Source organism: Rhinopithecus bieti, unplaced genomic scaffold, assembly GCF_001698545.2.
Source record: "Rhinopithecus bieti isolate Rb0 unplaced genomic scaffold, ASM169854v2 scaffold_39703, whole genome shotgun sequence".
Lineage (NCBI taxonomy): Eukaryota > Metazoa > Chordata > Mammalia > Primates > Cercopithecidae > Rhinopithecus > Rhinopithecus bieti.
In genome coordinates, this window is record NW_016816905.1 from 812,403 (window position 1) to 915,033 (window position 102,631).

General features: G+C 36.8%; 1 protein-coding gene across 1 annotated transcript; it reads left to right on the forward strand.

The window, feature by feature from the left end:
- The first annotated feature begins 38,003 nt into the window (after window positions 1-38,003).
- TMEM26 (transmembrane protein 26) lies at window positions 38,004-86,127 on the forward strand. The gene is made up of 6 exons (XM_017855515.1): window positions 38,004-38,563; window positions 55,583-55,661; window positions 60,503-60,616; window positions 62,675-62,895; window positions 79,218-79,294; window positions 82,027-86,127. The coding sequence occupies exons 1-6, from the start codon at window positions 38,373-38,375 to the stop codon at window positions 82,446-82,448; spliced, it is 1,104 nt and encodes a 367-aa protein (XP_017711004.1). The 5' UTR covers window positions 38,004-38,372; the 3' UTR covers window positions 82,449-86,127.
- Window positions 86,128-102,631: the final 16,504 nt, after the last annotated feature.

The following is a 102,631-nucleotide window of genomic DNA, read 5'->3' on the forward strand; positions in this document are numbered from 1 at the left end:
CTCTTTCATTTTCAGAAGTTTGACTATACTGCATTTGGGGATGAAATTCTTTAGATTCTCCTGTTTGGGGTCAACTGAGTCATGAACCTGTTGGTTTCTCTCTCTCTCTCTTTCCTTCCTTCCTTCCTTCCTTCCTTCCTTCCTTCTTTCTTTGTTTCTTTCTTTCTCTTTCTTTCTTCTTTTTCCTTTCTTTCTTTTCCTTCCTTCCTTCCCTTCCCTTCTCCTTCCTTCCTTCCCTCCTCCCTCCCTCTCTCCCTCCCTCCATCTCTCCCTCTCTCTCTCTCTTTCTTTTCTTTCTTGCTTTCTCTTTGTTTTGCTACTGCTTTTTGAGATGTCAAAACACACTTAAATAGTTGTTCGGAGTTGGTCCTTATTTTTCAGTACTTTCCTTTCCCTTTAATGCTAAACTGAAGGTTGGATCACTAGAGGGTTGGTTGATAGATATATTCTACCTAAGATTACCACCTCAGGATGAGGTTATAAAGCTTATTATGTGAATAGCCATATTTCTTCCACCTGAAAACAAAGCTTTAGAAAAAAACTTTAGCATTCCCCATAGGAAGATTTGTACCACTTGCTATTTATCACATATTATTCTAAAAGCCTTGCAAATGTTGACACATTTAAACCTCTTAACAATATTATGAAGAACCTATGAAGACATTGGAGCCCAAGGAGGTTAAGTTACTCATTCAAGATCATACAGCTATTGAGTGATAGAGAGCCCAGGCAATCTGACTCCAGATATGTGTCCATAACCAAAGGCATTAGGCTGAATTAGTGTGTTCGAGATCATTTAAAAAACAACATTTCAAATGAAGAGTTGCTTAATTTTGGTGGGAATAATCTTAATTAGGATTTACTTGTTCATTGGACACATAACCTTGTGCTTGTAAGGCTTCCACGAAGAGATTCAGGAGAGGTTAGGTCACAAGAGATACAACTTAGCAATAATTTAGAGTTGGTGGAAATCTAGTAATGCTCCTCAAACATTGCCGGCAACATACCCACCAAAAGTATGCAAAAGTATGCAAATCTGGGTTCTCTGTTACAAATGACAAAATGCTTTTGAAATTTCTTACTTTATCTTATGTTTTTGAATTTTGCATATGATAATGCTTTAATATGAAAATCATGTTTTAAGTTACTCCTCATTGAATAAAACTAATTATCTAAGAAATCAGCTGCCACAGTCTTTTGAAGCTTGGAGTGGCTGCTGGCACATTGTACCAATCTCACCTGGAGAAACCAACTCCATAGAATACTTTTGGAAGACCATGGAGTGTTTGTTCTTCTTTGTCTCCTCTTTGTGCACTACTGCTCAGGCACTCCATACCAGCCAGAATTTGGTTGCCCAGTTTTAAATAAAATGTTAAGAAGAGGGCTCCATGTGAGAAACTGTGTACACTAAATAGGTTTAGTGAAGTCATCCAATGGTCCTTCTTTAACTCATGTCAGTAGTTGCAGTATCAAAAGTCTAAAGAGATTAACAAGGTAACTTGAATGAATGAAATTGGTCACGAATGCATATTATAGGAAATGTCGGAGACTCAGATAAATGGAGGGCATGTGTACTATTTAATGTGAGATGAAGTACATACCTCCAACCCACTAAGAATGGGGATCAGGTCGCCTCAAGTTTTGATCTTTAAAAAATTAGAGAAGCAATTTAAATTATTATCTGATTTTTTTTTGATTTTGGTAAAAAATTCAGTTTTATAAAATATGTGGACAACCAAATGAGTTTCAGACCTATATGTTGTATCATCTTTCAGTAAAGGTAACACCATTTATGTTGCACAATTGTGTAGTCGTTGATTGTTAGTAGGCACACTCTGGCTGCGTGTGTGTCAGAGAAAGGGTGAGAAGAGAAACTTTTGTCCTCTGATCATCTTAAAGTTTTTGTTTCCATCTACTTACAAGTCCCAAGAGGGGAATTAGTATGTCGCTTTCTGAACATGTTTATGGTATCATCCTCTGAGGAACATACATTTCTTTTGTTCTCTCTCCGATGGAAAATGGAACAACTTTTCCCATCCTCTGAAAAGTTCTCTGTATGTTGAAATAGTTATTAAGGCTCTCCTTGTTCATGTTTTTGCTTTCATCAGACAAAATAACCACAAATCCTAAAGTATTTCTTTAAAGATTTCTTTTCTTCTTACTTTTTAATTATTTTCACTGTAGAACTATGGACCCTTTTCAAGTTTCCCATAGCTTGCTTATAACATGGTTGCTCTGGACTAACTTGTCCTCATAACCGTTTAGCCAAAGCTAAATATGAAGAGAACATTATTTGCAGTTACGTTTCATATCTTTGTGTTATTTTCAAACAGCATTGCATTTCTGACTGATATGTAACTTATAATCTGCTGCAATCCCTATATCATTCCCATTATATTTATGCATAACCAGTTATTTATTTTTTGTCCCATAATTTGTAACTTTAACTGCCTTATAATTCATCTTAAATACTTTCCTTTCTGTATTTTTTTTTCCATTCTGTCTCCGGAATGTTGGAGCTTATACTACATGGTGTCCAATACATAATAGGTGCTTAAGACAGGTATAATGAATGAAATAACTAAACCAAGATTAGGCAATATATCCCACAATAACTTTTATTGGCTCTAACACAATATAGATTTATTGAACCTAGTAAAATCTAGTAGAAACTTTTTCCATACTTGACCAAATGTTTGGACTTTATCTAGAGAAAGATCTTTGTTTAAGCCTTGGCTCTTGCTTCTTATTAGCTATTTAGTTTGGAAAAATCATTCAAGTTCTCTAAGCCTTTGTTTTCTGCTGTAGAAAATGTATATAATAATAGCTACCTTTAAAGTTATTGTGACATTTATACAAGATATTGTATGTGAAATGCTTAAAAGTGTTCTTGGTACATAGTGAATTCCCACAAAAATGCTGACTCATAAGAAAATGTAACACCCAAACCACTATATATGGATAAGTTAAAGAGGGGGATGTTTTTCTCAGCTCCTGTTTTCTCTTCTGAAAGGATTTATGATGGAAATCATTCTTGGATGCTTAAGAATTCTTCTTCAAGGTATTCTCTATTGATACTTAACTTTCTCATCTTTCTTCTCAAATTGAATGCATAGTACACTTGTTTAGTCCCAGAAAATACTCACTACAAAATGTTAAGACTTCAAAATTAGCAGCAGCATCAGCTTCATCTTTTCCTATTATCTTGAGATAAGATGATAGAAAAAGAGATAAGAATCTAAATGGCAAGAAGAGCCCACTGATGCAACAAAATAAATGTATACCTGCCATTGAAATACTTCAGAGAAGAATAACATTTTCGAGAATTCAGTGAAAAGGGATGGTACCTTTGGAAAAAAGGAATCAGGTCTTATACAGAGTGTGTGCCCGAGGAGATGTAGGGTAAATGTCTCTTGGGTGATGATGACAGAGATGGGGGTGATGATGGCAGAACTGGTAGTGTTGATGATATGGATGAATTACCATAACATGGAAAAGAGGGCTTGGCCACTATAGTAACAACAGAGTATTAGATATTCCAGTGAGTATCCGACTATGGCAAAGCTTTAGGAACGTAAAAGAGGAAATGACAGTTCAGAAGTGACTCACAGCAACGTGAAAATAACAAACCGACAGACTGCATGGATGCTAAAATTCACAATTTAAAAATGGCCACCTGACACTCATGCCTCAGCAGATGTTGTAGTTTAAAGTGAAGATTTACAGTTTCTTTGGCAGGAAGTGAGTTGCTCAGGAAAAGGATTTTTATAAGACTTCTTAATTGTCATCAAATGATAGGATTTAGGGATGGCATTTGTTAACACAAGTTGCTATAAGGTGGTAACTCACACAAAGTTTACGTTAAGCTTAGGATTCACAATGCAGATTTTCAAAATCCAGATAACTTTGCAAGGCGATTTTCATTTTCAGCCACTGTAGAACATTATTTCCTACTCAGAACAACTTCACAATTGTATGTTCCAGGGACACACTGAATTTTATTTTTACGCCTTTCTAGTTTTACCTACACTAGGAAAATGGTCACTGATATGAGACAAATAAAAATCAGAAGATCCTAGCGTTATTACTCTTATTGTTAGGCTTATTCTCGGATTACATTTATTTTTTTCATAAAAAGCACAACACCCTTAAAATTATAATGTACTAGTGGCCCTAATATTTGGAGAGCCAAATTGTATGTGGATCCACTTGGGATAATTGTGTATGCAACTGCCTGGAAAAATGGTGAACTGAAACCAGTTTGAAGATCAGATGCGGCCGGGTCGGCGGTGGCACTCAAGCCTGAATCCCAGCACTTTGGGAGCCGAGACGGGCGGATCAATGAGGTCAGGAGATCGAGCCATCCTGGCAAACGATAACCCCGTCCTAACAAAAAATACAAAAACGACCGGGCGACGAGGGTGGGCGCCCTGTAGTGCCCCAGCTACCGGGGAGGCTGAGCAGGAAATGGCGTGAACCCGGGAGGCGAGCTTGCAGTAGCTGAGACCGGCCCTGCCACTCCAGCCGGGCGACAGAGGCAAGAACCCGTTCAAAAAAAAAAAAAAAAAAAAAAAAAAGAATCAGATTGCAAAATTTTGTTTTGGTTCTACCATTCATTATCTGTGCGTCATTTGTTAGGCAAATACTTTGAGTCTCACTTCTCCCTTTAGTTAAATGGGAATGATTTCACAATGGCTTCACAGTGCTGTTTGATAGGACAAAGGAAATAATGTAAGGTCAATGAAAACCACAAGGGTTGACCAAACACACATAAGGCACTACTATTACTAGCTACTAATACTACTTCTACTACTGTTATTACTGCTATTATAACTGCTGCCAACATCACTAACAGCATTACTTTCATCTTGGGTTTGCTTTGAGTAGCTACTTCTTATCCTGGGTTTGAAGATGAGTAATATATAGATATACGACATATATACTATATTCCTCTGATACTTGTATAATTAAAACAGTGGAAGATAAGGTAAAACATAGTAATATGATTTTACATATTTACTTTTAATAAAATACACATCAATTGTAAAAAAGGGTCAAAAATAATACAAAATTATGATGTAAAAAGTGAAGTATTTGAATAAATAAACAGAGGACTCTCTTCTGTTATCCTTTCCCAGTTCCATTCCCCAGAGGTTATTCAGTCTATGCTTTTTCAGTGTACGTCTCTCAAGGCTGGTTGTTTCGGGAATGAAATAAGTACATCTTGGATGTAAACACTGTTCAGCTATGCAATTGTCTACACAAGCAGGTAAGTCAGCAAGTTAGTCTTCAAATACTTTGGCTTCTAGTGGGAAGACAAACTATCTTAAAACATCATCAATAACAAATAGATTTTGAGTGCCTGTTACCTACAGGGTGGAGTACTGGTTACACTGAGAGGTACGGATTCTCAGCTTTCCTTTTTGTTAACTTTCATACAGGCTGTTGTTCTCTTCTATCTATATTCAGCACATAGCGTCACTCTTTATTTTAAATAGATTTTCAGCTTATCTCACAGCTCCGAGTTTATAATTGATTTCTTCTGGAATGTGTTTCTTATGACATATAGAGAGTCACTGACTTCAGTAATCCCATATACCTGAGTTCTTTTGCAGGTTGCCCAAAGAGAGTGAATAGCATCTGTTTTAAATGGAGTGGCTGGAGATCTGAGTGAAAGACAGGATCCCATAGGCAGGTATGTAAATGGGCCTGCCACAGATGGCCTAATTTTGGCTAGATTGGGATAAAATCTGGTTTCTGATACTAGGGTTATGTATGGCTGGCACAGGTGAGGGCATAGAGGGATGCTGGGCCAAGAAGATGTAAAAACATGCTTTAACTTAAAATTAGAGCCTAAACATTTCTCCATGTACATTTAAATGACTTTACAAGAGTCAAGAATATGCTATAATTGCCCTGACCATTTACCATTGTGCATTATATTATTTCCAGTATTGTGTTATGAATAATGGCTGTAAGGAATGCCTTTGGGTATACACATTTCTTCACATTTATACTCATTTCTTTAGAATAGAATCCCTAAGGTAGAAGTTCAAGTCAAAGATTATAAAAATGGTAATGACATAGTTACAATTTTTATATCACCTAACTACGAGACCACAACAATTTAACTCACAACATTAATGGTTGAGATGGCCTGTCTCACGGGTTCCTCATCCTCACCCCATCCCTGGAAGATTCTTCTTTAATCTCTGCTAATTTGACAGGAACAAGAAAGGGATTGTGCTCCCATTTTCTTGATTGCCATGTCTATTTAATACTACTATTTCTTCCTTTGTGAATCGCTGATTGGTATGGAAATCCTCTTACAAACCTTAATAATTTGTATGAGCTTTTTATATAGAAGTGATCTCAATCCATTGTGATACTTATTGTAATATTGTTTCCAGTTTATTTTTGCCTTTTAATTTGAATTATATTTCATTTACAGAATAACAAGTATTTTATGAGAATATAAACCAAAAATAAAATTCTAAGCCCTGCCAACTGACTGAATGGACCCCTCTTCTTGGCCAAGGGTATTCCAAAGTTAACCTGAAAAACTAGTTCAGGCCATGATGGAAAGTGGAGGTCAGACATGCCACATTATACTCTCCTCCCTTTGGAATTCAGGCACCGTGACCTACCAGCATTGACATTAAAAAAGAAATCTTAAGACTGAGGAAACAGACTCTTTGTAGCAGTGATACCAAATTCCATCCTGACTAGTATAACATCACATGACAGATAACAGGCCCTGAAAAGAATCAAAGTATGTTACCCCAAAATATATTTCTTTGATGTATTTTTAAAAGGTCCTTCGAAGCTGTCAGAATCAGGAGAGTGGAGCACCTTTTAAGGTTTACTAAGAAGAAATTTACCATCTATATCTCTGAAGCCGAATAGCTGGAGGTTTCATCTACATAATAAGAACCATGACTTCTACAACCCCCCTTATCTTAACCCAAGTATCTCTTTCTGCTGATTTCAATTCTTCAGGCAAAACAACTCTTTCAAAGATTTGCCAATCAGGAAATCTTTGAATCTATCTATGACCTGGAACACCCGCTTCCCTCCTATTCCTGCTTTGAGATGTCCTGCCCCTCCAGGCTGAACCAATATACACCAACATGTATTGACTGATACCTGTCTGTAACTTCTGCCCACCTAAAATGTATAAAATCAAGCTGTGACCCAACCTCTCAGGACCTTCTGAGGCTGTTCATGGGCCTGTCCTTAAACTTGGCAAAACAAACTTCTAAATGAGAGGAGCCTCAGATACTTTTTGGTTTATAAAATCAAATAAATGATCTTTTATGTTATTTCTATTAAACAATGTAATAAATTAAAGATGATAATGCAAGATCATTTAATAACTCTAAATGATTACTAATAGCATTATTATTAGTGCTGCTACTAGTACTACTACTACTAATGCCACCACCAACACTATCATCACCATTTTCATTTGGACTATACAGAATAAAATGTGAAAGTCATCTTCATCTTCCCCCCTCACCCAAATCCAAATCAGAGCTAACTATTAGCAGTTTGATGTAAATCCTTTAGAGCTTTTATTTTATATGAATCTGGAATCTTCTTTGCACTTACTCTTCTCATCCTATCAGCCATTGAATCCAGTGGATGCACCTTTCAAACCACGTCTTTAATTTCCCATGTATTTTTGTTTCAAAGCCACTTTTATGGTCCAAGTTATCATCGTCTCTTACAATAGCCTAAAAGTGGCTCCCAACTTCAATTCTGTCTTCTTAACAATGCATTATCTTCACAGTGCTCCACAATCATCATTTAAAAAAGCACTTTCCTTTCAAGCCATGGAGTAGTTTTCCATTACAATTAGATTAAAACACACATCCTTAACCAGTTTATAAGACCCTGCAGGGACTGGCTCCTGCCTATTCCTCCAGTTTCCTACATTACCTCTTTTCTGCTTACCAACACTATTTTTATTTTTTATTTCCTTGAAGCTTTTTTCCTACTTGAGCCACATACGGTTTCCTCTCCTTGGGATGCTCTTTCCTCCCTATTCTCTTTACCTAACTAACTCCTACTCATTCTTCACATTAAAGATTACTTCTTCAGGTTTGTATTTTCTCAGGTTCACCAATCTAAATTACATTTCTCTTTTCATACTTTGAGTTTTCCATTGCAATAGTAATATCAATTATTAATAAACAATCGTTTGTGTAATTGTTTACTTAAGTAAACAATTTGTATTCCTCAGTAGACCATAAGTTCCATGAAAGCTAGGACATGGTCTCTGTCTTATTCACTTATTTGTAGAGGTTAGGGAAGGTTATTATCCAGGATAGGGCACCAGGAAAACATCTGAAGTGCTGAAAATGTTTTAGATCTTCATTTGACTTGTAGGGACAGAAAGAGTGTGATACCTTTCCTCACCTGTCATAAGGGTCACGGCTGATACTCCCATAACAAAAGACAAGTTTACAAGAGAAAACATCAATTTATTTAATCAAAGTTTTTTTGTGACATGGAAGCCTTCAAAAATGAAGACTCAAAGATGCGAGGGGAAACTATTTTTGTCCTTTGATTGGGGACAGCCATGTAGAAATGTGATTGGACAAAGGGGTATCATCTAATTAATGGTGACAGACTCAGGTGAGGAACCCAGTAAGGCCTATCCATGTAAATTCTTCTTGGCTTCTATGTGCAGCATCCTTTCCTCCTGGATATGGGGCTGGACCCCTCTGGAATGAAGGTCTTCAAAAGAGAAGGGAGAGAGTAACTTTTGTAGGTTTTAGGACTTCCTGTGGAGGAGAGGGCTTCTGGTTTCTATGACTTGCCTTGGGAAGGGAAATTCTGGTTGCTTTGACTCACTTCTGGGGAGAAAGGAGTTGGAGACAGGAGGGCAAGAGAAGGTCAGAGAGAATTTTCTTTTGAGGCCCTTCCAGTGTTCTTCAGTTCAAAGTACTCAGCATGTCAAAGTGCCATACTTATAGGGTATCATTTTCTGAGCCCCACAGACTGATGGTTACAGAAATGATGGCATTTATTTTTACATGTACGTGAGTATATCAATTTGTAAAAACTCTTAAGGTTTGTGAAATTTATTATATATACATATATTATTAATATTATATATATTCATCAAGTAATCAAAGACATACACATTTCAAATTTTCATAGTGAGTGTCCGATTGTGCTTCAGAAACTATAACAATTTATATTCCATCAACAAATGTGAAGATACTCTTTTCCAACAATATGACAAGCAAAAGGTAGTATCTCATTGATATCCAAATTTGCTTCTTTGATTATTAGTAAAACTGAACTATGATCATATTTTCAATACATTTGGGACTTATTTCAGTATACAATATAAGGATTAAATTTATTTTTTTCATCCTGTTGTCCCAGAACCATTTATTGAATAATCTTTCCCTTCCTCTTTGATTTGTTATGCCATTAATCTTTATCATATTTTATGATGTCAATGGCCTTGATAAAATAATACATTGTTGTATATTGTAGGATCTATTTCTAAGATATCTATTCTCATCTATTCATTTGTCTCTTCATTATTGTACTAGTGCCATGCTGATTAAATTAATAGAATGTTAAAAAAGTCATCCTCATTAATCTTCTTTTTCAAATGTAAAGAGAATCCTGATGCTTTAAATGATGCCTAAAGTGGTTTTGTTAAGTTAAAAAGTACCCACTGAGATTTTAATTTGCAATTCATCTTAGGTTGGTTCCTCCTCAGGGAAACAGATGCTGAGATGGAGATTTGCATGAGGGAAGTTTATTTGGGAATCTCATGGGAATAACACCTGTAAGAGAAGAAAGAATGCAAAGGGAGAAGTTAAACTGTGATGGAGTTGCAACAGAGGCTTCAGTTGATTCCATAGGAAGCTCTGAGGCTAGGATTGTTCTTCTGAATTGACTGGAATTAAACAAAAGATCTACAGCAACCTGTTAATGGACACAAGCTACCACCAAGAAGGTGTAGTGGGCAAGGCCAAAGGCAGTTTCTGGAGAAGGACTCAGCTACAAGCTGTCAGTAGCCAATACTCTCAGTCTCTGGAAATGAGTGCCTTGATCTTGAATAGGGATGTGGGCAGTGCACCACAGCATCCATGTCACCATTTTTACAATCTTGCTTGCTTTTCCAGGAAAATGATTAGCTTTCTCTTCTATTCAGTATATTTTAAATAACTTCGTTAGGCTAAAAATACAAAAGAAAACAATCAGAAGAATTGATTAAATTTTCTGTGCAATGAGTAATAGATAAACAGAAGCTCAGTAGATGGGAATCATGCATTCAAATCAACAAGACACCGTAGCAGAAACAAATAACAATCCTTTACTCATTATTAGTGAAAGTATAATGTGGTTCTTAGAAAGATACATCATCTATTCCTTTGTTTCCCTTTGGTTTTTCCAAACCCTTTCATCCTCCTTGAGCTATGAGTGAACTTCAAGAGCTTCCTCTCGTTCTTCTTCCTCCTTAAACTCTGCATCTTTTGACATAGCTGACCATCAAACCCAACATTTGTATGTGCAGATGTCTCCTGAGCATCCCTTTCATCTCGATAGACTCATTATTTTCCCCCCTCAAACATGCGTGTTCCATATGTTCTCTTCAGGGCCATCTCCAACTCTTTCTCATAGCCTACTTTTAGTTTGTGGTCAGGACTTGCCACGCCTACCTATGGGGTGGGTTTGAAACTCCTTCTCATTTTTATTCTTGATGCTATAAGCAAAAGTAACATCAATATTATTTCTTATATGGGGTAATGCTATAAACTCCTGATTTCCATGTCTCTAATTGTTTCCATCTGTAACCGGTTATGTCACTGACAATACCATCATCAACACCCAAGTTCAAATATTTTGATGACTACTTCCCATAGAAAAAAATTCTAAGTGTGCTCACATGGAATTCAAAGCTCTGAATATTCTGGACCTCACCTAGAGTCTTGGTCTGTAGCCCAGATTTACCATATTGCTTGCCTTCTCATATCTCTTGTTTATATTGCTTCCATGTGTCTCTTTTCTTTGTTATAAATGTAATTTTCCCTTTGTCCCTCCCCAAAGACATTCCATTCATTTTTAAGACCAATCTCAAATGCTACCTCAGTGAAGAATTCTTGGATTCCCACAGTAGAAATCAATTGTGCATCCTCTTATTTCCAAATGTGCTTTGTTTATGCCACTCTTGCAATGTGTATCCTGTGTATGTATATACTTGTATGTATGCCTCCCTGAATACATTGAGTATTGGAAGGCAGGAGCTTTTTATTTTTTTCATCTTTGTATTCTTCACAGAGTCTGGCCTAGCCTAATTCTTTATTGTGCAAAATATATGGTTGTGGAATATAATTCTGATGTCTAAGGCAAGGATGTAATTGCTTCATTCATTCTATACTCACTGAAATGCACCTAGAGCCATGCTGTCCAATATGGTAGCCATTAGCCACATGTGGTCATTTAAATTTAAATTAATTAAAAGGAAAGGAAAGATTCCGTTCTTCAGTCATACTAGCCACATTTCATGCGTTCTAGCAGCCACACGGGGCTCATGGCTACCTCCCATGATGACCACTACAGATATGGAACATTTCCATTGTCACAGAACGTTCTACCGAACAGTGCTGCTCTATCGGATTTGCATTAGAATGCTTTCAACTGCAAGTAACGGAATTCTCAACTCATACTGAGTTGGGCTCCTCAAAAGCAGACCCTGAGACAAGGTTTGGGCTTATGTAATTTATTTAGGAGGTGATCCCAAGGTCAAGTAGAGCACATTTTTAGGAAAAATAAAAGTAAGAAAAGGAAGGTAAAAGACCCAGTAGATGGCATATTAATATGAAGTTTCTACTGTAGGCAACTGGGACTCCTTTGGAATCCTCTGAGAAAACTCACTTCAGAAATGTCCTACCAGGTGTGGGAAGGCTGAACCCTCCAACTCTACCAAATCTCCTTCTTTATTGATTAGGGATAAGGGGGAAGAGGCTTAAACTCCTCCTCCACTTTGGCATTGCAACCTCAGGAAGAGAAGAAGAGGTGCACGTGCTTGAGGTGGAAAACTGTCAGAGTGCTAGAAACTATTGCAGCAGCAGATCATCTCAGGGTGGCAAAGAGCATGTGTCGGTGCATCAACAGACTCTTCTACACATCAAAATGGGGATAAAACAATAACTAAAATCTATTGTCTCACATAAAAATGTCTGGAAAAAGGAAAAGTTAACGTTTTGTTAATTCAGTGGCTTATTGATGAAGGGGCTCTGGATTGGCAGTTCTGCAATAATCTTGAGTTTCTTCCTAACATCATCTCAAGTTGTCTGCAGCCCTTCCAAACATTACGATTTCGGAAGTAAGTATTCCAGTGGCAGGAATGAGTGAATCCACGTTTGGAGTCTTATAAAAAGTAAGATCATTTCTACAAACCCTGCCAGAAGACTTCCTTTTGTATCTCGGAAGTCAAGGCTGCATCATATGGCCATGACAATGGCAGAGTAATAGACTTGTTGTGATTGGTTTAAACTAATCAACACTCACCTCTTGGGTCCAGGGACAGGGCTGCCTTTCTTAAGCATAATGCTTCCCAATATCTGAAAACAATAGACATCTGTTGGCAAAGAGAAGAGATAAATAGGGTGGTGATGCATATGTCCTGCGTAAGCAAGAGTATGTCACAGGTGCAGGCAGCAAATTTTAAGAAAAATATTAACAAACTCGAAAGAATCTAGAGAAAAAGAACGACGATTTCCAAGGCTTAGCAACTGCATTGTATTTTGAGTAAATAAAGGAACCAGGCACAATCAGAGCTCTGATGTCATTACACCAGTACATTAACCAACCTTTGAACTTCTGTAATATACAGAGGTAAAAAGGGTATTATGGTAGCTATCATTAAATATTTAAAAAATAGCATTGGTTGGTAGATAAATTTAATTATATGATGTACCAGAGGCTATAGCTGGGACCAGTGTGAGAGTTAGATTTTTTTTCATATATTGAGCAGAGATTTAGACTTAACAATTAGTTTATATATCATAAATCATATACCATAAATAATATGAAAAAATAGTAACATCTTCACCAATGGAAAAATTAAGAAGAGCTGAATTCCATTAATGGTTTGCATTCGAGTAGTGCTTCATGTTTCGAAGTGTCATTTAATTGAACTGTTATTAAACCCTTATAAGGTATAGTATGTAAACACTATTGTCTCTATTTCCCTTATTGAAAGAATGAGTTCAGCAAGTTTAATGATTGCTTAAGATCATGGAGCTAGTAAATGGCAAAGATGTGACACACACTCAAATTTTCTGACCCTCAAATACTGGTATTCCTAAGTCATTGTAACTATCTGGGTATTTAAAATGTTTTAGGTAATTGAAAATAGCTTTATAATAGACCTGAATTTGACTATGCTTCTATTGCTTTGTATCACAAGCAATCTTGTTCCCAGGAATGCTCATCATTAGCCACTTCAGCCTCCCTCCCTCCCTTCCTTCCTTGTTTCTTGAGACAGGATCTCACTTTGTCACCCATCCTGGAGTGCTCACTGCAGCCCCAAGCTCTAGGCTCAAGTGATCCTCCCACCTTAGCCTCCCGAGTGGCTGGGACTACAGGTGTGCGCCACCATGCCCAGCTAATTTTAAAATTTTTGTGGAGTTGGGGTCTTGCCATGCTTCTCTGGCTGGTCTCAAACTCCTGGGCTCAACTGACCCTCCCCATTTGGCCTCCCAAAGTGCTAGGATTGTAGGTATGAGTCACTGTGCCTGGCATAAAGTCACATTTCTTATTGTTCTTACTGCAGTATGTCTATATCCTGCAGATTCTGCCTGTGTTTCCTTTAGTGGAAGATGTTGTATTTGGTATTAGTCATTATGCATATTTTTACCCCTTTCCAGTATACATTGTATGGTATCTGGTTTGTGAATAAATGAAAACATAGTACAGGAAATAGATCTTGTTTCTTTTCTTGGACATTTTGAAATTTTTTTCTCTTTCTTGGTATCTTCTGGTTTATTTTGTGATTCATTGAAACAGCAAATTCTCTCCTTCCTTTCATTTGTATTCAATATTAAGGATTACCATTGCGTCTGTTACACAGTCTTCTGTTCTTAACTTCCTCACAGGGTGGACGTCAGTGTCTTCTATATAGCCTGCACTCAGTGGAATTCTCTTCAAATAAATTAGGAGATTCTATTTTTAGATATGAAATCTCTTTATCCAGTTCTGGATGCTGCTTTATGGCTCGATTTTTTTTTTTTTTTTTTAGATTAGTGCAACCATACTATTTCTCTAGTTTTTGAGATGGAATTTTTAATATCCACCAGAGCTTCACGCTTTACATGATTTGAAGCAGCTCATTATATTCAGATAACAAATGGACTTTGCTTCTCAAATATGTTTGATGTAGACTTTTCTTTCAACTACTCACATGGGTAACTTTTGAAGTAGTGATTGCTGATACTGTATTGGTCACTTCAAAATGTGTTATGGCTACTCCAAGCAATACCAAAGAATTTTTACCTCCAAAATTATGCAACATACATGCCAAAAAGTACAGATTTTGTAAATACTTTCCAGTGACTACCGTGGTGTTTGTTTGCTTCTTAGCGTTTACATTGGTCTGCTATTTCCTTCTAATTGGTGCTTTATTTCATGGTAACAAAAATAATAATACAGATAATAACAATATTGAACAGTTATTGAGATTTTACTGTGTATGAGGCATCACTCTAGGCATTTTACATAAATTAACATAAGAACGTTGTCAACAGAGTACTGCTGTTATCCCCATTTTACAAATTGGAAAACTGAGGCACAGAGAGGTTAAGTAAATTACTCAGTCACACAGCTATAAAATGGTGAAGTCAAGATTGCCACCTAGGCACATCACTATACTTTTAAAAAAATAATATTAGTAATAACATTTTGTTATTAACATTTAACATTTTACTAACATGTATTATTGTTATTATTACAAAATGTTCTCCAAGTTGGATTGGAAAGTGGGCAGTAAAGCACAAAGGAAACTTGTTTCTAAGATGTATTAATGAATTTCTTCATTCTCTTCAAACAATCTTTGAGTATTCAACTTGCATATTTAAGTACTGGTCAATGTTTAATATTTGACATCTATATACAAATATATCTAAATATAAAAAATTTTAAAAATGGGCATTCTCACCTAAACCCTCTGTATAGACTCTAAAATCTTTGGGATTATAAATTGTAGCTTATGAACTCACCATTTTTTTGTTCTTAAATTTTCTGTCTCATTTTTTAATTGATATGTAAGGGCTGACTTGACCTGTCTTTGAAGGAAGCCTAAACTAGGAAGTAAAAGCAAGTGAGAGGAATAAAATTAGAGAGAATAGCAGGGCTGGAAGGATTCCTGGTAGCTGTAAAAGCAGTAAGACATATGAATAAAGGAGATAAAAAGTTTAAGCCAGAAACACTAAAAGATAGAAGGAGTTTAAATAGTTTAAATATTCTTATATGAGGAGAAAAAATACGAATGTTTGGAAACAGATGCCAATCTATAGAATCACAAATTAGGATTAATTTTATAAATCAGAGAAAAGAAAACTCAAATCTCTCTATATATATTTAGGAAAGAAAATTGGAGTCATTACTATTTTATCATTTTTCCTCAGAAAAAATGATGGGAAAAGAGAAATAAAAAGTCAAAGAGATGAATAGGGAAAAAAGAAGCAATGCAACAAAAGGAAAACAAGAAAAAATATTGATGGGGCAAGATTTACGGAGAAATTCCTATGATTTTTAATGACTAAATGCCACAGATACATAAAATGTGAGAGGAAGGCAGAGTTGAGTCATTCCCACAGCTGGCTGTTGAAGAAAAGGCTGTAATGTTTCTTTATTATGACAATTGACCGGCCAGATAATTTATGATTCAGTAAGTTACGGGTGTGGGAAATGGAGTGGAAACATACAAGGGACTCAGCAAACTGTAAAACTGCATTGGCTTTATCAGTGGACTCATGTTGAGTCCATCTAGTTGATGAACATCCTTATCAGCCAGCAAATATAAATGACTTATGGGAATAATATTTCAAAGCATAATGACACAGCTATATCTAGTATTCTTCTAAGATCTGGGTTATTAAATATTAAATATCAAAGCTGTAAATTATAGTAGCAGTTTTATATAACTAAATTAAATTCAAACAAAACCTAATTTCCTTAATCATTGGCTGTAATCCTCCAGGAACATATGCTATTAACTCAACTACAAATGGCACAGAAATTGTATGACTTCAGTTAAGTTATTTGATATCAAATTCTAATCCAGGGCAGACTTCTCTGTAAATCTCCTACAGGGATTTTAATACCTCTACAATCATATTGGCTTTTTACAGAGTAACTAATCTTTTCATACTCTGATTTCTTGCTCCTTTATTCAATTTCTTTTTCTCTCTCTCTTTTTTCTCTCAGAGCATATTCTAGGTTAATTTTTAAAACAAACTTCCTATGGAATTTTAAAATTTTGTCCAGAGTTATCACCACAGTTATTATTACCTGGGATTTTGTACAGAAAACTAATTAAACTTAGCTGGAAGTATTTATAGCTCCAATTAACTGTTTATGGCCATGTATGTCAGTGCAAACCCAAAATAGTAAAAAATTGATCAGTCTAATGTGGCTGCTTGTCCCGGTGGCCAGATGTCTATCATGGAGCTTGTTCGGTGATGAAGTGCGTTGTGGCTGCTGTAATTGTGAATAAATGGCTGAAGTGAATTAATTTTGTTCTCTTCTTGGCTAACTGTTAACCATTTTTTGAGAAGTTTGTTATGGTCATAGAGTAATTTATCATTTAGAATCTACAATTGCTTGAAACTAAAAGTTTGAACAGTAAGAAAATGAGAGTCCCGAAGAAAATGGATGCCTGAGAGGTTTGGGCCTCTGTTATTAACCAAGGTAAACAGCGATGTGAGGCATGGGGAGATTAGTCTTGCTAGACTCTTAAAGGAAAGAGGGTACCTATTTCAGGTTTTAGTACTGAATGTCAGGCTTCTTGAATACGTGGATGAAGTAGTCCAGGCCTTCCTTGAATCTAATAAGATTCCCATCTTACCATTCAACAAGGTAGCCTGGTCAACGGAGGAGACAGTAGCTTTCCTGGAGAGCAAAAGGTGATAACCATTTCCTTTTGCACCTATATGGTAAAAAGTCTTCTTTTTTGGTTTTTGTTTGTTTTTTTGTTTTGTTTTGTTTTGTTTTTTTGGTTTTGTTTTTATTTTAGAGACAGGGTCTTGGTCTGTCACCCAGGTTGGAGTGCAGTGGCATGATCACAGCTCACTGCAGCCTCGAACTCCGGGGCTCAGGTGATCTTCCCACCTCAGCCCCCCTTGTAGCTGGGACTACAGGTACACATCTCCACTCCAACTTTATTTGCTGAAGACTCTTACCTTTTCTGTATCCCAGACTTCCCCAGCCTTAGGGTCTCTCCCAACTCATTTCTGCTTGCCTATGTATATCTTCACTTGGATGTCTAATAGTCAGAGCAACATGAACTTGGCTCTTGTTATAATCAGGGTCTCAGCATGGGACAGCTGGCATACTCAAAAGGTTTAACTGAAAGTTTAATGAGGGCCAGGAGTGGTGGCTCACGCCTATAATCCCAGCACTTTGAGAGACTGAGGCAGGCAGATCACTTGAAGTCAGGAGTTCGAGACCAGCCTGGCCAACATGTCAAAAACCCTTCTGTACTAAAAATACAAAAATTAACCGGGGATGGTGGCACGTGCCTGTAATCTCAGGTACTGGGGAGGCTGAGGCAGGAGAATTGCTTGAACCTGGAAGATGGAGGTTGCAGTGAGTGGAGATCATGCCACTGTACTCCAGCCTGGGCAATGAAAAAAAAGAAAGTTCAATGAGGTAGAGTTTACCCAGGTGTGGGCAGAACTATAGAAGCCAATACAAGGTGTTAAGGCATCCTGGGATTAGCAACAATGGGAAGCTGTTATCTTCTTTAATCCTGTAGGGACAAGCAAAGGGAACCCAGAGAAAGCCTGGAGTCATAGAACAAGGTCCATCCAATTGAAGTAGTAATCCCAGAATGCAGTGACTGGCAAAACTGGAGTGAGACAGGGAGGGGTCTAAAGGAATAAATTCTCCTACTTGTTTCTTATTCAGCCTCTTCCTGGTACCTCATATTGCCTTATGCCATTTGAAATCAGATGAAAAGAGCACACCCCGGCCATAAAGCAGAGCAGAGAAGTGTGGGGAATAGGTGTGTGCCTGTGCATGTACATTGTTTATTTGTGGAGGTGGGGGATTGGCACTACTTGTACTATTACCAATCCCCATGCTCCAAATAAACACACACATCTCATTCTTTCTTCATCCTTCTCCATCTCATTAAAAGGCACCAGTATACACTCAACTGCTCGTGTGAAAAAATTATCAAGGACCATTTTTATGCTTTTCTTTTTTTTCTTTCATGTCCCACATTCAAACCATTACCAAGCCCTGCTGGTTCTCTCCATTTGGGCTGCCAGACCCTTATGCAAACCACCATTTTTTCTCCCTTGGGCCATATTAGGAACACCCTAACTCTTCTTCTTTTTTTTCATCCCTACCTCTCTCCAGCCTACCTCCCTATCTTTGTTATGAGAGACTTCGTAACCTGGTGGTGTCAAGGAGTTTTCACAGTCCAAACAGCTGTCAATAAAGCAATATCTCACTTCACAATTTTATTTCATATGTCTCTCCTGGGAACAGACCACTGTAATAACTGTTCGTTCACAATTCCAAGCCCTGCAGATCCGTCTGTGAACAAAACAAAGTCTCTACTCTGCTGGAGTTTACGTTCTTGTAGGAGGAGACAGACAATAAACAAATAAGTATAAACTGTGCCAGGTATTGAAAATTATATTATGAAGAAAAATAAATCAGGGTAAGCAGATAGTGACTGAAGTGCTATTTTAGTCATGGAAGTCCTCACTAATGAGGTGTTTGAGCAGAGCCTTGAACGAAGTCACAGGGAGTTATGAGCCAAGAGTTCCAAGCAGAGGAAGAGGAAGTGCTAAGGCCTTGATCCAGGATCATGCTTGGATTTTATGAGGAAGTGTGAGAAGACTTCTGGCCATGCAGAATGAGCAAGACAGAAAGTGAGAGGAGGCCAGTTCAGAGAGGAGGTGAGGGGCTGGATCATGATCAAGCGGAAGCTTTCAGGCCATGAAAGGGATTTGGATTTAAACTGGGTGTGATTGTGAGCCAATAGAGGGTTTGAAGGATCAGTGGCAGGAGCTGAGTCACAATTTTAAATCATCACTCTAGTTGCCGTATGGGTAACTGAGGTAAAACTGAAGGCCAAAGTAGGGATAAACTCATAAGTAGAGACAAGTTAGGAGGCTATGGTTATAGACTAGATGAGACCTGAATTAGAGGGATAACAGTGGGGTAATGAGAATGCTTAGAATTGAAGATATATTTTGAAAGTAGAATTTGCTAATGGCATGGATGTGGGGGCTATAAGTAAAAACAAGTTTAGTCAGCTCTGAAATACAGTCTAACTATTAGCAGTTTCACAAATCATCTCTGTCATTTGAGTCATTTGCTATTGTTTACTCAAGAGAAGCACTTTTTTTGGTCAAGACTTTATAATATTTAGTATCTACTTAATAGTCTTAAATATTTTAACGTATCTTTTCTCTTGGACTCATTGCAAATGAAAGAATTATACTTGGATGAAGAGAAAAACATTTAGACTATACTTTAATGAAGGGACTAAAATTCAGTAAGTTGTAGAGGTTCAAAAGTTGCCTGCTGCTCAACTCTTGTGTCTTAGTCAGAGCCCTGAATGATAAATCACATTGACCCCAAAGCCCAGGACTCCTCAGGACCCTTGTTTTTTTAGTTAATCTTGTTGTTGAAGAACAACTTCTCTTCCACCCTGCTTTCTTTTCTAAACTCAAAGCCTACTGCAGAGTGGGGAGTTTTTCCACATCTGAATTATGCAAAATGTTGATATTGGGTAGAGGAAAAACATAGAATTAAAATAGTTTTACTAGGGGCATGGGAATTGTGAGTGACCGGAAATTTCTGGAATTTTGCAATGCATTGATGGTGCCAGCAGCCTAGAAAAAGACTGACTCTGATTGGTTATTATGGGATCTACGTTGTGCAGGTACATAGTAGAAACTCAGTAAATGTGTGTTATTAAATTAAGAAACACAGTACATTAGGAGGGAACTGAAGAAGATATCATTTGGAAAAAATGTAATCTATATAATCTTTAGGGGAAAAGTTCATTCCCTTGTGTGGTATGAATATCATGAAGTTGAGACAACCTAGGACTTAAAGGGTCATTGCTGCAAAGAGTGGGGAAGGATTCCATAGTTTGCTCTCTGTAGCTAGGACACAAAAATAGCCATTCACTCTAGGTTTACACAGGTAGTTTGATATATTTTGATAATGTTGATATCAGGTAAGTTGAATTTTTAAGAGTTAAATTTTATATTTTCTGTAGGGGAATATAAATATAAAAATGCTCAATTAATTACAAAAGGAAAAGTGAAATTAAACTATCCTGAGATAGCATTTCTCATCATCAGGTTGGCAAAATGCCAATGTCAGTGCATACTCTGTGGATGACACTAGTGATGGGGTGGGAAACAGCCATTCTTACATATTGCTGGTAAAAATGCAAAATAAATGGTACAACCTATAGGAAAAGGAATTTGGCAATATTTAGAAAAATTCACATACTCATTTACACTATTATTGGCAATCTTACTTTAAAAAAATTATCCCAACGATTCAGTGGCAAAAGCAAGAAAATATATGTGGACAAGGCAATTCATGGTAAGGCAGTGCTTTGTAACAGCACACTACTAAAAACAACTCAAATGCCCACCAAAAGGGGACTAGCTGAATAAATTATGGTACATTCACACAATGGTGTACTCTGCAGCTATTAAAAAAAAATCTATTAGATTGGTGCAAAAGTAATTGTGCTTTTTGCCATTAAGAGTAATGGCAAAAGTAATTAAAAGTAATAACAAAAAGCACAATTACTTTTGCACCAATCTAATATTTATACCTTTCTTTCTTAGATAACTAGAAAAGTAACATACATACTTCAGGGTTTTTTTTTCATTCAATAATAAGACATTCTGAAAATAACTTTAGAATGGCTCGTGTATGTGTGGAGAGAGAGATTCCTCATTCATGTATATTTACATATTCATGTGTATATGTATGTATAAGTCAACTTTGTTCTATATTTCAAACAAAAATAAGAATCAAGGTTTTAGGGTATCAGTTAATATAGACTTCTGGGCTAGTTGACCTTTGCATGAGCCAACTGGCATTGAACTCTTCCTTCTTCTAGGTGCTGTCCATCGCCTGTGAGCATCTCCAAAGGCTCAGTCCTCAGCCCTCTGGTCTTTCTCCTTAAATTCTATTCCCAAAATTCATGGGCTCTGACTTCATGGCACAAGAAATAACTCAGTGGGACAACATATGAATAGGACTGCAGAATTTAAAAAGCATTTTAAAAAATTAATATTCTTGATTAAAAAGGAATAAAGCACACAAGAAAGATAAAGGGGGCAAGTGGTTCATCAAGCTTTCAGTAAAGGACCTAAATTACATTTGTGACACGTAGCCATGGTGTGCTCTGTAACCATGAAAAATCCTTGATCATTTGTGCTTTAAGAAAAAGTAACTCAAAGGTTTGCAGGCCTCTCCAGCTCGCGGCTCCTGGATAAAGTCACCCAAAGAGTCTTTTTTCAAAGTCTATGAAGGTGATGATTGTCCCCACATAACTAACTCTCTGTTCTGTTTTAGGGTCGCTGACCATCCTATGGATGACCATCTCCTCCATTAGTGCCCCTAACTGTGGATTCTGGTGTGATCACCTCAGAAAATGTTCTGACCACAGATCCAGAAGGACCATCTCCAGAAGTGCCCTGAAGAGAGACCCAGGTGACCACTTCTGTAAATGTCCTGACCACAGATCCAAGGTGACCACCTTCGGAAGTATCCTGACTCCGGACTCTGGAAGTGCCCTGACAGTGGATTCTGGGGTGATCATCTCTGGAAGTGCTCAGGCTGCTAATTCCCAGTTCTTGCTCAAGCTTTTCACCTGGTGGTGTGGATCCGCCATTGATGGTTAGAGCTTCGTGGCGCCTTGCCTTGGACTGTTTGGTTTTCTTCCGTAGGACAGTAAGAAAATGCTTTTCCTTTCTGACATCTCACTATTTTTTGTTGTTGTTGTTAAAGACAGTTTCACTCTTGTCACCCAGGCTGGAGTGCAGTGGTGCGATCTTGGCTCACTGCAACCTCCGCTCCCAGGTTCAAGTGATTCTCCTGCCTCAGCTTCTCGAGTAGCTGGGACTAAAGGTGTGCCATTGAGTCCGGCTAATTTTTGTATTTTCAGCAGAGACGGAGTTTCACCATCTTGGCCAGGCTGGTCTCGAACTCCTGACCTCAGGTAATCTGTTCACCTCGGCCTCCCAAAGTGCTGGGATTACAGGCGTGAGTCACTGTGTCCGGCCCACATCCCACCCTTAAGGTCGATGTCCCATGACGCAGTGGCCCGGTTTCCTAGTGATAACTAGTTTTACTATTTACTCAAAGCACGCAGGTGACTCTGGAGGGTTACAAACAACCTCCCAGAGTGCACAGGACCCCTCTTCCCTCGCCTGAGAGCCAGAATTTTAATCAGTTTTAGTAAGTGACTGATTTCTCTCGTTCAGCGTTCCTCCAGAAGGAACTTTTAACTTTGTCCCTCATTGGTCTAAATTCCTGCTGCATGTGGAATTCAGGCTCTTTGAGGTTTACGGATCCTACAGAAACCTGGGGCATGGCTGTGTCTATTAGTTCGGAATGTGCAGGAGTCGGGTGCTTAGGGAAGAACAAATAGCCTCTTACTCTTTGAGGGCAACAGAGCAAGTTTCAATAGGTCCATTTAGGGTGGGATTCGGAGTCTGTGTGTGGGAGGCAGGAGGTAGAGGAGTTTGAAGTGTGGGGGAAGGGAGCCGTCCATGCTAGAATGTCCAAACCTCAACTCATACCTCAATGTGCCTTGGTAGGTTTGCGTGGTCTGCCATACCAAGATTTCATTTATTGTAAGAAATTTTTAGCTAATTGCATGCAGTATATTTTTACTTGTGACTAAATTGTCAACTCAGTTTTAAATCTTCTTGAACCTGTCTTAAAAAGTAGCACTGGGACAAGCGTGGTGGCTCACACCTGTAATCCCGGCACTTCAGGAGGCTGAGGCAGCAGATCGCCTGAGGTCAGGAATTTACGACCAGCCTGGCCAACATGGTGAAACCGCATCTCTACTAAAAACACAAAAAGTAGCCGAACATGGTGACACGTAGCTGTCATCCCAGCTACTCTACTAGGGAGGCTGAGGCTGTAGAATCACTTGAACCTGGGAGGTGAAGGTTGCAGTGAGCCGAGATTTGCACCACTGCGCTCTAGTCTGGGAGACAGACTGAGACTCCATCTCAAAAAAAAAAAAAGAAAAAAAAAAGTGACACTGTCTGGTAACTCTGGTAACTCCCTCCCTACTGTTTCCATTCACCATTCCTCACTCCTTATGACTTTAGGAATCTGTTGTTGTTATTGTTGTTAGAAGGGTACCAACTTGATAGAATTTAGTAATATGGTAGAAGCCATGTTGATATATATTTTTTAACAGCTCTGTGGGAAACAAAGGCAGCATTGGTATAGTTCTTGAATTTGGGGCTTGTAAAAAAATTCATTTTTTTTCCTACATTGGGGGCTTTGAAAAGACGAAACAGTAAGAACAACAGTCAATTTCATGCTCAATACAAAATATTACGAGCTGAAAAGTTCTGTACCAGAGACTTCAAAGAAAATATAAAATATATATACAAAAATTTAAAGGCATAAAGGTTAGCTGTTCCATTAGGTAATTTGTAGACTTCAAATAGCTTCAACCATTTCCGTGAAGTCTCCACAATTTTCTGAAGAAAGTTACTCTTCAAATCACAACTATTGTTCAATAAAAAGAAAAGAAAAGATATTGTCATGATATTTGTGCAATATTTCTGCATTATCAACTTTTGATTCAGAAAAGGGGGGAAAAACTGAGTTTCTCCAAGGAAAGCCTGTAACAATCGATTACATGAATCTAACATTGCACCTTTTGAAAAGTTTAGAAATTGTTTTACAGAAAAATTGTTTTGCTTTTATTTATAGCTTCATAGGTCATCTCCAAAGTCTGTGAATGCAGAGTAGTGAAAAATGGAAACACCTTAGTGTTGCTACAGACCACCTTTTGTTTGACTTTTCTTTTGGACTTACAGCATAAAGGTGTTATATTAACACACATGAAAATATTATATTACACTTGAAAATATTTCAAGAGTCCTCTTCAACTTTATAAAAATAAAAATTAGTGTTACTGAAAGAATGAAAACCAACTTGTTGCAAACATAGGGGCCTTGCAACAAATTAGGGTTCTGAAATTTGGTTGTGTAGTATAAATTAAAACACACACACACACACACACACACACACACACACACACACACCAGACATTGTCTTTGTAATTCTGGTTTAGCTCTTCATTGCTTGATTGCAAATTCCCTGGACCTAAACCAAGTCTTCTATAACCCAACTGGTAGCCTGATGTTGAGATGGTAGTATAACCAGGCTATGGTATCTGCTACTCCTGCTTATAGCCAAAGGTGACAAATGAAAAAGGGAACACCTTTGCTAGTCAGGGAGCAGGTTAAGGCTATTATCTTATCTTCCAGGTTAAGGCTATATGTGTAGCTGTGCTTTCTACTAGAATCTCCAAATGAGCTTCTAAAAGTCAATTTCTTTATTATAACAACCTTAAACGTTCAGATGAATCAATACCCAATCCCCATCTTACCACCTAGGTCCCTCACTAGAGTACTACCTAAAGGGAAGGACAGCCTATGCCTTTACCCCCATTGTATCTCCGAGGTTCAGCATATGGTAGACACTCAGTGAAAAATTGTTGATTATTTATTCTCTGTTCCAGACATCTCCCTGCTATTGACAGGTTTGTCATGCAGCTTTTAAAACAGCATGATGAAATCTTCCCCTAAGACATAAAGGAATTTATAATCCAGCCCTCAAAATACCCAAGAACATATGTTTTCTGATTTCTTCTGAAAAAGAGCCCCATTGAAGGCCTGTGTCCAGCCTGGAAAATAAACAGAAAGGTTTAGAACATGCACACAATAATTGGACTGATATATTTTAAATAAATTCCCTCTTCCGTGATAGTGAGAAATACCCCAGGTAGAGCTTTAGTCATTGTATTACACAACTCGGGCTGCCATAACAAGGTACCGCAGACTGGGTGGCTTAAAAAATAGACATTTATTTTCTCACAGTTCTGGAGGCTGGAAGCCTCAAGATCAAGAGCCAGCAGGGTAGGTTTCTGGTAAGGCCTCTTGTCCTTGCTTGCGGAGGGCTGCCTTCTTGCTGTGGACCTGCGTGGCCTTTCCTCTGTGTGAGCAGGGAGAGAGAGACCTCTAGTGTCTGTTCCTCTTTCTATGAAAACAGTCTGATTGGATTAGGGCTTCACCCTTACGACCTCATTTCAAACTAATTACCCTACTGAAAGCCCTGTCTCCAAATACAGTCATGTTGTGGGATAGGGTTTGAATATATAGATGGTGGAGGGGAGACACAGTTTACTTCATAACATTCTTCCCACATACTTACTTAAGTTATGAGACATTAAGGAGAAGAGTCCATCATACAAGGAGTGTGCATCCTCTTCTGGGGAAAGGGTTAGTGCAGTTATGCTTGTATGCAGGGTAGCTGTATAATGTGGTGGAAGTATGATCTTGTTATTATCCTTATTTGGACATTACATGTGTTTTACAGAGACGTGTACAGTGCCAAGTTGACAAGGGTGGGCTTATGATGGTTAATTTTGTGTCAGCTTGACTGAACCATGAGATACCCAGATATTTGGTCAAACTGGGTATTTTTGTGAGGGTGTTTTCGAATGGGATTAATAATTGAATTGGTAGACTGAGTAAAACCGATGGCCCTCCGTAATGTGGGTGGGTTTTACCAAACCAGTTAAAGATCTATGTAGAGCAAAAGGGTGACCTTCCTCCAAGTAAGAGATTTATCTTGCCTGACAGCCTTTGAACTGAAACATCAACTTTGTGTGTGTGTGTGTGTGTGTGTGTGTGTGTGTGTGTGTTCTTTTTTCCTCTGCCTGATGGCCTTTGAACTCTGAGATGCTGGCTCTTTCTGGTACTATAGCAGCCTTACAGCCTTCAGTTTCAAGCTGGGATATAGGCTCTGCAGGTTTGTAAAATCCTATTAATTCTGCTTCTCTGGAGAACTCTGATTAATACAGACGTGCATCTCAAAGGCCAGTTATCTCCCACGTGTTGTCACTTAGTGATGTGTATTGTAAATGTTTTCTGGTTAGTCATGTTTATATTTTATTGTTGCAGAATGTGGGAATCAGAAAATCTCAGCCATAGTTCCCACAGTTTTCTGACTCTTAATTTGAGTCAGAAATTTGAGTGATTACAAAATATCCAAGTGACTATGAAATATTTCCTAAATTCTCTAACATACTAGCTGCATGACCTCGGGTGAATCACTTATTTGCTCCAAAATTCAGTTCCTCATTTGTAAAACGGGTATAAAAGTATATCCTCTTTCTATTTCAAGGAGTCATTTTAGCATCTCATGACATGGCACATGTAAAAGTTCCGGTAAAGATGCAAAGCACCATCATGTGATTGAGTTTCTCACTAATACTGCATAATATACACATGCATTTAGTGCTATGTACGTTCATCTTGAATGGAAAATTCCTAAACCTTAGGAAACATCTTTTGATGACACACTCCTTTGGATAAATCAGAGATGGCAACTCAGTAGCACACATGCTGCTAGTCTTCCTTCCCACTTCCCTGACAGGCATCTGAAATCCACCAAGGATATACTTCTTTCCCACTGAGCATGTTAAGGGTTTAGACTGGTACTGGTGGCTCATGCCTATGATCCCAGCAGTTTGGGAGGCTGAGCTGGGAGGATCACTTGAGGCCAGGAGTTTGAAGCTGCAGTGAGTAAAGATTGCCCCACTGCACTCCAGCCTGGACGACAGAGACCCTGTCTCTTTTAAAAAATCTTCTAATGTCTAGTATTATATTAGCATTTTATAACCACTACCAATGGACTTGAGTAGGTCCACAAATTGATGCCTCATTGATTAGTAACAAATCTCTAAATTTGTTACTAAGTTAGCAATTCTCTGGGTAGCCTGTTCTGTCAAAGGAATGTCTGGATTACCTTTAATTTAATTGGTGTGTGGATGGTGTGGAGAACTATGTTTAATCTTCATTGTTGCAGTTAGCAATAAGAAGCAATAACTCCTCTGCATCAACTTTGCAAAACATTTCCAGTGTGTCCCTCAGCATTTGAAACCTTTATGGTCAGAAATACAGACATTTCTGCCCCTCTTTGTACATTTTCTTACAAATTCTGCAGTTTGTGGGAATTGCCACTGCAAAAAAGAGTGACTAGAACGGGAACAAGAAATCAGACAGTCTATGCACCAAGAGAAGAAAATGGGCCAGATTATCTACCTTCCTCACCATCCCTTTCTTGTCTCCCTCCCACCAGTATGGGCATAATTAGTCCTTCTGAGGATGGTTTTTTTCAATTCCTGCTCAAATTACATAGAAGAAACCAGAGTTCTCTGATTAAGTAAGCAGAAGGTTTTATATTTCCCTTTGTCACTGAGTCATAAAAAGAAACAAAACAAAACACATTCAGCTCAACCGAAATCTAACCAATCACATAGCTTTATTAAACATAGCATCAACAGAAAGAAAATATGTAGTCTTTGCCCAGAAAGGATGGATGCCAAGAACAGAGTAATTTTCTGGCTTTGTCTTTGATATCTGTAAATTTTATTCTTTGTGCGAGTCACTACGTTCCTGAATAGCTGTTGATATTAAACATTGGGGGAAACTTACAAATGGACAGTGAAATCCATTAGGGATTACCAGATGTTAACTAGCCACACTCCGCAAAGACCCTACTCACATCTGTTTTTGACCTCCAGCGTGCATAAAATACTTTCTTTTCTCTTCTATTATTCTATCTCCTTATTTTTCTGGCCAAGTGTATATTGGATGCAAAACTTGTTCAAATCAAAACTTGGCATGTGAACTCTTGATTTGGCTGCAGTTAGGTTACCACCAATTTGCGAAATAAAGTATGAATAATAATCCATGCTGTAAGAGTGCAAAGTAAAATAAATCTTTGCTTTACATCTTATCAGGGAATATAAATCAATCTGGCATGTAAGTCAACCTTAATTTCTGTGTAGAAGTTCCAGATGTAGTTATGATTGTATTTTATAAATATAACCAACATGTTCGCTATAATGAGAACTAAAGACTTCATAGATCTCATGAATGACCCTTTCCTTATAAACACAATCCAAGCCTAGGGGCATGGAATTCAAGTGGGTTTGCTTGATAACTTTGACTGTATACAGTCTCTTCTCATCTCTTTGCTCCTGTCCCTTACTCAATTCAACTTCTTTCCCCCTCCTTATTTTCTGCCAGGTATGTGTATGTGTCTCCGCCTTAGTTGTAGGAATTAGATTAGCTATCTGGGGAGCAATCAGGGTCAAAAAGGGAATTGTCTTTAGTGTCTGCAGTCGTGATTGGGGATGTTAACCTCCATCATTTTTGTCCTTCAAAGTAGGCATAAATATTAGACATCTGAATATTTCAAACTTGATACATTATGAAAGACTGTAGTCACACCTGACCCTCACTGATGCTCTGTCCACCTGGCACCAGGATGTCATTAGCCCTCTGTCCACTGTGTGCAGGCCTTGCACAGACTTGTAAGACTATCTAGAGCCTTTAGCCACAGTGAAAGCTGGGAGAAGGAAACCATTGGCTCTCTTTTAATAGGTACTCATTCTCTATGGTACAGGCACATTACCTTCTTTGGTGGCACACTAGCATGTTAGGTAGTGCTGTTACAAAGGAGAAAAGGGATGCATAGAAGGTTTAGGTTCTTTCCTGTAGGGACATAGTACTGACAGCCTGATGCTAAGGCCTATGCCCTCACCTTGTGCTGCTACTCTCCCTGCCATATTAGAGAGGAGTTTTTTTAACCCTTCCTCCCATTTTGCAATTTTTGGTCACCAAACAAAATGCATTCCCATGGTATCTCCTTTCCTTGGCATGTTTTTTTTTTTTTTTTTTTTTTTTTTTTTTTAAATATTTTATTTCAATAGCTTTGGGGGTATAAGTGGTTTTTGGTTACTTGGATAGATTGTATCCTGGTGAAATCTGAGATTTTAGTGCACCTGTCACCTGAGTAGAGTACATTATACCCAATATGTAGTTTCTTTATCCCTTGATTCCTCTCCACTCCCCTCTTTGAGTCTCCATAGACCATTGTATCATTCTGTATGCCTTTGCATACCCACAGCTTAGCTCCCACTTATAACTGAGAAAATACAGTATTTGATTTTCCATTTCTGAGTTATTTCACTTAGAATAAAGTCCTCCAACTCCATCCAAATTGCTGCAAAAGATATCATTTTGTTATTTTTTATGACTGTGTAGTATTCCATGGTGTATACGTACCACATTTACTTTATCCACTCATTGGTCAGTGGACACTTAGATTGGTTCCATATCTTTGCAACTGTGAATTTTTCCTTGTCATGCTTTTATCCTTTACTGCTTTGCAATTCTGCACGTCAACATCTGTACCTCCACCATCCCAGGATGTATTCTCTTGGCACCCAGTTCAGCTTCTACCATTTTGTAAGTGTCATCCTCTTTTGAAGTTGATGCTATCTTCTTTAATAGCCTATGACTCTCTTAACTTTCCAGTCATCTCCTTTTATTCACTCAGATACTTGGCACATGAATTGAGGTCCTTTTCTACCAAATTTACTTTTAAGAGATTTTACCTTCCCTGGTCATTCTAGAGACATCCAATTTCTTGCTGTGTCTATTTTCTTCTAGTCAGTTGACTTCCTCCATTTTATTTTTTTCCTACACCTCCTAGACTTTACAGCTGATCTCAGAATAGTTGATATCAACATCCTTGGTTCCTTTAGATCTTCATACTCTGTTAACCTTGCCCAAGAAAACTGAATCCTAGATGAATGCCACAGTCCACTTTCTCTATACTTGGACATCTGAAGGTTGCTAGAGAAAATTGCACATCCCTATATGTGGTGTTAATACAAGCTTAGAATTATTATTTTTATTTACCTTTGCTTAGATTTACTCTTTATCTTCAAAGACAAGCTAAAATCCTCACCACTCTCCTCTAGTTCCCCACCCAATGCCCACTCTTCACTATCAGCACATGGTCTCATATCCTATTACTATGATGGTTGAGATCATCAGACCTGACTTACATCGTTTTCCTGTCTCATTTTAGTCATTCCCTTATCTAAACCCTCACCCTTCCTTCCTCCCTGCAATCTCGGAGGACAAGACATCCCTTCTCTTGCCTGGAATCCCTTCCCCTTTTCCCTGCATTTGGTGAACTCTTCCCTCATTTTTTAAGGAATTGCAAGTGGTCATTCTTCCAAGAAGGGTTCTTTAAGGCCAGTCCCATAATTGGGTTAGGTGACTCCTTGGAGCTTTATACACACACACACACACACACACACACACACACACTCATATTTGAAGCTTTTCTGTCAAACACACACACACTCATTTTTTCTAGTGTTTTGAGTATAATAAAAATATCTCTTATTTCACATTCTGAAAGCTGATAAAAATGAAATTGATTGCGACTTTGGAAAAGTCACCTGCCTCTTGTGGGCCTCAGTTTGTTAAGTGAGAAGATTGGACTAGATAAGCTCTGCGGACCTTTTAGCACTGAGATAATGGTTTTTATTGATGACAACAATCATAGAACAGACTATTTTCATGGAAGGTAGCAGAAAGATAATTGATCATGGTACTTAAAAAGTATTCTTAAAATGTCACATAATTCCTTTATCTGACATTTCGGAAGTCTATGTTTAAATGTATAATCTGTTCTGAAATAAAATTAAATAACCAAATAAAATGTTATATTTACCTATCAACTTTTAAAAAAGAAACCTGTAAATTTTATAATAGTTATATTTCCATGGAATATTTTCAAAATAGTACAGAGTTCCTATGTATCCTTCATTTATTTTTCCTATTAACATTTTACATTATCACATAACTTTTATCACAAATACAGAACCAACATTGGTATATTACTACCAACTAAACCCTTGGCCTTATTTGGATTTCATTTTTTTTTTGTTACTAATGTCCTTCTGGTGTTCCAGAATCCCATCCAAAAGACCACATTACATTGAGTCATCATGTCTCCTCAGTTTCCTCTGGTCTTTGAGAGTTACTCAGTCTTTGCTTGTTTTTCATGGCTTTGACGGTTTTGAGGAGTATTGGTAGGTTATTCTGCAAAATGTCCCTCAATTTGCCTTTGTGTAATGTTTTTCTCATGTTAACAAGGGCTATGAGATTTTGGAAGGAATATCATAGAGGTAAAGTGCCATTTTCATAACGTCATATCAAAGGCGCATGCTATCAACATGACTTATCACTGGTGATATGAACCTTGACCTCAATGTACAAAGCATTTTCATAATCATTACCTCGTGTGATTCTTTTAATGATCTGAAATGGACCAGACTGGTATCCTTAACTCCATTATACAAAGGGAATCTTGAGGCTGAAATAGAACTAAGGTGTTGGGACTTCCACCCTACTGGTTCCTTTGTAACACCTGACCACCTCTTCTAAATTATACATAAATGAAGCAATGTCGTACAATGCTTTCCCATGTCAACTCACTCTAGAGCTGCTGTGGCTAGGAATGTTCATGATTTAGTGATTCATGTTATCTTCATATTGTAACTGTAACCTTAGGCTTATTTGAACAAATTTAGATCATCACAGAAGATGATCAAATGTTTCTACTGATCAGTGTTCTCCCTTCTTTGTGATGGAGTGAGGCAAATGACATTTACTAGCCCCATCATTTATAAGCAGCTGGCCTTAAAATACTCAGCTATGGTCCCAGCTGGGGAATTATTTGGGTGTTGTTTACCCAATCCTCACTTATATGTTTATTTATTTATTCAACAAATATTTACTGAGTACCTGCTTTATTCCAGACATTTTTCTGAGCACTTTTGAAATATCAGTTAATTTAATCCTAATAATAGACATGAAGGCCTAATGTTATTTGTTTTTATAGATGAGAACCAAAATTCAAAGAAATTAAGTAACTCTCCAACTCTCACGTAAGAAGTGGAGCCAGCTCTTGAAGAAGGTGGTCTCATCAAGGTCCTCCACCTGCACTTTAGATTCCTATTCCTTGTTAGCTGTTGAAGTGTCTGAAAACTGATCACTACCATTGACTTTTATTAGTTTCTAAAGATGAGTAACTATGATAGTTATTACTAGCTTAATAAAGTTCTATTTTCCTTCATATTATATTATAATGTGAAATAATTACAATTCCTTTTCCTGTTTAATACACACATTTCGAACAGTAAAGCAACCTGTGAGTTTTCTGTTTCAAACTGGGAACTGGGAATTAAGATTTCATCTTTGAAATGGAAGAAAGGATTTTGCAAAACCAAAAAGATACAATAATAGCAGCATTAGAAAGCATGAGGGGTTGAACCTCCTTTTGAGGAAATCCAGGGAGACAGAATACAGACAGGATTTGGTCAATGGAAAAACCAGTGCAGAGGAAAACAGAGCAGTAATGTTTGAGGTGTTTGTTCAACACCTATATTGAGAACAATTGAAATGTCCAGAGATCATTTCTGCTTCTTTACTTAGAGGATATCACTAGTGATGTTTGTCCCCAAGCTAAAACCTGAGAGGTGTTCTTTAAAGAAAAGTTGTTGGGTGGACTGTGAGGCTTCTAGTAAGGGCGTGAGTAGAATGGGAGCATTGTTATGGGTAGATATGGATCTTCACAGCAGCCAGAACTAGGGCATGGAGTAGAAGAGAGACATCAAGGCAGCTCTACCAAGGACTGAATAAGATGCACTAAGAACCAGCTCTCAGGGGAACCTTCCTTGCCTTGATACCCCTGCCTGCTCCTCTTCATTGCACCTGTTAGGGAAGCTGACCTGGCAAGTGTTTCTTGCCCAAGTGTCCAGGACCACAGCCAGCTCTTCCATTTAATAGATAAACAGCAACTCATACACCTATTTCAAATATGTCCTGTAACCAGCCCAGTCCTCGGTTTGTAAAAATAAATGAACAACAAAAGATCATCAGAGTATTTGAGAACTGTCATGTAACAAAACCCTGGATGTAAAGGATGCAACTGAGCAACCAACCAAGTAAAAACAGAAATAATTCAGGAAGACAAAAAGGTATTGTATCCACCAGAAAAGAATAAACTGCTGTAAAAATAAGTCTCATTAATGAGTAAGGCTTATTACAAAATAAGTTGACCAACAACAAAAAATGCCTTATAGTCAACAATAAAATTAAATAATCCAAAGACTAACTTAAACATATAGAAGATAAAGGTAAGAAACTACAAGAACATGGATGAAAAGACAAAGATGAAAATATAAGGTATTCCAGAAGGAGAAAACAGAAACAATGAAGGAGAAAAAAAAAGATCAAAGACATAATAAAAGAAGACTTGACTCTCTACTGAAAGACACAAGACTACTGTGTTGAGCAGGGTATATGAGAGAAATGTCCAATATCTAGATGCAGTCAAATGATAAACATTCCAAGGTAAAAAAAAAATTCTAAAAATTTCTGGAGGTTAAAAAAATACTTATCTACATGAAGAAGACAATGAGACATAAAACATACTTCTTATCAGTAACATTGCATTCTAGAAAATAATGGACTCTGAAAATATGTGAAAATATATTGAGTAATAATTATATATTGTATCACATATTTTAAATATTGTTTGTTGATTTTCAATTTTTAGAATAAACCAGTTGAGAAGACACAGTATGCAGGCTTAATTACAGCTGGAGAATAGAATGTTACAGACAACAATTTTAACAAATTTGGGTAGTACAGGTGGAATGAGGAAGGAAGAAGGTATTGCAGGAGTAATGGATTCCCCAAATTTTGAACTGAAAAATCAAGTTCTGTAAATTGGTAAATCAGGAAATAGAGGAATATAAAGTGTAATTTTAAAGGTATAATTGTAACTATCAGAAAAAAAAATTGAAAATGGTAATTGTGAGTGGTTCTTCTGGGGAATAGATACATCTTCCTGTAGTGTATGATTTTTTTTTCATGCATTGTATTACACACACACATACACACACACACACACACAAACACATTTATGTATACAAGTGATGTCTGAATAGGATTAAATGGAGCCACGGGAGGAATGAAGATTGCCAGGAGACTGCAGCTTCTGTGAACAATCTGCAGCTTTGGTGGCCTCTGGATGCAGATGTGACTTTGTATTGCATCCCTGTTTGGAGACCATAGCTGGGTGCATAATTGCATGCACAATGTTTCAATAATACTAGGGAGGGGCATCTTTGGCGTCATAGGTGTAGGATATGGCATGTCATCCCACAGCTGCATAGTACTCCACGTTTCAGTGTACCTGCCATGCCCATTCCTCCCCTGCTTAAACTCTGCTGCCCAGAATTTTACATCGAAGGATGAACAAAACAACACTAAACTGGTATTTGCATAGGGATAGTCAATGACTGGATTTCAGTCAGTAGCCTGCTCTGCGGTCCATAGTGTGACCCTGGTACTTAGAGTTGAAGGAAGTCAGTTGAATTCCTTATCTCAGCAATTTGAATTCAGTGTGGAGAAATCTGGCTAGAAGACAACAGTGTCAGAGAGTTGCTGTGCAAAGGTCTGGAAACTGGAACCTTGAGATCCTTGCTGCCGCCCAAGTCCACAGCTGTCCTCTGGCTCCCAGTTCCCAGTTCAGCTGTCTCTTCATCTACCTCCTATTCTTCAGTCAAGAAAGTCCATCTCCACTTTTATACCACACATTCCCTTCCAATAACTACTCCTTTTACATGAGCGAATAGAGGAAGTCTCTTCCTTGTAGCCAGAATCACCCAAATTGAAAGAAAATCCTGATAATTATGTTCAGTTTGCATTCAGAAGGGAAGTTGTTAGCTGCCTCCTGGGATAGTGGAACAAGCAGGCTACATTTTAGTGCAACCTCAGCCTCTACAAGACCTGGGTGCATGCAACTGAGATTGCTTTTTTTCAAGAAGAGTAAATTTTAAAATTGCTTATTTTTTTCTTTTGTTTAAACATTATTGGGCTATTTGCCTGACAGTTTTAAGATACTTGTGAAAGCTTCCAGTCTTTAAAATGGACTTAGGAGAAAATTAAGAAGAAATAACCTTTAATTCTCTTTAATGACAATTTTGTTTGTCAGATCCAGAGACAATAGAACCTAATTTGTTTCTGAACCTTCAAAATAGGGAACAACAAATGATTGGAAGATGTCAGACTGACTGCCTTCCCTTTTTTAAAGCTCTCCTAGAAAGCCCTTCCTAGTAGGCTTGAGAAAGAGAGAAGTTGCCGAATGCGGTGGCTCACGCCTGTAATCTCAGCACTTTGGGAGGCAGAGGTGGACAGATCACTTGCGGTCAGGAGTTCAAGACCAGCCTGGTCAACATGGTGAAACCCCGTCTCTACTAAGAATATAAAAATTAGTGGGGCATGCTCCTGTAATGTCGGGAGCCTGAGGCACAAAATCGCTTGAACTTGGGAGGCGGAGGCTGCAGTGAGTTGAGAGCGCGCCATTATACTCCAGTCTGTGTGACAGAGCAGGACTCCTCCATCTCAAAAAAAAAAAAAAAAAAAAAAAAAAAAAAAAAGGAGAAAGAGAGAAACAACTCCTGACTGCAAGCAAGTGGTCTGACACCATTAGCCAGGCACTGACATCCTCCTCTTGAACATACAAGTTTTACACAACATCAGGTAAGGCCACTCTGAGATCATGGTGGATCAAATAGGACCTCTCCAAAATCACGTCTGAACATGAATTTTGTACAAACCACAAACATCCATTTCTATATTAGATTTATCAACACGCCCAACATGAAATTAACCCCACTTCCTAACAGCATTCCATCTAGAGTAAAGCCTCACTTCCCTAAGCCCCCAAATCACATAGGTCAAGCCCAAATCATGTCTAATGTTATCTCCAATGCTTTTTAACCTTTCTAAAACTTTCATACTGAGATGCTCCACAGTGGCCCATGGAGTGTGCCCCCTCACTAAAAAAGTAATAAACTCAACTTGTTCAGTTCCAGATGTGTTCATCTGGGGTTTTTCGACAGGAATGTCATGTACCTCCACTCCAATCCTGTTATTACTTGTCTCAGATCATCGAAGAGCAGCTCCCCTGGCGTAATTTTCTTGGTCCTTCCAATAATCGCTGATGTCTACCAAGCATTTACCACATGCCAGGCACTTCATATGGATTAACTCATTTGATCCCCACAATGACCCTGTGAGTAGATAGATTTAGTGCCAAATTTACAGAATGACAAAAGGCACAATACTACTAAGTGACTTAGTGAGTAGTCTAAGTCAGCTGGTTGGTGGGTACAGGGCTCTAACCACCACAGCACACTGCTTCCTTCCATGGCATTCGTCTGCCACACTATGCTCTTCCACTTCACTGAATAGCCTGTGGTCACTGTGTCATCAGCCAACATTGAAGGACACTAGGAACTAGAATAAGCAGCACCTGTAAATCATTGCTGGGTTTCCTGTAAGATGTGGGAGAATGCTGACCCACAGGAGGACGCAAAAATTCTCTCAGATCTCAGTATCGGAAATCACTTCTAAGCTTCTTGTGAGCAATCAGAGATTTCTCACCTAATGGAGACATTAATCATATAACTCGCAGTTTTTCAACTTGATTTTAAGAAAAGTATGACATGATTTCAACTTGACTATACCTAATCAGAAAGATATTCCCCATGCACTTTCAATGTTACTAATGTGGTCAAGGGAGCATTCCTGCTTGGTTGGTATTATAGTAATATGACTAATTAATTCTATATCTTCCTTTATAACAAAGAAAGAGGGAGTTTGAGGCACAAAGCTTTGGAAGGCACGAATTAATATCTAGAGAGATTTCAATAACTTAGTTTATTATATTTTAGTTATTTTTGTAATTACCTTCCAACTATAGACAACTCTACAGGCTTTCCATTTACAAGTGATACAAGTTTCTTTTTAAAATATATTTATTTGAGTAAAAATGTGAGGACATTTAAAGAAAAGTGTTAAGTCAACAGTAGCACAGGTGGTAGGACACCAAACAAGGAAACAAAACGACGAAGGTGTTTTGGGAAACCCTGACTTCATTCCTTGTGTTGGATGCTGGAAGGAGGAGAGTTTAGTTCATGGTCGTTGATCTCAAGAGCACAGGTCGTTGAACTTGGGAGTGCATGCATTTTACCTTCTAATCGCATTCCTGGCTTTATTTATCATCCGTCGTCTCCTCCTCCACTTTCCCCTCTGCTGTCTTATCTTGCTACTCCTATATTTTTTTCAGGAAAAACGAAACAAAACAGAAAACAAAACAAAACAGGGATGTGGTGTGGTGGGGGATGGCACAATAAGGAATCTTCAAGGAGTAAAAGTGACCAGGGCTACCCACTGGCCCAGGGAGGTGTGCTAAGCTCGCAGAAAGCCCGGAGGGTCTGACTGCCTCTGATCCTAGGAAGTTTTAATTCTTCAAGCTGGGCAGTAGCCGGGTTTCTAAAACTGCTTGGATTCTTTGGCCCTCCTGCGTCCCGGCTTCGGGTCACCATGACAGCGTGAAACGTGGGAGTGAATTAAGTAAGGAGGAAAAGTAAGGAGGAGCTGCCAGAGATGCGCTCCTCCTCCGCCTTTCTGGCTCTGCTGCACCTTGACCTTCAGTCCTCCTCCCTTCTCTTTCCGCCCCCTCGTGATGGGGAAGTTCTTGGGGACCTCACGGAGGCCCGGGGGCGGGGATAGAGGACAGGGATGGAGACTGGCCCCGAGATTGGGAGGGGGGTGGGCAGCGCTGGAGAATAACGCCCAGGAGCCAGGGCAGCGCAGCTACACACTCCCTGGAAATCCCAGCCGTCTGGAAAAGCTGGGTTTGGATTCGCCCCTCTTTGAAGAGTTCTCAGGAAGTTTGGGGGAGGGGCGAGCTGCGCACCAGCTCTACCGGCGTCGGGCGCTGAGGGTGAGAAGGGACCACAAGCAGCAGCAGGTCTCAGTGCTTGTCATATTCCTGCCCACGGGTGGGCGCCGGGCGCGCCCGGCAGGGTCCTGGGGGCGCAGGCAAGGGGCCGTAGGCAGAGTGCGCGGGCCAGCATGGAGGGACTGGTCTTCCTCAACGCCCTGGCCACTCGGCTGCTGTTCGTGCTGCACTCGCTGGTAGGGGTCTGGCGAGTGACCGAGGTGAAGAAGGAGTCGTGGTACTGGCTGCTCGCGCTGCTCAACCTCTTGCTCTTCCTGGAGACTGCGCTCACCCTCAGGTTCAAGCGCGGCAGAGGCTACAAATGGTGAGAGTGCCCCGGGAAAGCGAGGGCTCACGGGGTCCTAGGGTATTGTCCCCCACCGCGCTCGCGGGCAGCCCTAGAGTCCACCTTCCCGCAACCCGCAGATTCTACTAGAATTTGGACCCCATTTGTCCTCGCTGGGAGCTTGGAAGGCACGAGATGCTTGCGCATCTCTTGGGCACGCCAGGGCTACCCTAGGGTCTCAGTGCAACACTGGGAAGGCTCGATCCGTGAGCCTAGGCAAGAGTCACCCAGTCTCAGGTTTGGAAACTTGGAAGATCAGTAAAGAGAGGAAGCGCTGCTCTGTTTTGCTGAATGTGCCCCCCAAATAGGGGAGTAATGGGACAAGGAGGTTGCCATGTAGTGTGCCTTCTGAAACTGGGGTGTGTGAGTGTGCGCGGGTTACTCTGCGTGCGTGCACGTGTGGGAATGTCCTTCGCTGGGCATCAGCTACCTTCGCAAGAGCTGAGCACACGGGCCACCCTCCTAAGACGAGAAGACCCTCGCTGCGCATCTGGGGTTTCATCCGCTTCCCTTCCCTCCAGCCGCAGGCGTTGCGCGCTCTCTGGCACAGCGCCAGCTTCAGGTGTCTGGGTTTGGTGGCTTTGGGGCTTGGCTAACGGCCTGCCTATCTTGCCAGGAACGGGTTGTAACGCTGGTGAAGGGACCAGCAGGTAGTAGTTCAGTCTTAACCTCTGTGTGCGAGAACTACACGCCACGTGTGGTGCTCATTTCCTCCCCGAAAGGCTTGAATGGCAATCAAATAATTGAGAAAAATATTCTCTTGCCATTGACAAAGAGCCTCTCCTAACCCCCAGAGGAATCCATCTGGAAGTTCATCCAGAACTTCTGCAAGTTAGGCCTCTTTCTGTATTAGTTCTTAAAATGGGATGTGTTTTCATATATATCAATACATTAAAAATACCTCATGCTATGAGAAAGGAGAAAATGGTATTAGGCAATTTGCAAATTACATACACAATGGCATTATAGTCATTGTATTCAAAAAATGAAACCACCCCTCTACAGTTTTACATATTAAACTACAAAACGCTTTGTATTTCCTGACAGTTCATGGAAGAAAACATGTTGCCTCTGAAGATGATGTGAATCTTGCTTACATTTTCTACTGTTGAAACATTTCTAGAATTATCAATGCTCAAATTATTCAAGAACAATTCTAATTTAATACAACCAGGATGGGAATGTGACTACCCTTGCCTCCACTTCCCCACCCCCATGAAGAATTTATTAAGCATGAGACATTTGAGGTACTTTTCAGTGTGCCTTTTGGAAATCTCAAAGAAAAATGGTGTTAGCTTCCCAAATAAGCCTCAGGGTTAAAGAAACAAAAGGGGAGAAAAGTGTTTGTTCACTCAGCAGGTCATATAACATTGATTTAACTTTGACTGAGTAGGTTTAACAAACCAGAGTGGAAATACCTTTGGTCACAGAAAGATGAAGTCGGAGGCTGAAAACGGTTCCATGGAAAACAGTCCTGCCACCAACCACCAGAGATTCTAGGAGACCTTCAACCTCAGAAGAGGGGCTTGCTCTCTCCCTCCAAGAGTAGACCAGAGGCCTTCACTCGCATTAAGTCAAACACTCCTATTGTGTATAAATACGATATAAATGGAACTTTACCTTCATGTCTACGTCTTTGTTTACTGCTGATTGGGACTGACATGTAACTTACAACTGAGAGAGGAAAAATGGTTGGGATGAAAATGAGTGATGGTCAGTAGGTCAAGTAATGCAGGGAACTGGGGATATACTAGTGTTTAGTATATCACCTCAAAATCAGACAGATAATGGGATAAAATCTGGGTTTTCCTACTTGCTGTCAGACCTTGAGCAGGCTACTTAGTGTCTCAGCCTCAATTTCTTACCTGTGAGTATTTACCTCATGGGCAATTAGAGAATTATATGAAATAATATATGTTGATTGGTGATGAATAAAAAAGCAATGATCTTTTCTAGATCCAAAGATTTTTCTTTATTTTCTTCTTATTAAAATATTCTTTTTTTTTTTTTTTTTTTTTTTTTTTTTTTTTTTGAGACGGAGTCTTGCTGTGTCGCCCAGGCTGGAGTGCAGTGGCGCGATCTTGGCTCACTGCAAGCTCCGCCTCACAGGTTCAGGCCATTCTCCCGCCTCAGCCTCCGAGTAGCTGGGACTACAGGCGCCCGCCACCTCCCCCGGCTAGTTTTTTGTATTTTTAATAGAGACGGGGTTTCACCTTGTATCAACTAGACACATTTTAGATCTGCACATGTCAGACAAATTTACTTGAGCGACTAGCCAATACACCATTGGTTCCAGGCAAAAATGTTGAAAAAAAAAAACCTCTCACCTTTATTTCAGAAGAACAGAACCATTATATATACTGTGCATTATAACACTAATTCAAGGAAAATCTTGCTGGCATAGTATCTACACTCATATTTGAAAATAAGCAAAGAAAAAAGTTGATTGATTTGACTTAGCATAAAATTTCAGCAACAAATGAGTCTTAGTAAATGGTCTAAAAAGGAATATGATTAGTAGTGCTTTATTCTGTTGATGTTACCAAATACAACTGAGTATACAAATACGTTCATTCTTGTGGTGGACAAAGCCCACACACTATTCTGTCATAAATGTGAGAGAAAAAAAATCAGAACATGGGCTGCTAAAACATGTAGGAAATTATCCTTAAAGCAATATGGTAACAATGAAAAAGGGCTAGATTTGGGGAACATTCCCTTTCTAGGTGAAGTATTCTGAGTAAAGCAAGGTATAATTTTTGGTTTTGAGTGTTAAGAAAAAATTTCCATTAGAAAATCAAGGCTGATGGAATTAAATAGAGATGAAGCAAACATTATGACAACATCTATACCTCTATATAGAAAATATGAATATGCATTAATCTATATAGATATATAGATAAACCTTTGTTCCATTGCTCTTATAGTCTTATATTTTGGAATCTACCCTATAGAATCAAAGGTACCCATATGTGAAGAGATGAGCAAAAATATTAATATCCATCTTGTTTGTGGAAAGTAAAACTGAAAGCATACTGATTATCCATCAAAGGAATAGTTACGAATTGTGAAATATTCATACTATAGGCTATTTTACTGACATTAAAAATAATGAACTAGATGTTAACCACTAAACTCGAGGAATGTCCATGATATATTATCAAGACACTAAAGTTATAGAGTTGTGTATATTGTGGTTACATTTTTTAAAAATGTAAAAGAATTGTCCTTTGTATCAATTGAAAGCATTGTTTCTACAAGTTGAAGTAAGGAGTGAAGGAGAAGGAGGAGGAGAAAGAGAAGGGGTAAAGGAAAAAAATAACCTTCCAGATTGAAAATAAATAAAGAGGAATATATTAGAATAGACTGAGTGATTGAATAAACCTGAATGATGGACTAATATTATATATATATATATACTAGTATATATATATTATATATATATATGGTGGAAAAGTTCTTTTCTTTGAAATCACATGCATGACTCCTTTGGACTACTCTGGGCTACTTTGAATATTAGTCCTTTTAATTTAAATTTACACTTGGACAGTCCAATCTATAGAAATCGTGGAACAATAAATAGAGCTATAGAGGAAAATGTGAACTAAATATTTTGAAACATAGCAAACATATGACACTTATCCAGAGAATGTTTCTTTAGCTGTCCTTTGGAAAGGAAACATGGAACTGGAATTGCTGAGTTCAGCTGTCCAGGGACAAGCAACATTACATCAACACTACTAACTCGCCAGTTGGAGAGGTTTAATTTGTTGGAATACTATAGAATAGAGAAGGTGAGCCAACAACACGTCCCCCGTTAAGCTAAAAAAATGTGTACTCCTGGAGTTTGCTTTTATTTTCACCTAATATTTATCTGTTTCACCTGCGTATTTAATTACATTTCTGTAAGATGAAAATGAATATCACTTGGCTTAAGCTTTTCTTGATTTGATTTTCTATTGTCTGGGCAACAATCCAATCGATCTGTGAATTACCATTTAGGTAAAGTCAAAGAAAAGGCAACATTTCAGCTGCTTTCCAGCCAATAAAATATTCCTCAGGGATAGAAAAAAATTACTAAGACTGTGACAAGTTTGAAGCCTGTTCACTCGAAAGCAGGCATTATCTGAGAATAAGTAGAAAGCTAAGTTGAACTTACTAGCAAAAGCATACAATTTTAAGCACTGGAGCTTTCTTCCCCAGATAAATCCAAGGAAAATATCATTTGTGAGTTAATAAATAATAACTCACCTATTTGGTCACGTTGCTTTGTTATCTCTCATTTCCTTTTACTTTATTAGGTTCAATCAGACAAGTATTTTTGAATTGCTTAATGAGCAAGCATGATATGGTACTATGCTAAACACTGCGTGACCAGACCAAAACAAAAAACAAAAAAAAACAAAAAAACAAACAGAAAACAGACACGGTTGACATTTAAAAGGTAGCATTTTGATAAAGTGCTCAAACGTGCTGCAATCAGAATGAATATGAATATTTAGCATTTCCTATGTTCCAGAACCTTCCAAGTGTTCCACACAGATGATCCCATTTCATCCTTTCAATGTCTAGTTTATTTTGTTTCTCTGTTTTCTCCCATTTTTAGATGAGGAAACTGAGGCACAGAGTTATTAAGTCATCTCTTTTGGGACCAGTTAGTTGTCGGTTGAGAGAGAAGAGTGAAAACTCCAGGTTCCCAGTCTTGCTCACTCCAGCATTTCAAAGGAGAAAGGATGTGCTGCCGAATACTGGGTCGGGAACAGGAAACTTGACAGCATTTGCGCTGTCGCAGGAAGAATGGGTGAGAGCTGCATCTGGAGAGAGGTGTGCGAAGGCCATGTAGAGACAGAACCTCCTGGGTAGGCAGGTGAATTAGGCAACCTTGAGCAGGTTTCTCTAGAGAGGGCACAGAGTGTTTACACTCTTCTTTCAACAACAATGTATGGAACATCTACTACATTGTGTAAGGCATTATTCAAGTACTGACAATATGGAAGTGAATAAACAGGCAAAATTTTGCCCTCGCAAACCTCACGTTTTAGTCATGGGGCTCAGAAAATAAAGATGTAAGTAATTAACAAACAGATGAATGAATAGGTAACAGAAAATTGAACAAATGAGTGATCAGAACTCTGAAGGCCCCAGTGGTTTGGGTGACAGAGTGAGGGGGGTGTGCAGGGGAAGGTGCCACTGGATGGTCAGAGAGTCCTAACTGGGGATGTGACCTTTGGGCTTAGGCCTTCGAGGAGAGAGGGTGCCAGCCAGGCATGAGGAGGATAAGAAAAAGGGACAATCTTCATGAGCCTTCAAATATTTCTGACATACCCTCAAATAACCGATTAATACTGTTTTCTATTCTTCCCTTTTCTTTTATTCCAGTGTCCTTAGACTCCATGTTAAAACTCTTCTGAATTTCTTTAACTTTACAATACCTCATGTTAAACACTGTGTATTAGAAATTGTCTAGATGGCTCACAGCTGAAAACAGAAAAGACAAGTTAGGAAACAGAAAGGATTCTATCCTAAATTGATCTCAAATTCAAACCAATTTTGTAAAAAATTCACTGAAATCTGTTCAGATCATTCAATTGCATTTGAAAAGTTCAGCAGTGAAATTGAAAACCTAGACTCAACAGATGCATACTGTGTGAAATTTGATCTCGATTTATAAGTTTTGAGCAATGTGGAAGAACTTTGTATGATGTAATTCTGTAGTATGTGATACTATGTACTTTCCTCCATCAAAAACGTTTATGAAAATGCCAGAGAGAAGGTTTGGAAACAAAATTCTTCCTTCCCCACTCCCCACTGCAATCTTTTTGGACCCCAGAGAGGATGAGATAGAGGGATTTGAAAGGAGACCCTGTGACTTCCATATGGCCAACTTGGGCACTGGAAATTCTCCCAGAAGATAAACAATTTCTCTCCCTCTTCACACTTCATGTCCAACTTTCCTGAAATCTCTTTTTAGCTTTTTAGTGTATCTGAGGTTTTATACTACAGGCATACCTCATTTTACTGTGCTTTGCATATAGTGCTTTTTTCTTTTTTAAGGTTTGTTGTAGCCTTGATGGGAGCAAGTCTTGACACTGTTTTTCCGACATGTGTGTTCACTCTGTGTCTCTGTGTCAGCATTTTCTTTTTAGCAATAAAACATTTTATTTATTTATTTATTTATTTATTTATTTATTTATTTATTTATTTTTTGAGATGCAGTCTCACTCTGTCGCCAGGCTGGAGTGCAGTGGTATGCTCTCGGCTCACTGCAACCTCCGCCTCCCGGGTTCAAGCCATTCTCCTGTCTCAGCCTCCCGAGTAGCTGGGACTACAGGTGCGCACCACCACGCCTGGTTAATTTTTTGTATTTTAGTAGAGACGGGTTTCACCATGTTGGCCAGGATGGTCTCGATCTCCTGAACTCGTGATCAGCCCACCTCGGCCTCCCAGAGTGCTGGGATTACAGGCAGGAGCCACCACACCGGGCTGGTATGTACATTTTTTAAGACATGATACTGTTGCACACTTAATAGACTAGAGTATAGTGTAAATATAATTTTTATATGGACTGGGAAACCAAAAATTTTGTGTGATCTGCTTTATTGAGATATCTGAAACCAAAGTATGCTTGTATTTGTTATTTTCCTGTATGTTTTTGGGAATGTGTGTTTTATATCCTGAGTCTTGAACTCACTGCAGAAGGATGACTTAAATGTGCATCATTTTGGGAAGCACACACTGAATGTTATTAGCAAATGACTTCGCTTTTAGTAATCCAAGTCATGGTTTAGGAAGAAGAGTCTTCTTCAAAAATTAGTACGGTGCTTTACTCCCAAGAAGTCATATTTCCTTCTTTTGCCTCACAGAGGACTTCAGACCAATGTAATAATTATGTCTGCAAGTAGAATGGGAGCTCCAAGAAATGGAACCACTGAATGATGGCCATGCTTTCTTTATGATCATGTTCAACTGAGACACTTAGAACTGAAAATTAAGGTTACTGATTTTTTTTTTTCACTTCTTGTACTTGACTGGAAGAAAAACAAAGTACAAATTAGCATGGGCAGCTCCTATAAGTCAGTATAAATAAATATATTCCTACTTTTAAATTTCATGCATTTCTTCTCATGGCAGTGACATTATGCATACAGCATCAGGACAAATCTGAATAGCTTAACTTTTTTCCAACAGTGGAAAATTCACATTTACGTCAAGGTTTATTCTCCCTTTGTGTATATTCCCCACTACTCTGGAAGTTCCTATAAAGTCTTGGTACTAGGACAATTAGGCCTTCAGTATATAAAATGTTTTGCTAAAAATAACAGTTTCTTTCCCTTTTTTTAAAAAAATAAATTTTTAATGTAGGCACTTAATGAAATGTACTTTTTTGGAAAGTCATATTGAAATCATATTAAGAATATAAGGCTTGTTAATGTAACATGCCAGGGTGAACGCTAATTTTCTTACTTTTCTCTGAATATAAACCTATTACCTATAGTTATTTAAGGAGATGGGTTACATTTTATCTTTGTTTTGTCTGACTTACCTCAAAGAGGTAGATAATGTACAACTGACTTAATGTTATCCACTTATTAGAATAAAAATCAATCATCCTTAAGAGGTCCTCTAACATCAGTGCTGCTGTAGCCCTGGATGAGGGAGTGGAGCTGTTCCTATAGTGTTCCTTTGCTTTCTTATTTCCCAGATTGAGCTTCCTGTCCCATACATATTTTAATCTACCTGAAATAGCCTCAAAATAAATTGGCTGGTGCCATTCTCACACAGTCTTCTAATACTAGTGGTGATGATGGTGATGAAGGTGATGATGGTGATGATGATAATGGAGGTAGTACCACTTATCAAATATTGGGTACCGACAATGCTACAGCCTGCTTTCTTTCCCTTGTCTCATATAATCCTTACAATGACTCTATAAATCAGTTGCCATCTTAATTACCATTTTAGGGTGAGTACACTAATGCACACCAACACTAAATCATTTATCCAAGGTCACAACTGATAATAATAGATAATGAAAACAACTCCTAGCATCTGGTGAACACTCACATTTATTGAGCCAGGCACTGGCATTGCACGCATCAACTCATTCAATCCTCACAATAGCCCTGGTAGTGTCTTTATGCCCCTGTTTGCAAATGGGGAAGCTACAGCTTCGAGGTCTGGAGAAAGATTCTTCTTCCCAGGATTGAAAGCTTGGTAATCCTGTGTTAAGTCTTCCCCTTACTCCATCAACCTATTTGTTATTTTTTGTATTCAGTAACTACATTACTACATAATTTTTAGGGTCAAGGATTGTCTGTAGTAGAGAAAGGGTCAAAGTTTTGTTGGTGGTGTTTTTTTTTCTGTTTTTGTTTTGTTTTGTTTTGTTTTAATTATGTAGGTAAAACTCAAGTGACCAGCTAAAGGAAGACTGCGATGATTTTGCTTAGAACACAATGTAGGGAAGTCCACACTACATACAAGAGTGTCTGCCTCAGATGTACTCTTGCACAAGCAGATATTCTTGTAAAACCAAAACAGGATGTAAAAGGAAGAAAAGGGGAAAATTCTAGACTATTTTAACTTTTGTCCTAAAAAGCCAATCTCTTCTACAGAACAGAAATAAGTACTACTGTCTTCACTTAGAATGAAATAAACTAAAGCCTTACACAAATAACAATTATAATGCATTTTATTTTCTCAGAGAGCATTAAAGTTCCTGTAGTTGGCAGCAATGTAAGTTCATTTGTTTATTAAATAAGCATTTATTGTACCAGATGCTGTGATGGTGGTTATATAAAAAATAGAAAATATATATAGTTATATGAAAACAATATAAAATGACATTTAGAGAACCAAATAATTTTTCACAAATTAAGTCCGAGAGTGTGGAAAGCCTGCAGAATCAGGATACAATCAGTAAGGTAGGCTTGTTGACAAGGAACATTTCAGAGGTAAATGATTTCTGAGGTACTAGTGGTTATGAGTGCAGAAAAGAAAGATGTGCTTTTCAGGCTGAAAGAATATCATGATGGTGATAGTTAGGATTTCAATTGGAACAATTCATTTAGGAGGATGCCATGATTTACTTTTTTTCTAAAATATTTTATGAGAAAGATAGTATGTAGATCCTCAAATGAATTCATATTTTGTCGCTATAACTAGTTTAGTAATAGTGAAACATATTGCTGGAGTTTGTGAACAACTTCAGTTGTAATAAAGCTTGTGCTTGCTTTAGGCCTACTCTTGGAAAATTTTAGATTGAGTGAGGTATATGGGGTACTAATTTTGCTATCAGTTTATATTATTATTTGGGAATATGACTTTATTTTTTTAAATTGCAACAACTAACAATGAAAACTATAATTAAGAGTCACATTCAGCAGTATCTTCTCTTTACAAAACCTAAATGTAGACAATCTTCAAGGGCTTTGGAAATACAAAGAAAGATTTCATTGCAATGGATTTTCTCAACCCATTTGAAATTCCTCCTTGTCTCTTCTGTCATTATTTGTCTGGTGTCCTTAAGATCACTGAATAAACAAACCTATCAACTGATCTTGGCACTTTTTTCTTTTTTTTTTTGAGACAGAGTCTTGCTCTGTCTCCCAGGCTGGAGTGCAGTAGCATGATCTCGGCTAATTGCAAGTTCTGCCTCCCGGGTTCACGCCATTCTCCTGCCTCAGCCTCCCGAGTAGCTGGGACTACAGGTGCCTGCCACCACACCCGGCTAATTTTTTTTTTTTTTTTTTTGTATTTTTAGTAGAGATGGTGTTTCACCATGTTAGCCAGGATGTTCTCGATCTCCTGACCCTGTGATCCACCCGCCTCGGCCTCCCAAAGTGCTGTGATTACAGGCGTGACACACCGTGCCCGGCCTGATCTTGGCACCTTTTAAAACATTCTCATTTATATTCAGTTTTCCATTTTGGGGGGAATTCTCATTAGCTCTTGGCCATTTAGTTGTGGCTTACTTGCCAGGGGACAGGCACTTGCAAAGGGCTTTGGGAAGGGAGGTGGTGATGAGGGACATTCTAGTCAAGAAGATTAATGGGTAGTGGCTGGGGTCACACTGGTGACTTCCCAGGCATTCAGAGGCTTTGTGTTCTGCAAAAGCACTGGGTTCACTTTGAGGAATTGAAGAGAGGTAGAGGAAATACTGAGGTTGTTATATTGGTCATCATATTCCCCTTACACACTAACAGAAAGCCCTTGCCAAGCAGCCTTGATGGAAATCGTACATGTTAAGGCCCACTTAGACAAATGAGTCTACATGTAAGAAGGACAGACAACCTTTGCATTGTTAGACAGGTTTAGGGACTTACAAAAGAATATCATGACCTAGTTTTCTTATTTCCATGAAAATAAATTTTTATAAATTGCTCCAGAAATTTTACTGAGAACATGCAAAATCTCACTTAACATGAGATTTTGAAACTTGGGTCTACAATTTCACTCTGTTTTTACAGAGGAGAAAATACTGAGAAATGAAATACAAATAAAATCTGGGTTCAATTAAAGTACATTTTGAATATTATTTTTGCTTCACTTAAATACTATCCATTTTCAGATATATACATATGATCAGAAGACAGACAAAACTAAACAGGGTAGTGATATGGCTGATTTTCTTCTATAGGCTTATTTATGTTGTTGTTTGTTTATAAAAATGAGTGGATGTTGTTTTTTCAATAAGAAAACATTAACAATTGTCATTTTTAGAAAGAGGAAAATGGAATCCTAATTCTAGACTAATGGTGAGTCAAAGTAAATAAAATTTACTGCAGGGCTAAATTGCTAAATGTCATGACATATCATTTTGTAGAAAACATTATAATTTGTTGAAATGACAACTTTGTATGGTAAATAATATTTTACTTTTGGATGAAATGAACTGACAAAAGCAATGAGTAAAGCTTTTCAAGAGCTTGGAGCAGTGTCTAATATGTAGCAAGACCTATATATATACACATATACCTATATATTTCATAAACAAATAAAATAAAACAAATGAATTTTTAAATAAACAAGTAAATATATAAAGAAAAACTCCTTTGAGATGGTGCTCCTGTTTGTGTACTTGGGAGAGAATTGGTAGGTAGGCTAAGAGCTATGGAATTAAAACAAAAAAACACAACTTCATGGAAAAGAAAGATTTTAAGAGGGTTTTATATGAAAAAATAGTTGAGCAACATAATTTGGCATTAAAGAATTCATGTTGGACAACTTTGGTATTCTGACAGGTAATTGGGATTGTAATAAATCTGAGTTTCTAAGGGCAGATAGCTCACTGGTAATAGGATATTGTCCATTTGTAAAAATTTTTCATTTGGACATGTCTTAGTCATTGAATCATATACTTATCAGTTTTTTATCAGTCCAATATATTGTATTTTTATAAACAGTTATCCAGAAACCTGATATAAATGATTTGTGAGTTGGCCAGACCTTTCCATGGTATTAGTCGTCATACAAGGTACTCCATATCTCCTTACTCTTAATGCCATCAAGACAAAGACTAAAATAAAATCTGGTTTATTAATTTTTAAACTTCACACTCTTCTTTGTTCTAAAAATGAATTGCACTGACAATACATGATCAACAATACTGCAAACCCTCAAAATAATAATTAGTGGTAATGATATCACGCTAAAATATTACATTTTTCATAGGAGCAGAACATATAAAATTAGTTTTCTTCTGTAAAACTTCCAATAAAAATCAGTTTATGATGATATTTCAAGAAGAAATTTTTAGTCAAACCAGCAACAGAGTGTCAAAAAAGTAGAAACTGTAAATCAACCAGAGCCTTATCAAATCGCTAAATGTTTGTGGCAAGCTCATCATATGCCAGATACTCTGGAAGGAGCAGAGAGTATACGGTCAGCCCTTCATATATGCAGGCTTCACATCCGCATATTCAACCAACTGCAGATAAAAAATATTTGGGGGAAAAAATACAACAATGTGACACTAAAACATAATACAAATAAAAAACAATACAGTACAGCAATTATCTACATACCATTTACACCTATGTCAGGTATTATAAGTAATGTAGAGATGATTTAAATATAGGGAGGATGTGCATAGGTTATAGGCAAATACTACACTATCTTATATAAAGTAGTTAGGCATTCATAGTGTTTGCTACCTGCGGGGTTTCTAGAACCAATCCCTCCCAGGTTCTAAGGGATGACTGCAATTTTGAGCAGACAGACCCAGTTCTGGTGCTTGCATTATTTAGAATTGCTTGGAGTCAACACTTAAATGATATCAAATACACACACATATACATATGCACATATGTAATTATAAATATTGAAAATTTATGGCTTAGAAGTGACCAGAGAGGGCTAATTTAGACTTAAGGAATAAGGAAAGTTTTCTGAAGTCCCATATAACTGATATGTGGTAGGGGTTGAGGGATAAAAGACTACAAATAGGGTGCAGTGTATATTGCTCGGGTGACGGGTGCACCAAAATCTCACAAATCACCACTAAATAACTTACTCCACTAAATAACTTACTCATGCAACCAAACACCACCTGTACCCCTATAACCTATGGAAGATAAAAAATAATTTAAAAAATAAAAATTAAAAAAAATTTTAAAAGGTAGGAGAGGGGGCATTTCTAAAGAGAGAAATACATGTGTGAGGGCTTCAGTTACGATAGCACTTTGGTTTTTTTCGAGAACTGGAAGAACACTGTTATATGAACACAGTTGGAAGAATGGCAAGCAACAGAGCCCAGGAGGTGGGCAGGGCCCTGAGTGGGCAGCATCTTGTAGGTCCTGATGGACAGATACTCCATGCAAACCATGGCAGTGTGACAGTAATTGCCTCAACATGGATTGTGAAGTTAGGCATAATGATGTTTGTATTCAGCAGTACAAAAAAAAAAGGGTCCTTGATTCAAGGAGTTTTATATAGGTTTAGTTTTTGTTTTTGTTTTTTTTTGTTTTGTTTTGTTTTTTACTTTTCTTTGAGACACAGTCTCGCTCAATTGCCCAGGTTGGAGTGTGGTGGTGTGATCTTAGCTCACTGCAACCTTCACCTCCTGGGTTCAAGCAATTCTCCTGCCTCAGCCTACAGAGTACCTGGGATTACAGGTGCAAGTCATCATGCCCGACTAATTTTGTATTTTAGTAGAGATGGGGATCACCACGTTGGTCAGGCTGGTCTCGAACTCCTGACCTCAAGTGATTCGGCCCCCTTGGCCTCCCAAAGTTCTGGGATTACAGGCATGAGCCAGTGTGCATGACCTTATACAGGTTTAGTTTTGAGAATCATGGTTTAAAAATATAATTCATTATAAATTATATGAAGAACCAGTGTCCTAACTGGGTGTCCTCTAAGAGTCCTTCATAAGCATAAGTCACAAATATGTAGCCATGAGTACATTTTCAGAGCTGAGTCTAGGGAAAGCAGTAAGTACATTTGTTGAGCACTTAAGGTGTCAATCTCATGGCACACATTGTCTTATTTAATCCTCATAACCACACTATGAGGTGGGTATTATTTTCTCTGTCTTACAGATGAGGACATTCAGTTTCAGGGAAGGTTGTGAATTTCCAAAGATGAGTGCATGGAAAAGGCAGGATTCAAATTTGGGTCTTCTAAGTTTCTGAAATTTATACTGGGTCTTACTAACATATAATATTTCAAGGGTCATAGCTAGAAGAGGTTACTTGACACCAGACCTCTTGAAATGAAAGATCCTTGTAGATATCAGTAGTCTTTATTCACTTTATTTGCTCAGTCCTTCCTTCCTTTATAAATTCAGGCATTCAAATATTTAGGCATTTGCTTAATAAGCATTAATTTGAGACTTAGTAAGACACTATGATTCCACTGGGGAGAAGAAAAAATGAAGGAGTGGGAAGAGGAAAGAGATAAAAAGATATATAAGACTAAGGACGTTTCTTCATGGAACTTATACTAGGAAAGCAAAGTCTAATATACATGTAACTATAAAACAGTACAGCATGTGTTGGGCCACAAGAGAAATACAGGTTAAGATTAATTCCTGCTATGCCTTTAAAATACAAGTAGAATGTTGGTGGATAGATGTGCAAGAGAAAGACATTCCAAAATAAGCTTTCATAATTTGGGGAGATATTTGCTGTAAAACCATCGTAGAACCTCTCTCCTTAGATTAACCAAACTAAAAGAGCAGAGAGCACTTTGTTCTTACCAGAGACACATGGTTAGTTAAACAAGGCTGAGAATTGAGTTGAATATAATTAATTCTTGGACCCTCAATATGATTCCTTTTTCCTAACCCCTTTCTTCATTAGGTCAAATAATCTAATAAAGAGGATTGAAGTGAGAGGAACTTTCCAAAGCATTTTGTTTGTTTAATTTAACATACACAGTTGGTTGTAACTACTGAGTTGCTCAAATTGATAGGATGTGATAAGGGAAGAGGAAGGAAAAGTGGAGATAAGACCAGATAATGAAGTCTTCGAATATCAGATTATGGAGTTTAGATTTTCTATTAGGCAAAACAAAACATTTTGAATCTTGAAGTTTGTTTGTTTATATAACCAGTTTCCCAGTTAGATGAAATATGTTGAAACAGGATAGTACTTTTTTTCCAATTATAGAAATAAATCTTATGCATAGAAGATGTTAAGGGTGTTGTTTGTTTTATTTTTAACCTTTTTCAAGAGCTATTATGTGTTCATGCTATGGTTTCCCTAGATTATTATTGTTACATTGTTGTTAGGGAGGAGTTAGTCTCAAAATTAATCCCAAGAGACTCAACAAAATTGCAATCCAGCCAACATTTGATGTCTCCAAACAAAAATATGCATATTCCTACAGTCCCTCTGACCTAGAATTCAATTTCTTTCCCAGTTTCACAAGGGAAATACTCTCTCCTGATGTTTCCTTTGATATGTGAGGTCAAAAAGTTAATTGTTCTTTTCTTTTTAAGAGCATGCTAAACATGGGCTTTTGATATCCCTCTACAGCTTCACCATCCTCCAACACAGATTTTAATAATATCATGACCCATAACATTTTGTTTCAAAATTGGTTTTCACAGGAAATCAAAGGTGGGGGAGTATCTATATTAAATATTGATTTTTTAAGAGATCTCTCTTTCTCTTGCCCTTTCTCCCTTCCTCTCTCTAGAAATTGAAAAAATTTATTAGTGAAAGAATTAATAGCCTTTAAAATATCATTCTAAATTTTCTCTTTTCATTTCACTTTTCTCTCCTGATTTATAATAACATAGTTTGGGTAACATTTCATCTCAAATAATTCTACTTGTTGAGCAATTAACATTTCTATTTTCTAGGTCATTTCAAACTATTGCTGTGTATTAAAAGCATTTTAATACAATTATGGTGACATAATTTTGACTTTGAGATGTTCTGTAATGCAAGAGTCCTCTGAAATAAAGTTCAGTTTGTTTTGTTTGCTTGTTTGTTTGTTTGTTTTTCTTGAGACGGAATCTTGTTCTGTTGCCTAGGCTGGAGTGCAGTAGCCAATCTCAGCCCACTGCAACCTCTGCCTTCTGGGTTCAAGCAATTCTCCTGCCTCAGCCACCCGAATAGGTGGGATTACAGGCCCACACTACCATGCCTGGTTTTTTTTTTTTTTGGATTTTTAGTAGAGACGGGGTTTCACCATGTTGGTCAGGCTGGTCTCGGACTCCTGACCTCAAGTGATCCACTTGCCTCGGCCTCCCAAAGTGCTGGGATTACAGGCCTGAGCCACTGTGCTCGGACCAATTTGAAGAAATAAATTTGGAAAGTATGTTATTTTTCTTATTTCAGCATTTTAAGGAAACATTTATGTTGTACCATGTCTGATAATAATATGAGTAATATCTACCTATTATTGAATTCCCACCACTGCCAGGCACTGCTTTACAGGAAGTAAAATAAAAAACTCTGTGAGATGAATGTAACTGCTGAATTGTGTCCCCTTCCAGATTTCTAGATGTAAGTCCTAATCCCAAATGTGACAATATTTGGAGATTAATTTGGTCATTAAGGTTAAATAAGGTCATAAAGATAGGGTCCTAATCCAATAAAACTGAAGGCTTTATAAGAAGAGGAAGAGACAGATGTCTGAGGACACATGGAGAAGGCACTGTCTACGTGTCAGGAAGGGAGCCCTCACCAGAATCCCACTCTTCTGGCCCCTTAACCTCAGACTTCCAGCCTCCAGAGCTACCGAGAAAATTAATGTCTGTAGTTTAAGTCACGTAGTCTATGGTACTTTTGTACAGCAGCCTGAGTTGGCTGATACAGTGACATTTTTGTGGATTAGGAAACAAACTGAGAGGTCAGTGCCAAAACTGGCATTTGAACCTGAGTGTGCTGGATCACAAAAGTCCACTCTTCAGATTCCTCTCTGAATTTTGAATGAGAAAACAGTGAATATAGATAACTTAAAAAAAATACCAAAGGCTTACACTGTTGGTTGGTTGTGTTTTTATTTTATAGGTTTAGCAAATCACACACAAAGCCAATGGGTTACTCTCATTCTTAGTCCTTATCATCTGATTTTTGTGTTCTAGCACCATGTTATTGTTTGAGCTCTCAGAATTCCAGGTTAATGTTGCAAAATGTAGCCAAATCTTGAAATTGTAATGTCTAATAAATCCAAGATTTACTGCTGCTGTGTTTGCTTTTTGTAAAACATATTTTGTAAAACATATTAAATACAAAATATCCAGTGTTGTGCCTGAAACTAATTGGCAGTGTCCCATTAAACCATATCAAAATTAATGTCTATTAATTGGATTAGAAATTCAGTGAGAATGACAGCTGCTAGTGCCTTTTACAGTTACTTTGTTTCTTTGTAATCCATATGGCAGAAATCACATAATGCTTTTTCCTTCATTGAAATAAACACTTGAGATAAAAAGGTTCGACTCAATGTGGTCAGAGTATGTGCATTTGTTTTCATTCTTCCTCTTAATTTTTTTTGAAAATTAGCTTAAATTAGCTAAACTATTTTTTCTTCTCTCTTTCACAGGTTTTCACCAGCCATATTTTTATATCTGATTAGCATCGTTCCATCATTATGGCTTCTTGAATTGCACCATGAGACCCAGGTACTTCTTTTTGAAAAGTAGGAATTGACATATTCAGCAATAAGCTACTTTCACAGTATGATCCAATTTATTTCAGGAATGCACTTTTCTAAGTAACTGGAGTTATCAAGAATTGAATAAATAAGAGGCTATCAGCAAAAGGAAGTGAATCCATGATTTACCAATAAAAGCCCCAATAAAATATTACATTTTTGTAAGATTTAGGAGTATATAGTGAATTAACATTTTGTGTTAGAGATCTGACTACTAAGACTTCCCCTGGCCCCCACCCTCTAGGTGGAGGCCTACAGGTAGAGTTTACATGGGGGTGTGGAAATTTGATTTCAACCCTTCCAGCTTCAGTGAGTTTCTATGTTGTGCTATGAATGGGCACGCCTCAATGATCTGGCATTCTGTAAAGTGACACTTTTAGGAATTTCAAAAACAGAAACAAAACCCTTATCTGTACTCAGCTATATAAATACAATTAAACTTATAGGAGCCATTTAAAATAGTCTGTTTTAAAATGAAGGTTATACAGATTACAGGAGATTAATTTTTGGGAGTCCCACGGGCTGCCTTAGTAAAATAGAAATTCTTTTCTAGAGCCCTGAAACTAAGATTAAAGGAGACGAGTCGTAGGACCCACCATGTGGAAGGTGGGCTTATATGTGTTAGAAGATCACATTGTCCTAAAAATAAAATAGTAGCTTCCGGCCGGGTGCGGTGGCTCATGCCTATAATCCCAGCACTTTGGGAGGCCGAGGTGGGCGGATCACGAGGTCAAGAGATGGAGACCATCCTGGCCAACATGGTGAAACCCCGTATCTACTAAAAATACAAGAATTATCTGGGCCTGGTGGCACACGCGTGTCGCTTCCGCTACTCGAGAGGCTGAGGCAGGAGAATCGCTTGAACCTGGGAGGTGGAGGTTGCAGTGAGCGCAGATTGCATCACTGCACTCCAGCCGGGCAACAGAGTGAAACTCCGTCTCAAAAAAAAAAAAAAAAAAAAGGAGCTTCCAATAAGAGTCCCTAATTTATTACAGAGATTTTTAATACAGCTATTTTCTACACAGCTCTAATAAGCAGTCTCTAGGTTGGGTGCAGTCATATACTGCTGTTGATGTTCCTGTTCAACGCTGGGGAGGCCGAGTTACTAAAGTCCATCAGATTCCAGCTTTGACTTCATAGTTCAGGTTATAGGACTACGTTACAGAGAAATGTAGTTATGACCTAATAATATTTCGGGACCTTCACTGATAAAATACTTTAAAAAAGATCTGCGAGAATTTGGACTTACATAGATTTCTTTGTTATAGTTGGTCATTTTATAGCAAGGTTAAGCCTCCAATATGTAGCCCTATCTGCCTCCAATGTATAACCTTATCTGCAAAAGCCTTGCTCCAAATTATAGGCACATAAAGGGGAATTTAGTTCTGTGGACCACTTTTGAAGAATTCCACAAGCAAGTACCAAGAATGTAGGGATGAAGAAAACATTTTCTCCTTTCAATCTCCTGCTAAAATCACGAAAGTCATATAGACTATTCCTATGTCTGTAGCAAAAGTGTTTTGTAACTGTATATTTTGGTTCAAGTTATCATAGCTTTTAAATCTATACTGTAAGGAGTTAGGGGACTGTTTCAATCTCTTTACTACTTACTGCTTTCAAGAGTATGAAAATAAGCTCTAGTGATTTGAATCAGTTGTTTCTTTCACATCCAATTCTATGACATGGCTATCATACACAATAACCATTCATTTCCCTAAATGCTTTTAGAATATAAATTTGTTGCACAATTAATTGATAAACAGGTCAAATCCTATTACAACAAATAATGTGCAACCAAAACTCCCTTTTAATAAAAAAAAGATTTTTGAGCCCCAAGCAGTAGCTCTCTAATTTTCATACTACAAAAGAAATTGAACCTTTAGTAGTAACAGATTTGACTCATTTTGACACAGAATTAAAATGAATGCCCAGAGATTGAATTGGGCAGACTGAGCAGAAATGAAAGTAGAAAAATAGTAAGAGAGAAAAAAAGCATTGGAATTGCAGTTAAAGAAAGAAGAAATGGCAGAATAAAGGGAGTTACAGTAATTCTTCTAGTGTACTCATTTAGAACATTTTGGGAGTGATAGTAATCACTTTTCTTCAGGTATCCTCCTGTACTTTCACAAATGTTTTCACAGATATGGACCCAACAACTACAGAAGTTAGGCATGATACATACATTTCTATTTTAAAGATGAGGATCCTGAGGCTCAGAAAGGTTAAGTAATTTTCCTAAGTTGATACAGTAAATACACAGTAATGCTGGGGCCTAGAACCTAACGGATATCTAGTCCATTAAACCATATTGCCCTTCTCAGCTATCTGTTCTGTGTTTTAGAGGCATTTGCATCAGAATTATCTGAGTTGTTCCTTGTAGAAAAGACTAGTTTAATTTTCTTTCACATTTTCCATTTACTCTATATACTATATGTTCTAACCCATGACTTGGCATTAGGAAAACATCCTGACATATTTCATGAGACATTTCTCCTAGATTACTAATTTCTTACCTTCATTCCTGAATCTGGTTGGGTCTACATGTATGGGAACGAAACATTCATGACAATGATTGTGACCTTAGCTCTCAGGTCCATTTAAGAAGTGACAAGATTAAAGTAATGGAAACATTCTGGTCTTCTTGTTGTCACAGTGTCTTGGACACAAAGCAATATTTTTGAAGCTAATAAGAGTTTAATAGACACAGCCTATTAAAAAAAAGGCATATTGATACTCAGATAACCTATGTGAACTCACCTATACAAGATGGAATGTAAACAATATAATCCCAAAACAATACAAGTCAGGCTAGGTTTTAAGAGTGAAGTCACTTGTTCACTGCAGTCCCAATGTAGAGGCCACTTGGAAGAAAATCTCATCAATCTATAACAACTAGAGTAACAGGAGTGGAGAGCAACTCAGATAAGTCTTAATACCATAATATGGACTATATGGACTATGAAGCTATTTGCTTCCACGTTATCTTCTACTGCACTAAAGCATGGCCTTTTTTCTTAAATAAAAAGATGTTATGTATTTTAATTATAAGAATGTCAAAAACATATTAAGGTCACCACTTTTAATGCATAGTCTGTTTTCATGCCTACAGAGTTGTTAAAATGTTTTTCCTATTGAAATAAATAAAGTCACCAACATGCTTTGCAATGAAAATTTGTTGCTTGGTTAAAGATTTAATTTTATCTTCATTATCTGTTTTGGAGCCTTAGCTGCACACATATACACACACACAAAGTGTGCAAACAACTGTATTTTGCTCCTACAGTTATGGTATATGGCCATTTTCTTAATTATTCTTGTCATTTCAACCATAATACTAGTTGTTTGGATAGAGGGTAGAAAAAAACAGCTTCTTGCAGACTTTCTTTTCTGCTTTTTCAAGTAGCTTATAGAATAGTCGATGATGTATCCAGAATGGTTAAGAAAAATACACTTTTACAGCTTTAATTTTTTTAAAAAATAAGTCCTCTCTAAATACAAATGTGTGATGGTGGATGTGTAGTGGTTGTAGTGGTGGTGGTGGTGAATGCGTGTGTGTTTCAAAATATATTAGCACTGCAGATGTTTGAAAAACCTTCAACTTTTTTTAAGCCAGTTTGTAAAATATGCATTGGTACAGCTACATTTTCAAGTGTCACCCCTTTCTTCTCTTATATAATTTTTCCTTCTCTTACTTTACCTCGGATTTCCAGCATATGGTGGGTAAATATCATGCACAATTCACCTGCAGAAATTCTGATACAAAATGAAGAAACAAAAAAGGAAAAATGGCACTTTTTATGTCTATTGTTGAATTTTCCATAAACCTAAATTGGCTTTTGCACTGTCACTAAAATGTATGTTTTGGTGGGTGAACATGCTAATTTTTTAGGTTGTTTCAGTGCTTGACAGGATTAAAAATGATTGTATTATTTACTTAAGCAATATGATATTTTAGATAAAGAGGCTTCTGGATAAGAAACAAAATCTTAAAATACTATATACACACACATATACACATACAGACACACACTGTGGAATACCACACAGCTATAAAAATAGCAAAATCATGTCCTTTGCAGTAACATGAATGAAGCTGGAGGCTAGTATTCTAAGCAAACTAACACAGGAACAGAAAACCAGATACCACATGTTCTCACTTATAAGTGGGAGCTAAAAACTGAATACACATGGACACAAAGATGGGAACAACAGACACTGGAGACTACTTGAGAGGGGAGGGATGGAGGGAAGTGTGAATTGGAAGGCTGCTTATCAGGTACTATGCTCACTACCTGGGTGATGGAATTCTTTATACACCAAGCCTCAACAACATGCAATTTACCCATACACGTGAGCCCCCAAAACCTAAAATAAAAGTATAAAAAGAAAAAAAAAACACCATAATTTCCTTGACCAGGATCATATATGTTTTATTGTTGTCACTGGTTATTTGTTTGGTTTTAAATTCTTTCAGGGTTTAAGAAAGGAATCTCAGTTACCAATCTATAAATTCTACAGCTCTCTGCAATGACTCAGTATTTGCATTCTCATCGACCTAAGGAAAAATAAGATTTTGTATAGTTGACACTCTTTTCATATAGATTAAAAAGTGGATTCCCATCTCAGGCCTATATTCTGTTTTTTGGAAATGTTTATGCATATGCTGTATAAACTTTGCATATCTGCTCATAATCTCTTGAACAGATTGAACTCTATATACTATATGTTATGAGACATACTGTATGTTTTGAGCTCTACCATATTGTGCTAATTTTTTGCCACAATTGCCTTCCCCAATCCCATTCTTAGTATTGCAGTATCCAGGCTGAAGGAATATCACAGAATATCAGCAGAAAAGAAGTCTTCAATCAAACATTGACATCCAATGAACAAACCAGTAGAGCTGATGATCTCATTGAGACGGTGAGAGCTTTTCCACTGTATATTAAAGGATCTAGCAAATGGTGGACTTGGTATAATCCTCAATTACCTGCTATATACCTCTCCCAGCTAATTCTTTTCAGAAGGAAGTTATCCATTATTTGGCTCAGGAATTCACAAAATAATTATATTTTTAAATTATTAAATATATTTAATATGCATAAATATATACATTGATACATTATGTATAAATAGATACATTTAACCTGCATCATTAAGGAACACTTAAAGAGGATAATGTTTGCACAATGAGAGACATATACATTTATGAAGCAATGATATAATTAAAAAATTGGGATATGATAATTTTAAGACTTTCTTTTTTAGAGGAATATCAGATTCACAGCAAAAATTGAGAAGAAGGTACAGAGATTTCCCATATACTCTGTATTCATGTACAGCCTCCTCATCCATCAATACCCTGCACCACAGTGGTGTGTTTGTTAAAACTGATAAATCTACATGACATTGTTGTGGATGCCAATAAAAATTGCATTTTGTTTTTAATTTCAAATTTCACTTATTCTTTGTTGGTATATAGGAAAGAGATTGACTTTTGTATATCAATCTTTTATCCCACAACCTTGCTATAAACATTTACTAGTTCCAGGAGGTTATTTTTTTTGCCAGTTCTTTGGGATTTTCTACCTAGACAATTATGTCAACTGTGAACAGAGACAGTTTTATTTCTTCTGTCCCAATCCCTATACGTTTTATTTTATTTTCTTGTCTTATTGAATTAGCTAGGGACTCCACCATATATATTTTGTAGATGTTTATTAATAAAAATAGAGAAGATTTCTGGCCAAAACAGAATCCCTTTCTTTTTCTTCATAAGGCTGTTATTTGGCAAACTGACCATGACCTGTTTAAAAAGGAAAAGGCCCCTATCACTGAAACGTATTTTCAATAATGAGATGTACTATTAGTTCTGCGAGGTTTAATGGAATGAACCTTGGGTTCTAATTCAAGCTCCAATCACAATTTATTTACATCAGTCTGGACAAATCACTTAGTTTCTCTATCAGTTTTTCATCTGACAATCAAAATTATTAATATTTACTAGTGTGATTCCTGTATAAATTAAATATGATGTATGTAAAGTTTCATAGTAGTGATATAAGAAAGTACAAATGGAAGATTCTTCATTTTCATGTCTGGCTTCAATCAGGATAGCATCATGCCTCATCTTTTATCCTCCCTTGTGCATTTGATATCAGCAAGTGATGGAGAGGGACAAATGAATTTTGCACAAACAGTTAAGTCACTTGCATAAGTAAGTTGGAATCATTATCCACTGGAGACCTAAGTCTTTGTAGGGTCAATAGTACACTTTGAGACTTATTTAGAAGGTAATTGGGCAAGAGTTGTCATCCGGAATACATTGGTGGGATGTAAGTTTTTCTAGATCTAAGAATAATGGCAGAGTAAAATTTGCTTGCTGGCCTATGGATTATTGAATAATATGTTATGTACTCAGAATAAAAATAATTTTATAGTTATTCTCTTTCTTTACATTTAGGTAATTGATAAACATTATTACATTTTTATGTTTAGCTATAATAGAGTTTTAAAGCAAAAAAAGGGAAGATTTGTACAATGTTAAAATATTTCAAGATTAGTAAATTCAGATTTTAAAATCTATTAAAATATAGAAAGTTTTGTGCTATTAATATGGATTTTGTAAAACTTTGCTATGTGTTGTTTTTTGTTACACAGTGTAATAAAATGAGACATGATCTTTAAAACATTGTAAAATTGGTTCTTTAAATACCATGTGGTACAATCCCACTCTTAAGTTTAAGGCTTAAATTACTTGCTAGTTATAGGCACCCTCATCTTAAGGACCACATTAGCTTTTTATTTTTTCCAGAGTGTTCAGCTGAAAGGCATTTTACTTTCTTTAGCAAGTAAAGAATAACACCTGAAAATGACAGTCTACAAAAGCAAACTCTTGATTGAAATCATGGTGAAGAAAATATTTCTCTCTCAGGTGGTGGCTCATAATCCTTCTGTCTGTATGATATTTCTGTTAAACAGGCCAAAGTTTTTGTGAATAACTTATCTACAGTATGTGAGAAAGTTTGGACATTGGGACTCCATCAGACATTCCTGTTAATGCTAATAATTGGAAGATGGCTTTTACCCATTGGAGTCGGGATCACTCGAGATCAACTCTCTCAACTTCTTCTTATGTTTGTGGGGACAGCGGCTGACATACTGGAATTCACAAGTGAGACCCTAGAAGAACAAAATGTGAGGTGAGCATTCCTTGCAACAAAAACACCTTGTTTTCAGGGTCAAGACCATGCACCTGTCTCTTAGTTCTGTGACTTGTATATCACATGAATTCGAATTTTTAGTATATTTTATATGCAATGTTAGGATCAGAGAATTTGCTGCTATTTGCATATTAGAAACCAACACAGTCTTTATGCTTTTTGACAAATACATAAAGGAGATTTCTGCTAGAGAAAGAGACACATAATATTCTCTGTGGGCGAGAACAGAAATGCTCTGCATGTTTTCATGACTACAGGTTAGATAGAGTCATGGTTCTCTGAAAACCTGAAGTGGTATGACCATCCCTAGCCTCTCTTTTCCATTCCTAAGTGTGAGAAGCATAGCCAATCATAAAATCCTCTCCTAGAACACAGCACAGCTACAGTTTAAGAGAGCACTGAGAGAAGGCGTAGAGAAGTCTCTTCCTATCCATTTGGGGATTTGCATTCCCTGGTGTAAATGGAAAATGGGGCAGAGGTTTTATTTTACTAAATTTTATTTTTAGTCAGTTTTGTTTGAAGTGCCCAAAGGCTTTCTGGTGTAGAGGCCTATAAATTAAAACTTATTGAGTTGGTACTTTTATTTTTGCCACAAGCAAATAAACTCAGAATCCATGATCACATCTGTTTACGGAACGACTTCCTTACCATTAGGGATTTAAGTCTCAATGCCTGAATATACTTTAAGCTTGGGTTGTTTTGCACTATGCCATAAAAATAAATTGGAATGAGGCTGGCTTTTAATGCTACAGTTTACTTTATGCTGTGCTTCTCAAACAACAAAACATAAAGCTCAACAAAATACACTAACTTACCAAGTAAATTTAATATCCCAATCATAGCACAAATTATATTTATAACCATGAGCTACCTTTACAAGATAATTTCCTATTTCATTTATATTAATTTTTCTCATAGCTTATTAAGTTGACATATTTCTTTAAAAAAATCCAATCTAAATTGATTCATCATCATCAAAGTGTTGATTTTAGTTCTGTAGTTTTAATGTCTTAAGTATGGTCAATGCTTTACATTGTAAAATGTATTTTCAAATAAAATACAATATTGTTACAAGAAAAACTTCAAGAAATCATGACAGAGCATATAAAAGTGACAGGGACATCACAAAAGAAACATAATTAACTCCACCTATGTAGAAATAAACATGTACATGCAAAACATTTAGGGAGATGGGATAAAACATAGGGTAGTAAAAGAGATAGTAAGGAGGGATATGTTTTGTGGGGCCAGTCATAAAATTGTAAGAAATGCCTAGCTCGGTTATCTTAATGGACTGTTAGTAGTCCCATCCAGAAGTGACACCAAGGAGCAATTTATAGATCTGTGTTTTCCAATAAAGTTTGAATATTAAATAATTTCATGAATAAAAGTAGATTTGCCCAGCAAAACAAACAAAAAACCCAAATAAACAAAAAAACCCAAATCTTGAAAACCATAAGGCATTTTTTCACTCACCCAGTACTGATTTGTTATCTAATATGTGTCAAGCACTGAGCTAGGCAGAGATTGGGGAACAAATTGTGAGCAAGTATTAGTAAAAGGACACACAGTCCTATCTCAATTAAGACTGTTTCAATTCAGCAAGAATTTAGGAGCACTTGATGTTTCAAGACACCATAAATACCCCCAATTTCTTCTATCACCTACAAATTAATCTGAATGCTTCATAAATACATATTTTTATCATTTTAAACTTGTGTCATATCCTAGGAAAGCTGATGTTTAATGGAGCCCAATAAATTATGTCATAGTTTTAATGGTTACTGTTTTAAAATTTGCTTTCAATTTTCATTGTCTCAGGTTGAAGTCATTTTCATTTTTAATATTACCACATTGTGAAAGTAGCCTTCTGTAATTCCCATTCAAGTCCTATGTGCCTCTATTACTCAAATATTCACTCTCCCAAAAACCCTCCCAAAGTCAAAGCCCAGGAAGAATATAAAATTTTTCTCTCTCCTAGAAATTAGCTTCCATGTTCTGATTTCCTGTTTTGGTTCTCACCTATACTGCAAGAGTTGACACTGCAAATATCTTTCTTTTCAAGGAAGGAGACCCTTAATCCTTTCCCACTGGGACATAAGCCTTCCCTTTTAGGCTCAAGAGGATAATCATGAAGAATAATCTTAATACATAAGTAAATGATATTTATATCTAATAGAAGAAGGGATCACTTCATTGTAGTCTACTCAGCATTGCCTATTATTATGACATTTTACTTTTTCTAATGTTTTATTCCATAGTTTGGGCTGATAGATTTAGGAGAAAGCCTACAATGGTATCTACATCACAAAAATGTCTAAATCTCTTCCCCATTTTCTAGCTAATATATCAAATTCTATTTTTTATTAAATAAATTTCCTTCCTTTGTCTCACATTAAAGTTCATCTACCTAAGTTTTATGCATTTACATAAATTTGTAAAGCTTCTGATTCTGCATTTTTTTCTTAACAGCTTTATGAAGTTATGGTTTAAATAACATAAATTTCAACTGTAATTCTAGAGTTTAATGATATTTAGTAATTATAGATTTGTTTATCCATAACCACAATCCAGGTTTAGAACATTCCCATCACTCCCAAAAGATTCCTGTGGCTGTTTGCAGTCAATCTTCACTCCTTACAGGCAACCACTGATACACTTTATGTCTCTGTGGATTCCTCTTTCTTAGAAATTTCATGGAAATTGAATTATAAAATGTGTATTCTTTTATGTATGGCTTTTTTATGTAACATAATGTTTCTGGGATTCATCCATGTTGTTTCATGTTTAGCTCCTCTTTAGTTGCTAGTGTTCCATTAAACGCATATACCACATTTTGTTTATTCATTCAGTAGTAGATGTACATGTGGATAACTTCCAGCTTTTTGATACTAAGAATGATGTTGCTAAGAGGATTCACTGACAGACTTTTGCCTGGCTATGTTTTCATTTCTCTTTAGTAGACACCTAAGAATGGAATGGCTGGTTATATGTTAAATATAGCTTTAATTTTTTAATAATCTGCTGAGATGTTTCTAAAGTAGCTGTATTAATTTTATTCCCACCAACAATGTATGAGGATTCCATTTTCTCTACATCCTTATCAACAATCATTTTCCCCCCAGTCTTTTTTATTATACCCTTCTGATGGATGTAGAGTGGTATCTCACCAGGACATTAATTTGCAGTTCTTTAATGACTAATGTTGCTGAGCATCTTTTCATGGGAATATTAGCTATTCATATCTCTTCTTTGGTGATGTGTCTGTACATTTTTCTTCATTTTTTATTGGATTGTCTTTTTATTATTGAGTTGTAAGAATTCTTTATATATCCTTGATACAAGTCCTTTATCAAATATCTAAATATAAATATTTCCTCCCTGTGTTCAGCTTGTTTTTTAATTTTTTAATGTTATCTTTTGAAAAACACATTTTTAAAATTTTGAAGAAGTTCAAATCTATCAGTATTTTCTTTCACATTTTTGGTGTCATATGTAGGAACTATTTTCCTAACCCTAAATGAGAAATATAATTTCTTTTGTTTTCTTATTGATATGGTTTGGCTGTGTCCCCACCCAAATCTCATCTTGAATTATAACTCCCACAATTCCCAGGTGTCATGGGAGGAACCAGGTGGGAGGTGATTGAATTATGGGAACAGGTCTTTCCTGCACTGTTCTTGTGATAGTGAATGAGTCTCACAAGATCTGATGGTTTAAAAGTGGGAGCTTCCCTGCACAAGCTCTCTTTGTCTGCTGTCAGTCACTAAGATGTGACTTGCTCCTTCTTGCCTTCCCCCATGGCTGGGAGGGCTCCCCAGCCATTTGGAACTGTGTGTCCATTAAACTCCTTTTCCTGTACAAATTACCCAGTGCCAGGTATGTCTTTATAAGCAGCATGAAAATGGACTCGTACACTTATGGAATGTTTTAATTCTTACATTTGTTTCTATTATCTGTTTTACATAATTTTTGTATACAGTGGGAGGTAAGGTTCCAAGTTTATTTTTTATTTTTGGCACTGCCCCATTCCAGCTGGGACTAATTTCCCCAGTACCATTTGTTGAAAGGATTCTTTCTTTATTATATTGCCTTAGCATCGTTGTCAAAAAATCCATGGATCACAGATGTAAAGCTTTTTCTCTGGACTTTCTGTTGTGTTCCATTGTTTTATGTATTTGTCATTATACCAATACCACACTATCATGATTATGTAGCTATAGTGAGTTTTGAAATTAAATATTGTAAGTCTTCCAGAATTGTTCTTTTAAAATTTGTTTTAGCTATTGTAGGTGCTTTGCATTTTATATAAAATTGTTATAATTCTCCTTTCACGTTGTAAAAGGGTAAAAAAATTTTTTAAAACTTACTATACTCTTGGTAGAGAATGAATTGAATCTAAAGATCAGTTTGGGAAGAATTGTCATCTTAACAATATTAAATTTTCCAATCTGTGAACACAAAATATCTCATCCTTTGTTTAGATGTTTCTTAATTTCTCTCAGCAATGTTTTGTAATTTTCAGTGTGCAAGTCAAGCTTTTCTTAACTATTTCCTAAGTTTTTATTCTTTTTGATGCTCTTACTAGTGGAATTATTTTTTAAATTTTATTTTCACATTTTTCATTGCTATAATAGAAACACAGTTTACTTTATATGATGATCTACTACCACAGCCATGCTCAACTTGCTAATTAGTTTTATCCCTTAAATTTTCTCCTTACAGGATCATGCTGCTTGCAAACAGACTGTTTTGATTCTTTCTAATCCATATGCCTTTAATTTATTTTTCTTGCCTTACTGCACTGACAAAAACTTCTTTCAATGTCAAATAGAAGTCGTAAGAGTAGACATTTCAATCTCAAAAGATAAGCATTCTGTCTTGCTATATTAAAGATGATATTAGTTGTGGGTTTTGTATAGATGCCCTTTACCAGTTCGAAGAAATTCCCTTTTATTTCTAGATTATTGGGAATTATTTTTTAGTGCGTGTTAAATTTTGTTAAATCCTTTTCCTGCTTCTATTAAGATAATTAAGTGTTGGTTATCTTTTATTCTATTAAAACAATATATTACACTAATTAATTTTCAGATGTTAAACCAACCTTGACTTCCTGAGATAAATTCTACTTTATTATAACATATAATCATTTTTTCTCCTTTGATACAGGGTCTTGCCCTTTAGCCCAGGCCCAGATATCACCCAGTGTGGTCACCACTGCATTGACCTCCTGGGCTCAAGTGATTTCCTGGCTCAGCCTCCCAAGTAGCTGGGACCACAGGCACATGCCACACCTGGCTAATTTATTTTATGTTTTGTAGAGATAGGATCTCCGTACGTTTCCCAGTCTGCTTTTGAACGCCTGGTCTCAGTCCCCCGGCCTAAGCCTCTCAAAGTGCTAGGATTATAGGTGTGAGCCACTGTGCCCAGTCTGTAATAATTTTTACATGTTATTGGATTCAGTTTGCTAACATTTGCTTATGAGTCATATTGATCTATAGTATTCTTTTCTAATGATATCTTTTTCTGTCTTTGGTAATGCTGACTTGATCAAATACCTCAAGAAGTATTCCTTCTTTATTTTCTGAAAGATTTTACATAGGTTTGGTCTTATTTTTTCTTTAAATATTTTATAGAATTCACCTAGGGAGCCACCTGGACCAAGGTTATTTTGTGGGAAGATTTTTTAAATTATAAATTTAATATCATTACTTTATATAGGTCTATTTAGATATTCTAATTCTTCTTAAATCAGTTTTGATTACATTTTCCTTTCTGGGAATTTTTCTATTTTGTCTAAGTTGTAGATTTTTGTCATAAAATTGTCCATGATATCTACTATACATGTGTTAATTTCTGTGGACTGAGTTGTGGTACCCTCCTTTTTCATTCTTGAGTTTAGCAATTTCTGCCTTCTCTCTTATTCTTTTAGGGGGTGAGGGGAAGGGCTGATTTTTACTTTTTTGGTTTGATCAGGTTTATTGATTTTGTTATTTAAACATAACCAGCCTTTGGTTTTATTGATTTTCTCTATTGTTATTCTGTTTTCCACCTCATTGGTTTCTGTTCTGATGTTTAATGTTTCCTTCCTTATCTTGCTTTGGATTTAATTTGCTCTTCTTTTTTTTTTCTAATTTCTTCAGGTGGAAACTTTGATTACTGACCTTTCATATTTTCTGCTATATTTGAGACCTTTCATCTTTTCTACTATAGACATTTAAAGTATGAATTTTCCTGTAAGCACTGCTTTGCCAGCTCCCCGTAAATTTGATATGTCTTTTTTTTTGTTGCTTAATGCAGTTCAAAATATTTTCCAATTTATTCTGGCATTTTTTTTATATGGGTTGTTTAGAAGTTGGCTGCTTAACTTCTAAATATATGGGAATCCCATAGACTTTCTGTTGTTGTTGTCTGCTTTAATTCTACTTTCATCTGAGGATATACTTTAAATTGTTTCAGTATTTTTAAATTTATGGAGACTTACTTTATGGTCTATTATATGGCCTATCTGGAGATCTATGTGTGCTTGAGAAGAATGTGTCTTTACTTGGTGTTGGGTGGAGTGTTCTATAAAATGTTAGTTACATCACCTTGGTTGATAGCGTTGTTCAAGTCTTCTGCATCCTTACTGATTTTGTGTCTAGTTGTTCTATTGATTCCTGAAAGTAGAACACTGAAATCTTTCATTCTAATTGTTGGAATGTCTGTTTCTCTTTTAAATACTGTCAGTTTTTGCTCCATATATTTTGGGGTTCTGTATGTAAGTGTGCAAAATTGAATTGTTAACATCTTTCCAATGTAGTAACATTTTGTCATGAATGATCACTTTTTCTTTAGTAACATTTCTTTTCTGAAAGTCAATTTTGTCTCCTACGAATATAGGCACTCCAGCTTTCTTACGTTGACATAGGGATATCTTTTCTTATTCTTTTACTTTCAAATTATATGTATATATGTGTCTACATTCTGTCCCTTATAAACAGCTTACAGCTGGATCCTGCATTTTCCTTCCCAGTTGAGTACAGTTTTTGTCTTTTGATTTAAGTGTACATTAGTTTACTAGGGCTATTATAGCAAAATACCACAAATATGGTGGCTTAAAACAACAGAAATTTCTTCTCTCACAGTTCCAGATGCTAGGAATCCAAAACCAAGGTGCTGGTTCCTATTGGAGGCTCTGAAGAAGAATCTGCTTCATGCTTCTCTCCTAGTTTCTGGTGGCTGCTAGCAACTCTTGGTGTCCCATTGTTCGTTGACATATCACTCCAATTTCTCCCTCTTTCTTCACATGGCATTCACCCCAGTGTGTCTGTCTGTGTCTCCAAATTTTCCTTTTTTTATAAAGACACTAGTCATTGGATTAGGGCCCACCCTAATCCATATGACCTCATCTTAACTTGATTATATCTGCAAAGACCCTATTTCTAAACAAGGTCACAGTCTGAGACTTGCGTAGACATGGAATTTTAAGGGACACTATTCAAGCTGGTACACTGTGTTTAGACCATTAATATTTAATGTAATTATCAATATGATTAGATTTATAGCTGCGATTTTACTATTTGTTTTTTTCTATGTCTCACATCCTTTTTATTTCTGTGTTACTCCTTTACTGTTTTGTTTTTCTGGTGGGGTGGTTATACGAGCATTTTAAGTCAATGATGTTAATTTCTGTATACATTTTTTGAATTATTTTATTAGTAGATGCTCTAGGGATTAAAATATACATTTTAAAAATTTACACTCTATTATAGGGTAAAACTAACTTAATTCTGATAAAGCCTAACAATATGGCTCCATTTGGTCATAGCACTGTTGCCCCACTTGCTCCATTACTGATAACTTTGTTTCCTCCTCTTCCTTTTGCTATTGTTTTATAAATATATTATATCTTTGTATGTTATAAATTGAATAATCCAGTGTTATAATTAGTGTTCTATATAATCTTTTAATGTTTTAAAAAGATATTAGAAAATGTCTATATAAGTGTATATTTATATGTTCCTTTTAATTTCCCATACATTTATCATTTTCATGCACTTCATTTCTCCATGTGTATGTCAGTTACTATGTGGTGTAATTTCCTTTCAACCTGAAAGACTTTATTTAGTGTTTCTCCTAAGGCAAATCTGTAGTAAAAAATACTCCAAGTTTTTTTTTTTAATCTGAAAATGTTCTTATTTTGCCTTCATGTTTAAAGGAGAGTTTTACTATATAAAGAATTATTGGTTGACAGCATTTTCATATATATATAATTTGAGGAAAAACGTAGTTTACAGGTGTAAGAAGATCAACAAAACCATATAATAAGTAAAAACAAAGATCTACCATTTTACATATATACACATATATATAATTTCACTGTCTACTGGCCTTCATTGTTTCTGATTAGAGTTAGCCATTATAGTTGACCTTCAAACAACATGAGTATGAACTGTGTGGGTCGATTTATATGCAGATTTTTCAAAAATAGAACTTACATTGGGTGTGCCTGCCTCTCTGGCCTCTCCTTTCACCTCCTCCACCTCCTCCACCTCTTCCACCCCAGAGACAGCAAGACCAGCCAGCCTCTCTTCTTCTTCCTGCTTCTCAGCCAACTCAATGTGAAGATAATGAGGATACAGAGCTTTATGATGATTCAGTTCTACTAATGAATAGTAAATACATTTCCTCTTCCTTATGATTTTCTAAATAACATTTTCTTTTCTGTAGCTTACTTTATTATAAAAATATAGTGTGTAATACATATAACATACAAAATATGCGTTAATTGACTGTTTATGTTATTGATATTACTTCCAGTCAGCAGTATGCTATTAGTAGTTACGTTTTGGAAAAGTCAAAATTATACACAGATTTTCAATTGTGTGGGGCGAGGTCAGTTCTCCTAACTAACCCCCACTTTGCTCGAAGGTCAACTGTACTTATTTGTTGTTACTCTGTACATCACGACTCAATTTTCTCTTGATGTTTTCTTTTCCTCTTTCGCTTTTAGTAGTTTGAGATGTGTCTAAGTGTGGATCTTTGCTTTTACTTATTCTAGGGCTTTATTGATTTTCTTATACCTGTAATTATGTTTTTCCTCAAAATTTTCAGCCACTATTTCTCTAAATATTTTCTCCTCTCTTTTATATCTTTCTTCTTCTGAGTTTCCTATTAAAAATATATATGACTGACTGTATTCCACAGGTCTCTGAAGCTCTGCTGTTTTTTCTTCAATCTTTTTTTACTCTGTGTCTTTCAGATGAGATAATTTTTATTGATCTATCTTCTAGGTCACTGATTCTTTTTTTCTGCCATCTCAAATCCAGATGTAGAGTCCAATTGTAGAGTTTATCGAATTTTTCACTTCAGTTTGCATATTTTCAATTCTAGAGTTTCTATTTAATCATTTTCATAGTTTTGGTATCTTTATTTACTCACTTGTTGAGTCATTGCCATGAGACTTTTCTTTAACCAATCACACTTAGTTTTCTTTCATTCTTTGAACATATTTATAATAGTTGCTTTGAAATATTTTTCTGCTAACTCCAATGTCTGGACCTCAGTAGAGACAGTTTCTACTGTTGTGTTTTCCCTCTTGATTGTAAGTTAGATGTTTCTGGATTTTTTCTTTTATTTATCACATACTTCCTTTGTTGAGAACTGGGCATTTTGGATAATATATTCTAACAATATGTTATCTTCAGGCTCCCCACCACTGCCACCACCTGAGGCTTCTCATTTTGTTGCATCTGTTTTCTTAATTGGAGGAATGTATCTCTCCTTGGATTGTAGTCACTGATGTCTCAGATTTTAAAAAAATACCTAGTTTTATTTTTAGTTCGACATCTTACTGGTCACACCTATAGCTACGTTTTTGGTCAGTCAATAACTTGGGCAGATTGGAATCAAACACTGTGAGCCCTTATGACTTCCATTCTTTGATGATCCGTGCATGGAGCAGATAGCACATTTACAGTTCAAGATGTTTTCATGTCTGCCTCAGCTTTTGATTCCCACTGGGCCCTCTTTGGCCTTCCCTGAAGATGCCTGCAGTTTTTCAGTCAGCCAGGCCTACAGGAGTACTCATCTAGCCCTTCTATAGCTCTCATTTTAAGAATCTCTCTGTTAAATTTAAAGTTATTTCGTTACACTCCAACTGGGATTGCAGTCTCAAAGTAGCAAGCTACAGATTTTTAAAGTATTTCCAATCAAATTTGTTACTTCTATTGACCACACCACTGAATGTAAGATTTCATACTCCACTCCAAAGCCATCACTGGTAAAATTACCACTTTAACTGATCAATATGGTGTTACCATTCCCACAACTTGAATTAACTTAGACTTTTTTTTTTCTGACTATAAGTCCCTAATTTATCTTTTCATACAGCATTTACGTTAAGAAACTTGATATCATAAATTCTGTGTCTGCCTCTTTGAAATGTAAATCTCCCAGCCTCTTGCCAGTTTGCAAACCAACAATATCTTTCTCAAGGACCTGGGAGCCATCTATTTAAAATACAGTCTTAAAGAAAGATGGAGCCCCTATCTCCCAGCCTCTGTGAGAGGGTAGGATCCTAACTTTGAAAAGTGCCAATTACCAAACACAAGTGGCCTAATCAAATTGACCAACCTCCATCCTAATATTCTCCAGTACTTTTCCAGTAGGTCACCCCAGTTCTTGAAAACTCTCCTACTTTTTGTTTTAGCAGAGTTGAGTTTAATCTTTCTCTTGTATTTCAATAGTCTTGAATAAATTCTTCCTCATCTGTTTAACTTCATTCAGTACAGTTAAAAAAAAAAAAAATAGCCAACCGGGGGTAGGGGAATGAATATCTGTGGGTAAGAATCCTTCAGATTCCCGCTGTTCTTACCTGAAGGTTGGCCAACTTTTCATGAATAAATGTTACTTAATTTGTTGTTTGACTTTGGTTGATTTTTCAGAGCCCTGATGGTTGTTTTTTACAATTTTTGACAATTTTTTAATATTATACATGTTTGTTGGGGAAATGATTTGCTGACCTTTTCATTTCACTACAGACACCTTCCAACATTTTCACAAGTCAGAATGTCAACATCATTGCATGGAGAGTTCCTTGGACATTTACACCTTTGGAGATCACTTTGTGCAGTCTTTTTTTTCCCCCAACATATTAATAAATCATGTATTAAAAAGAATTGTATTCTCACAGCATTACTAACATTTCCCTGTGAATACTTGACCATACAAAGGAGACTCTTCTTATGTTTACATTTTGTTTTACTTTTATTTTGCAGAGTTGAGGCTAATCTCTCTTTCACCTGGAAGAAATGGTGAAATATTTCTTCTAGGATAGGTTAATACTTCATTTTTTTCTTCCTTTCTATCATTTTTTCCTTTTCTGATGGTATTTGTCATTTTCTTTAAAAAAAAAAAAAAAAACTAGATGAATTCTATCTGCTGATTGTCTCTTTTCTACATGAATATTTACACTTCCAAAAAGAAATAGCCCCTACAAAGGACATGAACTCATCCTTTTTTATGGCTGTATAGTATTCCATGGTGTATATGTGCCACATTTTCTTCATCCAGTCTGTCACTGATGGACATTTGGGTTGGTTCCAAATCTTTGCTATTGTGAATAGTGCTGCAATAAACATACATGTGCACGTGTCTTTATAGCAGCATGATTTATAATCCTTTGGGTGTATGCCCACTAATGGGATGGCTGGGTCAAATGGTATTTCTAGTTCTAGATCCTTGAGGAATTGCCACCCTGTCTTCCACAATGGTTGAACTAGTTTACAGTCAGCTGGAAACCATCATTCTCGCAAACTATTGCAAGAACAGAAAACCAAACACCGCATGTTCTCACTCATAGGTGGGAATCGAACAATGAGAACACTTGGACACAGGAAGGGGAACATCACACACCGGGGCCTGTCATGGGGTGGCGGGAGGGAGGAGGGATAGCATTAGGAGATATACCTAATGTAAATGATGAGTTAATGGGTGCAGCACACCAACATGGCACATGTATGCATATGTAACTAACCTGCACATTGTGCACATGTACCCTAGAACTTAAAGTATAATAAAAATTTTTTTAGAAAAAGAAATAGCTAAGCAAATTGGTAAAATATGACTTTTATTTTATTTTAACCACCAGATTGGGTGTGCTGATACATCAAATGCCACTCTTTTATCTTACTAGTTTTTCAAATAGAAAAGTGATACTAATGTTAATAATTAAACTTCCCAAGTTTTTTTTGTCTCTCTCTGAATCAAGTTCATTGTCTCCTTACATGCTTCTCAGTTGACATTTGTGAAGGCAGATTATACACATGGGACAGTGGTGAATAAATCCACCCAAAATTCCTTTGTAGATCTTGAGTGTTTGCCATTAATCTCCATGATTTATTTACATTCTAACATTTAACCTTCCTGAGAATTTTTACTGTCTGATCTAATAATTCATATTTGCCTGCTTTAAAAATTTTCTGACCTACTTTTCCAAAATTGTGTTTGATCATTTTACTAGTATGTTTTTCAACACCCACATTCTTCCATATTTTGTGTGTGCATAGATAATATATGCATATGCAAAAATGTGCATTCATTATTGCATGGTTAAAGTTGAACTTATGTAAGGCTAGGGTTAGTATATCATTTATCCTTATTTTGTAGGATGATGAATAATATACAAAGATTTTAAGGAGCATGTTGACACACTAGTAAAATTACTGCTGCTACAATTATGTAATGTTTATTTATCACTTGTTGTGTGCTAAGAAGTCTTAAATGCTTTAATTCAGTAAGTTATTTTGCATTTACATTCACACTATGAGGTAAATATTCTTACTATCACCATTTTATAAGCAAAGACATGTCAGGCGAGGCAAATAAAGTCTCAAGATGACATAAAACCAAAAATAACTAATTTGTTGTGATCTACCATAATAGCTTGTGTCACATGCTGTTCTAAGAGCTTTATATGTTTAACATGCTTAAATAATATACTGAATAAAATTATTATATAATCCAATTCTTATTATTGTCTTCTTCATAATGTAAATGGGTAAACTAAAGCATACAGATGTTAAACTACTTACTCATATTCATATAATTAATAACGGATCAATCTGGACTTAAGAGTCTCACATTCGTATTTCTTTAGTGAGAGTTGGAGCTGGTGTTAGAACTCTGGTCACTTGGCACCAAAGCCCCCTGCTTTGCCACTGCTTTCACTGCCTTTCAGGGAAATTGCACATAGTTTTTGGAAGAATTATTGAAGTTTGGGATTAGATGCAACTTCAAAAGATGTTGTGAAAAAGTTCTTTTGCATCTGTTGAAAAAACCTCGCCAAAATATCCTCAACAACTTTTTCTGCAGGCTCTGTTGAAAAATTACACTAATAGAAGAAATACTAACCCCAAGTGGCAACTTGTTCTATTTTGAGGTAATATTATTAGAAACTACTTTCCTCTATTATGATGAAATTTGAATTCTCACAGGTGCAACTGAAATCCTTTGAGCCTGAATTGGCCATCTCAAGTCAAAAGAAATGTTTCATTCCTTTTCCACATTATAGTCCTTAAACATAGGAAATAAAACTAAGGAATTATCTCTAGTTTTCAGTTTCCTGAACTATCTCACATAGATCATGACTCTGAATTCTTTACCATTCTGGTTCTTCCCCTTTGGTACAAGAAACTTTATAAATGTTTCTTCTAATACATGAAGCACCACACATAATATTTCAGGTATGTTCTGAACATTGTAGAATAGAGCAGAGCTAAAAGTTTCCATTTCATTCATGGAAATAATATAATGTAATGATCAAAGGAGTAAATGCTGAAATCAGCTGTCTCGTTTTGATTTCTGCTCTCAATACTCTTAACTACATTATTTTGGACACATTTCCTCAACTCTCTTTTACCTCCTTGATAAAATAACAAGATAACAATTGTGTCTACTTTGTTGAGCTGGTATGAGAATTAAGTGTGATCATAGAGTTAAGCATTTAGAAAACTGCCTGCCATGGATGTCAGAAATCAGAAACTGTCCAAAACATTATTTAAAAATTCAGGCACTTATTGAAGATCCGTTGTGTATAGACATTGACCATGTAAAGAGGGAAAAGTTATAGTCTGCATTCCCAAGGCATTTCCACTTAAAATTTTAGACTTTATATTTCTTGTGAAGCAACCTATGATTTTATTTGATTTTGGTAAATCATAAATCATGTCATACTGTGGACTCATAATCAGATAATAGTAAGGGAAAATCTTTGAGCCCTGTTTTATGGCTACTGCTGTGAAATGCTATCTCTTCTATTCAATGCTATTCTAATCTAGGTCATCTAGTTACCTCTTTTGGAATCCTGATTGTGTCTTCCAGGGTACTGGTTTTCTATCCACGCTCCATGCCATATGTGCATATGAGAAGCATTCCATCAATGTCAACCAAATCATGATAAAATGTGAAGTAGAGAAGAATCCTCCTGGCTGGCTCGCTTATTCCCACCTTGCCGGGCGCGGTGGCTCAAGCCTGTAATCCCAGCACTTTGGGAGGCCGAGACGGGTGGATCACGAGGTCAGGAGATCGAGACCATCCTGGCTAACACGGTGAAACCCCGTCTCTATTAAAAAATACAAAAAAAAAAAAAAAAAAAAAAAAAAAACAAGCCGGGCGAGGTGGCGGGCGCCCTATAGTCCCAGCTACTCGGGAGGCTGAGGCAGGAGAATGGCGTAAACCCGGGAGGCAGAGCTTGCAGTGAGCTGAGATCCGGCCACTGCACTCCAGCCTGGGCGATAGAGCGAGACTCCGTCTCAAAAAAAGAAAAGAAAAGAATCAAAAGCACAGCCTTCAGCAACTCATTGGAGAGTCCCCCAGTGGGGAGCCATTTACACAGGAATCTACCTAACAGTATTCACACCTGGAATATATGTTAATTTTGTTAATGAGAACACTATGGGAGACTTTTTCAGAAGTCTTGTTTTAATCTGAATGTCTGTCATCAATTTACATAACATTACCTGCTTGGTAATCCTAACTATATTTTTTTCAAAGGAGGAACTAAGTTTAGTTGAGTGCAATTTTTCTCAGAGAACCTGTGCTGATGCTTCGTAATAACTGTCTTCTTCTAAAAGGGCTCTCAGAAATCTTTTAAAGAATCATTTATATAATCTAACCAGAGATTAATAGTAAATGTGCCTTTTGTACTTTTAGACATATTTCTGTTTCATTTTGAAAGTTGAGACTTTATTTTTTTATCACCAGCCTTGTCTCCACCATTAACTGCCAAGACAGATAATGATGGTTTAGAAATCTCATTTACAAATTCTCTCAGAGTTTTGAGATTTAATTTTGCATTTAATGCCTCTACACTTGAAGCATTTAAAGATATCCCTTACAATCACCTCATTTCTTTTGGTTTCAATTACTCATCTTTGATGCTTTTCAGACCTCTTCAATCTGAAAATCTCTTTTGACAGAAGATGGAAACAAAATCTATTATTATGCCACCAAGCTCAAATTGATGACTTCCTTTCTATCTTTGCTAAAATAAATGTGACCCTTTTTAATATCCTTTGCATTTCTGTAACCTCTATTCTTTCTGATTTTAGCCTTCATGACCATTTTTCCAAGTCTAAGACATTTCTATATTTGTCTGAATATGGACCCTTCTTTAGTGCATTTAACCGTTCCTTCCACAAATATATGTTGTATCCATCAAGCCCTGTTCTAGGCACTACAGATACAGTGGTGAATGAAACTGGCTTATTCCTTGCCTTACGTCCTACTATCTGGTATAAATCTTTGTTTATTGGATTTATCTCTTTACCTTTTTCCTATCTAATGACAATTTTCTTTCAATGTTGAGCTTTTAGTTTTTGAGCATCATTTAGCTTTTTTGAAATGTCTTTTCAATTAGATCCCTGGTTTCTTAGAATAATTATTAATTCCCCTGCTGACATTCCTTGAAATCAGCCATTTGAATATCCATGTCAATATCTATATTTTCTTCCCTATCATTTCTCTCCCATAGTATTTCCATAATTTTATAAAACTAAAGACAGCAATATGGGACCAAAGGCTTTGTCATAATTCGTGCATATTTTGGGTTTTAAGTCTCAGATTACTTATTTTTCACTTCTTCATTATTCCATTATTATCAGGTAAGGATTTTTTTCCTTGATATATTAAATCACCAAGATATTTTGACCACAAGAGGTTTATTAGGAATATACTAAAAACATGGGCTGAGAAGATTTTTCTCTTCTGCGTGTGATCATACTTTTTATTACAAATTTAAAATTTTGTCTGTATTCTAGGAATAACCCTGCACTAGTCTATGCCATTCTTGTTATATGGACTTGGAGCATGCTGCAGTTTCCACTTGACCTGGCAGGTAAGTATCCTGATGTTTGTGCAAAAAAACAGAAAATTACACCTCTTGATTATCAACTATGCTAAAACTAAGAAGGCAAGTGAAAGGATTATCATGTCTATATCCCAATGTTAGTTCTAGTTCAGCTTAGAAGGAAAGTAGATTGAAACTTAGTAAGCCAAGAAGAGTGGATCCACTGTGGTACATGGTAAGCTTAAGATAGCAGAGCAGATAATTGCACAGCATTATATTTACTTCAAACAACAGTTCCATCAGTTATGATTTATAAGACCTCCTGCAAACCAGGTGATACCTCTGTATCTCAGCTTTCTTTCATCCATGAAATAAGGATGATAATCATAGTCACTAGGATTGAAGATTCTTGTCATGACTCAGTAATATACACTTTGCTTAGCAAGTTGCTGTCATAAATGTTTTATCTCTTAGTATTTATAAGAAGTAATTTTCATTCTTTTTCCAGACCCATGTATTAGAACTTCAGAAGGCATAGGAGCAGTTAAAATTGTCCTCATTGGTGGTCCTTGGAATCCCACTGGTCTTATTTTAATAAAAACATAAATCCCTAAGATTTTGCAAGAAGAAATCTGTTTCCCAGGCATTTCATACTAGCAATAATCTAGGGCTTCATTGTCCAACAGGGGACCACCAACCACACATAGCTCTTTAAACTGAAATTAATTAAAAATGTAAAACATTAAAAGTCCAATTCCTCAGTCATACTAGCCACATTTCAAGTGCGCAGTTGCCACAAATGGCTACCATATTGGACAGCAGTAATAATGAACACTTCTACCATCACAGAAAGTTCAGTTGAGCATTGTTGATCTGGAGTCATCTGAAAACTTCTTGGAACCCTAGAATTTTGATTTGAGAATTCTCCTGGATGTCACTTTACTCCAAAGAAATTCTAGAAATTGATAATTACGTTTTCCTTAGCCCAACTTGTTTATTTATGACACCCTACTTGCTGGCCTCAGGATTAGAATTAATCCTTAGGACAGGGATATTTAACTTTTTTCTCTTTTTTTGGTTCACTTTTGTAGACTCAGAGGTCTGAGGCCATTTTAAACATAGCATCCACTTGTTGAAATTATTAACAATTTGAAATAGATGGGAAAACTTGCTGTAGCTTTTAAGAAATACCAAAAATGGAATCACTTATTAATAATTACAAACAAATCTATGCTAATAACACACACACACACACACAGATTTTTGACATAATGAGCCCTGGAAGGTATGGTCTGGACTCATTGGTCCAGCTGGTATCCACTTATAGAATATTAGGTGTCATCACATTAGATATTGAGTTAATACCTTTAGAAGGTCCTTTGGGAGCCATTTCCTGGCCCTCATTTCTTAGGAAAGGCTACCATTGATATAACCTCGGTTTCTCTTTTGTCTTTCACCCTGCCAATCCTCACCCTCCCATATCTTGTGGTGTGTTGCCTTGCTAAGAAAATTTGTATTTAAGAAAGACATTTTGTAAACTTTCAGGGGTGATAATGTTATGCAGCTGTTTGAAAAACAAAGACCAAATGTTACTTCTGACTAAATCATTATTGTATTTTCCAACAAATAGTACATTATGTTTATCCATATCAAAGCAGCTTCATAATATTTGCAGGCTCCAGTAGACGATGGCATTCTTTGTTTGAAAACTCCAAATGGAAGGCTTCATTATTATAAAAGGATTATTTTCTGCCCTTGACCCTGAATTAAATTTACACTTGAGAAATTAAGACAAAAGGTTCTTCTGTTGATTGGACTTCCCTTTGTTTAACTGGAAAACTAGTAATTATATCCAGTCTTTCTTGTAAACTGTGAAACAAATCACAAGGAATTAGGACAAAATAAAATAACAATGGCATTTATTCAGGTTTTTTTCCTCCATCGTTTGAAAAATATGTTTAATATGAATTAAGTTTGAATTTGAATATAAGCACTTGAATTTTCACAGCACAGTTTGCACACATGCTTGAGTGTGTAAACCAACAAACAGGTAGATCCTAAAAAGAGTATATAGAATGATCAGAGCCACGTACACTTTGCTCCGTTTCTCAAGCCTATCGATCAGGCAAATCATTCATGATCCTAATGGGAAGATCACGTGGACAGGGAAAAAGAAAAGTGGACAGGAGGCAGGTCTGTTATTCTAATGGAAACAAAATGAGCCAATGAATAGGGACCCCTCTCCTCACTGATATGATTGTTATCCCAGTTTTCAAAGGAAAAAACTGTGGCCCAGGAAGGCTTAGTGACCCTGCCAGCAACTCACTGCTAGAAAATGAGGCAGTCATGCTCTCTGACTTGAGGCCGTGAGCATGTAACTGTGAGTCTTCCTTACACTGTGGATCCCAGGATCACAATGGCAGCTTCCTTTATTTTTTATTCCCCCCCCCCCGGTGCAGCTTCAGCCTCACAACCAGCTTGAGCTATGAGCACTTGTAACCATGCCTGGCTCCTAGAATCTATTTCATGTGGTGCTTTGCCCAGTGTGAGGACTAGATGATCTTACATTTTCTATTTGGATGCAAGTCACAGGGCAGGGTGTTTTCACTTGTTCCACTCAGAATTAAATCACGGGATCATTCCATTTCATTTCCATTCTGTAATTATTCACAGAATTATTACTAGCACAGTCCCCATTGTTAATGACTTGTCCCCATGTCATTGTCTTATATGTCTACACTTCCAAGAGAGATAGTAACTAGTCTGTCCTTTGTTTTCAGTACAGAACGTCGTTTGCCCTGTGTCTGTGACAGAGAGGGGATTCCCCAGCCTGTTCTTTTGCCAGTACAGTGCGGATCTGTGGAACATCGGAATCAGCGTCTTCATACAAGATGGCCCCTTCCTTGTCGTGCGTCTCATACTGATGACCTATTTCAAAGTGATCAATCAGATGCTGGTGTTCTTTGCAGTGAAGAACTTCCTCGTGGTGGTGTTGCAACTCTACCGCTTGGTGGTGCTGGCATTGGCAGTCCGTGCTTCATTGAGAAGTCGATCAGAAGGCCCGAAAGGAGAACATGGTTGCCGTGGACAGACCTCTGAGAGTGGGTCCTCTCCGCGGGACTGGCAGAGCAAGTCTAAGGAGGGCCTGGCTATTCCTTTGCGGGGCTCCCCAGTCACCCACGATTCCCAACCCACCCCTTAGTTATTGATTGACAGAGGTCTGCGGCTAGAACCTGACTCCCTGGTTCTTCTTATAGGGAGGATCCTTCTTCTCCCCCAGCCTTGGCATATAATAATTTTCAAAAGAACAGCATAAAAAGGTGATCTTAAACCAAAGCTGAGGAATTTTCTTTTTTCAACTGAATAGAAGGAACTTTGATTAGTGACTATTGCTACAACTTCTGTGTGATGGTATCAGATGTTATAGTTGTTCAACGACTAAGTGATTTGTTTGTCTTGAACTGTTTGAAAAGCTGTGGAAGGGGTTACAGTGACATGCCCTCGAAAGATTTAGTGCAGACGAACTGTCGCGGCTGTTACCTGAAAATAGAGAAGCTTTGAACTTTGGCTCCATTGTCAGACTATTTCGTCTGATCTTTTCTGCAATGTCCCTCTGACATCAAAAAATGTACATTCAGTGAATGCAGAACAAATGAAGGGAAAAGTGCCTTTAAAATTACCTCACTGTGGGCTGGAAGCAGCGAAAATCTCTGCCCAGCTTCCGTATCATAGAGAGCCTTATTCATCGCTGCACAGGCCTTTCCAGGAAAATCATTTTTCTAGGCTGATGTTGCATTCTGCCATGGCGCATATGCTCTTACAGAGATTTTATTGCTTTTGGCTTGGGTGCTACAAAATTCACAGCAAGTCATTTTGGTTACATATCTACTGGTTGCAAGGCAGGAAATACTGGTGAAATGCTAGCAAAGTCACAATTTCTACTGTGAACATGATTTGCACTGTTCGTCAGTATTTTTCTGAACCCTACTTTACCATTTTCTATATTGCCAAGCCGAATCACGTGGGCTGATGCAGGGAAGCTCTGAAGCGGTGAATAAAGGTGTTTCAGGCCCTGTAAGTGTTACCATGGTTTCTGGTGTCTGCCAGCAGTAGCGAACAAAGCTGCAGCTTCTCTGAACCGCCACTACTGGAGGCGGCCTTTGGTCTCAGGGAACATGGTGATGGAGGCTTGCATCAGCCCCACCCAGGGCCAACAGCGCTTGTGGAGTGACGGGAGTTGGAATGTGCTACCCCGTTGTGGGAATCAGGCAATTCGCTTTATTTTCTTGTGTTAAGACTTCATTTTTCCCAGTATTGAAATAGTCATACTTTTCCTTTACATACCTCTATACTTTCCAGATGGAGGTGATTCAGAACCTTTTAAAGTGATTTTTGCTTTTAAAGATACAGTGTGAAAATTTGCTCGGGTTTATAGCAGTAATTACATGATGCAAGCAGTTCCAAAACTGTTCTTTTAGGTTCAAAACCTAATTCCCCCGGATTAGTATACTCGAGAATGCAAAGGGACATTTAAGGTGGGGTATACCCTTAATTTGGTATGACAATCAGTTGGGACAATTTTATCTGTAACTCTCTGGGTGAGATGATACCTATTAGAAACATTTTATACAAACTTTTATACATAAATTCTGTTTTTATAAAGCGTCATGCATATTTTCTCGTAAATGGCTTCTTCAGCGCCATTGTTATATGTTTTTATTTCTTTCTTCCTTGTGCTTCTAATTTTAACAATATAATGACTATAAAATGACACATGGAACTAATGGAATACGTTTATGATTTTCCATAATTTTATGAAAGTTAAGATCAAGAAATTATATGTATATGAAGTAAAGCACTTGACAACTTTTAAGGGCACGTTATTTAAAGTGCTCAGCAGTTGAAAGCAAAATAATAACTGCTATTTATAAAAATGCCTCAGCAGAATCTGTTTTTATGTTGACTGCTTTATGTTGAATATTTTCTTCCACAACATGTATGTGCTGCTTATTATTGCAGATTTGCTCATGGCATACTTTTCATGTTTTAATTTTTTTCTTCCAGCAAAACAAACACTGAGGCCCTAAAAATAGATAAAGTATAAAGTAGTACGGCTGTTGCAAGGATATTTTTAAATGCTTTCAAATCTCAGACTTGGCTTGGCTTCGTGAATGAGTTTCTAGTGTTTAAATTAAAGTATTTTGTAATTAGCAGTCCTCGTGGGCTTGAGAAATAAAAAGCCTGTCCAAAGTCTAGCTTTATTTAGAGGGTCAGGAAGTCAAAGAGCACCCAGGACCATCTTGGCAAATAATAGTGGCAAAAATAGACCCAGATTCTGCAAGGTTTTCCAGGAAAATCTGCTTGGGGCAGCATTTGTTAACCTAGCTGCCAGTACTCCCACTCTCTTAGACTGGCTGCTTTTATAGTAGGAAAAAAAATCTGCATTTGCTTAGTTTATTTGAAATAAAGCTCTAAACCTAGGTTATATATTAGCCATTCCTAAGACTCATGATTAAATATTACAAATTTATTCAGTTAATTGTTGTTTTTAATGTAGACTGCTCAATACTGTAATGTTTCAAAGCATCCAAGTGTTTGTTATAAAGTGGCTAGAACATCAATTACCTCCCATGTGTGGACACCATGGGACTTGTTTACATTTTATTTGTAATAAGATAACTGACTCACAACACCTGTATAATGTGATACAAGCCATCCTCTCTATCATAACCCCTCCCCCAGACACACAGAAGGTCAGTCCCCAACCCCTGAAGAAAGTGGCTTATTTGAGGTTGTTGGTGCTGTTATTATTATTGCCATAGTTGTTATTTAATTGCTTGATTAAAAGCTCAGTCAAATGTCCTTCCTAAAAACATGTCATTCCACTTGTGAAAGAAAACACAATGTGCATGTTTCAATGATACTTTGCGGAAACACACCTCATCATCATCTTATGGGTTTCCTTTGCCCTTACTGGATGACTCTCAGAGGACATGGCTTGACGTAATAATAGTAGTAAACTATGTTTATCTTTGATTATTCTTTTAATTTTTATTTGAGCTGTTTCAATAGCATAATAAAATAAAATTTTGAATTGGCCAATAATATTCTTTATAATCTTCCAGTGAAGAGTCTGATACAAATTTATTCTTGGCTGTGTTGTAGTTCCACTAACAAATAGCACTTCAGGCCTCATAGAACCATATAGATATGGCCAAGGAATATCAGGATTCACTATTATAATACTAATTGTTAACTCATTATTTAATTGAACATTTTCAAAGCTCTAGAAAGGCATGCATTTGTAGGTGCAAATGCTTTAAGATTTCTATGCATCTTTCAGAGTTGAATGTAATAATGTTTGGCATTTAATTCTTGATAATTCTTAACCAACTTTTCCTGTTAAAAGAGAGAAAGAATTGCAAATGCCAGACATCTGTCCACTTAAGCCCTCCTCCAATGCCAAGAAAGAGGGATGGTGAAGTATACTACAGCAACGCAAATGAAAAACCAAACAGTCTTGAATTACAAGAAAAAAAGGGGATTGTTATTTTTTTTTTTTCTAATTTCAGACTTTGCTTTTTACTTACTGGACATTCTGATTTGCTCTCAGAAACATCTGATTTGGGGTTAGACTAGGCAGCTGGAGGATGTTTACAGCTTTGAGGCTTTAAATAAGTTTCGATATGCAGGGAGTAACTTTAAACAATGTTTGAATAATTAACTGCTATGGTCTTATATTTTATGTGTATCTATTTCATCCTCTGACTCTTTCTTACTAGAATACCATATAAGAATATTTTCTCTGCAGTATTCGTATTTATACTATTTTGCTATGAGTGGCCTTTGTATTTTATTCTATGCATTAAATAGTGTGTGCACAATTTTATCTTAATGTGGATTTTTTTTGCTGGTTTTTCATGTCTTTGTTCTCTACTGCAATTCATTTCCCTTATAGTTTTTAAGCTCTGGTTTAAAAAATAAAACTGATCTATTTAGAATATGATTAAAGTGGCATTTCAAACCAGTGAGGAAAGGCTGACCAATTTTACAAATGATGTTGGGAAATTTTGCAATCCATCTGGAAAAAATAAAGTTAGATTTTTATCTCCTGCAATATATAGAAATAAATTCCAGATGGATTAAAGATGTAAATGTAAAATGAAAACTATAAATATTAGAAGAAAATATGCAGTCTGTCTTTAGCCTGTGGGGGATGGGAGCGATCTTCTGAAACAAGACATGAAAACTCAGAAGCTACAGAAGAATTGACAGATTTTTCCTACATAAAAGCTTAATGTTTCTCAGTGGCAAAAACTATCATAAATACATAACTCTTATTTTCTTTTCTGGAGAAAGGAGTCAGAGAAATCAGACAAGAGAAATGAGAGGTATAGAAATTGGAAAGAAGGAGCCAAATGTATTATTTATTCACAGAAGACTGAGTCTCAGACATCCAAGGAAAACATATTAAACCTAAGAAAGTTAAGGATAATCTGAAATCACACGCAAAAATCAATAGATTTTCTACATACAAAATCACGTAGAATATATACTTGAAGAAGATATTTCCTTTGCAATATAAACTAAATCTATAAAATACATAGGAATAAACTTGGGAAATGTATAAGATCTAAGTGAGGAAAACCTAAAAATGATTGTGAGGGCCATACATGAATAATTTAACAGAAAGAAAGACATTATTTTATGGGGATTGGTAAGAAGCCTTGATTTTTTTTTTAAAGTTTCAATTTTCCCTAAATTGATCTATAAATGGATCAAGTAGCACAATCTTCATCATGCTATCAACATGATATTAATTTTTTTGTGACTGCCCAAGTTGATTCTAAAGATTTCATGATAAAAGAAGCATGAAAGAATAGTTAGAAAATACCAAAAGAAAGTTGAAAAATGAGAGAGATATTTCAATATATTTACATATGTTATACAACTACAATAACCAAGATAATTTGGTTCTGGAATATGAATAAGCAGGCCAAAAAGCTGAACAGAATAAGTTTAATAAATAGAGTGAGCTACACAAGGGATTCTGATATATGATAAATCACGGGTGGGGTAAAATATTATAAATGGTTTAGGTTTTGGAAAATATTAAATTAGATCCTTACCTCAATCCTTATGTCCAAAACATTTCCAGGTAGAGCAAATAACTAAACATTTAAAATAAAATAAGCACAGAAAACTTTGTTTGTATAATTGTGATGGTGAGAGTGCTTTTTGATCAAGATATGAAATGAGACACCACAGAAGAGTCATAAATTTCAGCTCATAAAATTAAAATTTTAGCATTGTAAAATGCCATAAGCAAATTCAAATGTTGAACAATGAACTGAGTTAATTTGTTTGCAAGAAATATAACAACACATTAGTTTTCTTAATGAACAAACCATTCTTACAAATAAGAAAAAAAATCACTGAAAAAATGAGCAAAAGGCATAAGTGTATGATTAACTGCAAAAGGAATAGTTGAAGAAATGCAAATCAAACCACAATGAAATGCCATTTTTCAAATGCAGACTCAACTGCAGGGTAACCATTTTTCACTTACGTGGTTGGCAAAGACCCAAAAGTTCTTTAGAATGCTGTATTAGAGGGGAACAAGGAAAGTAGGCATTCTTATTCATAGTTAGTGAGGGTGTAAATTGGTACAACTCCTTTGTAAGACAATTTGGCAACAGCAGTCAGAAAAAACCACATTTATCATCTGACCTAGCAACTCCACTTCTAAGAACGTATCCTGTAGCTATGTGTGTGCAAAAATGTGGGTATAAGACTGTTCAGTATTTTCTATAGTTGCAACATAATGTCCATCAATAGTCATGGTTAAATAATGTTAATAATTTAAAAGAATGAAGTAGAGCCATAGTGTTGATAGGAAACAATAGCTTAAATATTCTGTTAAGTAAAAATAAGGATATGAAACAAGTTAGCATGTTACTCTTTTTGTAAATGTTATCCATACCTTCATAAGTGGCTAATAAGCATGAAATGATGCTCAAGTTTCTAATGATCGTGGATATTCCCTCCTTTTTAAAACTATTCTTATATATTTGATAGCTTGAATTTTTAAAATTATGCATTATTTTATAATGTTAAAAGTAATTATAACAAAGGAAACCTCACCTACTTGTGAACTTGACTTCAGCCTACTGTCATGTACAGATGCTTTGATACCATTTTGCAAATAAAGTAAAAGCACATCATTTACTTCCACCCAAGAAAACAAAGACCTTCTCATTATAACTAAGGATGATCTTGAGAAGTTTTAGATAAATCAAGGCCTTAAACCATGTCAAATTCTGCTTGCCTTATGAAGTGTCTAAAACTAGGGAAATGAAATAATGAATAGATACAGAAGAGCACAGAAAATGTAACTGACCAAAAGATTCACTGGGTCTTTCTTGATGAGTACTAAAGAGACTACTTTGAAGCTGCCAGTCTAACACTTCCACACGCCTGACATTTATGGAGTCACCAACACAAACCATCAAGAAATTTCACTTTGATTGACACAGTCATGCTGATTTCCCCAGAAGAGATTGAGAAGTGAAGGAACCCTGACAGAGAAAACTTCAGAAAGAATCTGCATCTGTTTCCATGTCTGTATTCACAGCCCATCTAATTTGTGTATGTAAGCTTTTATGATTTTTGCCAAGTATTTACTAAATTTATCACTGATTGTGGTAAGTGATCAAATGGATCGTATGCAAATCTGATCGACTTATTGAGGAAAACAAACATTTCTAAACCAGCCATATGTCTAATATCGTATAGTCTTTGTATCCAAACTAAGAATTTTGGGCAAGGAAAATTGGATCTACAAGACAAAATATGTTTTCTCTATGGATGCTGGTGTTCAGCTTCTGCCAAATGCATAGCTGAAGAATTCAGATGGTTGTGGCTCTGGGATCTTGGGGGTTGTTTCTACCTTCTGGCAAAGAATATTTCTCTCTATTATGCAAGAGTCCCCATATGACCTAAGTGGCAGCAAACAGCTGGGTCAAATGCTATAATTATTTCATTGGATCTCTTGGTTTCAACTAATTCCTATAATTAGTGATTTTTTTGGTATCTCTAACCCCAAACTCTTTTCTTTCCTGGACTCTATGCCTGGATTTGCATCTCCTCTGGATATTCTGCAAGTATTACAGACTCAATTATATGTATTTAATTATATGTTATATATATATAGTTATATATATATAATTATATATGTCTTACCACACTCAACCCCCGATCTACTCCTTTCCTGTGTTCCAAACAATGACTAGTAGCATCTCCAGCCACTAAGGCACCCACGCCAAAACCAGATGTTTCCTAGGTCCTTGCTTCTTTTTTCTTATACCTTCTTCCTAAGTAATCCCTAAATTCTGTCAGTTATGCGGCTTATACTTCCTCTCAATCTTTATCCTACATTCTCTATTCCAAGTGCTACTATCTTAATTTGGTATCACATCATTTCTTCCCTCAGTGATTGCAATTATTTCCCAACTGATCTTCCAACCTCCTGGTTTAATCCTCCATATAATCTTCCAAACTGCATTCAATGCTGGCTGTTCTAAAATGCACATTTGATCACATCTCTTCTATTCAAAACACTTTCACGATGCCTCACTGCCCATAAGATCAAACCTAAAGTCCCTCTAAAATAATTCAAGAACTTTCACAATTCCCCCCTAACCTAATTCTTCAACTTTGTCTCCCATTACTGCAGTCTGCCCCCCAACACACAAAACTGCCACCATAAGACCGTAATAAACTACTTGTGTTCCCCTAAACATGCCATTATCCTTTACATTGCTGTGTTTACAAGCATAATTCTTTTTTCAGTGATGCCACCACTCCATTACTGATGGCCTAATTTCTCCATCCATAGTTGATAGCTAGGAAAGAAAGAAAAATCCCAGAAGCAAAGATTGTTCTGCGCCCTCTGGGAACTCCAGGTGAGTGAGTGTAGACATCCCCTGTCCTGACAGCAGAGACGTCCTTCAGTCCTGGGTCTCTAATTTGTAGGTTTCCTTTGAGGCAGCAATCCTAAGGATGCCAGGTAAGGCAATGTGGGATATCGAGCTATAGCACTGATCACTTACGATGAACCTTGACTAGAGTCTGCACGAGAAGCAACAGGCCAACTGTCTCCAGAAGTTTTATCCTATCTTGAATCTGGCTGAACTATGCAATTTAATCTGTGTTTACTAATCCAACAGCTTATAAATATATTATAAATATATTGTCTTATCCCTTCCCCTTCCAGAGATTCTCCTTTCTAGCAATATCTCCAACTCACTACTTACCATCTTTTTAGCAAAATCCCTCTTAAAAGGTTCCGAAAGTTTATGAAAATATTACAGATTTTCATAAACTTCCAGAACTGAATGTCTCCCCTCTATTACTGTGCGTTTATAGCACTCATACTTGTCTGGTCTCTATCCCTGTGCTTACCATAATGTATTGGAATTATTCGCCGCTATGTTCGTCTCTCCCATCAGACTGTGAGCTGTCTGAGGATGCAGGTAATGTTTTGTACTCTGCCGTAATAGCCACAGAACTCCAGATGCATTGAAATTTTGTCTGTTCCCAGAATTCACCAACCTTCTTTCTGTCTCTGGGACTTCATATTTGTGGGTGCTTCTTCCTGAGATGCCCCTATCCCACCCCAACCCCACCCTAGAGAAGCTCCTTCTCATTTTGATTCCAGATGGAAGGCAAAGTCCTCCTAGGGGCTGACACACATAGTGGTCACCTCCACTCCTATGGTTATATGAGAACCATCATCTCCTGGATCCTCATTATTGGCTCCTTCTATCTCCATGGGTCTATTTATTCCTTCACTTTCTGAATTTACAAGCCCTATCTTGTTCATTTGGGCTCATCTGTCTCTCTGTGACTCCACTCTTATCAATGCCCTATTAAATCTGCATTTCCAGCCTTGTTCTAAGCTTCTCTTCAACATTTCCATGCAGAAGCACTTCTGGCACTTCCAACTTAATGTGCTGACAATTGGATTCAAAACATCTCCTCCCCCACATCTGTTTCTCTTCCTAATCTCTCAATTTCTCTTAATGGAACCATTAGCCATCCAGTCATTTGGGCTCAGACTAAGGAGTTATCTTTGACTGCTTCTCAAAGTAATTTGCTGCATCCTATACTCTGTTTCATATAATGAATACAGTTTTGTTGCTTTCTCTGATTATATAAAATCATATGTGATCAATGTAATAATTTCAAACATACAAAAGGATAAAATACATACAGAGGGTAAAACATACAGAGGGCAAAAATCACATGAACTCCCACCTTATTACAATTCATTATTAACACTTTAAAGGTTATTTTTTTGTGAAACTTTAAGATAAATAGATAGATAGATAGATAGATAGATAGATAGATATAAATGGAATAATACACTGGTTCATTCTTTAAAAATAAAAAAAACATCGAAAGAGCTCCCAAAACTTTGGCTTAAGTTAAGAATGTATTTTGAACAACTTAAGCTCTCAATCTTTTCAGTATCACCTCTATGAAGGCATAAATAACCTCACTTGGAGAAAAGAGAGATTTTTCAGGCCTTTTGTGAATTTGAAGCCTAGACCAAATGGTGCCCCTGTGGTAAACTCTGGAATTGAAATCTCATTTTATTATTTTTTTCTGTAATCCACGGAGACTCTCAGGGTACATGAGGAATAATATTTTTGCTCTTTGAATGATCAATGATGTCAACAAATATCTTTTAATATTTATCATATACAAACCACTGCTAGCTATGTGAGGGATACACAAATGAATAAGACATTTTACTTACTTCAGAGAAAATTTTTATATCAGTGGTCTTTAAAAAATGTTGCTATAGCCTCCATAAACTTCGCTCCCTGACACCTATCTTCTTGCCTGTGAAGGGCTCATTTTGGTTCTCTATGAGTTTTGTGTGGAACCTGAAGTCCCTAGCCTTGCTCCAACATGCACTTTGAAATACAAGAGGAAATGCAAAAAAGAAAGTAGATCTTAGAGGGCTGATTTAAAAGAAATGAGAGTTGTTTGTTTTCTGAAAACACACCTTTGTAGCTTGATGGCCCTTGATCACTGTGGGATGGGCACCATAGGATCCCCCAAACATGGCAAGAGCTCATCTTAGACTTACAGTGGTTTTGGCTATGATTTGCTGTCTTCTTTTCAAAGGATGCAGCTCTTCTGGAGAGGCTTCTGTCTGAACTCAGCCACATTTCTATGCTCAAAGTGGTAAAGCACCATTCATGTGAAAGCCCCACAGAAGACTTAAAAGCACTTTACAGGCCTTCAGAATAATTTAAAGTGTATCCCTGGTAGATATCCAGGGCAGAAGATGCTCATTTGTCACATGTCAAAAGCACTGAGGTTTATTTTACAGAATCACTGGCTAACAGGAAGAATACTTGGGGCCATTACTCTCTGGCAACTTTAATTACAGCAACACAATGTTAGAAAGAAGATATACTTGGCCCATACTTGAGGATTATAATCTCTTTTCTTAACTCTTTCAAATCCTTTTTGAAAGATTTAAAATAATATTTAGTGATAGTGATAAATGGCATAAAAGCCATAGAGAAAATGCTAGTCTGGGGAACATGTCAGTCATTTTTAAGAACAGATGTCCACCACCACTTCTCTCTTTTGGGAAGGAGCCCATTAAGCTTTGTGCTGCTGAATCAGATATGACAAAAAAATTCATTCAGTCTGGTTTATTTTGGCTTGGGAGTCAACATCAGGAGAGGCAATGGCTGATATTTCTGGATCTGCTGTTGCTTCTACTTTAGAGACTGTTGAATCAGACTTGATTGAACTTGCAGACATCTCTGGTTCTGCTGCACACACATGCTGCTTCATAGCCTGAGAGCTGGTGATCTATATAGCATCTTGAAAATGTGTGTTTTAAAATTGCTCACCTACCTGCACAGATGCACAGATGTAAAATCAGCACAGACGAAAATAAGCTCACCCTTGAATTTCTGCATTCTATGTTCTTCCATAGAAGACTAAACATCCAGGCACTGATCCATTCATTACACTATGGCATCTCTGGGGTGACAGACACATTCATCAAAGTTCCAGTCCCTCAAAAGGGATAATGTTCAGGAAATATTTGAGCAGCTATCACAAAATTCACCCTCGTCTTATGGCTTTTCTAAAACTTAATAAAAATCCTCTTTTCAATTAGAATCTTCCAAAAAATATAGACCTTGTTTCTCCAACTTCTTGGAGAAGCTAAAGCAAACATTGACTATCATAACTTCTATTTTTTCAGCTTCAAGTCCCTCAAAAATGCTGTTTCACTTAGTGTCATGCTGTGGACTTCCTTTCAGGGGTTGCCTGTACAAGGATTTTACTCATAGACTCTGCCCTTTATTTGTACTTTGAGTCACATACTCCTGGAGCCTTTGGGATCTCCTTATCTCCTTGAAAGCAAAGAAATGAAAGCTGAGAGAAGGGTCAGCCTGGTTGTAGTCTAGGGATGGCATACTCAATATCAGAATTACCTGTACATAAAAGCAAAATACAAACAAAATCTACAACAAAACAAAAAGTTAAGCATCTTTAGTTTTCTGCTAATAGCACGTAATATCTATAATATCCTTGAAACAATTTTACTTGCCCACCATTTCAAAGTTTATACATTTTCACATCTTTATCTCAATCTTGACAGCCACTCTGGAGGCAAGTCCTAAAAAGACAAATGAGGAAATGAGCACTCAGAGAGGTCAACAGACTTAGAAAAGGTCAAGTCTTTGAGTCCAAGGGATTCAAGTCCAAAGATTCAGCTCCCAAGGTAGGAATGCATTATGAAAGGACTTTGTTCCAACATGGGGCAGTAGTGACAACAAATCAACTTAAAAATCTAAGTAGATATTCTTTTCCCATTGGTCTGAAATTTTCTACACTTAACTTTAACCAGTAAAATAATCTCACCGTCCCTGGAAGTGGGTACAAACCCACTTCCATAAAATGACAACTCCATTTCTCAGCATAATCAGAATGGGATTGAATTACCACTCTTTCTTTGGGACCTGAGCTGGTTTGTTGCCAACAGGGTCCATTTCCAGAAATATTCTAACACTCATCAAAAATGAGAAAAGTCATTTGACTACCTCTTCCCAAACAGAAATTTAAGTTGTGCACATTCGTTCAAAGAAAAACAATTGCCCTTGTTTCTGCGGTACTAGAATTATTTATGTCAGAATGTTTTCTTTTGATTGGCTTCTCTTCTGTATTCAGCAGAGCTGGAAAAAAGAACACGCATTTTTCCTCCTTCCTGCACTGAAATCCTTACTACATTTTCAAAAACAATTAAAAGAATACAAGAAAGGCACCATGGCAGGGAATCTGTAGGGTTGTATGACAGAAGACCCTTCAAGTTTCCATGACACAGGTTTCCCCCTTCCTTTCTCTCCCTAGCTCTTCCTCTTTGCATGCAAGCACTTTAGGTCATGGGATATTAATCTGCAGCAAGTAAAAGTGAAACTAAAATGGCATCTTCCTTTCTTTTCTTTCTCTGACTTCTTCATCTGAATAAATTAAAACCTATTCTAAACTGACTTTGTCTATATTTCATGAAAATAAGTTCTTAAGTACTCATTAAATGCCCAGTGCTGGTGATGTCACTTCATCCTGTCTTCTGCTTCCTTAACTTTTTATTCCTCAACTTCTCCTAGATACCTTTTGTCAGAGTGGTATAATTCTTTTGTAAAACCTGAAATGGTAACCTTGGAAAGTCTGAACTGCATCCAAAAAGAATTCATGACTGTGTGGGGGTGACTTTGACTTTCATGAAAATGAATGCTCCAAAACCATCAACTTTAGAAAATAATTCATTACACATTTTTTATGGTGAAGAAGGGGAATAAAAATGTCTTACATAAAAGCACTTCTTGTATGCGTATCCTGCGTGACCTATCTCTTATGAAAGAAAATGTTAGGACAGTCAGCTATTTGGAAACATTTTACGTGTAAGCTTTATGCTGACTTTCAGTGAGAACAAGATGAATCATGAATACTTAATTTTTTTTTCCCCATAGTTTTGTTTAAATCCTAGTTTAATTGTTTCAGAGTATGCACCTGGGAGACTCTGTATGTAATATGGATTTGGGTGTTAGAACTTCCAAGAATTGTCTAGCTTAGGGGCCAGTGGGAATGTAGCTCCCTGGAATTTTTATCTTAGTCCTCCTTTCGTTCATCATTTGGGCAGATACTTTCATGTCTCTTTCTCTCTCAAGGTAAAAGAACACTTACAACTAGCCCCAGCATTTTGAAGGTTAACAAAATACCTTCAAAGATTTTGTTCTTAATTTTGAACAATTACAGTAAAGAACAGAGTATAAGATTCATGTATCTAACATCCAGGTTTAACAACTCTAATATTTTGTCATATTTGCTTCAGACGTTTTAAAATATGAGTACTTAAAGATAATGGAGGGCAACTGAAAATCCTCTTTGTACTTCTATTCAGTTGTATTCCTCTTTCTCTCTGCCTGGAGACACACATTTTCACAAATTTGGTATGTATTCTCACAGTCTACATTTTGATATCTTTTATTACTTATATTTAAACAACATGTAATATTTGAGACAATAAATTCTAATGACCCACCTAGTTGTCACTAATCCCCTCTTCTCTTCTGTCCTATCAGAACTTTGGTCTGTGGTCTAGTGAGTCCTAATCATCCCCCCTCCCAGGCTCTTCTGTCATTAGCTAAAAAGCCAAATGGTAGGTAGAGAAGGACATGGCCAAGTTTTGGTCAAGGAGCTACAAGTAATTTAAAAGGTAGGACTTCTAGTAAAACCATAATTTTCTTGGTGAGATGGGGCAGATTTAGATTCAGTTTCATCTTGTGTCTCTCCCTCTTTAGATCTAAGCATGGATGCAATATTTGTCACAAGAGTTTTCGTCTTCTGATCCTGAGGATGAATGCATAGAAGAAAGTAAAATAAGCCATGATCCTTACAAAAGGAACCCTGGTGGCAAGTTTGAGCCTATACGAAAATAATTTTGAGTCCTTTAGCAAAAGTGGACTAATTACACAGTATCATCCTTTGTTCATCTTTTGGACCACCAGACCGGGTAAATTTTATTCCCCTCCTTGCTTTGTGGGGACACAGTTGATGGCAGCTGGGAGCCAACTTCAGCTGGATAACCTTTAGCTGAAATCTTACAGGAGAAAATTACAACACCCTGTTTGGTTGAGCCACTGTTGTTAAATTTCTTTAAATGCAGCCAGATACAATCCTAACTGGCATTGTATTATTTTGCTGTAACAATTTGTATAAAAATGAGGTTGCCTTAACAAGTTGTTCTGCAACTTACTTTTTCCACTCAATATTATGTTTGACCTTTATCTACCTTGATATGTATCTAGTTCATTTAAAATTCACTTATTCTATTCATTTCTTCTTAAGAGATATTTAGATTGCATCTAAGTTTTTACCATTACCAATGCTATTGCTTTGTGTAGCCCTGCACACTCACATGCCAAGGGTTTCTTTAGGATGTATGCTAGATGTGGACTCGCATGAATCTTTTCAAGATTCTTAACTTGTTTCCAAGCAGTTTTAGAAATAGAATTATTTATGAATTTAGAGGCAGATGGGTAATAGTAATCTCCAGGACTCTAAACTATTCTATTCACGTATTCTTATTTTCTTACAGTATTTGTTAAGTCTCTGACAAAACTAGAAGCAAAGATCAGAAAAACAAAATCCAGAAACAGCAGTACCTGAGTAAGGAACATCTATTTCCACCAGCTTTATGGCAGTTTCTTCTGTTGGTCCCCTTCTGGAAGCGAAATTCTACACCAAGATTTCCCAACCTTTCAGGTTTTCTCAACCTTGACACTATTAACATTTTGGGCCAGATCATTCTTTGCTATGAGGGCTGCTGTGTGCACTCTAAGATGTTTTACAGCCTCTTTGACCTCCACTCACTAAATACCAGTTTTACATCTCTCCTCAGTTGTGACATTTAACAATGACTCCAGGCACTGCCAAATACCCTTGAGGCAGAAGGAGAGGGGGGCACAAAATCACCCAAGGATAAGAACTGTTGATCTACAGTAGCTGATCTTGTGGTATTTTGGGCCAAAATAAACAGAGAATCCCACGAAGGCAATGAGACACCATGCAATTTTAAAAAGTGGTCATTTTAAGCCCATTAAAGAATGCTACTACAGTACTTGGTTTGAGGAAATCTATATTTCCAACCTTTAAGATGAGGGAATTCATTTAGGATAGTTATAAAACCTTTGTAAAATAAAACTATAAAAATAATAATTGCATTTAGTCTACGTGGGAATTTTCTTAGGATGATACATATGCTTACCTCTTTAATCTTCACAACTCACTTATGATATAGTTATTTTATATCCATTTTATAGATGAGAAAATCGAGCTACAAGAAGGTTAAGGCTTGCTCTTCATAGAAATTCTCTTTAATTTTCATGGCAAGTCTTTAAGGTATATGCTATTACCACCATTTCATAGATGAATAAATTGAAAGAGAGATTAAGAAACCTAACGAATATCCCATAGTGTTAAACTGTGAGTCTGTATTCAATCTGCATTAATATGGATACATTCATGAATGTGATACAAACTAAAACTGGTACCTACTTATCAATGTTATTTTGCCTTGGAGATGTGGATCCCTCAAGAGGAATTTAATTACCTTTTAATAAGTATAGAAGAACTAGATCTTATAATTTGTCATAGAACATTATGCTTATGTCTAAGTTTACAAATTTCAACTTTCTTACTCTTTCTCCTCCCCAACCCCCACAATCTTTCAAGTAAGTATTTAAAAAATAAAGCAGCTAAACAGAGGTGTAAAGCTAACAAAACATAATAAAACATGGTGTAGGAGCATAAAGTGGATTCAGAAATGATGAGAAAAACTCTGACTATAAGAATCTATAAAAATACTGGCAAACCAAATCCAGCAGCACATCAGAAAGCTTATCCACCAAGATCAAGTTGGCTTCATGCCTGAGATGCAAGGCTGGTTCAACATACACAAATCAATAAATGTAATCCATCACATAAACAGAACCAATGACAAAACACATGATTATCTCAATAGATGAAGAAAAGACCTCCGATAAAATTCAACACCCCTTCATGCTAAAAACTCTCAAAAAACTAGGTATTGATGGAACGTATCTCAAAATAAGAAGAGCTATATATATACATATATATGTGTGTGTGTGTATATATATGTATACACCCACAGCCAATATCATAGTGAATAGGCAAAAACTGGATGCATTCCCTTTGAAAACTGGCACAAGACAGGGATGCTCTCTCTCACCACTCCTATTCAACATAGTATTGGAAAATCTTGCCAAGGCAATCAGGCAAGAGAAAGAAAGAGAAGATATTTACATAGGAAGAGAGAAAGTCAAATTGTCTCTGTTTGCAGATGACATGATTGCATATTTAGAAAACCCCATTGTCTCAGCCAAAAATCTCCTTAAGCTTATAAGCAACTTCAGCAAAGTCTCAGGATACAAAATCAATGTGCAAAAATCACAGGCAATCCTATACACCAATAATAGACAACCAGAAAGCCAAATCATGGGTGAACTCTCATTCACAACTGCTACAAAGAGAAAAAAATACCTAGCAATACAACTTACAAGAAATTTGAAGGACCTCTTCAAGGAGAACAACAGACCACTGCTCAAGGAAATAAGAGAGGACACAAACAAATGGAAACACGTTCCATGCTCATGAATAGAAAGAATCAATATTGTGAAAATGGCCATACTGCCCAAAGTAATTTATAGACTCAATGCTATACTCATCAACCTATCATTGATTTCCTTCACAGAATTAGAAAAAAACTGCCTTAAACTTCATTTGGCACCAAAAAAGAGACTATATAGCCAATACAATCCTAAGCAAAAAGAACAAAGCGGGAGGCATCACGCTATCTGACTTCAAACTATACTACAAGGCTACAGTAACCAAAACAGCATGGTACTGATACCAAAACAGACATATAGACCAAAGGAACAAAACAGAGGCCTCAGAAATAATGCCATACATCCACAACCATCTGATCTTTGACAAACCTGACAAAAACAAGCAATGGGGAAAGAATTTCCTATTTAATAAATGCTGTTGGGAAAACTGGCTAGCCATATGCAGAAAACTGAAACAGGACCCCTTCCTTACACCTTATACAAAAATCAACTCAAGATGAATTAAAGGCTTAAACATAAGACCTAAAATCATGAAAATCCTAGAAGGAAACCTAGGCAATACCATTCAGGACATAGGCATGGGCAAAGACTTCATGACTAAAACACCAAAAGCCATGGTAGCAAAGCAAGAAATTGACAAAACGGGCTATCGTAATTAAAACTAAAGAGCTTCTGCAGTAGCAAAAGAAACTATTTCCATTCAGGAATGAAACCAGGCAACCTTACAGAATGGGAGAAATTTTTGCAATCTATCCCAATCTGGACAAGGGCTAAATTCAGAAATCTATAAGGAACTTAAAAAAGTAACAAGAAAAAAACAAACAAACCCATCCAAAAACGGTGTGGGAAGGGATATGAACAGGAACACTTCTCAAAAAGAAGGGACATTATGTGGACCAACAAACATATGAAAAAAGCTCAATCATTCACTGGGTCATTAAGGGAAATGCAAATCAAAACACAATGATAATATCATCTCACATCAGTTAGAATGGTGATCATAAAATGTCAAGAAACAACAGAAGCTGGGAGAGGATGTAGAGAAATAGGAAAGCTTTTATAGTGTTGATGAGAGTGTAAATTAGTTCAACCCCAATTGTGGGAAGACAGTGTGCAATTACCTTCACTAGGATCTAAAACCAGAAATACTATTTGACCAGCAATTCCGTTACTGGATATATACCCAAGGGATCTAAACATCATTTACTATAAAGGACACTTGCACAGTATGTTTATTGGCAGCCACTATTTCACGATAGAAAGGACTTGGAATAAACCAAATGCCATCAATGATAGACAGGATAAGAAAATGTGGCACATATTACACCATGGAATATTATGTTAGCCATTATAAAAAGGAATGAGTCATGGACATTTGCAGGACATGGATTGAAAGCTGGAAACTATAATTCTCAGCAAAATTTTTATTATTTACCCAAAACTTTCATAAGTGGGAGCTGAACAACAAGAACATTATGGACACAGGATGTTTGTATTACATCACTCTTATTGTTTTTTTTTTATCGGGGGGTAGGGAGCTAGAGGAAGGATAGCATTAGAAGAAATACCCTAATGTAGACGACGGGTTTGATGGGGTGCAGCAAAAACCACCAATTGGTACCGGTGTAAAACCTATGTAACAAACCCTGCATGTTCGCACGTGTAATCCCAAGAATTGAAAGTATAAAAATAATTTTTATATATATAATAATAATAATAATAATAAAAAGACCACCACATTGGAAGGCTGCATATTAGAATTGTTTTCTCTCACTGCCAGCATGAAAAGGGAAACCTGGTCAATTACACAATTCCCACGGTCCATTATATATATATTATGTATATATATAATGTATAATATATGTATATATTATATATGAATATATAATACATGTGTATGTATAATATATATGTGTGTGTATATATTAAAAACCCATTACTCAGAAGAGGTATACTAGTGTTCTTAGTACTAAGACAGACAGGATCCCTCTCACTGGGCCTGGAGACATTTATTGAACAGCACTCTTAACATCATTCATACAACAAATCCAGCAATGAGTTTCATGAGATGACGGGAGGTTGTAGGGTCACTTGTGGAAAGCATGTTTATTAATGGTGAGGTGTCCTTTTTTGGGCTGATTTACTTCTCTCACGAATACTTCTAAAGTAATCAAAATGTCAAATTAACAAGAACTTTACACATTATCCTGACATTTTGTTTTCTGATTCTCTGGAATCTCCGTTAAACTCCATTTGACACTCTATAAATCTCATGACAAGTTTACTCATTTTTGACTATACTTCCTTTTTCAGGCTTTAAAAAACTCCTGATTGTGCCTGGTTTCCTGAAATGACAGTATTGAACCATCGTAGGGTCACGGTGGTTTCTGCTACTAACTTAATAGCGATTTATGTAACTTTATTTCCCCAGTTTGCTCAATTGCTTATATTTTGTAAGGCTCAGGGCACTTTATAAATTAATAATTTTTAAAAAGCCTGTGATAATAGTTGCAAAACCAGCAAAACCCGCAGTGGGCAGATTTCACTTTCTGTTCCAAATTACTAGCACAGGTCTATTAGCAACCAGGACAACAGTGAGGATTATAATGGCTGTTTTTTGCATTACCCTTTTAAAAGAAAATTCAGCAGAGCCAGTCCCACTGAAACTTCTAGTTCCTGTTGTAATTCAGAAAGTATTGATATTTATTGTTATTATTATTATTATCATTATCATTACAAATAGTGAAAGTAGGGATGCATAAATAAAGTCTGCCTTAGGGGCAGCCTGAAGCTATATTCCAGCAAGTTACTGTGCTACAGTATTATGAGAATTTTTATCCATCATCAATAAAAAATGAGCATAGCAGTTATTATGGCAGTTGCCACAGTCAAGACTGTTTCTGCTATTACATCTCCTAGTAAAAGGGTGATACACTGTCCATTATATGATGGCAACTCATCCACCTTTCCAACATTAAAGTATAATGTACAATCTTTACATGGATTCTTCCCTCATGAAGTCACATTTCCATGAACTTGGGGGCAAGGACACAACGCGGATAAATTAACTGTGGGCCAAAAGTAAAGTAAATTACATTTCTTCATAAACCAATAGCACAGAGATACCACCATTTCTTTTTTGGAAAGGAATGCAGTTAAAATAAAATTGATAAAATAATACTTTACCGTGCAGGCCTATGCCCACCAGTGGTGGAATTATGCCAGACCAACACCCTTGATGCTCCACTGGGCACACTGGAATCACAAAAGGAGCACCAACATCTCTATTCCCCAGGCTTTCCAGCACCAGGCCCATGAATATGCTGTCTGAGCTAACTGGACACTGTGGTCATCTTTCTGGCATCATGATGGTTGGGCTTAGATTATCAGAATAAGGATGTCCTCATTCTCATAATCTGCTTTTTCTGCTTTTTTTTTTTCTTCCCCTAAAGCCTATTTCAATTTTATCCTTTCTTTCAGAGACAGGGTCTTACTCTGTCACTCATATTGGAGTGCAGTGACTTGATCATAGCTCGCTGCAGTCTTGAATTCCTGGATTCAAGTGATCCTCTCTCCTCAGCCTTCCAAGCAGTTAAGACTATAGTGTGCACCACCATGCCTGGCTGCTAAAAAAAAAAAA

Coding starts and splice junctions, on each gene's coding strand:
- TMEM26 (XM_017855515.1), top strand. CDS start 38,373: ATGGAGGGACTGGTCTTCCTCAACGCCCTGGCCACTCGGCTGCTGTTC. Junction 38,564..55,582: donor CGCGGCAGAGGCTACAAATG/GTGAGAGTGCCC, acceptor TCTCTTTCACAG/GTTTTCACCAGCCATATTTT. Junction 79,295..82,026: donor GTTTCCACTTGACCTGGCAG/GTAAGTATCCTG, acceptor CTTTGTTTTCAG/TACAGAACGTCGTTTGCCCT.